General features: G+C 39.5%; 4 protein-coding genes across 9 annotated transcripts; 3 read left to right on the top strand and 1 right to left on the bottom strand.

Annotated features, from left to right (window-relative positions):
• Positions 1 to 32,358: 32,358 nt before the first annotated feature.
• si:ch211-203k16.3 (fibrinogen-like protein A) lies at positions 32,359 to 41,897 on the top strand. Its single transcript, XM_012867433.3, has 9 exons — positions 32,359 to 32,553; positions 32,738 to 32,982; positions 35,812 to 36,027; positions 38,736 to 38,855; positions 38,952 to 39,066; positions 39,232 to 39,369; positions 39,603 to 39,819; positions 40,967 to 41,162; positions 41,242 to 41,897. The coding sequence occupies exons 2-9, from the start codon at positions 32,836 to 32,838 to the stop codon at positions 41,386 to 41,388; spliced, it is 1,296 nt and encodes a 431-aa protein (XP_012722887.2). The 5' UTR covers positions 32,359 to 32,553; positions 32,738 to 32,835; the 3' UTR covers positions 41,389 to 41,897.
• A 4,118-nt stretch (positions 41,898 to 46,015) lies between these two features.
• snx9b (sorting nexin 9b) lies at positions 46,016 to 73,760 on the bottom strand. 5 transcript variants are annotated; one of them, XM_036147429.1, is made up of 20 exons: positions 73,436 to 73,758; positions 70,355 to 70,441; positions 65,640 to 65,714; positions 64,652 to 64,783; positions 62,539 to 62,616; positions 60,369 to 60,531; positions 56,002 to 56,043; positions 54,320 to 54,452; positions 53,770 to 53,854; positions 53,400 to 53,525; positions 53,184 to 53,301; positions 52,951 to 53,081; positions 51,410 to 51,513; positions 51,195 to 51,298; positions 50,990 to 51,067; positions 50,714 to 50,790; positions 49,575 to 49,664; positions 47,620 to 47,734; positions 47,429 to 47,520; positions 46,016 to 47,289 (listed from the first exon to the last, which is right to left on the bottom strand). In XM_036147429.1, exons 1-20 carry the CDS (start codon positions 73,445 to 73,447, stop codon positions 47,242 to 47,244), a joined length of 1,890 nt encoding a protein of 629 aa, XP_036003322.1. In that variant the 5' UTR covers positions 73,448 to 73,758; the 3' UTR covers positions 46,016 to 47,241. The 5 variants fall into 5 exon arrangements, 4 of the variants coding, with proteins under 4 accessions (XP_036003322.1, XP_036003324.1, XP_036003323.1 ...); XM_036147431.1 differs by lacking the exon at positions 62,539 to 62,616; XM_036147430.1 differs by lacking the exon at positions 56,002 to 56,043 and having other exon boundaries at positions 73,436 to 73,757.
• Positions 73,761 to 79,991: 6,231 nt separating this feature from the next.
• Positions 79,992 to 90,150, top strand: moxd1l (monooxygenase, DBH-like 1, like). The gene is made up of 13 exons (XM_036147434.1): positions 79,992 to 80,679; positions 80,772 to 80,918; positions 81,390 to 81,542; positions 81,839 to 81,922; positions 84,304 to 84,459; positions 84,599 to 84,701; positions 84,778 to 84,950; positions 86,253 to 86,341; positions 86,574 to 86,670; positions 86,770 to 86,829; positions 88,874 to 88,992; positions 89,096 to 89,159; positions 89,535 to 90,150. The coding sequence occupies exons 1-13, from the start codon at positions 80,410 to 80,412 to the stop codon at positions 89,691 to 89,693; spliced, it is 1,674 nt and encodes a 557-aa protein (XP_036003327.1). The 5' UTR covers positions 79,992 to 80,409; the 3' UTR covers positions 89,694 to 90,150.
• Positions 90,151 to 90,393: 243 nt separating this feature from the next.
• On the top strand, positions 90,394 to 127,091 carry rps6kc1 (ribosomal protein S6 kinase polypeptide 1). Of its 2 annotated transcripts, none has more exons than XM_012867385.3 (16): positions 90,394 to 90,573; positions 93,041 to 93,076; positions 94,422 to 94,542; positions 95,680 to 95,795; positions 96,248 to 96,341; positions 96,717 to 96,770; positions 96,872 to 96,925; positions 98,272 to 98,396; positions 99,196 to 99,294; positions 103,809 to 103,856; positions 104,308 to 104,440; positions 106,509 to 108,146; positions 111,035 to 111,124; positions 119,762 to 119,844; positions 122,969 to 123,064; positions 124,709 to 127,091. In XM_012867385.3, exons 1-16 carry the CDS (start codon positions 90,472 to 90,474, stop codon positions 124,808 to 124,810), a joined length of 2,991 nt encoding a protein of 996 aa, XP_012722839.2. In that variant the 5' UTR covers positions 90,394 to 90,471; the 3' UTR covers positions 124,811 to 127,091. The 2 variants fall into 2 exon arrangements, with proteins under 2 accessions (XP_012722839.2, XP_012722838.2); XM_012867384.3 differs by having other exon boundaries at positions 96,872 to 97,294.
• Positions 127,092 to 144,179: the final 17,088 nt, after the last annotated feature.

The following is a 144,179-nucleotide window of genomic DNA, read 5'->3' as shown; positions in this document are numbered from 1 at the left end:
AAGCAGAGCACAGGAAAATAGGACCTCGAGAATGAGTGTGGATAGTTCCTAAAAAAGGGAGGACAAACTCGGATTAGAAAAGAGCAATGAGAACACGAGCAACGCAAGAGAAGTTCAGCCTGATCGCCACACAGTGAGCAAAACGATCTGGCATCTGCCTCAGGGAACCTGCTCCTCTTTTAGCTCCTCCTGATTGGTCCTGATTTAACTATGCAGACTGCTACTCAAAGACAAATGGGGCAGACGTTTTGGGAAAAAGAAACTCTCGACAACAAAATTTTAACTATTGAAGCATCTATCATTAATCATAACTTTACCAGATTCTAGGGAGTTTTAAAAAAGGCACAATCCTGAGTTTTGAGTTCTAGAATAATAATGTTAGGTGTAAATTTTAGGAGAGAAAAAAACAGTAAACATGCAAAGTTTTGGAAGCACTTTTGATTCATCATCCTGAAAAACCACTAGGGGGAGAAATGGACAACAGAACTCACTTGCGTTCCTGCTCCAAGTTTCCATCAGCATCTCAGCTGGAGGCAAGGAAGGCTTGATTCAAACACAGAATCCAGGGTTTACGTCATGTTTATTCATAACTGTGCAGTATTTTTTTTACTTTTCATTTAAAGTTTTTTTTATTATATTATACTACTGTATGATTTCTTAAAGTTTTTATCCGCTTGCAAATAAAAACATTTATCATGACCAAACCAGGATGATCAGCCCTGACTCCAGCCCCAGACAGGCATAGCCTCTCCCTGGTTCTGGTTATTTTCTTGTATGTATACAAGTCTCATAAATAAGCTGGTTTTGGCAGCACAGAGGATTTTTTTGCCATGATTCAAAGTTTCAAACATATCTTCATTCTATTAATGTCATGGTTTAGGTTGTTGTTTGTTTATTTTGGACTTTTCTGGACTTTTCCCATCAGCCTGTCACCTCTCAGCCATTATCCAATCAGCTCAGTCACCAGTCAATTAGCCCAGATCAACTCCACCTGCTGCCAGTAATTACTGTCAACTCTGGTCACCTGTTCACCTGCTTATATACCTGCTTCAGCCAACTCATCCCTGGCAGAACGTCTCTTCTCATTCATCTCATCTTGTCTCATTTTATGTGAGGCATCTCTACCAGTTCATGTGTGCTCAGCCAGCTGGACTCTTCTGTTCGTGTCTCTGAAGAAAGTTGCCTGTGTCTGCATGCTGCAGTTCTGCCTGTTTCCCCGTGAGTTCCTGTCACTTGCTCTGCCCGTTCTGGTGGTTCCCCGGTCCACATCGCCTGTTTTCTCTATCACTACCTGCATCCTCTGGTCTCCTGCTCATCCCTACCTGCCTGTGCCTTCAGCCATTACTCATGAAAAAGTCTGGTTGTGCTTGCCTGCCTCGTCTGTCACTACTCATTCTATCTCTAATAAATCTTTTAAAAACGTAACTCTGTGTCAGGCTGAATATCGGGTTCACCCGCATAATCCATCACAATTTAATGAACACATGAACAACAAAAAAAATGGCATTTCACATTTGAAGGACTTTGACATGCATTGAGTGTGTTGTGTGTGTTGTATGTCTTGCATGCTTTCAGACAGGACTCCTTTGAGCTTGTCGAGGTCATGAAAAAGTTTAGATTTGAAAGATTCTGCAGAACAAGATGCTGTTGTCACTAGGGATGGGAATCGAAAACCGGTTCCTGTTCAGAACCGGGTCCGTGTTTTTCAATTCCGTGGCACCGTTTGGCAGCTCGCTTAACGATTCTGTTTTCGATTCCGTTGTGCTGCGGCTCTGAGCAAGTTACGCAAGTTACGTCATGTTTTTTACGCAAGTTACGCACTTGGCATTCAGTCAGCAAGTACGACGTGACCAGGCGAAAAACCAAACAAAAAAAATGCCGCCCAATCGGGGGAAGCGGTCGAAGGTTTAGTTTCATTTTTAGGAAGAGAAAGATGGCAACGAGGCGCTTTGCAATCATTGCAAAATGGCATATACATCCGCGGGAGGAAATAGATCCAACAGGCAGAAACACCTGCGCACACAACATGGCATACAATTTAACGAATGCCGTGTTTTTGATTCTTACCGGACAGAAGCTAAAGTTACGACCAGCATGGAAGGCAACCCTGGTGGTAAGTAGCTAGTTTTACATTACTGGCTGTGCTTAATGTGGTGCCCAGTAAATCATATGCCATCTCTGGAAATAAACCAATTTCCTACCTCTCTTTGGGGTTATTAAGGGAGTGTGCCTTTATCGTTAATCCAGCCCTTCCTTGGTAGCATGTTTAATTAGAACTACTGGTAGCTGGAATTCTTACATGATTCTAGCTATTGCAATGGATGTAACGAAACATGCTATAAAGTTGCTTGTTTATTTAAATCAGGGGGAGATGAGTTTATTTCCCAAAATTGTACAGTAATGCTTTTTCATTAAACAGATGGCTTCTCCTTTAGATTTAGATGCCTGAGGTTATCTGAAGAGAGATTAATAAGCTACTGTCATAACAAACTTACATTTTCTTGTACTCTAAACAACTTATCTACTGTATTTAAGTTTATTCTTATATTCCTTTTTTTATTTAAACAAATATAAATGTTACTCCAGTTGCACATTTTCTGTGGACATCTTGACCTTGTTAGTTTGTAAGGTCGTGTGATAGTTAAGTAAACAAAGTTGATGCTCATCATCAAACTGTTTGTTCTTTTTTCCCCAAATTGGAATCGAAAAGAGAATCGAAAAGGAATCGAATCATTTCACAGAATCGATAAGGGAATCGGAATCGTGAAAGTCTTTTCAATTCCCAACCCTAGTTGTCACTAAATCTAAAAGGTCGACAAGAGCGTTTTAAAAAGACTGGGAAGAAAGCAAAGGTATGTGTCATGTGTGCACTATACATCCAATCATGAACTTTGAAACAAAAATCAGTTTACAATTTAATTCAATTCAGAAATGCTTTATTAAACCCAAAGGGAACGTAAATGGTGGTGTGACTCATGTTAACTCATGTTATGTGGAAATGTTTTTTTACTTTAATTTGTCAGTGCGTGATGTGAGAACAACCCTCAGCACTCCCAGCCCTGAATAGTTGACAGTTCGCCTGGAGGACAGCGTCACCTATAACAGGACCATATGGTTCATGTCACATGAAGACATTAACCTTGTTATGGGGGACATTGTTGCATTAATGTGCCATACTACCCAAGTAATTTGTTAATGGCAGAGCAACAAAAGGGTAATGGTCTTATAAGACATTTAAGAGATGGTTCAGTCAAGGTTCTCATAAGGAAATTTCTCAGAACCTTTCAATTAAATCCATAACATATTCTTCATGTCTGTTGCTTTATCTTTATCAATGGAAGCATGGTTTTATTTGATCATTTAAGGTTTTCATTACCTTCCAAATCAACGAGATGATCTGGGTGTGCTGCTCTGATCTCAAAACGTTGTAGCTATTTCTCTCTTTAACAAATATAACGTTAGCAAAATCTATGTGCATCTTAGTACCTGGTGATTCAATAAAAGCCTCCAACTCTGCATTTATTGTTCTCGAGCGTAAGGTTTTGAAAAAAAAGTGTTGCACAATTATCTTGTCAAAATCTGACAGGAATAGCATTGTTCAGAACGTTCAGGAAGCAGATTAACCACAACATCAGCAAACAAAACTTCTTCAGGTTTCATTTAGTTATGCATTTTTATGGCCAGGCTTGCATTGTAAAGACTTTTGGGATTCAACGCTTGAACAATTAGTTACGTCTCAGCGTCAAGTCCTGCTGAATCGGACTGAATCATTTCTACAGAGGCTGCACTTTGCTCATCCTGTAGCGAATTATCAGCAAATCTACAGTGTCAGGTCCTCTATGGAGCATAAAATACACATTACTAATTTATTGGGTTTAAAATGATTCAACTTCCACTACAAACTAGGTTTATTCACCAAATTCCAACAGATTACACATGAACAGTTTAAATACCTAAATATAACATTTGTAAGAGTCTATCTAAATCCAAATTATACTTTCATTAAATACTGCAGTGTCAAAATGATTCTTCTTACTGAATAGAGGTGTGCAAGAGCGCACCTCTATTCAGACCATTTAAACTTTTACCTTTGGCTCGGTGTTCCACAGGCACTTTCTTCTCCAGGGCTGTCAGATCTGATGAACCCTTAACAATAACAGTACCCAGATCCACACCAGCATATTTGCACTAGTGCAACCTTGTCCTCTTCTTTTGTAATTACGCTGCATTAAAAAACAAAGCATTTTTATGTCCCACCAAATTTTGATTTTTATATTTAAAATCAGTGTACAGCAAAAGCAAAGTGGAACTAAAGTCAAATTCCCTATCAGCCGAAGAAGCAGATTCTGATCCTGGTCTGGGCTTCATTCGTCGGATCAAGTGTTCTTGAAACAGAACTCCACAAACACATGGACCGCTGGTGGGGACATTTCATTGCGTGTTAAAAAAAGGAAACCCTGCAATATCCCAGAGATACAATTGGAAAGGGGTTAAAAACCTCGTGACAGCAAAAGACCTGCAGCAAGACTTGGTTGCAGCATCCACTGAGATTTCAGTTTCCAGTTTTAAACACTGAAGAGCTCCATGTCTGAACTCCAAGACATATACCACCACTGACCCAAAAGCACAAGAAAGGTCAGCTCAGAATTTGCTCACAACTATATAAATAAGTACCTTCAGGAAAACATAAAGACAGTTAAAAAAAGTCAACCTTCAATCACCTGAAGAACATTTCCAGAATTAAGAGACTGGTGTCCCAATGAGATCTAGAGAAACTCATCCATGCATTTATCTTTAGTCACATTGATTACAACAATGGCGTCTTCAGAAGTCTGCCCAAAAAAATCTATCAGACAGCTGCAGCTGATCCAGAACGCTGGTTTCATTGAAACCAGGAGGATAGAGAACATCACCCCAGTTCTAAAATCCTTACACTGGCTCCCTTTATCTCAGAGAATAGACTCTAAAATACTTTTTGTTAGTTTATAAGATTAGCACCAAAATACATTAAAGACATGCTGTATCAACCGTCCAGACCACTCAGATCTTCTGGTTCTGGCCTACTCTGGATCCCCAGAACCAGAACCAAACATGGAGAAGCAGCATTTAGTTCCTATGCGCCATAAATCTGGAAGGAACTTCCAGAAAACTGCAAAACAGCCGAAACACTGAGTTTCTTTTAAATCAAGACTGAAAACCCACCTCTTTAGAGTTGTTTTTGTCCCATAATAACAGCAACATTGACCAACATATTTAATGTGTAATGATGTTTTCACTTGATACAATTTAATGTTTGTCACTGGTCTCACAACCAGTGACTGTTTCAATGTGTTTAGGATGTTTTTATGTTTTCATGATGTAAAGCATTTTGAACCGCCTTGCTGCTGAAATTTGCTATACAAAAAAAAAAACCTTGACTTGACTTAAGTAAAGGAGTTTGGAAATTCTGTTCTGTAGTGCAATGAATCGGTACTGGAAAGTTTCAGAGCTATGGATCATGTCTGGAGGAGGAAGGGTGAAACATATGATGAAAACGAAAACCATGCCTACAGGAAGGCATAGCAGTGGGTCAGTGGTGCTCTGGGTCTCTGTGTGGGACAAGATGGAGTCGAACATGTATCACAGAATCCAGAGAGAAAATGTCATGCAGTCTGTGAGAAAGTTGAAGGCGGACCTAAAAACAGGACAGCTACTTCTCAAGGTCCACCAAGGCCTGCTTTCTTCCTGGAGGTTTTTAGAGTGGCCCCTTTGCCAGGAAAAAGTTGAATAATTCTAAAACAGTGTTGTCATTAAAACCTATAAATTTAGTATTTAGTTTGGAGAAACCACTTGTATTTAGTTGTGTTTATCTATTTATAGCATTCTTATTGTAGTTTTTTTATTGCAAAATGTTACTAGTTTGAACATGTTCACTACAAACATTTCATCCAGTTTGCAGTGGAAATTGATACATTTTAGGTGCAACTGCATAATCGATGCCCGAACAAGTACTTACAGCAAACCCAATGTAAGTGATGCAAATCTCTTTGAAATTAGCTTGATGTAGAATACACATTAAATATCCGTAGGTTACACAAGTAGCACTGTGCCAAACTTCTCACATCCGTCAGGCTTCAGTGGCCCCCATTTAATTGCTCGATCTTCCCACAGTGGGTTTACAAGTGATTAAAATGCACAGCTGGCAGTCAAACTGAAAGTGCTTTTGTATCTGATGTTGGTCTCTTTCTCATCAGCTCTGCATTAAACAGTCTCCATCTTGTCTGGAAGTTCTACTCTTGATAAGTTAAGCTATTTTACTATATATATATATATATATATATATATATATATATATATATATATATATATATATATATATATATATATATATATATATATATATATATATTTAGTTCCTGCACACTAATGAAAGTCTATCACAGACTGCATTGATGCAAACTGGACCCATTCATTGTTTACGTGTACAAAAACAACTTTCTTGGTCTAAATAATTTGATTTTACATATTCCCAGTTGTACTGTGTTTTTAAAACCCCGGAGAGTAGGGAAAGAAATTTCACTGCAGATTGCCATGCCACAATGTGAAAAATAGGCATAAACACATGTATAAAAATGTCATAAATTCTTAATCATGCTTTTTTTTTTATCATAAATCCAGAATCAATAAACGTTATTCTATTTAACTGAACTAGGAGAAAAAAATATTTCAGTCAAATTGATGTCTTGACAAAGATTATGCTTATTCTTTTAATCTTCTGATATTTTGTTATTCTCATTGGATGTCTCAGGCAATAGACGAGTCTGCAAAAGTATCTCTATAATTCTTGTATTTCCACCTAAAGCCAGAAAAATAATATGTGAATTGCACAAGTTCATCTCCAGTGTGCAGATTATTTGGATAAATATCTAGGAATGGGGTGTAATCGAGTAAAGCAAATAAAGCTAAACCGAAGGAAAGGCTCAAAGATCTCATGGCTGATCTGTGGCTGTGAAGGGATGAAAAGTGAAAAAAAATGTTGAGTACTTTTGTGATTAGATCTCGACATCACTACATCATTTTCAGCCAGGAAAAAAAAAAAAAAAACATTATTAAAGTGCAATGATGCTCTTTCTGTCCAGTACACCACTGCTCTCTGCTCTCCCCGCTGTGAAGCACACCATGGAAATGGATGGAGGTGATTGGAAGCTGGGCTCTGGATGAGTGCAAGAAACTCCAGAGGACACTGAAAGGCAAGGTAATTTATATTCTGTAGGGTTGTCATATTATTTTTGCACACCATAGCTGTGTTGATGCGTATATTGGGCAAAATGTCTGTCTATCTTTGGTGCTTTCATACACCTTTAAAACTAAATAGAGCAATTTCAGTCCCTTCAGCATCGTTTGCTCTGACATCTTTTACCATCTTGTAAATACATTACTATTGCAATTTGAGCTTTTTTTACTCTCTGGTATTGAAAACTCATCAAAAATGCTTTTTTTTTTTTTGTTTTTTTCCTAATGCAATGTAAATGCATCAACCTCTATAGCTCCAAAAAGAATGTGCTTGCTTTGTAGCAATTTTGCACAAATAAAACTTTGTGAATGAATTTGTCATGATTTGAGGGTCTTTCTAGATCCTTTTGTGTCCGGTTAGATCCTCAGATGTTTTGTTGTCTTCATTGGTCATAATTTTCTCCTCAGTACCTTCCCTTCACAGCTACAGTTCATTTAGTTAGTTTCCTCAGCATTTTAGTTTCATTCACTCCTTGCTGGATCCACTGTTGAATTCCTATAACTCCTGGTTTCTCAAGGGCTTCCCTCTGTGTCAGTTGGCCTTTATGGGGTGGATAAAAATGTACTTTTTGTCTGGGGGCTTCTATAGAGATGAGGAAACTTGAATCACTAAAATTGATTAGAAATTCACCAAAACCCTGAAAGTTCCTAATTAACAGTAAAGACTGAAGGTAAAAACATGATTCATTGAAAGGAAATTGGAAAAATGTATTCATACATAATCCTTAGATATAAATTTCTGGGGAGGGTTCCAGACGAACGCTGGAGATAGGCACCAGCAACCCCCGTGACCCCATGAGGGACTAAGTGGGTTAGAAAATGGATGGATGGATGGGTTCAAGACGCAGAGATAGTACACACAACTTTGCACTAAAAATATAAATCTAATAGAAATAAATTTATATTTGCAACCAATCATTTGTATATAGACCCTCATGCAGGCAACAACTATGGACAACTGGGGAGGATTTAAATGGTTTACTGACAACAGATAAGAACACATTTCTTCTTGGCTCAGGAAAGGGATAAACACAAGTGTTTGGAGATGATGAAGATCCAAAAAAATAAATGAGTACATTTACAGGGGCTGTAAGGAATGGGAAGCAGTGCATTGAAGTCCTAGTCCATACCAGTGACTCAAGAAGAGGATGTCACTCTGAGTCGTTACAATCTGGCATCTGTCTCAAGGGAAACCCCGCCTCTTAAGCTCTTCTTGACTCTTTAATGGCTGTGCGGAGTCACATGCCGATCACACCCTGTAATGGAAAAGGCGAAGCACAGATACACACAACTTGCACATAGCCCAGTGGATATGACAGGAAGAATGTGATAATGACATTCCTACAATTTGATGAAACATGGTGATACATAATACTCTAGGGCAAGCTTTAAATGAACGGTTTCTGTCTAGCAGGGACACAACAGATATACGCAAGAAACCCCATGAAGTTTAGTACCATTCATACCTAAGGTAAATGAAAGGGCTTCACAGTAATAAAACAAAGACAAAGTTTAAAAAAATGACATTGAAGAAAATGAAATGGTACCTAATTCATAAAATCTAGAGAGGGAGGAAATTAAAGATTGTGTTGAAAACATTTCACCTTGTTAATTATTGCTTTCAGCGTGGCTCAACGTTGACTTCACAGAGCACTTGTGAAAGTATGACAGAAAAATCAAATGCATGAAAAATATGAAAGATGGATAAAAGCATAAATTTACATGTGACACATTAAGATTGAAGAGACATTAATTTGCTCCTACCCTGAGAGAAAACTCTTAGAAGGAAATTTTTATTTTTTTTGCATTTTGCTTCATTTCTTCACAACAGAAGAACCCATGCTTGATTTAGCATAAAATAAAATGCATGTGTCGCCCAATGCCTTAACTGCTGGCTTTGTTTTTTAGCGTGCCTGCCGTGGTTGAACAGATCACAGTTTTGCTTGATGTTTGTTTTATCAAATATAAACTGGTCTCTTGTTACAAAATACATAATTTGCCAAATATAAGTGATTAAAATTGTAAAACTGTGCAACAAATCTTGGCCCAAATACAGTACCTTGTCATGGTTTATAACTGAAAGGACTAAAAAAAATGCATTCGGTGCTTAAATGTATAACTGCTTGAATTAGATGCTTTGGACATGTCTAATATTGTTCCTTTCTTCCAGTTTTAATTTTCTTGGACATGTCTGAGAGCCTTGACCCTTTGGTATTTCATCCGCTCCTTTGTGCCAACATAGTTCAGCTTTTGATGAAGGGAAACGTAGATTTTTCTGTCCCTTTGTTCCTTACCACCCACTGAAATGTCCGTGTCACCTAACCTACTGTATGTACGGTGGTGCACCTCAGCAAAGGGGTTTAATTAAGATTAATGTGAGGCCTGACAGGGAGCCCTGCTGACTGTGTGGGAACCGATTTTATGATGCAATCTGGTTGGAGAAGATAACCGCAGGCTTGGTTGGTAGAGGCAGAATGCCATGACATATTATCCTTGTATAATTCGGTGTATGGAAACAAGTCTATAAAACTAAATGTTAACACTGTTCACGTGGTGTGCCTTCAAATAGATCAAAACTTTAATCTCATCTGCCAAGCAGGATGAGCTTTTACTGAATTTACACTGGGAGTGTTGCCATGGTTTGTTCAATGCTTTTCCAAACCCGTTTGCCAAAGACAGATAAAAGCAAGGGATAAACTGGAAGTGTATTGAGATCTATAAATTTATTTCATAAACTGATAAAATCACCGCAGCTGATGGAATTATTCATTAAATTCAAGAGACAGCCAGAAAAACATCAGTAGCATCAGTAGTGGTAATAATCAGTAGACAAAATTTAAAGGGGACATATCATGGTTTTCAGTTCTTCCTTTTCACATTGAAATCATTCAGTTATGGTCTATATAAAGCGGAACTGCAACACCTTGGTCTAAATTTCTTGTTACTTTACCCCCATGTTCCCCCTTTTTTTACCCCTGTCCTGAGGTATGTCTGAGAGCAACTAGTTTTTTGTACTGTCTCTTTAAATCTGTGGGAGGCACTTCACTCCCCGCCCCTCGTCGGTTCACAGAGCATTCCAGTTCCCTCCATTCTGCCATTTTTGGTGTATGCTGGGGGACGGTGCAAAGAACAACCAATAGCTTATCCATTTGTTGCTCTGGCATCCTTGAGCTTGGACTACAAAATCGCTCAGAGAAATCAAAATGGTGGATTTGCTGGAAGTTCGTGACCTTGTTTAGCAGCTCCGCAGCAATGATGTAATTGACGAGATGTAATTGTTCAAAAAGCGTAATAGAAAACTGAACAGCTTGAAAAATATGACTCAAAAAGAATATAAAGATATATATGCTGCACCTGGACAGACTATATTCAAATTGTATGCATTCCTAGAGACTCCAAGTACAGAACATGTATTTAAGGGCTAAAAAAGTGGATTTTGCACATGTTCTTTTTAACGCAGCACTGCTGGAGCTCTGGAAATTTGAAAAAAAATCTAAAATTTGTTTTTTTAGCATTCAGCAAATAGATTTTCCCTGCTGATTCCTCAGCCATCACACCAAAATCTACCTCTGTAGGCATCCTATTTGCACTAGGAAGTTTATAAAAGCTAAATCACTATGATGCAGATATGTCATAAAACATCTGTATATGGTTTGCTCTTGCAGAGGAGTTCTGTCTCTTGGTTCTCTTAAATAAACCTTTTCAAAAACGCAAGACAGTGTCTGGCTTGAATTTAGGACTCCCTGCCTGTTTGATTCATCACACATTTTACGGAGATTGTTATGTAATAAATAAACCCATATTGCCCCAATGGTGAAGTGGAAAAAAGACAATACAGGGATTTCAAAGTTGTTTAGAAAGTGAAAATCTAACGTGTTTCATGCTTTCCTATTCTTCCTCCCTGGATCAATAGAACCACATTTAACTGCAATTAAAACCGCAAATTGTCTGGACTATCGGTTTTTCACACCTAGAGACAAGATTTGTTTTCCATTTGCTAACTTTTGTTCGACTCAGTCAGATTGGATAGAGAAAGTCTGTGAATGGCCCTTTTCAAGGCTCAATTCTCACAGTAATCAAATACAGAAAATTGTATGCCTCTCTGATAATAATGCTAACCTGTTTAATGTTGCTACATAGTATAAAAATTAAACTTAATTAAAATAGTTTTTTGACTTAAGTTTTTCTATCTATTTTTTTTTTACAGACAGTGAGTGTGGTACTTTAAATCTGATGATTTTGATACATGTCGCAAAACATTTGGACATCGCTGCTGTAAACCATTTCATTGTAGCACTGCCTGTATATTTAGACACACACCGTTTACAGCTTCCAACAGGTTTTCTTCCAAGGTTGCCCTGTTTTTGTTTGTATCCCTTTAACTCAGACCAGCTTGCCAGTCCTGAAGAAAAGCATCCCCACAGAATGATGCTGCCACCACCACCATGTTTTACCTGTTCATGGTGATATACTTTTATTAGTTTTCTGCCACACATGTTCTTTTTTTTTACGAGGTACTGAAAGTATGATGCATTTTAGCATTTAAAAAAATCAAATAAAAATATTGGTGACATTTTACATCGCCAGACTGAAAATTCTTAATTGTAGACACACATACAACCTTGAGAGAAACTTTTCAAAAAACAGTAGTTTGTGTGCTGAAATTATATGAACTATTATTAACACTGACATTCACAGATTGTGACATTTTTCTGTAGCGAGCTGAATGTCACTGCTGGCTTTAGGATTTTGCCAGCCTGCTGAAAAATTGACCTCTTGGTAAAAAAAGAACTAAAAAAAACACAAAAAAATGAAGAAAAAAACCTTGTAATAAGACAAATAATTTAAATTCTGTGTGTCAAAGACAACAACAACAGGCCAATCGGGAATCGATACATTTGTGAGAACAGACTGAAGAATCCATGAAATCAAAATCAGTGTTTAAGGTTCCTTCTTATGCTTCCTGAAATAACTTTTTTTAACATTGCTGGTATTTGACCAAAAAATCTGTAATAGATTTTGCCATTTTAAAAGTTATCAGGAAAAAGATACACTGTTAGATATCGGGGAAACCTCTCATTGTGTATGTGTGCTTGCATGCTGTATAATGAGCTCTTTCCCAAAGATATTATCATGTGGTTTGCCTTGAACAAAAAAGCCTGCTCAGAAGTCCTCTCTCTCTCTTCCAATCACTTGACTTTGTGGTTGTTCCTTTCCCTTTGAGACTTCAACTCAGAGCAACCCAACTGCTCATTATCTGTTGAATACCCCAGTCTTTTTCTGCTGCACGCTGTATGGGGAGTCGGCTCTATTATTATGCTTTCTGAAAGCATTTGAGCCATCAAGATCAGATTATACAGGCTTGTGACAGAGGTAAGTGTAGCAGAAGTTGCTCTCCAACGGGAGGGTTCAGATGTTGAAATATTCTCAATTTGAAAAAGAGAATCCCTCAATAAAACGTAATATCTGTTGAAGCTTTTACAATGAAACAATGACAGTATTTAACTTATGGCTAAAATAAAATTGCATGGCATCTTTTTCTGCCACTTACAGTGTTGGTTATTTAAAACCAGCTTGGAGACAGCTTTCTCCTCCCGTCCTAAGCTGTTGCAAAGAACAAACATTACGTCATTTGGCTAATTGTGTGGATGTAAGATCACAGCATCCAGTGTTGTATGTAAGTTACAGCAGAGAGTTCTTACTCTGATCACAGGAGCACAGACAATGCACAGAAATAGCTAAATCATATTTGGTTGCAGTTCGTCTCCACAGCGTTTTCCACTAGCTACTGCATCCACATCAGGAAGCAGGTGCCATCTGGGTGGAAATTAAACTGACAGTGAGCAGATACGGGCTGACCAGATGTTAGTCCACGGTGGTGTTTACCTTCAATGGTCTAAAAATCAACAATCGTCTCTGTTGTACTGTTGTTGCCACAGTTATGCTCTCCGTCTTGAAGCCCTGTCATGTAGCAGATCACTACTGAGAGTAACATCGGGCCGTGAAACCAGATTTTATATTTTGCAGGAAATGTAAACCTGCATCTCCGTGTGGTGCAATAATGTTAATTTTTCACTTAATAATAAAAAAACAGTTTCAAAATCCCTCTCTGAATGCAATTATATCTCATTATATCACCTCATTATACTTATTCATACTGCCTGCAAATGAAAATCTACTGTTTTCATTATTAAAGACATTAAATGTCTCCTGTTCAGAGGTGTAATCAGAGCTTTAAGTGGAAAAAATGTGCCAAGTACTCCCCCAAATTTAATACAAATATTGGACAGGGACATAACATAACGTTGTGTTACCATGTCCATGTTAACATTACAATAACATGGACAAAAATACTGAATAAAATATAGATATAAAAGATCCTTAAAATCCTACTGAAGTTATGAGTCAGTTATTGACTTAAAATTCCAATGAGCTAATAAAAATATGTAGAAAGCATGTTATTGGATACAAGCAATACAAAAAATATGATTTTCTCCTCACAGCAGTTTTAAAGTCTGTTAGTCTAAAATGATATGGAAAAGTTCAGCAGATTGTAGATTGTTGGTTTTGATGAGCTCCCCCTGAATCTTCCTCAAGAAAACAAGACTTGAAATTATCGTATGGGCCAGTTTCCTCTGTATTATCGGACCTTTTGGATGTTTTAGGGTTTCTATAATTATCCTCTAACTTACCTGTTTAGTTGCACCGTGGTGTACTGGTGACCCCGCCTCTCACCCAGTGAGATATAAGATATAAGATTATGCATGAAGCAATCCATTTTTTTCTTTACATTTATGGGGTGAGTTAAAATTATTCATATAGATAAGAAACCAGCTGGTAAAACAATGTCAAGAGCAACACTGGTGCAATAAAATACAGTTTGAAGACATGCCATTTGTCCCTGGTAGAGTACTGTAACTCAGCATTCAGCGTCCTCGCAGTCTGTGAGCATTTGACAGATAAAAAACAGCTCCTGCTGTCGGTGTAGAACAGCTCTCGATCCCTGACAGCACGCAGTAAAAGTGTGTGAAAAAGAACAAAGTCAAAGCCGATGCTGCAGAAAAACTCTAGTCTAAGTTGCACCACAATAAATACACTTCAGCAAGTGCTTCAGCTCTCAGGTTTGGTGCTGATTAAAGGCGCAACAAATTCCTCGACCTGTTTGCATCTTAATTTCCTGCGGCACAAACATCATGCCAAAAATGCCTTAAAAACTACAGCTTGTGTTGCTGGGCAACAGGACTGGAACTCCCCTTTGCTCCCACACACACACACACACACACACACACACACACACACACACACACACACACACACACACACACACACACACACACACACACTAGAAACAGTTACTCTAGTGAGGATGAACTCTCCACATTTCATCAGGTAGTGTCGGACAGTCATGGAAATTTAATTGGAAAACTTTATAGTATAACCAGAGACCTGCAATACTTTACCAGAGCTGCTTAAAGCATGCAACTAGGTCATATAAAACATTTTACAAATTTAAATTATGTTTTTTGAATTTTAAAGTAGGATTACAACATCAACATTTGATTAATCCATGAGTAAAAATCTGATATGTCACCACTTTGTTTCCTTTTTTTGTCTTCTTTGCATGATGCTAAATGCATAACGCAATACATTAGGAGTAACAAAAGAGTTATTTTTAAGTTAATTAATTAACTCATTAATAGCTGCTGTATTTTTCCTTTCATCAGAAAGGACTCTACATTTGAAGAAATTGATTCACCTTACTCTGGCCTGAATTTAAAACCTACTTCAGAAATATTTTATTTATATTACTTCGATTTGTGAAGTTGACTGTCTTGAGTGAAAAAGAAACAACCAATAGGGTCATCATGCATTTTATTTTTAATCTGGCCAAGGGCTCTTTACAAACACAGTGGTGAAAATATTGGGGAACGTAACATCCAATCAGTTTTTCTCTGATTGCTGTGAGTTGGTAACAACACATTTTGCTGTGACTCTCATAAACCCTAGTATGCGCTTCTCAAGCTTTTTTCTCCTCTTACTCCTTCTTCATAACTAAATAGGAGGCCAGGGCTTTTCTTTGTTGCATTAAACATCATAGACATATTACATGTAATCTACAGTCCCTAAAAACTCAAACTTACTTTGGTCTCAAAGTAACCAGCAGGGCATCTGTGCAATTTGGGGTGGTGTACCATTCACTCCAGCTTGAGTCCTTGCATATTCTTCTTGGGTGCGGGTATCATAGATTGCCCTTTATTGTGCTTGCGGCGATTCTTTTAGTTAGCAATTGTTGGAATTATGTGTTTCTACATTGACTGACCTAACAGTGATTAAATATAAGACAAACATCGGTGTGAATGATGATATAAGAGCTGGCTTATATCATCATGTGGAATGATATAAGAGCTAAATTCACCCTGGAAAAAGGTCTCACCAAGGGAGTTCAGCGTAGGTTCAAACAAAATAGGTGTCTTTTTGATTATATCATGAGTAAACAGCAGAAAATATTCTTTAATAAGTTCATAAAAGGTCGGCGGTATAGTGTTTACAGTAGACAGATTTTGCGCACAAAAAGTTTAGTCAGTTGAAAAAAATATCCTTAGGGCATGTGAGTTGTTTTAAGAAACCAATGCATTTTTAAAGGGATTGCATCAAATTCTTGATTGGGAGCCTTCACCTTGTACTTTTCAGAGTTTTTTTCTGCACTAGCTTTAATTCTCTGGCCAGTGCACCTTATCAATTTTTCAGTACATGTTTTCCTGAAAGAAGAAAAGCTGCTTAAAAAATCATTTAACCCAGCAAACTGAGGTTTGTTTCCATGTAGCAACAGCGTTGCATTTTCTTCTGAATATTTTCACTATTTGAAAATCTGGTTACCGTGAAGCGAAAATAATCTATAAATGTATAAGTATTGACAAGAATCTGGCGAGGCTTCCTTTGTTCATATTTGAAAGAACTACTGCATTTCAACCGGCACCCTAAAAAAGGCAGGCTTTCTTGATGTCTGATCGCACAGACTGGATATCTTTGATCTCTCGCTCTCCATGCAGCTTTAAACCCAATACCTGCTGCTCCTATATGAGTTAGATTAACATCGGATGTGACCGTCGCTGCAGTATTCCTAAGCCTAATGAGCCCTCCATGTCCACTTCACTGTCCGCTTGACATTAAAGCCTCTGTCATGTCATTTTGGTCTTTCGTAGCTTCTTACCGGGTCATCAGGGGTCTCATCGCCATATTTGAACAAAACAATGTAGTGAGGTCATAAGTAGAAGAAAACAACAACAACAACAACAAAACAAACAAGGAATACAGCAGTAAGAGGTTATGTTGTTCCAGTGTGAATAATTTATCTTTCATGGACATCTAGGATACAAAAACTGCATTGCTATTCTAGTGTGAAATCACGCTATTCTTTCTTTTCAGTGATTTTCTTCCTCTGAGAGGTGAGGAATGAAACTTTATTTTTTTCAATTTAGTTGAATTTTATTTATTTTTCACTTTTAAAATAACGTCAATTCAATCTGGAGAGACTCACTCAGAAAAAAGAGACAATTAGAGAGATTTATTGACATAAATTAGAAAGTTCTTTGGTGTTCAGACCCCGGCAGAAGACGTGAAAGCTGTGAATGTCTATGAGCTTGGATATTTATTTTAGGATTAGGATCAGTGAAGTCTACCCCTGGGGTCCCGACACAGGAGGTGGAGGCTGTAGGGGAGAGGTGAAGCTTGAGAACGTGAAGGAGGAGATGCGGTGGAGGAGGGTCGAAGCTCAGCTGAAGAGCACGAGAATCCATGAGTGGAGCACCTTATAAGCAGTCTTGTGGGATGGTAGGATGAGGACTTGACACAGATTAGCTTGACGAGGCAATCAGTGGATGCAGTTGCACAGGGGTTGAGTCCTCAAGCTTAAACTTACATTTAACTTTCATTTCACAACATATTGTCGTCTCAAAGCACTTTACAAAGTCAGTTCAATGAAATCATACAGACAGATTGGTCGAACAATTTTCTATCTGACGAAACCCAGCAGATTGCATTGAGTCTTGGCAAGCAGCATTCACTCCTCCGGAAAGAGTGCTTAGCCATGGTTGACAGTCGTCTGCATTGTTGATGGCTTTGCAGCAATCCCTCATACCAAGCATGCATGAAGCAACAGTGGAGAGGAAAACTCCCTAAAACCAGAGCTTATCATTGCATTACCTTGACAAACAACATCTAACTCATTTATAAGACCTTTTCCTATGATTCTATATTGTTACTTAGCAAAGCAACAAGCAGTTTGAAATAGGGTATTTTTACATACCGCAATTTTTACTTTTGATTAGAAACTATGTGTATTCTGCAAATTGTCAAGCCGTTTTTATGGAAATCAGGATATTTTGGAAGAGTTGTCATTTTAACTGAACCATGTAGTAGCAATCATAGACATCCGCATAGCTGCAAAGATACATTCATGTGCTCTTGTGGACATGCTTAATATCACCTTGCATGGAAACCCAAATTCAAATTACTTAAGGTATTTCATTAACCAACTGTTTATCACACCATTTCTTAATGTTATCCTTCTGTAACATATTTAGTGTGCTTTGAACTTGAGGCTGCACTACAAGATTTCCTACACATTTAGAAGGAGAACCCTAGTTTGAAATGTCAATCTCTTTGAGAAATGCGAGATTGGTTCGGTCTTCATTGCTTTGTGAATCACAGCACATTTTGGTCACTTTAAACACAATGGGGTTGTCTTTGTATAATCATTTTGTTACTGACATGCTGATACCACCACCACTAAGCCTTTTGTGGGATTCCCACCTATTGAACAGTAATTAATTGCTCTCCCACAGCGAGGAAAGGGATTACCCGATTACTACACTGTACTGGCAGATAAAGGCAGCAGAATCCTTTTTATTAGACAACACAATGCAAAGCTGCTGAATGGAGAAAAACACGCCCGCACGCATTTCTCTACTCATTAACATTATGTTAGGAAGAGAGTGCATTGCTGTGATTAAACACAGATGAAGCTTTAAGTTAAAGAGCCTAAGTGGGAGGATATGCTTTCATGCACAGTCTGAGGGATTATGGCAATTCATTACTCACTGTCAGTCACAGAAACTGCAGGGTTCTGCAGCCAGATTCAAACATCCTTTCTTGTCTCCTGCTGCATTTGTTTATCACCTCACCTTCATCTGAGCTGGAATGGGACTCTCTCCTCTCTGCAAATGCATGTGCTGTTGCCGTGGATACCGGGTCAAATCAAGCTGGATGCAATTTCTGGCTGCATGTTGCATTCCCAACATGAACTCAGCAAATGCCTTTCTGCCTAAATGTTAGTGTCCTTCCTTATTTTAGCTTACTTTGTATTATGACGGTATGATCCACAGATTCCTGTTTATTATAATTTATTCTTTATTACACATATAATATCCCTGTTTACATGTTGGTTGACTTGTTGTATAAAGTTTAATAAGTCTTATCTGGTGCCATCAATAAGTCAGTCAACTGAAATTTTATAAGTATAAGACTGAGAACAGCGAATACTTTGTATGTGTTAAAAGAATGGTGTAAACTTGAAATAAATTTGACGTTTTCAGCTGGTATCATGTAGCTCTCTCTACTAAATATATACTGTATATATATATATATATCTGTACTGTTTATACTTTTTATCACATTATAATTGTTCAGTGCTTTGTATGAAAGCGCTTTATAAATAAAGATTATTATAGCTTGTTTAATATGGGAACTAAAAATGTCCTGTGTGATTTTTTTAGTGGGATCTTTCTGTGAAAACCATCAAGGTAATTAAATAGAAAACATGCAGCTCTTACTGTTTCTTATGCATTCCAATATATAAAGAGGATAATGACAACATCTCTTTTTTATTAAAGGCATCTTTTATTTAGTGGATATACATCTTTTGGAGTAAACAACAAAATCAGAGACTAATAAAAGGCATTAGTAAAGTCTTTTTGTGTTATGAATCTCAGGAGTCGGACCCGGTAATTCACACAACACCAAGAGTACGTTAAAAATAATTTATTAAATGTAACGTAGTTGAAAAAGCAAGCCTCAGGGAACAGGACTGGTTGCTCTGAAAAGGAGAGAGACAGGTTAGTGGCTGTGAGCTTGCAGAGGGAAATTACAGCTGCACAGGAAAAGCCACTAACCTTAATTGGATCCGTAAAGGACGTTGAATCCAAAACAGAGTCCTTTCTCCTGAAGGGGGTAGGCGACAGGGGAAATCCAACAGGTCCAGTCCGAGTCCGTTTCCAAGGTCCAAAATCCAGTTTTCAACAGGCAGAGGTACAGAGAGGACTGAGCAGAGAGGCAGGGTCGAGAGGCAGGCAGAGGTCGTTGTCCAGAAACTGAGAACCGGTGAAGAGACCGACAGGAATCCAGAGAACACTCAAAGGTCGAACACAGGTAGGCAGGTTTAAGAAATGCTGGAAGGTCTACTAACACAAGGCTTTTGAGAATCTGGCACCAGCTTGCTGAGGATGGCCAGCTTAAATAATGCCAATCACAGGTGCCAGTAATCAGGGCAAACAACAGATGCTAGCATTTAGGATATAAAGCAGCCACTGTATGGAAGGCTGAGACGGCCAACAGGAAAAAATAATCAGAGCAAAAGCTGTGATCATTACATTTTTGTATTTTCTGTACATGATTCCAATGTATTCAGAATTTCCTCTTCCTTTTTGAAGGTTAAATATTTACAACAAATCCTGTCTGAGAGAAAAACAAGACATGACGTTGATCTTCGCTCAGATCTGCAGAGCTGTTAAAGGGCAATCAGCAGAACTGCACACACCTGAGACTCAGTTAGTCCCTCAAGACAAAAGCAGGACCTTTTTGTTTGGGCTTCTTTCTGTGTGGACCGTATGGCGCAGAGCCAGCATCATCTGTCCTATCACAGCGGTACTGATTGATGAATAAATTATCAAATGTTCTGTTTATCAGCTGATCTTGTTCAGACGTACCTTATTTTAGAGTTAACAGTTCAGTTTTCCCAGTTATCGAGTCACTTTTTTGATAAGTGACAATAAAAAAAGAATAGCGTAGTTCTTCTTTTACTCTTTATTTGGCTAACAAAACAAAATGAGTAATAGGTTTATGGCCTAGTGTGCAGCCCAAACAAAGAACTAGCCTCAAGCTGGGGATCTCTCTTAGGTGGTAGGCTGCTATTAAAAATAAAGGATACGAGCATTTACAGAAGTTGCACAAACATTGAACAATACTGACCATATTCAAGACACACCAATGAAAATAAAGTGTGAATTGGAGCTGGTAGAGCTGGATATTTCCAAATTAAAAGTCCTGATATTTAGCTGAGCTGTATAAATCCTAAGGATAAGCAGTTTTTGTACAAAAGCTGTTTGGCTTTTATTGTTTAATTAAAATGCCATAAACCATTTCATATAATACGACCACACAATAGGCTTTGAAATAATCATACACTAATTTGCTTTTCTTCAGTTTTATTGCAAGGTGTCTGCATTCCTCAAAATCCAACATGGCTGTGTATAAAACGGGGCAATAGCAGCAGTTATACACTTTTATGTCCAGCATCCAACAGTTTGTATCTCATTAATTGGTCAGCAAACCCCACCAGTTTCCCTGCATTCATGTGCGACATGGTTCAGTTGGAAATAAAGCCGCTCCCAGATCTGACTTCCAACCTTTAGGCTACATGGAAGGCAGCAACGCTCCTTTGAGCTGAGCCCCAGTTGTCTACCAATTGATCTTCAGCTGACTCTCTAGTCCAGAAGGCGAGAATAATGAAATGTTTAAGTGTCTGTTGAAAAGAACATCAACTTGAATGTTACCAAACATAATTTTTTAGTTTTTAAGTCGTACATTTTACATCAAAAGATAAAATTATTCACATAAAGGCTTCTTGAAACGGATGGACTTGCTGTTTTCTGTCCTGCTTTCCTCATAGCTTTTCTTTCTGACTTGACATTCTCTTTGCAACATCTTTGAAGCTGAGGTTTACCACGGTTTTATGCTGGTGCATGTGCAAAACGTTGTTCATGTTGCATGTAGCTGACTAAAAGGGGGATTAGAACATGGGTGGAGATGAAGAAATTTTGAGGTTTCATAACAGATATTGAACAGATATGTTTTCATGATTTAGTGGTTGTCCACTTAATGGATTTCTAAAGCTCTGAAAGTAAAAACTGCTCATTAAAACTATTATTTAAACCAATTATTTAACCCATTTATGTATTTGATGGTAGTTATGGCTTTTCTCTTTTTTGTGTCTTTTTTCTCTAACTTGGTAAATGCCTCTTGGTTCTTTGCCTGATTGAATTTAAGTTCCTCAATGAGATGACCAAGAAAGCGCAAATTTTACTAAAGAAATGTTTTCTATGGGTTAAGATGCAGAAGTGAATTTCTCCATTGTGAGATCAATAAAGTTCAGTTATTATTCATATTATTATTCATATTATTATTATTATTATTATTATTATTATTATTATTATTATTAACGGTAAGCTCTCTGGTTCGGGTATCGACTGAAGGCGCTGTGACTTTGGACCAAAGAGTGACTGGACATACAGTAGTCGTAGTTGGAAATCATTCAGTACAGTTTCCTTTCTCTCTATTATATAATTATGGTGGGCTTTCACTCTCACCAAGCTGTTATAGTTAGCAGGATATTCAGAGGTTTGTTGAGGCCCTGCAGAGAAGCCAAAAGTTGCTAATGCAGCTGCTATAATTCAGTGCGAAAAAAAACAAACTCAAATGTGATTGAGTACATTCAGTGTGTGATTAAGCACTTCATTCACAATACATACAATTACTTTACACTTGATTACATAAAACACCTCAAATATGACAGGTTTCCTACGTCGAGGGTAGCTTTAGAGCGGAAGAACATACACTGAGCACAAGTTATTTTAATCAAATAATCACAGGAAAGAACAAAATATGGGATGTCAGAAATAACTTCATAGAGGAATTACATAATAATAGCTTTTTATGATCAGTTTCTGAATTACAACATTCATCAAAAGTCCAAACACAAGAAGGTTTCCTGTATAAACAAATTACATCCAAACCTCTTCATCATTCCATAGCCACATTAAAAACACTTTCACAGACATATTTGTAATCTTTATGTCAGTAACTATAGCATATAAGAATTTCTTCATCTAAAAAAACAAGCAGCATTCAAATTAAAGTAGCAAACAATATCCTGATTTACAATGATGGCTGGACAGCAGTGTGCAAAGTTTAAATAACTGTATTTACCTTTGAATTCTGAGGCCAAATCTTCTGTCCACTTTTTCTCTCCAGAGGATTTAGTATTGAAATAAAAATACAGCGTTATCTATTCAGGCTACATTTACAACCCTGCTCTATCAACAAAGTACTTAAATCTGACAATAGCGGAAAAAAATGAAAGTAATCATGTTTGGATTGTGGTAGAAAAAGCATTTCTTACTATTTTAAAAAAAAATGTATTTTACACAATGACCACACATTGTCTGTGTCTCTTACCAACCAGACTGTGTTTTATGGGAGAACACCTTCATCGGTTAGGGGAATATTGTTTAAAGTTTAAGAAAAAAACTGCTGCGTGCCGTTTCTTCACAAAAAACAAGGTTATTCAAAGACGTAATTACTCCAGAAGGAAAATCCACACCACTGTCAATTAGTTTTGTGGAAACCTCTAAAATAAAACCCAAAGAGAGCATAAAAACAATTCATGGTCGTTTTTCTCTGATGTAAAGTCACAAAGCATCAAAAACACCCTGCTGAATATCTGCTCTCTTAAGTAACTGGTAACTCCATTTCATCAGTGAGATAAATCATGATAAAATCTCCTTTTAGAGAGAACAACAATTGCGTTATCCAGGTGTGTGTGTGTGTGTGTGTGTGTGTGTGTGTGTGTGTTATTTAAAAGCATCATAATAAGACTGATTCTATTGCTAACATTAGGTATAAGTGAATCTTGAGGGCCTGCTTCTGTCAGAAATCAATCTTTCCTCACATGAGTGATTTAGAATTGACTTTCTGCAATTAACACATTTACTCATGGTGTTTCTACCAGTAGGCGGTGTTTGGGGGGGGGGGGGGGCTTTTATTCTTCTAATTATCTGCAGTTATGTGTGCTGGGGTTTTTCTCTGGTTGCTTCTGTTTCCTCCCACACTTGGATGATTGTGGGTGCTAACACTGGATGTCACATTGAATATCAGCGTGTCTGTGCGGCCCCCTGAGAATTGAAAAAAGCTGTAAAATTCCCTTCACCCCAAGCAATATGATATATAATGAATAAATACCCTAAACAAACAAAAAACATGCATTTTCTCTAATCAAATTGATACTGCATGTCTAACAGATGCACATTTTAACCATTTACTCTTTTGTCTACTGCTCATTGGCGCAGATTATTAGCGGAATCCAGTAAGCCTTGTTTGTCAGATCACAAGTACCTTTTGAAAATGACAACCTTTTAGCAGTTATTAATCACAGTTTTCCTTAAAGGAGCATAGCATAAGTTCCAGGGTTTTGCAGTTGAAATGACACCAGTGTCTTGTACGTGCATGATAGAAGAAGAAAATCATCTGTTGCTGCGACTGTACAGGTCTTTTGTTTAGAGGCATAATATCTTCTGAGGTAAGAAACTTACAAAGATTGAAGTTAGCTTTAGTTAGTCAGTTATGGCGGAGACTCAACAAAGTAGCCAGGTAAACGAAAACATGCACCACGTCACATCCACGCGCATGCTCAGTAAAGACACCCAAATCACTCTCTCATGAACGGACTAATGGAGCCTTTAGAGACAACGACGGTAAATAGTGGAAAGCTCATTTTAGATGTCAAGCAATTGTAAGGGCATGTATGGGAAAGAAATATATATGTATATATTTAAACTTTAAACTTGTGCAATGCTCCTTTAACCCCACATTTTTGTAATACAATGTTTTCTATTCGTCTGGTGTGATCTTCTAAGCTTATATGTCCTGTTTTCATTAGCTGTAAGCAGAAAATCAACATAAATAACAGAAATTCTGGTTTTAAAACAACTGCCTCTGGGTAATTATTCCATATAACGTAGCATACCTATTCATTTGAGTAACTGATATAAAATAGCGCAAAATCAATAAAACTCTAATTTATTGAACATGGGTCTATATTCCAGAAGAAAAAAAAAAGAGTTGCAGCAGGCTGGACTATGTAAATGTGTCTTTGTACACATGCAGGTGATGATGCACACTAAAGGAGCAATAAGCAAAATTTCACCACTAGGTGCGCTGTTGAGCACCTGGTGGTCTGTAGACCAAAACAAGATGTGTGGCAAGCCACGCCTCTCCAAAGTCAAAGCACCAGATTGTTATCAGTATCAATTTTACCCTTTTTGTCAAAAAGAAAATTCCCTGAATGTACGCAAGAATTACCATTGGCAGCTCACAAGCCTGCCGGGCTACTCACCTCACATAACAGTAACGCCTGGCTTATTGCAGGTTGAACTCCAACAATGAACCCACATGTCACAGTTTTGAATCAACATAATAACACAAGTCTTTAAGGTGCGTTCACAATGAATGCAAATAGTGCCACAATGTTGCCACTTTTGCTTGCTCTCGCTTGCCTGACATTATCGCCAGCCTCTCACACAGCAGGCGACAGCAATTGCACAGCGGGGAACAAACCAGAAATACAGCAGTACAATGCCGTTATCTAGTGACGCGTTCACTTAACAGCCACTCTAGTATCCTCACTCACTTTTCTACAGGCTTGGTCCATTCTGGACTTGTCTCGGCAGTAATTGTTGGTTGAGTCATATAACTCAGGCCGATGGCTGACCGGCACTATCAGCTTTTCTTCCATATTTAATCAAAACAGCTTTGTCTCCGCCGCAGTCTTTCACACCACGTCAAAGCCACATCCAGTTCCTGATTGGAAACAAAAGTTCACATTTTTCAACCCCAACAACTGTCACTGCGCATCCTTCGAAGGTTTTGTTTCGCTCTGGCTTTGTTTAATCGCCAGAATTGCGTGTTTTGCATCTCTAGAATTGCCTCTGTGGCCTCGTTAAGCGTCACTTTGCATCACATTTCTTCTGTGCATAGGGATAACATGTAAATCTGTCGCTTGGCCTGCTACATTCGCATTCAGTGTGAACTCACCGTAACAAGACTGTAACGACAATAAAAACAAACATTTGACTTCATGCTGTTACTCACCTGTTCGGAGAAGAAAAGCTAGCTCAGAGTCAAACTGGAGCTGCTTCTGCTCTCGAAATGCTCTCCACCTTCGAAATGTGAGGCCTGTGTTAATCCTTGTTTTGTCTCTTTCCTTATCTGATGACTTCTTTGCCAAAGACCATTGCTTTTTGTGGTAATAATGGGTCCTGATCGTCTGCGGGTGAACGTGGTAATGGCATTATGAGGGGAGGGAGGGGCTAAGCCCTTAATGGCAGCTATTCACATACACGTACATGCACACACGGCCGGCCCAGCTTTGTAAAAAAGAGCCTGGAGAACAACACAGAGAGATGGGGTGTATGTCATACCTTGTTTTATCTAAAAAGATACCTTCAGTTCTTCACAAAATTGTTTTAGCTATTTTGTATCTAAACAATAAAATATTGCTTACTGCTCCTTTAATGTGCTTGAAACGTGTTGAATTCTGTGTAAGCAATGTGACACCCAATATATAAAACTATTTTACAGATAATGAGGTAAAGAGACAGGCGTGGTTAATTATTTTTAAAAGCATCCGACGGAGATGCTTTTACGAAGAATTTGCTGGAGAAATCATGTTCAATCCCTAGTTTTACCCACCGCTTTCAGTTTTTCCTCTCATGACAAGCACATCTCTGTTCTGCTCGGGGGTAATAAGGTTCACATGATACCAAGGGGAGCAGTGTGATGAATAGTGCAGATTAAGAGTCCTGTCTCTCAGAATTTATTACAGTGAAGCGTACTCCCAAACAAACATCCATCCTCAAAATGGTCCAAGAGAAGCTCATGACTGAAGATACTCAAAGCTTCATGATTCTGTTTTTTATTGTGTGATAATTCAGCTTCTGTGTATTTTTACTGAATGCTGTTAAAGTTTTGATTAAAGGATAAAAGCAAAACCCCGTCGTTCAAGTCTGACCAGGATTTTAACCCCTCTGTGTCTAATTTGGTGAAGGATCTTTTCTGTCTGTGCTTAATAGCCACTTTGTCATGTTTTTTTTTTCCCTGACGAAAATGTCAACCATTACAGCACAGCTCAGATCAGACTCTTTATTGTGCAACTGCATCAGAGGGCAGTGAAATGACAGCATATTTCTGGAATAAAACCGACCTGCAGATCCGTGATTCATTTCTGATCTTCACTCTTCTTTGTTTGAATGTGACTTTTCATGAATCACTTTTTATATTTAGTCACTTGTCATATATAAACAGAGGCTGAACTCATTCTAACATTAATCAGCAGATTGTAATTAAATAGAGTCATTACTGCAAAGCATAACAGGCTGGCTGCAAGAGGTAAAATATGACCTAAAATTTTTGTCTAATCAGGTTTATTTGGACGTTTGGAGTCAGTAAACAAGCCATGATATTATGAACATTGAAAGGTGAGATGCTAATTACGTTTCTTTTCATTATGCCACCTAGTAGGTGGGATATATAAGGCAGAAAGTAAACATTCAAATTCACATCAAAGTTGAGCCAGGAGCAAGCAAAATTTTTGTTGGATCTTTGTTCATATTTTGGGTTGTAATAGGGTGTGATTAATATTTTTTAAGTCTTATGTTTGATTTTTCTTACTTTGATAAATACATGAGGAAATATGTGGTTTAAGGTGCCTTAAAAATAATTTTAGAAGTTTAAACACTAGACTGTCATGATCCTTGGAACTTGTTTCAATTTGTTTGTGAATTTGTCACTCTTTGCAATTTATGTTCATCTAATGCCATAAGTTTTATTAATTCCTTAGGATTTCCAGAGCTTGTAACCTGTACTCTAAGTATTTTCACATATTTATATTCTGATCTTAATTGCAGTCTTTAGTTGCTATCCTGCTTCCCTGTAGTTCATGTTTTAAGTTTGTGTTTTGTTTATCTGCCTTTTGGTTGGCATAATCTTTATTTTTGCATCTAGTTTATGTCTTTTATATTCCGTTAATAATAAATTTTTCCCTTAGTCCATAGATTGTCAGATAAATGTGTCTTTATTGATGGAGGAATATAGATATTAAGACACCTCCACTGGCCTCTGAAGATTCTTTAAATATTATATAAGCATTATGTCTGTTTTAAACGTTAAAAGTTAAGAGGAATTTGGCTGAACACAAACCAAGGTATGTTCAGACATTATTTCATATTAGGTTTTCAACATTGAAATAAGAAACAAAATATTAGCAGGGATTTTCTCACCTCTATTGTAGCCGATACATTAAAACCGTGCCCATTATAGCCAAAAGCTCTGTCATCAGACCATGACCAATGGGTACCAGGAGTGCTTTTCCTGATACAATGGTTGTTTAAAAAAAGAAAAATCAGATATGTTATTACACAAGGTCAGCCTTCGGGTACATCGTTGGAAGGGAACAAAAGGCCTTGCCTTGTTAGTCAGAGGAAGAGAGCTTAAATAGTGATTTCTTTGCCTGCTCCTGTTGCTCCGCACATCCAGTGACACCCCTCTAACTCTTCTCCTCCCTTCATGAATCTTGTTCCCCAACCATCCCCACCTGCACTGCGTCTGTCAAACTTTCACATCAGTCAGCCTGAACTCTTTTTAGTTTCTTGTCAACATGCAGGAATCCGCCTTTTTATACAATGACAAATGATAAACAGAGCGTTAGACTTTATGAATAATTCAACAATAACATGAAAAAGAGAGAGACTTCACTATGTTATCTCTGACAGAACGTAACTCAAAAAAGGTTGCGACAGCAGAGGTAAACACTTCCCTTGGGATAAAACCTGTCAAAGGTGTTATGACCTGTATCTGCAGTTACATGCATCACTTTTTTATTAAATTTTGGTTTATTTCTGAGATTCAAACTACTTAGCTATTGCAAACAACTTGGTAGAGTTGCTTCCTTTGATTTATCAGAATAATCTGATTTGGGGTCTGGGATTTAAAAATCCCCAGAGGGAAATTACAGTACATTTAAAGAAGGAAGCTACATCACATCTAGTTACAGAAACTGAAGAAGGACTGAAATTAATAAAAAACTGAAAAGAAGCGCACCTTGAAATGATCTCCTGTTTATGTAAATATAAGTATCTGTTTATTTTGAACTTGTAAACTCAAAAATGGAAATGTTCATGTTCACAGAATATTATCTTGCTTTAGATAAACAATGTTTTTCTCAATGCAACTACAGTTTTTTCTTCACTATTTTTGAGGGGATTAGAATAATCTTTGACATAAAATAGCTCTTTGTGGAGGAGAAGCTGCACAATAAACTGTTGAGGAGGCTGCCAGCTGGCCGAGTAAGGCTGAATGCATTGTGGTGTCTCTGGAGGCTGGACTACAGAAGCAACTTTGCTGGGCATGACTTAGAGCTCACCTGAGTGAAGTCAAAACGCTGGTGTGTTTTCATACAAATGTTTCCTTCCTGCTCTTGGTGCAAATACACTACATCCACATATAAGAGACTATTGCGTTTTTATTTTTGACCCCTGTTCAGCAACATCTCTAAATCCAGCTGGATGCACTTGCTGCCCAACCACTAGCATCCTTCCTTGCAGGTGATGAAGCAGTGGGTCTGCCACATAATCGTAGGATTTCCCCACCCGTTGTGGAAAATTCTAACATACCAAAGCAAACATCGAAGCGGGCCCACACCATCACCATCAATCAACCAGAGCAGCTCTTGGTTACCATGCAGACTGCACGCTTGCTTTTGGAGAGATATTGCTGACCAAGAACTCCAAATAAAGTCTGTGTTCTCCTACTGCTTGGGGTTCAAAACATATGACGGATGCCACTAAACTCACAACTACTTAATGTCCTACATCTGAAGGATATTATTTAATATCATACCCAGTAAAAACCTTTTGTACAAGAAAAACACAGTTTAATGTTGTGTATGTATTAATATTTATGAAAAGACAAATCACCTCATATCAACCTAGAAGACAAAAGTGCTCTAATATCTACAGTTAAATATGACCTTTTAATAGAATGACTAAAAAGTTGGATTCATTTGTTATGGCCATTTAATTAAACTGTATAGTTACACTCTTATTTTTATTGTAACAAGGGTAAGTATGCTGTTTTTTGCACCATCAGCACCTTTTGATCGAGGAGTCAATTCCAGCCCGACATGTAGTTTATCAAATGCTGCGTTCTTGTTTATATATTCTTAATTAATCATGGAGGATGAAAGAGAATATTGATTCTGACACAGTGATCAATGACTGCCATGAAAGGGAAAAGTGACCATTACTACTCTATGACTGGGGAGTGTCTTTAATAGATTTGTTTTTGTATCCTATTGCAGTGGCTTAGAGAGAAAGGACTGGAGTAAATATATGTCTTGCCTTCTCGGTAATGAATCAACACTTGACGTTACAATAACAGAACAATCCAGGTTTAATTTTGGGGCTGCAGTAGATGTATGGACAACACAGGACGACCATAAACTCTGTCATAATATCCTAGAGTTGTCTGTCAGCTCTGGACACAATCTGATTTAGTTGAACCAAGACCTGACGACCATTTCATACTTGTTATAAAGTTATTCTTCCAGAAGCTCATTTGTGGGGGCAAACACTGATGTAGGATAAGAAAGGTGATATTTTAGATTTAGGTCAGGAGAAAACTCATCCATCTCTTTATAAACCTTGCCTGGTGCAGCAGTGTGCAGTTAACGTTGGAACAGGAACTGGCCATCCCCCAATCTGTTTCCACAAAGATGGGAGCATTAGGTTTTCTGAAATATCTCGGTATGCTGAAGTGTTAAGTGTTCATTTACTGGACCTTAGAAGTTGAGCCCAAGTCCAGAAAAACAGCCCCACATAATAAACCCTGCTGCACCAAACTCTACACTGGACACAGGATAGCCAAAGAAGTGGTGCTCAGAGAGACATAATTCATTACTGAAGAGAATACATGTGAGATATGTAACTGGTCACTGGAATGCTCTGCAAAAATATTCTTAAACTGGATATACAAATTTTATTTTCATCCTTGCTCACAGACACTTGCAGTTGTTTCTCTACATAGTAATTTTTGGGCTGTTTGTTGTGTTTTAAATTGTATTTCATGTATGTGTTACTAATGTACTGTATTTATTTTAGACCTACTTCCTTTTTCCTAAGTGGTTACTCCACTTGTCAGGCCGCCTTTGTAAATAAGAACTTGTTCTTAATGACTTGCCTGTAAAAATAAAGGTATAATAAAAGCACTTCATCGATTAAACACTAAAAGGGGAGGACTAACCCTATAACTGGAATCATTTAAACAACACCTTGATTTCAAATTATATCCATAATTCTTGAACTTTAGTAGCTTGTGTGTTTGTGTCAGTTCTCTGGATGTGAGAAATATAGGACTATAGGCAAACCCAGCGCATCAGTAAATGGTGAAATGGCGCCACCCTGTGGCTGTTAAAACACACTGGCCCTAAAACTTGACACTTTAGTCCTAAACCTAACCCCCCTGTCCCAAAAAAGTGAGGACCAAAGAAAGGTCCTCACTTTACATCAGTTTCCTCACTTTGCTGCTAAAATGTAAAAAATATGTTCTCATTCAGCTGCAAGTACAAGTACAAACATGCACATAACGCAGACGCAACCAGCACAGTTATACCTTATTTCTGAAGGCAAAGGCAAATTCATTTTTATAGCACATTTCAGTACAGAGACAATGCAAAGTGCTTCACATGATTGAAATATAGGAAAATAAAGCAGGAATAAAATGCAGAAACAAAATAGAACATGGGAAAATGAAAATGAAAAGCAAACAAGTAAAAACAGTTGGAATACAAAGTAAACTAATTATATTTCAGTAATACAGTTAAACTAGAAATGTCGAAGGCAATCCTAAACAAATGTGTTTTTAATCTTCATTTAAAGGAACTCAGGCTTTCAGCACTTTTACAGTTTTCTGGAAGTTTGTTCCAGATAAGTGGAGCATAGGAACTAAATGCTGCTTCTAACTGAAAGTTCTAGTGTTTTATTTAGTTTGCATTTTAATTTTTTTGAACCATGGGTTTTCTGGCTGGGGGCAGAACGAAAGGTTTATTGGGAAAGTAAGGGAGCAAAATGAATTTTAATCAAATTTTCTTTCCCTATCCATCTTGGTAAAATGTATTTTTTAATAATTTTCTAGTTTAAATTATACCTTTGCACATTTGTAGATTAGTTTGACAGGCATAAATTACTAGTACTGAGGATTGAAGACCTTCCCTTTCATTGGTTTACACTGAAGCGTTAATGACCCCATTGGCTCAAATGCTGTTGCAGGATTATTGTGGCCATTTTGAGCCTAGACCTGATGGCACATATTCTGGTTTTTAGGGGCTTTAAGGTAATTTCCAAGAAAATATGTGCAGTATGTTAAGGAGCCAGAGTCAAGGGCATAAAAATGTAAAGCGCAGCTTGGATACTGTAATAGGATCAGCACCCCTCATACTCCTACTCACGTTAGTCTTCATTACCTCTAGCTTAGTGCAGGATTACTGGGCTCGTGCAGTAGGTTATGTTTATTCGCTGTAGGTGCTGATGTGGGAGTTTTGCTCATGGTGCTCCAGAAAAACTAAAACTCCTTGAACACGTTTTTACAATCTCAGCTGTTTTGTTCAAACCCTTTATTGTTTAATATCTTATTTCATGCTGTTGTTTTTTAAGCATTTTTCCACATCAGTATGCAATGAAAGCTATAAAATAATAATCATCAAACACAAGTTGGTACAGTGTTGCAATGTGTGACGATTCTTTGCATATTAAATTATATTTCTGGAGAAAGGCCAGCTGGCTTTTATGCATAATACATACTTTTAGTTTGCTAGGGTTATTTAAAGGTTGAATTTGAAAAAAAATTTGGTTTTCCATCGTGTTTCTATGCTTCTCCCTTTACGTCAGAATTTTATCACCCTATTTGTCATGCTCCCTGCCTTTTCTCAGTTGCAGTGAATCCTCTTAGAGGTGGATTATTGGACTAGGATCTTTACACCGACAGGGAACGAGGAAGACATGGACTGAGAGAAAGCAACTCAGTAGGAGATAAAGAGAAGAAGAATTTGAATTAAAAATGGAGAGAACCCCCTGGCCCAAACGGAGCCATGAGTGGGACCAAAGATGCTGTGTAGCTGGGGTGAGTTTCTGTATTTTTTAGGCTGAATCATTTCTTGTGTGTGCTCTGAAACTGCCTGATATGATGAATATGTTACCTGAGCCTATGTTTTTAAACTTTTTACAACATCGCCTTCTTAAAATATAGGCAGATTTTCAGTTGTTCTTAAACTGTAGCAGGTTAAACTTCCTATATCTTGTTTCAGGGAGGGCCAGCAGAGCATCACATGCTGAAGCCTATGCTCCCACATCCTAAGCCCACCCTCGGGGAAAAGGCAGGGGACAGACCAACCCTGTGACAGCGATGGGTTTGACCTCATTCAGCCTCCTCAGCTGGAGCGTGGGCTTCACCCTCTGCTTCCTGTTGCTCCCGGAGGCCGAAGCAGACAACCTGAACACTTCCACTTCAAGCAACGGTGGAGGATCACAGTGTGGGGAGTACACAAACCAGGTACCAGTGCCTAAACACGACGACGGATGGCCTCTGGACACATTTATTACCGTTTCCAAGTTTTTTGTTTCTTTTTTAATTTGGGATGTGTCCCGTTTAGCCACTCCATGAGAGAATTATCTTAACAATGCTGCATTTATTTACCAAATGTAAATTATTTACTGTATCGCTTATAGAAATGATGGTAAAAAAAAAAAAAGCAACAGCCTAAAATCTGTTATAAACCCTGATCTATTCGGAGAGAAAACGGCACAGTTGGAAGTAGTTCTTTTCTGTCTGTGCAGAAACAGGACATCAGGGTGAAGCTTTACCTTTCTCACCTCTCACAGCAGATGGAGTCACAATTTTCCCAGCCTTGATACAGTCACATCAATGGTTTCTCCGAATGGAAACCAGGACTGGGCCTGGGGTTATAAAACACCTGGAGGAACATGTGAAAAACTGATGAAAATTTTAAAATTGAAAAATTTCTGAATCACTTTTTTCGCCAATACCATTACAAGACAGGAAAAGTCGTCATGGATGAAGAAATAGCCTACACTCTGCTTGTGTTGTCTTTTTGCACTTGTGTGATTGGCTTATTAGCAGTGTTTGCAGACGGTGGATTTAAAAGGCCTTCACGCCCTTATGCAAGGGCAACAGAAATGATCTCTGACGATTTTCCTTTTATTACCTGTACAAATAACTGTGATAGAAATATATCAAGGCGATAAAAAAATAAAACCTCTCATAATCTGATTAAGTGTGTATATCCTGTTGCGGCTGTGAACGTGTTCAGATATCAGCCACCATATTCACACTCCTGCTAAAAAGGAGTCAGCACACACATTCCATCATTTAAAGCGCCTTTGTTTACACGTCAGCTGTTCTAGTAAGCAGCGGTGGCACATCCAAAGCATTAGAGGGATCTAACGGTCAAAAGTGGCAGGGTACCAAAGACATTTAAAGGCATTTAAATAGCACATCTAGTGGAGAAAATCTGGTGCGACAGTGATATCACCAAGAACTGGATGTTCTCGATTAAAAAATAAGAAGAAAAGTGGCCAGAGAGGCTCCAGAGAGGCCCAAAGTAACATTAAAGGAGATGCAGTCATCTCTGACAAGTACTGGCTGTGTAATACATGTGCCGACAATCAACCATCTTATCATAGATCTTATATAAAAAAAATATATTAAAGCCTGGCAAAACCTTGCAAAAATATCTGAAGCGCCCTAAAAGTGGAGGCAAAATGTGTTATGGTGTGGTGAAAGCAATGCTTATTTTTTTGGCTAATTTTTCCAAAAGGCATGTTTAAAAAAAAAAGAAAAAAGAATCATATCAAGAATACGGTATGTGGGGATGTGGGGATGTTTGTGTTGCCAGGGGTGCCACAAGACCTTCAGGGTTCTGCTAGAAAGCTGGAGATGAAGAGGAACATCATTTTTCAGCACAGCGACGACCCAAAATCTACATTCATCACCAACAAAACAATCCAATTAAAAAATCTGTTGGGTGATCTGGAAAGGGCTGTGGTACGGACACACCCTCGCAGACTGGGCAAACGTTGCCAGGATGATATGGATTGAGCGCTCTAATAAAGGTCCCTCAACAAAGTATTAGTTTAGGAATGTGCACATTTATGCAACAATTTTATTTATTTATTTTTATTTCTATTTTTGACCCAATAGATTTGTTTATTTTTGCAAACCAGTTGCCAAATTAAGAGTGGAAAAGGTGCTGAAAAGATTGATCCCGTTGTAATTTCTCACATCCCCAATACCTGGCATCTGAACAGGGGTGTGTTAACTTGTAATATCCACTGCATGCCAGCCAGCAGGAGCTGAAGCACAAACCTTCAGACCAATCAGCGTCTCAAGTGCGAGCACATCCGACAGAATCTGATTGTGGCGGCTCCTGTTCACTGATTCGTGTGGTTTAGATTGATTTCTCTGCTGGTTTTGGCTGCATTTTACTTAAAAAAAGAATGGAATAATTTTTTTCATTTTGGATCTACACACAAGGATATTTTCTCTTTCAAGCACAGGTTTGCAGACCAGTCAGTGACTTGGTATTTTGCCAAACCTCTACCTGGCAAGAGCGCAAGAAGCCTTGAAGTCAAACAAACTGACCTTCCAGTTTGTGAAGAGAACTTTTTAGGACCTGTTACCTGGAATAGCTTTATTGTCTTGTATTGCTGTAATTCACAATAATTTTGTATTTGCAAATAAACTAAGATTTACGACTTTGAAGTAATGTACTAACATTTGTTTTCTATTCTTATTATACTGCAACCCATTATAACGTAACTATGATGCATTTTAAATGTGTTACAGATTAAAACTGAATTGATTTTGCTAATAAGGCAAACCAGGTCTTTTTTCTTTTTCATGTTTAAAATGAACATGTTGAACTTTTGAACAAATTAGCTTAGGATATAAATGTTAAGTTTATGGTATTTTTTTAAACAATTAATTAATTAATTATTAATTAATTCATACCCCTGAAGATAAATCCAAACATGTATGTTCACACCATTATAAGCTTCCTAGAATGTTAAAGCTTTTTTGTATTTGGAGGCAATGCAGAAAAAAATTATGACAATTTCCGCCCATTCAACAGCTGGAAAATATTCCAAAATAACTTTAACTGCAACCTGTGCATGTGGCTATAAAAGTTCCCAGTGCTAATTGCACTCCAGTCTAGTAAAGACAGAGAACCGAGAGGCTTCTTTAAGGCAGCGGCACAGGGTCTTATGATTTTACCTTATGCTATTTAATTATTTGGCAAATTTATTGACTTATTTATTTAAAACCCTCAATAAAAATCTTTTGAATCTTCTTCTCTGACAGCTGTTGGAGGATGGGATGTGCCGGCTGGTGGCCACGTTGCCTCAACTGGACGAGAGAAGGTGCCCGGATATGTTTCGCTGCTCCGACGAGGTTTCCTACTGGTTGCACGAGAACGAGGAGAGGAAGCATCAGGTCGTCGCCCTGAAGGAGACCATCTCCGAGCTGCAGGAGGAACTCAGGAACCACCGGCATCGCATTAAAGTCCTCGAGCTGCAGGTGACTAAAGCAGACGTGGGTGGGCTATGCAGGCTGGTCTTTGGGACTGCTTTGACTGTGTCTGTAGTGACAGATTTTTTTTTTTTAAACTTGACGAGAACGTCACCCAAAATCAAAATATATGACATTATTGGTTGAGTAATTATGCTTGTAGGTAATCAAGCTGGCTCCCATCCCAGCCTGTCCTTGACCTTAGTCACTAACAGGATTAGCCTGCTACTCTTCCATGCGTTGCCTCATGTGTTCTCATGTGATGAGCTTATGCAGAAAGAGACGCTCAGCTGGATCAGCCAGTGACTATAGGCGCATGGTAAAAAAAAAACGAGTGCGCCAAGAGTGTTGCAGAGAAACCTGTCAGTAAAACAAATCCTGGGCTCCCGTTTTCATCCTGGTTCAAGACTGAATTTGTCTCCAAATTCATGCAAAATGGAAAACAAACAGCAAGCATGCCCCAAATGCTATAAAAATACGGTAAATTAAGATAAAATCCAGAGATAAAACAGACATTTTTTCACAAAAAATTGTGAAATAGAACAGAGACAATAACAACAAAGATGCCTCCCAAACTTTACTAAACGTTGCCTTTTATTGTTAGACAGGCATAACAGAAAAAAGCCCAGCCCTCGTGTAGTTTCTGGTACAGCTACAAGCAGCTGGTTGGCTGATCTAATGGCCCGCAAAGGACGACAGGGCTGGAGGAAATCAGGGTGGTACAGAGGCACAAGACCATTCGAGCATTTATGAGCCAACATTTGGTTTTCAAAACTAATTCTGTGATTCAGTGAGGGGAGGACAAGATAGGAGAGATGCGTCATTTCTGTGTGTAACAGGTAAAAAGACAGGCAGCAGGATCTTGAACAAACTGAAGATGGGAAAAGGGATGCTTGCCTGACACCAGCATAAGGAGCATTGCAATAGTCAAGACGAATTGAGATAAAAACCTGTATCATTCTCTCCGAGTCATGCGTTGATAAAACTGGCTTAAGTTTTGCTATCCGCCTGAAGTGGAAGGAGGACAGAGCGTGGATTATTAGGTGTTAGCAGCAGGTAAATCTGGGTCTGTGCAGCAGTGGAAGGAGATGCCCTGTTTGTTAAGGACAGACCCTGAAAAAGGAAAGAAGAATCTTACACTCTTAGTTAACCAGAAGGAGATTGGTAATTTTGCACTCAACCAGCGCTAGTACTGATCCTTGCATTAGAGAGCAGAATACACAAAGCTCCCATCATCTGCCCATTTGTTCTGACTAGACAAAGTGAATAACTCCTTTATATACCACTGTTATCGATGTGAGACGTCACATCACAGTTTCTCACAGGTCTGGGAAACTTCAGTTTGGTTCTAAAAAGCACTGTTGTAACTCTTAGGGAAAAAAGAATGGTATTATTATTATTATTATTATTATTTTGTTGAATGTTAAATCCAGAATTAGACCTTCTACGTAGGGGTAAGTTCATTATATATATAAGGCACATCCTGCAAATGTAAATACAATGGGATCTCATAAATTAAACTCTCCAGCTGCAACAGAGGAAATGAATACTTTTGTCAGGTCACACAAAGTAATAAAAATAAGCTTCTTTAAAAATTTCAAAGGGAGCAGGTATGAAAAACCAAAACTAACCCCTTAGGAATCCCTCGTTCTCATTCCTGATCTTATCCATCTTTGTTCCTCCTAAAGAGAAGCTCAACATCTTCATTCTCTAAACCAACATTGCTGGTCTCAACACCATCTTGTACACCTTTCCTTTCATTCTCGCTCCTCTATTATCACACAACACACCTGACCCTTCTCACCAGCCTTTTCCAACCTGCTGGGACTCATTTCTTCACCCCTTTCCCACACTCGCTGTTGCTCTGGCTTGTTTACTCTTAAGTACTTCATTTCTCCACATTTATTTATCTTTGCTCCCTGTAACTCCACGGCTGCACGTGGGTCCTTCTCATTCACACACACACACATTCTGTCTGGCTACCACTAACCTTTATTGCTCTCCTTTCCAGGACAAACCTTCATCTCTAGAGTTTCCTCCACCTTTTCCCAACACTCCCCGCAGATCAATGTGTCATCTGCAAACATCAGCACACCTCACCCCTGTCTTACAGCTCCTCATACATGTCCTACACTCTAATATACTATTCCAGGGGAAACGTAAATTATATTTAATCCGCTGTAAGGAGCAACAGTCTTCCAAATGAGTTTTGGGGATTTTAATTCATGGGTTTCTTTAACATGCAGTGCCTTTCAAAAGTATTCACCCCCCTTGTTTGAGAGTTTGGTCCATTAATTTACAGAACACGGCTACAACTCTGAAGATGCATTTTTCCACAGCTTAACTTTATTGGTTTCTCTAGAGACAGCAAATTTATATATATTGATTTTCATTTTCATTTGTGGTTGTCTTTTTCATAGAACAGCCAGATGAATTTACAACCTCATTTGCAGTTTTTCATTATTTCTTGACACTATTTTTTGATTAATTAAGTAATAAAACGAGAAAGTTGCTCCTTTCAGACTTCAGACTGTTAACCAAACATCAATGTTTGTCCCTGGAGGTTTTGTGTCTTGACAATGCCTTATTTCCACATTCAAACATATAGATTTAATTACAATAATCTTTGATAACAAACTTTACTCTTCATATTTACAGCTTCTGCTAAAGTTGTGTTATTGTGTTTCTTTGTCCCACACCGACACATACTCCATAAGAGCGAAGAAAAGCTCCACCTGAACATCTCGTTGGAGCAGCGTTTCCATGAGCTGGAGGTGCATTATGCTGAAGCCAGCTCTCTGCTGCATCTGCAGGGCACCCTGATCCTAGACCTTCAGGTACGCCTCCTTTCTGATGCTGCCTGGCATTATTTCGGATCGTATTTTTTTTTTCTCAATGGTTTGGATAGAACAAGAATTCATCTTTCTGCCTAGAATCAGCTGCATAATCTGACTCTCTTAATGGACAAAGTCAGAAGAAGCTCTGACTGTTCCATCAACGTCGTCCGGCCCAATCATTTACAGAACACCCAAGAAGCCCTGCACCCAGGTGTGTGTGTGTGTGTGTGTGTGTGTGTGTGTGTGTGTGTGTGTGTGTGTGTGTGTGTGTGTGTGTGTGTGTGTGTGTGTGTGTGTGTGTTAGTGTGGGGGTTTGGCACCAGGGGGAGCCAGAGATCACCGTTGGTCTTGACTCTAGCTACTCCTGTTCCTGCAGAGATCCAGCATGTGGGGAACTGTCCCATAGACTGTGCCTCCATCTACTACAACGGTGTGAGGAGATCAGGTCTCTACACTGTGGTGCCATTACTGGCAAGCATGCCTGTGGAGGTTTACTGTGACATGGACACGGACGGTGAGCAATGTCGTGTTTTTTTTTTTCTTTCTTCAAATCTGGAAGGCTTGGATTGAATTAAGTTTACTCAACATTCACAGTACATATAAAAAAATCATTGATCTTTCCAACTCTATCGAGTGTTTAGACCACCTTTCCACAGTTCCCCCCCTTTTGCATCGTCACGGATATCCAGACTGAATTGCTGTGGAGTTAAGGACTCTTTGGAGGTCTTGACCTTTGCATTTCTTAAGGTGGTGGCTGGACTGTGATCCAGCGGCGAGTTGATGGCTCTGTGAGCTTTGACCGCAGCTGGAGGGATTACAGGGATGGATTTGGTGACCTGCACTCGGAGTTCTGGTTGGGCAACAACCACATCCATGAGCTGAGCACCCAGGGAGACTACAGCCTCCGCATCGACCTGGAAGACTGGAGCATCCAGCACAAACATGCCCTCTATCAGAGCTTCAGGTGAAAGCCCTAAATTGTGCTTTGTGCCTTGCAAAAGTATTCATGCTTCCTAATTATTGTTTCTTACATATTGCCACATTACAAGCACACGCTTTAATGCAGTTTATTGTGATTTTATCTACCGGACCAACACAAGGAAGTGCATCATTGTGAATAACCTTTTACTCTGACTTCCTGGGATAAAATCTTCTGCCCCCAAATGTCTTCAGAGGTCACTTCATTAGTAAATACGAGTCCACATGGGTGTAATTTAAGTAACTCATGAATACCAGGCAGGTCACGGAACAGTTATGGAGGAGGTATGGACGCGGTTAGGTTAGAAAACAATTACCCCAAGGTTTGAAGATTTAATTTCCCTGTTCAATCAAGTGTGGCACAGCTACAAATCTACCAAGCCATTGCTGTACCTAAACTGCAAGATTAATCAGAGAAGCAGCCAAGAGTCCCATGGTAACTCTGGAGGAGCTGCAGAGATGCATATTTCCATGCGAGAAGCTGTTTAGAGTCATGCACTCCACAAATCTGGTCTTTAGGACAAAGTAGCATGAAAAAACCCACTTCCCAAAAAAAAAACAACACAAAATAGGAAGTGTTTTGAGCTGGCCATAATAGATTTAATGGACACAGAAAACATGAGCAAGAAGGGGCTCTGGTTAGGAGAGACCAACATTTATTGTTTAGCTCTTAGAGCAGAAGACTGTGTGGTATAAAAAAATCAAAATAAAAAAATTTCACACTGCACATCATCCAGGAGCGCCATGGTGAAACATGGCGTTGGCAGCATCACGATGTGGGGCTGCTTTTTTCAGCAAGGCCTGGGAGACTGTTGAAAGGAGGCTAAAAACAAGGCAATCCTAAAAGGAAAGTATTTAGAGGCTGCAAAAGACTCGAGACCTGGTGGAGGTTTACATTTGAGCAGGACAATGTCTAGAAACATGATTACTTCAACACCGCCCAGGTTTTTATTTTTCAACATTTGAGAAATCATGCATCCCTTATCTTTCTGCTTCACAAAGACGCACTGCCTCAATGTTGCTCTATCACATAAAATACTAATAAAATATATAAATATCTGTGGTTGTAATGCGTCAGCATGTTAAAGGGTTCGTAAAAAACTCCCTGACTCTGGCGTTACCTCTGGCTGCAGTGTGGAGGACGAGGAGCATCAGTACCGTCTTCACGTGTCAGGTTTCAGTGGCACCGTGCAGGACTCCTTCGGCTGGTACCACGACAAGCAGCACTTCAGCACTCCGGACACCGGCAACATCTGCGCCGAGATCTCTCACGGCGGCTGGTGGTACAACCAGTGCTTCTACGCCAACCTCAACGGAGTCTACTACAGGGTAGGTGTGAACGGAAACGCCCCAAATATTACACCCCTCAAAACCCACAAATGTTCACTTAATTTTGCCAACTCTGCAGGGAGGCCATTACAATCCGAAAGGGCGCGGCTCACTGGGTCCTGATGGGATAGTCTGGTACTCCTGGAAAGACTCGGATTATTACTCTCTGCGCAAAGTCAGCATGATGATCCGACCGCGCAGCTTCCACACACGCTCGTCGCCCTGAACGACTTTAGCCAGGACTAAGCTTCAGGCCGAGGAACGGAGCCTCTCCGAGCAGAAAGGATGCAACTGAGGAAACATAAACATCACTTCGCTGATTGCATTTGGCAATTTCTCTCCCAATGCTTGTTGACCCAAGGAGCGGGCTCTGGAAAAGGATCTTTTCTCGAAATCGTTTAAACTATGCAAATGAAAAAGGACCCATACTATAAACTTTATTCTAGAGACCAAAGATTTTTTTCCACAGTCATGGAAAGTGTTCATTTGTTTTATACAGTTTTGTATGGTAGTTTGGGACAGTTTGTCAGTTTTTGACCTTGCCAAGTAGAGGAATGTGTGTATGATGTGCTGAGAGAGAAAACAATTCCTCCGTTAAAGCTGTTCTCTCTCATGAACGTGTGTTTGAGCAGGTTTTTGACAAAGTTATCTCTGTTTTGTTGTTTTTGAAACCTCATACGTTTATTCCACCAACTCTAAGAGTCACAAATAAACTCCTTTTAATCCTGAACTAAAGACAATTTAGTCACATTTATAATTTTAAGGAAAAAAATTATTCTTAGCTCCAGAAGAAGCATTAATGTTATTATTTTCCCCAATGTAGCTCAAGTTTAAATTTCAAGTGGGCGCAGTTGGCAGCACTTGGCCTTACAGCTTGAAGGTCCGGGGCTTCGAATCCCAGCCTGGGGTCTTTCTGCATGGAGTTTGCATGTTCTCAATGTGGATGTGTTGGTTTTCTCTGGGTACTCCCGCCAAAAATTTAAAAACATGACTTAATTCAACTGTTGTCTCCAGATTGCTCATAGATGTGTGTGAATGGTTGTTTGCCCAGTGATGGATTGGCAACCTATCCATTGCGTACTGTGCCTCTTGACCAGGCAGTGACTGCTGAGCAGGTGGGTGGGGCTTTCTCGGCTCAACACAAATATAAATGCATACCTCCACTAATATTTGGTCAAATGACCCTTATTTGGCGCAACACCACCCCTTTTCTATAGTCATGAACAAGCTACCAGCCTTACTCTGTTTGGATTTGACAACCCTTGCTTGATACTACCACAACCATGCTTGACAGTTGGTACTTAGCTTTGAAAGTCTCTCATTGACTCAGTTCTTGTCATTGTGGCCAACATAATCTTCTCTCCAAAGCCTTTTTTCAGACTTCAAGGTGTTGATTTGCAAGCAGACGTTTCTTTCATGATCAGCACCCTCTCCATGTAGACACGTGAATTTGTCAACAGGAGTTTCCGGTTCATGGCATGCCTTTTTATTTAATTTATTTTTTTAGGTTATCAAACATCCTAAACAATTAGCTTTTTTTTTTCTGAGGGTGACAGTTAGGGTCAGATGGGTCAAACTTGGGTACCCACATGTTTTTCCACATGTCCGTCGCCTCAAACAGTAGTATGGATAAAGCTTGGAGACCTAAGCGTTTGGAAAGTCACAACATCAACCTTGTTCAAAACGTAAGGACCTTGCTCAAAAGCCGAGAGATGACAGAGAACCAAACAATTTTAATGAACTCTGCCTTTTCTAATAAGGGGGGTCAGCGAGAATTCTGCCAGAAGCTTGCTGGTCATCACTAATTTTTTGAGGTAATGTTGCAACTTGATTGAGGCCATTCAAATATGTTCTAATGGTGCTCGATGTACATGTACGTTGGTCTGAAAAGCTAGTTGACTTATTATAGAATTAATATTTTTTTATTACATCAAATTGTTTTAGCTCCTCAAATAAAGTGTAGTGTCCAACAGAGATAACTACTGTAAATATTAGAGGTTTTCAAACATTAAGTTTCCGGTTCACAATTGGCTTGACACAAGCGATGCTCCATTTGGTGCCCATGTTCAGGATTTGTATGTGTGGAGGCCCATGATGTACCGACAGCATCTGTCAAACTCTGGTGAAGCTCCCCAAAATTGTTGAATTGCTTTTGCTTGACATTCCTCTCAATGCTGCAGCTTTCCCTGTTGCTGGGGCACCTTTTCCTTCCACTCAATTTTCTGTTAATATTCTTTGATACAGCTCTCTAACCAACCAGCGTCTTTAGCAGTGTCCTTTTGGGGCTTACCTTACTTGTACAGGGTTACGTCTTCTGGACATCTGTCCAGTCAGCAGTCTTACCCGTGATTGTGATGCCTACTGACCCAGACTGAAAGACCCACATCGAGGCTCAGAAAACATTTGCAGGTGTTTTCAGTCTATCAGCTGACAAAATGATTTTCAAATATTTAACGTTTTTCACATATTAAAATTTTCTGAGACATGTAATCCTCAAAAGCATAAGGGGGAAAAAAGGCTTAAAAGGTACATAGGCACGTTATATGCTTATTTAAAAAAATAAATACCAAAAACCGTTTGATCATGGTAAAATAAGGTTCTATACTCCAAGTGTCCATCCTGATGAACGAATATAAACTAGGGCTGAACAATTAATCGCATTTTCAATATAATCGTGATTAAAAAAACGCAATTTCCAAATCGCAGAGGTCTGCAATTTTTGACTATGTAACAGTTAGGGAATTAGACACGTCCATTAGGTGTTAGTAAAATGTTTGAAGTGGGTTTACTCCACATGGAAGGGAAGACAGTTGCAGCAGTGAGATAATCTAATTTTATTACTTGTTTTAGAGTTTGTATAATCATACAAAGCATTAAGTACAGGTCAATCAGTTTAATACATAGACTTACTTGTTGGTTGGACTTTGCACTTTATGTTCAACAAGGTTTGATGTCCAATTAAATTAAAAGCTGTTCTCTTGAATAATATTCTGATCAATAGAAACATTAAAAGTTCATATTTAAAATAGTCCTTGTTTACAAACATCTTTATTTAGAGGCCATTTTTGTTGCTTGTGGTTAGTGCGGAGAAAAGTCAAAATTGCAATTTTGATTGAAATATATTGTAGGCAGAACGCAATCATTACTGCTCCGAGTTTAGATGCTGTGGGTCTCTTAGCACCTAATCTACATGGCGAGGAAACAAATTGATTTGTTGTTTGTATATATTTTAAAACACATGATAAATTAAACTGGAAAAAAAAAATCGCATTAAATCTCATTAAGAAAAAAAAATCGCAATTAGATTATTTTCCAAAATCGTTCAGCCCTAATATAAACATCTACCCGCAGTATCGCAGAACTATTAGAACGCCAGATGCTGACTACAAAATCACTACAAAATAATGCTGAACCGAGCCTGAGCCCTCTGCAATGCCTCGTTATTAATTACATAAACCAATCTACAGCGACTCTAAGAGCTTTGTATCAGAACATCATGGAGATCAGAATTTCCCGTTCATAAACGGAAAGAGGGACACGGCACCAAGGTAAGAATCAATCAATTAGTCTATTTATGTTTGTACTTAAGACTTAGAGGCTAAGAAGAGCATCGCTATTATCACAGTATTAATAAGGATGTTTACTCACGTCAATCAACTCTCCGGTCACATCTGAGCCTCAGCAGCTTTAGCCTCCACTTCAGTGAACATCAACGTTCATACTGTATTCCCAGCACTATTCCAGTCTTTTCCCTCTTGGAATAATTTTTTTAATTTTTGCGTTCTTTTACACCTTCCTTAATTTTTCCATTCTTCGCTGAGAGATGCAAACAGTTGTTAGCGGCTTCCTTGTTTATCCCCTGCTGCACATGAGCAGTGTCGAACTTCTGTTGTTATAAATATACACAAAGGGCTTTATTTACTAACAAATTGAGCAAAAACAAAGCATAAAATAACAACTAACATGCCAGCACAATATGCTAACTTTTCATAAAAACTTTGTATGCGAGCAGAGTGAGTTACTGACGTATCAATAAATAAAAAGTCGAATATCGTGGTTCTGTACCTTTGAAAAATAAATGTATATAGTATACGAGTTTCACTTTCTGAAAGGAGCGACAAAAAAAAAAAGATTTTTTTTTTTCACAATATTCCAATTTTACTGCTAAAGGTCGTTGTCACCAAGGGCAACACAATCAGAAACCAGGTAATAAGAAGGCCATTACTTTTTCACAGAGCCAGGTGGGTTTGGTTTTTGGCTTAATAAAGTAAATGTTCATTTGAAACCTACATTTTGTGTTTAGCCAGGTTATCCTAACAAGATATTTGAATTTGCATTTTTTACACAGTAGAGTATGTTTGGGTTTAAAAAAGGAAAAAAGAAATTAAACTTGATTTAAAAAAAATTGTTTGCTGTAAAATCATTCCACCCTGTAAACAGGAAGCCTGAAATACATTAAAGGCCCACAATATGCAAAAGCATGATCACTGCATGATTATGTGTGCAACCAGAACTGTATAGAACCGAAACCTCTATTTATAAAATTATGTTTTGAACTGATAAACATGAGAATTTCCATCCCAGGGTTGACTGCACTTTCTTCTAGCCACTCTTTGGTCTGAGCATCAAGCTGCACCTGATAACGCCGACAGCAGAGAGCAGCGGTGGGAAAAAGGGCCCTTTCACATCCGTTACTAGAAGAGCACAAAAAACACACTTTTTACACCAGCTACCAGCTCATTTTCATGCTCCGCCACACCTACGCAAGAATCTCCTGAAGCGAACAAGGACCTCAGTGTGGAGATTTGTAAAAACCCAACGCAAGTATTCATTCAGATAGAGACGTTCACAAATATGAATACAAATCATCGTTTAATAAATCAAACAAATTTTTTTACTGTGCTTTCAATGACACTATATAGCAAAAACCTCTATACATAAAGTATAATGACAAGAAACACCTGACAGGTCAAAATATAATATATATATTTATGTATTTTGTTAACATGACAAAAGGTACAAAGAATGAACAAGATTAGAAGCTGATTGGAAACTTGACCGTGAAAAGCAAGGAAAGACAAATTTAATACGTGACAATCTCTTCAAGTGAGGACACATGAGGAAACTCATTTTGCAATATCACAACACTGAAACGTGACTCAGGCCTCAATCACTGAAGAAGAATTAAAAAAAGAATAATGAACCACCCATTTGTTTCGTTTTTATTTTTTTCTCATTGCACATTTTGTTTCTGGACAGTGTGTGAAGTGAGGCATAAAAAGTAGGTCCAAACAGCATCTCTAGTTTCTCAAAAAGGGGGCAAAAAAAAAAAAAAAAAAAAAATGTGTGCAAAGCAGGAAGAAGGTGGAGTTTCCTGTTAGCTTTTGAGGAAGCGCAGGATGAAAATCGAGTAAGGCACTGCCAGCAGTGGGAAAGCGGAGGACGCACAGTCTGCCTTTGGCTTCGCTGCACCTCTGTTTTGGCTCACAAAGCTGATGAACATGATGCAGGAGCAATGCATCAAAAGAGACCTGCTGTCGGCTGAGAAATGAGCAATAAAGCTTTTTTTATATGCGATCGTGAAAGTAGAGGACGGCTTTGGTTTTTGTAGTCAGAATATCAGTGCGCGGCTGCGGATTGCAAAGTTGCCATCGATGTTGTTTAAATGAATGTAATGAAAGAATCCAGGGCTGCTCAAAGTGCAGCTGGGATGACGACATCCTGTGTTACAAGCTGTGGACCTTGGACGGAGGGAAAAAGGCTTTTGTAAATGTTGTGTTGCATTCTATCAGGCAACTCTACCTCGCCTAAAAACCTAAACACTGAAGCTCTCCAGCTCCTGCCCTCATTAATCTGTGCATACGCCGGTGGGAGAGAGCAACAAAACAGGCTGGAGCTGTTGGCAGTGGCAGTAAAAGGAAAGAGAGATGGGGTCAGAGTACAAGAAATGCAGAAGTGATTTTTTTTAAATTATAGGGAGAGTAAAGAATGCGACGCAAGCAAAAAAAAAAAAAAAAAAAAAAAGCGTTTTTTTGGGAGGATCTGGTTCAACCTCGTGTCTTGTAGTGTGACACTGCGCTCACATTGTAGTGAACTGACCGTGAGCTTGTCTCAGCTTTGCAGCAATCTGGAAATTCAGAGGAAAAAGAAAAGTCCTTTATTACATGTGCATTTTGTTTATTACCATCATCTGGACTCAGTGCTGCTGCTTCCCAGTTAGGGAGACAATGTCAAAGTGTAGCAGAATCAAGCTGAGATGCCTTTACCGTCTCGTAGAACTTGACTTGCTCCTCCAGATACTGCTGCATGACCCTGTTGTAGTCGTAGATACGGTTGTTATGGAAGTGGTTCATCTCAGCTGAGTCGCAAGAAAAGAAGAAAAATAAAGAAACCAGTGAGTTCAGGTGATATAACCTGCTGCGCTAAGGCAGCTTCACTGACAAACACGTTGTGGTACCTTGTAAAGTGTAAGACATGGTGCTGAGACGTTTCGCCATGGTTACTTTATCCTGAGTGGTGATTTTGTTGGCAGCCACCAGCTTGTCCCCTTCCTTCACCTTGTCTATAGCTGCCTGAAAGAATTAAAGACACAATAAATGAGCCAAACACATTTATTATCAGATAGAAGCCGATATATTGGAAGCTGTCTACATTTTATATACAACCTATTTATTAGGCGTGTAAATCACCAGTTTTATCACGATATGACGTTATTATTTATATCAAAATCAACTCACTAATAAAATAGATAATTTGACTTTTATTTTTAAGATCTTATAAGTATCAGGCGTTTAAATCAAAAACAGCACTCTTCTAATTTTAAAATAATAATAATAAAAGATTACCTGTTCACTATAGTCTCATGAATGAATTTGTGAATCAATGCGTATCTTAAACATGACGATATGGATCGATATTTTCACTCTGCATTGATGTAATTGGATTATTAATTATTTAATCGATATATCAATGTGGATCAATGTATTGTTATATCCCTATTATTTACGATCCATTCGAAAGATGCATAAAAATACAGGACTCAAATTAAATTGGCAGGCTATTCTTCGCAAAGTTGATAAAATTAGTTACATTTACTTAAAACTACTTGGGTACCAGCTGCGGCTTTCCAGCTGCTGTTTATATCTGCTAATCGTGCCTGGTGCGGGGACTATTTTTATCCACAAAAAGGAACATCAAAACATTATCAGGATGGATGTTTGGTTTATAAAACTTTATTTTATCATGATCAAATGGTTTTTGGTCTTTTTTTAAGCATATAATGTGGCTATATACCTTTAAAAGGAGCACTAAGCGAACTTAAGCCAGCAGGTGGGCTGTTGAGCACTGTCTGTAGCCCAATACAAGATGGTGTGTGATGTCATACTATATCCCATCTAGAAAGACACCATTAGTTTTTCACATCGCTCTTTTTTTTGTTATTTTTATCTAAAATGATGAAATTTCGCTTATTGCTCCTTTAAGCGTGCTTGGTAAGTTCTGGGAGAGCTCCATGAAAGCTTAATGGAAGTTCTGGAGAGCCCAGTCCACAAAGGTATACAGATAGTTATGGGAAGGTTTCTGGCAACTTCCAAGGAAGTTCATGGTAACTTCAGTGAAAGTAGCAGGCAATGTCCATGAAAGTTCAGTTAATCTTTTAGAAAGAATGAGCTGCAATATGTAAAAGGGTCTAACCCTACTAAATGCTGATGGCGAAACAATAGACTCAATGAATAAATATACAAACAGACCATTTTAAAATGCATTTCTTCATCAGTCCTTTGAGTAGACACCTTATTTAAAATGTTTAGATACCCAGAAAGCTTCAAATGATTACAAATGTGTGTTTTCAGAAGCATTTCGAAGCCTAAATCATTTTGAAAAAGAGCTGTTTCAACTAATTGCATAACTGGCACCGTAAAAGAAAAAAATAGGTAACTCAGGTCCCCGTGTTAAAGCATGACTAATTCTTGTAGGACCTTTAATAAACCCCCCTCAGTGTGCCGAGAGCTCACACCAATATATCCCAGCGCTTAAATAACAACATATAAACTCAAGTAAGTCCAACTGCAGACGGTCTGAGCACATTAACACTAGGTAACCTTTTTTCTTGGTACAAGTGGTGTTTACAATAGATCTTTACTCATTCTGCCTCAGATTCATCAATAACTGCTTTGACTGCTTGTTGAAAAAGCAGGTGCTAAGGTAGCTTAGCATAAAATAGACAGCCGATGCTAACTTCCCAGATTATCCATCTCTATTATTCATTTTAGGGGTGTCCCAATCTGATTCCATGGGCTTTTTTTGAGTGACTGAAGCCGGTGAACAAAATTTAACTCCTGATGAAGTCTGTTGTTCAGTCAGACTTGATGTCCAACACATCGAGTGTTAGCCACGCAGCGTTAGCAAGCGTACCTTATGGACCCCAATGGTATCTGGGAAGCATCCAAGAAGGCCCTTATATTCATTGTTGGTCTCCATGAGGAAGTGAAGATCTTTCTTGGGCTAAACAGGGAGGGAAAAAAAGACAAAAACAAGAAAAGATAAATGTAAAAAGGAAGAAAGTCAAGTGCCTGAAATAGGAGCAAAAACAGCAAATGCAAACTTTGGAGCAGGAAATGAGGAACGAACACGATAAGACGTAGTATAGGGGAAGTCTCTCAGATAACCCCATGGATTGAGACTGACATCCAGCTGGCTGACAAGTTTTATGGTCTGCATAACAAATAAAGGAAGTATATCCAGCATGATCGTCTGGTTATACTGCACATGTAGGTGTGGCGACTGCATTTCTCACTAGTCCTTGACCATGTGAGGGCTGTGCCTCTGTTGCTATCAACAGATTGACTTCACGGTTTCGGATCCTGGGAAGGATCCCAAGTATGGCAATAAAATGTGTGACTGAACTACAGCCAGCGACTCTACAGGAGCACTGGCTGGAGCAAGACAAGCTTACCGAACGTATTCCTCCTCTGAAAGCTGCTGGGACAGCAAACAAAGCCATGAGTTGACTTTATTACACAGAGCATCAAACAGGCTGTACAAAAAAAAACCCATCCAGTGTCAATCTCCTGCCTTTTGAAATATCTGCTTCATTACGATCTGACAGAATGTACTCAGCAAACGTTTATAGATAAAATAAACTGAGATTGATGATAGCATGGCCTAAAAGAGGCTTTGAGACGTTTCGACCACCAGGTCTTCCACTTCCTTGTTCTCGACGAAAAAAAAAAAAACAACAGCACACGGTGCAAAAACCAGCAACATAATCCAAACACAGGTGATAGGATCGTAACATTATTAGATAATGGGAACTACAACAGAGAAGCGCGGTTATTACCTGAGGTCATTTAAAAAATATATATATATATATACGTTTGCTTGTTCAACGGAAAGCAGAAGATGGGTAAGGAAGGTTAAAGCTGTGGTTTTGATTGAAACTCTACCAGCTGCAGAGTCAAGAACTCGCTCTGTGTTAGAGATGCACGCCTCGATCGTGTGACCTCGTTTTTGAACCGAATCAACAGGAGAGGCGTTTCAAAACAGGAGCTTACCTGCTCTGCCACCAGCTGGGCGATCTCCTCGTACGTCTGCCCCGCCGCCGTCAAGGCGTTGGTTAGCGTCGCCTCACCTGCAGCAGAAGGACGATTAAAGCGGGTCTGCCAACGGCATCTGCCCACCATCTGCGAGGCCAACCTGCGTCTGAGTCTTTCATCACAGTTACTGGGTTACAAAAAGGAATCTGAAGACTGTAGCAGGAGACACTGCTACAGTCTGGCAGGCGTCTATGGGGAAAAACACGAGTGTGCCGCCGCAGTGGGAGAGTCTACCTTGGTATCCGCTGCTGGTGAAGACAGTGGAGAGGTTCTGCAGGGCTTTTCCTATTCTCTGGTATTCTTTGGGCAGAGCTGCAGCAGATGAGAGAAAACAGTCGGGACAATAAGATCTGTACGTAAACAATAATTTCAGAGCAACGCGGCGGCGCGGCGTGTGAGCTGCAAACACCAATTAGGACTCAGAGCGGTGAGAACGTACGTCCTGTGCATCTCTTCCAGTGCTCGTGTCCCACGGTGAGGATTTCCTTCACGCTGTCGTCCATGGCTTTGGTGAACTTGCTGAACTGCTCGCATTTCTGCTCCCTGGGAAGGAAAGAGAGGCACGTGGCACGCGTTACAACGTGCTCAGCAGGCACCCTCGGCGGCTTCCTCTTTGAAGTCTTCCTCTTCGGACAGCCGGGATTTTAAACTTACACTTCTAAAGGGTCCAGGTCTGCAGCTTCGGGCTCGATGGTGGTGAAGATCATCACGCCGACGGTCTCGTCTTTCTCCGCTTTTCTCTTACCCGTCTTCCAGTCCTGTCACGAAGAAACGCCTTTATAGTGCGTTACAATTACATTGTGTCCCATCACAACCACACACACTTTAGTGTTTTATTAGGATTTTATGTGATAGATTAACAGAAGGACGCGTTGTTGTAAAAGAGCCACGATACATTATTTGAGACTCTTTTCAACAAAAATCTGAAAAGTGTGGCATGCATTTGTGTTCTGTCCTGTTTAGCTTGATATGCCTAAACAAAATCCAGAGCAACCAGCTGCCTTCAGTATTCAACAGGGTGAAATATGTCTAATTTCATTATTTTTTTCATGGTGGAGTGGTGGCCTAGTGGTTAGAGCACAGAGCTTCGGTTCCCAGAGGTTCTGAGTTCAACTCCCACAAGCTGCCATTCAGCTCCCTAGGCGCCGCACAGTGGTAGCCCACTGCTCCCCAAGGGGATGGGTTAAGATGCAGAAATGAATTTCTCCATTGTGAGATCAATACAGTTCAATTATTATTATTATTATTATTATTATTATTATTATTATTATTATTATTACAGCTAAGAAAACAAACAGACCATGAAGAATGAGGAACACAATTTAAACATCTGCCTGAGCTCTGTTCAATCTATCATCAATGATAGATTGATGACGTAGCTCCACATGTCCTATTGAGCTCCCACAGCTCAAAAAGAATAATCTGACGCACAAAAAGTAAATAAATATAAATCAACATTTAACTAAATTTTAAGTGTCTAACAAATAAAATGCTATGAGTGACCAGAAACTAACACTGCACTCCATCCTGAAAACAAGCTATTACACAGTAATACATGGTGGTGGCTGCATCATGATGTGGGAAGGCTTTCTTCAGCAGGGACAGGTAAGTTGGGCCAAGTTTACAGGAAGTGGGGTGGAGCTAAACTCAAGGCAGTCCTGGAAAGGACTGGAACAGTAGCGTCACCTTCCAGCAGGACAAAACCCTTAAAACGTACAGTTAGAGCTACAGTGGAATAGCTTAGATCCAAGCTTATTTCTAAGTCCAGACCGAAATATAAGTGGCTAAAGTCGAAAATTGATGCTCTCTATTCAACCTGACCAAGCTTGAGCTATTGTGAAAGAATTTCAGGGTCTAGAAATGCAAAGCCGCTAGAAACATACTTCTAAAGACTTGCAGCTGTAATTGTAACCCCCACTTCAGAGTTTCTTTTGTAAAAACGTGTATCATTCTCTTTATAATTCACAATGATGCTACCACACTTCCAGTTACGTTTGTGACTGTAGCAAGATCCAAGGGATATGAATACTTTTGAAAGGCACTGTAGCTCAATAAAACAATAAAATGAGTATCACAAGCAAATGTTTATGGTGACATCTTTCCTCAATAAAGTATAGGTAGATTGAGCGTGTTAGCATTGCAATCTCACCATGAATATTGCCTTAAAACACAATAAAAAAAAAATCACATCACACCTTCTCATCTTTGTACGTAAGGAAAAGTTGAAACACGTCACTGCCAGAAATAACCGGGTGTCTGCACATCCTGGACATCCAGCCCTGCAACCGCTCCATGCGCATCTTGATAAACTCCTCCTCAAAACGACCTTTTAAAAAGAAATAAAATATATTTAGATGGTGTTTGTTCCATTTTAAACTTCAACATGCTGTTCTAAATCATTTATGGCTAATATAAAAAATTTGCTCACCTGTCACCTGCTTGTCTGGTAAAGAAGGGATGGGAATGGCTGACCCAAATTTGTCCAGCAGTCTCTCATAGAGCCAGTCGAAGTGCTTGTATCTATGGTTGACAGGCCGGTTGGTTGTCTGCAAACAAGAAACACAATTAGAAATGAAAAATAAATAAATAAACAACACCCAATGAAGACAACAAACTGCCCCCGAGGTTCTAGTTTATCACTTACAGTGGGTGTGATTTGGTACTCTATGTAGCTCTTGAGGCCGTACATCTTGGAGCCTTTCTTGGGATCGGCTACGATGCAGTCTATCTGGGCTTCAGGGTAAGACCACACTGGACCAACCTCGCCCACCTGAGCATGCAACACATAAACCTTTAGCATAGAAATGAAGCATATGCTGGAAGAAAAATGAAATGAATCTCGCTGTGATAGCGATGCAAAGTGCACATCTAAAAACACAGCATCCGTTTAAAAATAACTCTGCTGATGCTTATCGAAGAAGAGACGGTGCGGCTGTGTGCTCGTTAAATCAGATCCTGTCGATAAAAACGTTTTATGATATGATGTAGAAACTGTGTATTTAGGGATCACCTACATATATTGGCAGCTTCTCTTTCCCTTTTGCAATCTGTTTGCAGAGAAGGTAGAGCTCAGGACCAGATTTGGAGAATCCAGGAAATCTGTTCAAAGAAAAAAGGGAAAATATCTCCTGATTAGGTTCTACAGCTAACATATAAAGTCCATTGATTTTAAAAATTGCAATCCCAGTGGTTTTAGAGGTTTCCTCTGCATTAATCTTTTTAAATAAATCATCTAAACCAGGGGTTCTCAGACTTTTTGTGACCAGGGACTCTTAGCAGCAGTAAAAATTAAAAAAATAAAATAAAATTTAAAAGGACCCCTTTAGATTCCTCATGCTTGCCTTAATTGATGAAGTGGACGGAGTTAAATATTTGTCCATTGAGTTACATAGCTCAACCCCGACTCATCCTCAGCTGTGCCTCCTCAGGCCCGACCACATGCGTTTGACGGACCACCAACCCGTGGTTCGCGGACCCCCGTGGGTCCGGGGACCCCAGTTTGAGGGCCGCTGATTTAAACGACTTCATAGTCTCGTGTAATACTACTGACTTAGTAATACTTACTTATTAAGGGATATTTTCATTGAAGAAGCTTGTGTTCCTCCTCTTTGCAGCCCACCAGCTTCCCCAGATTCTGAGTAGCCGCTAGTTGACTTGGTCTCATCCCATTCATCGTCCCACTCGTCAAACTCTGCCCCTGACAGAGAGAGAATTCAAACATGGCCGGTTGTTTTATCACAGAGACAGGAAAAAGGTCACATTTATGCAGGTTTTTTCACTATTTGGTTAAAATGTTTTCCATTGACAAAATTACTAGCCGTGGGGAAGATTTATGAGAATGTAGAGCTGCACAATATTAGAAAAAAATGTGATAGTATAGAGAAATATTATGATGGTACCCTCTAAGATCTCGTCTGCTTTTCATCCGCTCCACCAGATGTTTTTTTGTGACTTTCAGCATCTTTGGCACTAAGATCTAGGTGAGGTGATTGCATCTTACTCAGGCAGACTCCATCCAACAAGTTGAACACATCATTAGCATTGGTGCGAGGCCATGGCATTTGAACTAGATTTGCCAGGATTTATTCCTTTGCAATTATTCCCTCTCAGATGAGCCACTGAGCCCCATTCTCTTGGTTAAAGGTCAGAGTTTTTCACATTTTCCAGGTCAAATTACATATTCCAGACTCAAACATCTAGAGTTCTCTTCTCCAGTAAGAGCTGGATGGTGCGAGGAAGGAAGGACGGTAGCAAGCGAGGAACCAAGAAAAGTAACAAGGATGAAAGGTAGCTAGCAAGGAAGCAATGAAGAAAACAAGGACAAAGGAAAGAAAAGAAAAAAGAGGAAAGCTAGGAAGCAAGAAAGAGCACAGGGAAAGAAAGAAAAGAAGGAAAGAATGTAGTAAGCAAGGAACAAAGGTAGGATGAGAGGGAGAAAACAGGGAATCAAGGCAAAAAGCCAAGAAGAAAGCAAGGAAGGATGCAAGGAAGCAAGGAAGAAAGCAAAGACGAAAGCATGGAAGGAAGCAAAAAGGGAAGCAAAGAAGGTAGATAACAGATGCATAACTAAATAAAAAAAACTCAAAGTATATATTTTTTTAAATCAACTCAAAACATGATTTAATGAATAAACCTGCTTTAGGAATTAAGTCTCAGTGATGCTAAAGTAAATTAATTTAAATCCCAGGTTTAATTTTATGTCTGAGAACATTTCCCCTTCGGATTCAAGGCCCGCAGTAATACATTGTATCAAAATCCAAATCTGCAAATAGTTAGTATGCATTATAAAAAACATTTCAGCACACTAACACAACAAACCAGCAGCACATCAGTTTCATTCGCATGTTGATTTCACATGTTAAATTTGTCCTGAGGCTCATCTGCTGTAGATCAGGTCTTATCTGATGACATTTACCTTGATGCTCATGAAGAACTGAAACTACGAGCTGATTAAGGTGTGGAAACGAGCTGCTGCTGCCACAAACACCTACTCTGAAACAGTTTGAAATTAGCTTCAACCCTGCACTTCTTCTGCTGTCTGTTAGAAACAGAAAAACATGCAGAAAAAAACATCTAAAATCCTCTAAAATACCAGAGAAACCGCAACCAGCACATTCTAAAAGCACCACTGTCAATCATGTGTAAGTATCGTGCTTCAAACACATGCTCTTGAAAAAACATCATCCAGCTTGTCAGTGCAGTCACGCCAAAATAAGGGCAACATCTATCAGGCAATAAGCCAATACCTGTGTAATCAATAAGGTAAGGATATGGGTAGATGTCCTTGGCTAGGAGAGAGAAAGGAGGAAAGTCTGTTAATGCTTCTCCTTGCAGCGCATTTCCTCTGTTCATTTTATTACAGAAGCATCAGGAGAAATTTAAAATCCAGGTGGAGTCATTTGTCCCTGTGAGTCATTAGTGAGGCTAACTTTTCCGCCGTCTGGCAAAAACAGAGTTATGACTCCGCAGCCTGCCGAAAAAGCCGGCGCGTTTCACAGGAGGCGAACAGCATCCCAGAGTCGCTCCTATCCAGACCCGAAGGATATTTCCTAACAAGATGAAGCTTCACTATATGATCCAGCAACCACACACGATTCTATATAATTAAATAAAAAAATACAGTCTCATATTTTCACATGATGAAAATGCCTCATGTGACACCAGATTAACAATTTCAGTTTAACTTGTATGGGCCAGGTTATACTGATTGGTTCAGGACTGTAAACGCCACTTTTTTAAGCCTTTTCTATCATGAATGGGAATTAATGTCTGCACAATTCAACAGAAGATGCTCTAGAAGGATTTTCCTGACATGTACACCTTTTGTATTGTTCGTCTAAAGCCAGATTTGGCAGAAAATGATCTCACTTTATACGGAATTAATCAGCAGGATGGTAAAAATAAATAAATAAAACTTTCAAAAGCTTCATTTGTGGACCATGCCGCTGCAATAAGCATCGTGAAAAAGTGGTGAAAATATGGGACAACAGTGAGCACATGGAAACTGTTAAAAAGAGGCTGCTGAGAGACGGGCAGCAACACTGACGCAGCTGCAGATTATTCTGACCACTATATTTTAGTCTATGTTTTGGAACGGCCTAACCAGAGTTTATGAACAAATCCGAGAAAAAAAAACTTTCCAAAGACACAAAGATGTCTGTGGGCAAAATGTGTTGTTAGAATATGACAGATTTTGAGACGCTTGAGAGACCAAATATTGCCAAAACGACACGTAGGATGATGACAGATTGCTACCGCGAACAAATAAATGCTCACGCCGTATCAAAAGGTGTAGTTAGAATCCATTCTTCGATAGGGTTAAACCAGTTTGGAAATTTTACAGTTAAATCCAAATCTCTCAACAACTCTCTTAATTTATTCATCACAGTTTAATTTTTTCACTTCACAAGAAACTGCCATTTTAACAGGGGCGAATGCAGGTTTTTTAAAATCCACAGCATATGTTGGCTATATCATGCATATGTCTGCATTATATTATTATTATCTAAAACAAATGTGTAATTAAAACATCATTTATGCAGATTACACAATAGGTTTACCAAAAATGTACAAATTATCGCCTTTTTAATTGTGAGCTGGGGTCTAAAACTGTGCTTATCAACAAAAACAGGAGCAGCTGACTGATTTATATTACTATAAAGGCCTGCAGCCAGATGCAGCTGAAGCTTCGTGATCACCATCACCAGCAAGAACGAAGAGCTTGTAATTTATCAGCGACAGACAAAGAGGTTTCGTCTGAGAAGCTGTATAAACCTGAAAGTAATCAGCTGCTCAGAGATTTATAACACGCTCCTGGTTCACAGCAGGAGAGACTTTTACTGGCTCGACTTTCCTCAACAAGCTAATCATTCATAGTCACATGGCTGTCACAAGACTTCAGTCTTCTGTTTAGCTAAATTTAAATGTTTTATTTCTTTACAGATTACATAACAAGAAGCTAGGGAGCCATTTGGGCTCCACATGACCCAAGATCAAGGAAACAATTAGCATATATCTGCAAATTAATTTTTTTCTGTCAAGACTCATCAAGATCCACCTGCGAGGTAACTCGTCTCGTACCAAGAAGCTTGAGAAAAGTTAATTTTATCACAAATAAAAGAGACACCCGAAGTACGTGCAAAGAGTAGGAACACAGAATTCCTTAATGAGCAAAAACACTGCATTTCGGCTTACGTGAGCAAATCATCACCTCAAACTGTTCAGAATAGGAGTCATGTTTCAGAAATATGCACCTGAACTAACTCCAAACATACCAGAGAAAACCAGAACAGGTTGTAATGAGATACAGCTGAAACCAGATATTTATAAACGCCATAAAAAAGGCAACACATCTTCTTTTTTTTCCCTGCAAATTCCACTATGCTTTAGGTCAGGTAAGATGATCAAAATGATGGATATTTACTAAATGTCAAAAGGTTTAGAGCATTTTTAAGAGGATTTTACTACTTTCATCACAGTCAAATGTTAAACGCAGTTATTTTAAGGCAACACCTACACCAAACTACTTCCTCATGTGACATCCTGAGGAAACCTTAACACATCAGCCAGGATATCAATAAGGGCATACACAGGTCATTCACCTCTTTTACCAACAGGATTTAAGTTTGAACACCAGGTTAATATCCAAGCATCATAACAACCTGGAGAGATACTCGCTCTGCCTCCCAAGGAAGAAGGGGATTCATTAACGACACAGAAAAGTCCTTAATAGTGCTATAATAACGTGGGCTGAAAGGCCAATCAGAGAAGAAGAAGCCATTATTCCAAAAAACAACATAAAAAGACAGATTACAGCGTGCATATGCTAACTTGATCTTTGGAGACACAACCAGTGGTCAAATGGAACTAAAACTGTTCATTAGACCAAATAATGTTCGTTGCTACTTTTGGTGGAAAGAGGAGGAAGGTTAGCCTCGTGAGACCATCCTGATCTCGCGAGCTTTCAAGGTTTCACTCGCAGATCAGTCTGGCTACTTTCCGTTAAAGAAAATTTGGAGCCGTTCACCAAACGAACGTCCAATCAGCGTTGGCTTTGAGGCGGGTTGAGGTGTGACGCAACGGGAAGCGCGTCAGTTCAGTCTAAACAACATGGCGGTTTCAGCCGATGAAACTAGCGTTAGCGTGGCTATCGAGCAAGTTTTATCGGAATTACAGAGTATTTCTTTGCTGAGCTAACGAGCCTTTACCTGCAGCAGCAAGAGTAGCTTGGCTTGTGGTTGTGTTTTCGTCGTCGCTCGTAACAGAGCGACGACGAATCTGATTGGTTCATTTGGCCCGTCTATCACCAACATAGGCCAATCAGCTAACCAGTATTTTCACCCCTTCCCAAAGTTACTTCAACGGAAGGTTTCCAGATGGATATGCGGAGCAAATCTATCTGGCGGAGTCAGGTAAGAGGAAGGTTGCAATCAGAGGAGCACCAACCCCACTATGAGGCATGGAGGTGGCAGCATCATGTTGTGGCAGGTATGTTGCAGAAAGGGCCGGTGACTCCCTGAAGAAAGCGCTTTATGATCAAATATTGATGTAACATTTCAAAACATCAGTCAAGAAATTAAGAGTTGTGGCATAAATGTGTCTTCCAAGAGGTCAGCGATCCTAAGCACGTCAAGGAATGAGCTTCAAAGTGGCTTAGATTCAAAAAAGTCAACGTTTTGCAGTGGACGTCACAAAGCCATGAAAGGAAATTAGTGGGCAGAGCTGAAAAGGTGTGTCAGTAGTTCTGTCAGGAGGAACGTGTCAAAACTCCAGCAAACTATCACGAGACGCTTATGGAAAGACAATTTTACCAAATACTTTGTAGGGCTGGGTATCATCTAGGATGAGCCGATTCAATACGTTTCTCGATACATAGCTCAGCTTGATTTGATTTTACTCCAATATGGATATTTATTACTTTCAAATTAATGCTCAACTTCATTTAATCAACAAAGCCAGCCAAATATTATATTTATGTTCAATTTATTGAACGCTGATATATTAACAGGAAAATAAAGTGCATTTGGTTCAACGCATTTAATGTATCACAGAAACCAAAAATGTGCCCAAACGTCTGATTTTAGGGACGAAGAAGCTTCTAAAATCATGTCGGCTATTCCGCAAATTCGTCTCACTTGCTCTTCCTTGCTGTGAACTCCCAACCTCTGGGGGGCTGTGAACGCCCCCTAGGGGTTGGGAGGTATATTGACATTGAAAGCCAGAATATCGATATTAAACAGTTTTTAAAAACATCAATGTTAATCTTTGTATCGATTTTTATGCACAGCCCTAATACTCTGTATGTAAACTTTGCAGTTTGAAGAATTTTGGTCATGCTTACGGACCTAAAACAAGACAATGTTATTTCTAACATGTAGAAAAAATGAATTGCAAAACACTAGAAATTTCTACTATTTTTCAGATATTCTTAAATGTTTTTAATACATGCTTCTTAACGTAAAAACCCTACATTTAATACATGAACTCCAATCTGAACAAAAAAAAATGTAAACTACAATCTAAACAAGCTTCAAAAGTGAAATCATTATTCTGCCATGATGTTTAGCCTAACACACACACACACACGGTAAAAACAAGCTGTTTTTAGTTTTACCTGGACCTTGGTAAGCCTGAGGGTGGCCCTGGGATGCAGGACCCCAGGGGTCAGCGGCACCCTTCCCAGTCTGAGTGCCCTCCGGATTAGACGGCCAGTTGCTGTTGGAGCCCCCCGAAGGGTCTGCGTTCCACGTTGACCAGGGATCATTACCATTGCTAGCCTGAGAGAGAGAGAGAGAGAGAGATATACAGAGAGGCCGTGAGGGATGAAAGGGACGACTGTGGTGGCAGAGAGGAGAGAAGACAGACACTCTCTGTTTCATGTGAAGCCAGCAGTAGTCCCAAACCAACATGCTTCTTAAATCTGCCGCAGACCTTTGCCTTTAGCGGGGAGTATATTAAGAGATAATTCGTTCTGATGATAATTCATCTAAACGAGATTGAATGCTGTACTATTTGCAGGAAGACACATGCTCAAACATACACACTTATCGCTTAGGGTACCATGTTGTCACAGCATGAACAAGTTCTAAGTGAAAGTCCGCGTCATGCTTCTGAAACTAGCAGATAAACGCATGCAACGGTGTTTTTGTCTGCGTGTGTCACTTGCTGGTTAAAATTTGCATGCTGCTAACCAAACTCTGAGACGAATGACTGAATGTAGGAACAAAACAGCCCTGTGTTAATTTTTTTTTAAATGGACCATGTTTTCCTGTTGCTTACGTCGACTCGAGGAAAACGCTCCACCTTTTTTTTAAAATCATTATCTCACAGAATTAATGAATTGAACGGTGACTGAATGAATAAGTTGGATGCATCAATTGATCGGCTGGTCCTGTTTCCTAATCACTGATCTCTCACTCAGTGAACGCAACTTCCTCATTATCAATTTAGACCATCAACAGTAGACTTGCTATTTCCTACAGAGCTATGCCTGCCACTCCATACGTGCTACCACTAAGAATTCATTTTACTTTGCGAGCACCGGAAGTTGAATTTATAACAGATACGGTGCTCTATTTTACATATTTCACGAAATATGTTCGGCTTAAAAATGTTTGCAGTCTGGCAGATAACCTTGAGTCAACGTGGGCCCTATTTACCACCTAGGATATAAACATAGAGCTGGGTATTACATTTATTAAATCTAAATGCTAATAAAAGCGGTTCAATAACAGCTCGACCTGGACTTATTTTGTCTTTGCTTTGTTAAAAATATTTCTACTATATTTTGATGCCTCAGTATTAACTTACACGGTAGGGTTTTGATGAAATATGTTACATTAAAAAAATTATTCAACCGCCTAATGTATTTATCGACAAATCCAAGCTTCCCCCCCCCCCCCCTCATAAAAACATTAATTTAGACAGAGCTGCAAAAAACAAAGCTAAATAAACTAAGATTTGTGCACTTCTGGTCTGCACTGAGCTAAAAATGAAGCTACATTCTGTCTGATGAAAGAGATATTATGCAATAACTTGTACAAATGCTTCTGACCTGATACTTGGAGGATACTAGGGCAGTATGTAATTAGAAAAAAAAATGATGAAATTACATATTATATATTATCATCAAACATTAAAATTGTGGTATCATTACAGACGAAAAGATATTATCCGTCCTTCTCATGCAGGATTGCAATGCTTCTAACACTTTGAGCATCTTAGGCCTTTTCGCCGCTGTCGGACTGAATATATTATTGCGATGCAAAGTCTAGATGCCAAAACTGTCTGTATATATATTAATAATTCGCACAATGATAACGCAATAGGTTTTAAACTGTTGAATTTCTCTGTGTTTTTTTTAGCTGTAAGCAATTTTGTAATGATAAGTCAGGTGTTTATTTGAAACAAAAATTGTGAAAAACATTTTGAATACAGGTAATTATAGTTTTTTTTTGGGGGGGGGGGTGAGATCAGAATCAGTAAACAACAACAACTGGACATTGAAATCAGGCTATAAAACTGTGATCGGTACACATCTAATAAACAGTGCTGATTCGCGTCATCCGGTGTGGGTGATGATTTGTGATCGGGGAGCGTTCATTTTTCTGCTCTGAGGTGCAAGGTGAGAGAAAAAGGGTGAGATCATGCTTTTTTTTTTTTAGACAGTGGGTGAACGTTTGAAAGCAGATCAAACAGATGCCTTTAGGGGTGAGAATTGCTGAAGGCAAGAAGGCTCCAACTAATGCCTCTTGTCAAGCTTGCAACCCCCAAGTGGCATTTACCTCCTCGGGGGACGGGAAGAAGGGGGAAACTGGGGAGTCGGGGGTGTCTGGCACGGGACTCAAGGCCCCAGAATCCACCTTGAGGGGAATAGAAGGTGAGATCAGTACAAAGCGCCTGCAGTGCAGGTTAAAACTGAGCAGAGAGAAGGATGGTGCTGAAATCTATGTGCTTAAATATTTAAAAGACGTTATAAGGAAGCAAAGCTGACATTTCCTGTCGTGACTCCTAAACATGCTATGGCCCAAACCGTTTCACCAATGCAGCAATGCGCTCTTTTTTTTTTTTTTTTTTGTGGAAGTTTCTGGCTGCTAAAGACAGAACACGCCGCTCAACGTATTTCCTCTCTGCGTTACTTAAGCAAAAAAAAAAAAAAACGTGTGTCAGTTTGTAATGCTATCTGTGGCAGCAGCCGCTCTCACTTCTGCATCTGGGGTTCACACAAACTGGACACAACCGTGAATCAAATCTGGTCGCGGCCTGCTTCCGCTTTTTTCCGCTTTTCCTTCAACATCACATCATCCTGCTGTGTCTCACGGAAAGGTTTTACAGTTCGTTACGCTACAACCACAAATTTGAAAGGATTTGATGGACAAACCAGCGCTGAGTGGCGCATAAGTGCGAATCTGAATAAAAAGGCCTTTTAAAGAGTGCTGTGTGCATTTGTATTGAGTCACTTTTTAATCTGAAGCCCCAAAATAAAATCTATTGCTATCAATTACCGTCAGAAGTCACATTGCAGAGTCTACCTGTGGGTGATTTAATGCTTCAACAAATACAGCTGTTTTGTAAAGGCCTCAGAGAACAACAGCATCATACCACCAGACAGGGAGACCGCTAATCAGAGAGGCCTCAAGTAACTCTGGAGGAGCTGCAGAGATCCACAGCTCAGGTGGCAGACTATGAAGAAAAGACAACTGCACGTCATCCACTTTCAAAACACTGCAAATCCTTCTGAGAACACCATTCCCCATGGTGAAACGAGGCGGTCGCTTTCTCATGTTGTGGGAAAGCTTTTGCTCCGCAGGAACAAGGAAGCTGGTCAGAGTTGACGGGAAGAAAGATGAAGCTAAAACCTGGACAAAAAAAAAAAAAAAAACCCTGAAAAGGCGGCAGAAGACTTGAGACTGGGATGGAGGTTTTACCTTCCAGCAGGACGATGACAGAGCTAGACCGGTAAGATTCAGATGCGCGGCTGGTGTGTCCAGGCACCTCTCAGTATGCAGCTCCGCTTATGAGACTTTTTTTTAAATGGAGAAACTTTACGTATACAAACGCGCTCACACACACACCTGCAGGTGTTTGGATCCAGGTGATTAGAGATACACAGATATACAAATAAGTTATATATTTAGCTGCGGCTGCCACCAAATACATCCTGCATTAAATAAATTGTGTTTTTCTTCAGTGGTGATGTCATTATATATGCGTTGGTTGTTTGTCCTAGTGATACTTTTTTTTGTTTGCTCTGTTTTTTCTCTCTCTCTTTTTCTCTGCAGGTATAGAAGCAGACTCCTAGTAAGGCATCTTCTACCCGCTTTATCCTTAGGTCTCACTATTCTTCTCTCCGTTTTAACCCTTTGCCTCACCTCTCTCCATTTCCCCCTTCATATTCATCTCCCTGTCCACTGCATTTCAAATAATGCCAAAATAATGTCTTATAACGGGCTTGTCAGAAAACAATCCTTAGTCTTACACTGCTGAACAGGAAAGGTAATTTAAAAAAAACAAAGAAGAATTGAGCTATTTTGAAAAGAACAATGTGAAAATTGTTTGTTTCTAAATGTGTAAAGCTGGTAGAGACATACCCCTGAAGACTAACGAGAACTGACTCAGGAGGGCTGAATATATGTGCACACCCACATGAATAAAAAACCCAGGACTCATTTTTCTTCCACTTCACACCTAGGTGCTAATTTAACTTTGTCTATCACATAAAAGTCCTTCAAAAATACATTAAAGGTTGTGGTTGTCCTATGACAAAATGCAGGAAGGTTCAAGAGAAAAAGGGGGAAAAGAACCATGGCAGGTGGTCTGCTTGTAGAGGTGCTTGGCTTGTAAAATAAACATAAAGAGTAGATCGGTACCAGAATCCTGCGCAGCTTGGCACGTTACCTGGTTCTGTGCAGGTGTTGCTGCAGGCGCAAACGCATCAAAGACCGAGAGGTCCGGATATGTGAAGTTTGCTGTGTTTGAAGGGGGCGCCGTCGTTACGGCTCCCGGGAAGGCAGGAAATTCCTTGTTGAGCTAAAAATAAAATCAGAAAAAAATAAAGTGACATTAGGTAAAAACAGGCAATGTCGCTATGATTTAATGATTTCCAAAAGTGCGTTCCTCTATGGTAACGTGGCGCTCTTCTTGGCTGTCCTCCCCACACTTCACAAACAAACATGTGACGGCACCGGCTGGTGTCTCCCACATCTGCTTTGCGACTCAACCACAGCGCAACGCTCTTCGGCACCTTCTTTTTTTTTCTTTTTTTTTTTTTCTCCCTTATACCTCGTCTTCATCAGCATTCTAGCAAGGCATGAACAGCTGCCTCTTGTGAAACAGACTGTTAAGTGTTTCATAAATACCCAAAAAAACCTGCACGGCAAGTTCCCGATTTTCATCTGCAAAAGCTGGGCACCAGATCAAAACAGGCCCGGAGCAGCTGGAGCGGTAACCTGATACCGCTAAGGTCAGGCAAGCCTGTCTGGACAGTTCGAACTGTTGAGTCTATCAATCTTTATCACGTGTACAATCAGGAGTTACTTCAGGTTTTTTTTTAAAAGACGGGAGCTAAACTGTTCCCATCCCAGACGTTACTCGTATTCAGAGTCTGAATGTCTTTAGGGTGAATCATTTCCACAGAGGCAGAGTAACCGGATCAAGCCGGACACCAAAACTCAAACACACTACAAAAAACAAAAAAACAAAAAAAAAAACACCACAATCAGCAGATCCCTGAAGGAGGCACATCCTGTTGTGATTTCAATGTCAGGCGAAGCGACGGCACCACAGCGCGCTCGTGTATCCTGGTCTCCGATGTGGAGGGCGCGTGCATCCTCCCGAATCATCCAGCCCACCGCTCGTTTCATGACCCGCGCGTTTTCTCGCTCACCTCAATGTAGTCTTCAGGCACCAGTCCAACCTCTCCTCTCGAGTTCTGCGCTTCGATCCATCCGCCTCCAATATTCTGGGATGAAAGGAGACCACATGTTACAAATAAGCGGAGAATGTATAGGGGGAGGGGTAGCTGGGAAATAAATGCTCTGAACCACAGGTGTTGCACACGCAGGTGACTCCAAACCCAGAAGCGAACCTACTCTCTCTATTTAAAGTACCGTAACAAAGTAAAATAACAATGTATTTTATTAGGATTTGATATGATAGACCAGCACAGAGTTAACCTGACCCTAGCCAAATGAATTTCGCTCCGCCTAGCTCCACTCACATACATCTGGGACACCTCCATAGGAATGGCGTTTCAGAAGGCTGGGCCTTATCAAAAATCCTTGCATATGATTGGATAAGCCACTTGTCTGTCATCTTTATCGACGTGCTATTTCAACCACTCACACCGAAGCTAACCCGTGACGCTGATGAGAGTGACGCAGGAAAAAACTAAACTTGCCAAATCCGGTCGGGAGAAGGGCAAAAACATGGTTTCCACCAACAAAAGCCTTCAGAGCCGTTCTCTGATGTTCTTTTAATGAAACAATATTAGGTAGACTGGACAACACGGAAGAAATAGCAGCATCAATGTTAACGCTTGCTTCCTCGATGCGAGCCGCCATTGTCTGAATCAAAACAGTCTCACGTCACGGTCGCTTCTCCACTACGTCACATCTATGAAATTCCAGCCCTGCGTCCTGATTGGCTGGACAATAAAATTGGTTGAAGAAATCACTCTCTATGGGAGATGTCCCAGATGGATGTAAGTGAAGCTAGGTGGAGCGAAATTCATCTGGCTCGTCAGGTTAGCACGGAGTGGTGTGCAGTATATAAAAAAAAATAAACATTGTTTTCTGTTTTAAAAAAAAAATAGAAATCTGAAAACTATGGCTATATTTATATTCAGTCCCCTTTACTCAAATACCCCTAAATAGGAGGTTTGTTAGAGAATTTTAGTCAACATAGGACATGAAGATAAACCAGACAGGTGAGGGATAAATCCTTCCAAAAAAGTTAAAAAACCAAAACAGCTGAAGTTTAAAGACGTTTCGCTTCACATCCAGGGAAAGCGTTCTCAATTCAAATGTCTGGAGTAGAGTGGAGTTCCAAGCTTTATATTATCGCCCAAAGAGGCCTTGTAATGGCTTAGATGTTATGGCTTAGATAACAGTCAGGGATAAAGTTTTAAAGAAGTTTAAAGCTGAAACCCCTCAACACACCGTCCCCACCTTGAAACATGTTAGTCAAAGCATAATGGTCTTTTCTTCAGCAGAGACAGGGAAACTGGTCAGATTTATCAGAAGATGGATGGAGCCAAATCGAGGGCAATCCAGGGTGGGAGGTCTGTTGAGAGTCTCCAAAAAGTCTCCCAACGGCAAAGATTATCTTAGCAGGATCGCAACCAGAGCTACAATGGAATAGTTTCAACAAGAAGGTGTTAGGGTTACCAAGTCGATGTCTAATGAAGAAACTGTAGCAATGCTTGAAAGTTCGATGTTCACAGACATTCTCCCTTCAACCTGAATCAGCTTGAGCTACTTTGCAAGAAAAAAAAAAACAAAAAAAAAAAACAGCTACTTTCAGCGTCTAGATGCGAGAAGCTGGTAGAAACACGCCTCAAAAGGCTTGCAGCTGTAGTTGCAGTAAAAGCTGGCTCTACACAGCGTCCCCCTACATTTCATTGGTCCATCACATAAAATCCCAATAAAATGTTTTATATTTTGTGGCCTCAGCAACCCTCGAACCCGCGGCGGCAACCCTCGAACCCGCTGGTGGACACCAGCGGTGAGGGAAGCCGTCAAGCTGAAGAAGGAGTCCTATCGGGCTTTTTTGGCCTGTGGGACTCCGGAAGCAGCTGATGTGTACCGGCAGTCGAAGCGGCAGGCGGCTCGGCTGGTCGCCGAGGCAAAAACTCGGGCGTGGGAAGAGTTCGGAGAGGCCATGGAGAAAGACTTCCGTACGGCTTCGAAGCGATTCTGGTCCACTATCCGGCGTCTCAGGAGGGGGAAGCAGTGCAGTACCAACACTGTTTACAGTGGGGGTGGTGTGCTGCTGACCTCGACTCGGGACGTCGTGCGTCGGTGGGCGGAATACTTCGAAGACCTCCTTAATCCCACCAACACGTCTTCCATTGAGGAAGCAGAGCCTGAAGACTCTGGGTCGGGTTCTCCCATCTCTGGTGCTGAGGTTGCCGAGGTTGTTAAAAAGCTCCTCGGTGGCAAGGCCCCGGGGGTGGATGAAGTTCGCCCGGAGTACCTTAAGGCTCTGGATGTTGTGGGGCTGTGTTGGTTAACACGGCTCTGCAACATTGTGTGGACATCGGGGGCAGTTCCCCTGGATTGGCAGACTGGGATGGTGGTCCCCCTATTTAAAAAGGGGGACCGGAGAGTGTGTTCCAACTACAGGGGAATCACACTTTTAAGCCTCCCTGGTAAGGTCTATTCGGGGGTTCTGGAAAGGAGGGTCCATCGGATAGTCGAATCTCGGATTCAGGAAGAGCAGTGTGGTTTTCGTCCTGGCCGTGGAACACTGGACCAGCTCTATACCCTCAGCAGGGTTCTGGAGGGGGCATGGGAGTTTGCCCAACCAGTCTACATGTGCTTTGTGGATCTGGAGAAGGCATTCGACCGTGTCCCCCAGGGATCCTGTGGGGGGTACTCCGGGAGTATGGAGTACCGGACCCTTTAATAATGGCTGTCAGGTCTCTGTACGACCGGTGTCAGAGTCTGGTCCACATTGCCGGCAGTAAGTCGGACTCGTTTCCGGTGAGAGTTGGACTCCGCCAAGGCTGCCCTTTGTCACCGATTCTGTTCATAACTTTTATGGACAGAATTTCTAGGCGCAGCCAAGGTGTTGAGGGGATCCGTTTTGGTGGCCTTAGGATTGCGTCTCTGCTATTCGCGGATGACGTGGTCCTATTGGCTACATCAGGGCGTGATCTACAGCTCTCACTGGAGCGGTTCGCAGCCGAGTGCGAAGCGGCCGGGATGAAAATCAGTGCCTCCAAATCCGAGACCATGGTCTTGAACCGGAAAAAGGGAGAGTGCCTTCTCCGGGTTGGGGAGGATGTGCTGCCCCTAGTGGAGGAGTTCAAGTATCTTGGGGTCTTGTTCACGAATGAGGGGAGGATGTAGCGGGAGATCGACAGGCGGATTGGTGCAGCGTCTGCTGTGAAGCGGGCGCTGTACCGATCCGTTGTGGTGAAGAGAGAGCTGAGCCAAAAGGTGAAGCTCTCGATTTACCGGTCGATCTACGTTCCTACCCTCATCTATGGTCACGAGCTTTGGGTCGTGACCGAAAGAACGAGATCCCGGATACAAGCGGCTGAAATGAGTTTTCTCCGTAGTGTGTCTGGGCTCTCCCTTAGAGATAGGGTGAGGAGCTCAGTCATCCGGGGAGGACTCAGAGTAGAGCCGCTGCTCCTCCACGTCGAGAGGAGCCAGTTGAGGTGGCTCGGGCATCTGGTCAGGATGCCTCCTGGACGCCTCCCTGGTGAGGTGTTCCGGGCACGTCCCACCGGGAGGAGGCCCAGGGGAAGACCCAGGACACGCTGGAGGGACTATGTCTCCCGGCTGGCCTGGGAACGCCTTGGGATTCCTCCTGAGGAGCTGGCCCAAGTGGCCGTGGAGAGGGACGTCTGGGCCTCCCTACTGAAGCTGCTACCCCCGCGACCCGACCCCGGATAAGCGGAAGAAGACGGACGGACGGACGGACGGACATTTTGTGGCTGAGGCGTGACAAAGAAACATATGGAGGCTCTAGATCTTCTGCAGAGTCTCTAAAACTACCAGCAACTCGGGTATGGACAAAAACTTATATCACGATACATTTCTCAATTTCAGTCGATACAATATAAATCACGATATCAATATTAACAAAATAAAAGCCTCAGAAAGATTGGCGAGAATTCCCACGACAGATGCCTGCACAAACGTATGACAATTATTTTGCCTTGTTTCTAAAACTCCTCCGATACAACATTTTAGAAATATTTGCTTTATAAAATAGAGCGCATTAAAACTACATAAACCCCAGAACGCCAGTCAGTGATAAATGCTGTAATCATAGACTGTAATGTATATTGAAATACCAGAAATGTCATATCACCTAATGAATAAAGTTATATCGCAATATTTATTGCTATTGAATTATTGCCCACCCGTACCAGCAACCTGTTTACTTAATAGAAGAAAAAAAAAAAACACACTAGCTCTTCCTGATTCAGTTCTGTCAGACTTAGATTAAAAAACTATGTAGGTCAGCACAGCGCAAGTAATCTTTGAACTGCTGGCAACTCCACACTAATGACATCATGTTTGTTCACTCATTTGTTCCCCTTGCGTCCGTTCGTTCTTTCTTTCTTTCTTCTTCTGTGTAATTTATGAGGCACAACTCAAACGACACGAGGTCATGTGATTATGCTCTGTGGAGCTGAGTCAGTTTTCAAGGCTAAAACCAGAGAGAGCTTCTTACATTTATTTTAATTAATTGGTTAATTCCCCCCACCCCTTCCCACCACCAAAATAACAGCTAATCCAAAATAAACCTCTTCCTCAGCGAGAAAGCGGCTAAATCTGAACATACTATTTTTACACACAAATGTATAAAAGCATGAATCCTGTGTCCATTACAAGGACAGTTTTATTTTTTTATTTTTTTTACCTGATTGGTGATTGTGATCGTCTCGCCTTCTTTCACTGTCAGCTCATTGTTCCCAGGCTCAGCGGTGAAGTCATATAAAACCTGTGCCTGAAAACAAACAAGAAAGGGTGATCAATGGACTCGTTCCTTAAACATTAGTCCACAGTGAGGACATTCAATGACCCCCGTGGCAAGCTAACAGGAGTGGAGAAAAATAAGGGTAAAAGATAAACAGGCCAAACAGGTTTTTTTTTTTTTTTTTTGGTTGTTTTCTTCAGGCAAGTTCTGCAGCTGATTATTGCCAAATTTCAATTGCCTTCTCCCACACAATCACACCTACTGATCTATAGCTCCCTCTGCATCCACGAGAGGAAACATTAATTATTTACTCATTAGTGAGAAAAAGTGAAGGGAAAACTCTTCCGGTGGTGGAACGTGAGGCCGATCGGAGAGCTGCTGTAGTTTTAGCGCGCACGCTTCAATAAGGACATGAATGATCAAGGGAATATTTATAAGGGCAAGTCATGGACGTCTCTGTAAAAAGGCCTCACCAACGCATTTCTGTTCATGTAGCATGACAGGAATGGCATATTTGTTATTAAGACTAAGAATAATTTCCAATTTGACCTCCTATGTTAACATTTTGGCACAGATTATTTTACTATTTAACTCATTCTGTTAAATAGAAGACATTTAGCAGTAGGGCTGAATGATTTTGGAAAATAATCTAATTGCGATTTTTTTTTCTTAATATTGCGATTTAATGCGATTTTTTTTTAAAGTTTAATTTCTGTCTTTTTGTCTTCTTTTATGTCTTTTTAAACATATACAAACAACAAATCATTTTGTTTCCTCGCTGTGCAGATTAGTTGCTAAAAGACCCACAGCATCTAAACTCAGAGCAGAAATGATTGCGTTCTGCCTACAATATATTTCAACCCAAATTGCAATTTTGACTTTTCTCCGCGTTAACCACAAGCAACAAAAATGGCCTCTAAATAAAGACGTTTGTAAACAAGGACTATTTAAAACAAGAACTTTGAATGTTTCTATTAATCAGAATATTATTCAAGAGAACAGCTTTTAGTTGATTTGGACATCAATCCTTGTTGAACATAAAGTGCAACCAACAAGCAAGTCTATGTATTAAACTGATTGACATGCACTTAATGCTATGTATGATTATATAAACTCTAAAAGAAGTAATAAAAATAGATTAACTCACTGCTGCAACTGTCTTCCCTTCCATGTGGAGGCAAACCCACTTTAAACATTTTACCAACACCTAAAGGACGCGTCTAATTCCCTAATTGTTACATAGCCAAAAACTGCAGACTCTGCAATTTGGAAATTGCGTTCTTTTAAATCGCGATTATATTGAAAATGCGATTAATTGTTCAGCCCTATTTAGCAGTTCATCTAAAGATCTAAAGGTTCAGGCTTTAACAGCATGTTGGCATCATCTGTCCTGAAGTTGGGCTGTTGACGGTATTGAGGTATAACCAGAATAGAAAAAGTTTAGGTTTGAAAATCATAACAAGAGCTGAAACTCCTCCACATTAAAAGGAGCCAGTTGAGGTGGGTGGTGAATTCAATCAATACGTCTCCTGGCTTTTCCAGGCACGTACAGATGATTAAAAGACCCAGAACCTGACCGAGGAACTATCCCGTCTGCCCTCGGAGCACCTTGGAATCCATCAGATCCACCGGATGACAATAGATGGATGAGTTTTAAAAACTAGAAAAATGTTCACTCATAACGTACCTACGATTTCTAGTACTTTTGACACCGTTCTGGAAGGCCATTTTAAAGCTACACTTAAATTAGCACGCCTGTTAAACAGCAAAATGCACATAGGCTAACAGAGCAGATAGCCTGACCAATTAACCAGCTAATAACAATTTTATATACTTGTGTTACCGTATCAAAGGCCAAAAGGTATATCATCTACATAATAGGCACTTGGAAACTACCATTATATTTGTGGGATGTACCACAAACAAACTAACAATAAAAAAAAATGCCATAACATTAAAATGCAATAAGAAATATGGTATATAATTCTAGCAGCTAAAAGAATGATTACTGTTACATGAAAACACTTAATCACTTTGCAACTTCTTTGTTTAAAGGTTTGCTGTAAACATAGTTAAGTTGCAGTATATTTGCTAAAGGTAAACATGCTGCGAGAATCTGATTTTGAATTTGTACCCATGCCTCGATGGCAAGAATTTCAATGTTGAGTTTATTTTACTTAAAAAAAAAAAGTCTTTAAAAAAATCAAAATGCAAAAAAATATGCATAACAGTAAATTATTTTGACAGGTGAAGACTAAACTGAAAATAATATTCATACATCACAATTTTTCTGGTTTTATAGCATTAAGAAAATAAATAATTTTATTCATTAAAACTTGCTTTTTAACGGATTTCTTTTCAGCCATAAATTATCCTTTTATTGTTCTTTTATTTAGATGGGCAAAATATTACAGTAAATAGATAACAACATTAAAGCAAAAACTTTTAATATGTAAAGCATATATGTTATGTACGTGTATCGCACATTTAAAGACAAAATGCATAGAAACAGTTTTTATAAATTTTTTAACTGCTTTTATCTCTGTAAGGTAGAAAAACACCTGAACGATACCCGTTTCTTATCTTGATCGTTTTGGAAATTATTTTTTTTCTCCCCCTCCGATATCTCAACGCTCCAAAAGCTTCAACCGGAAGACTACATTTCCCACAATTCAGCGGACGTCGTAGCGCTCTGTACTGGGGAGGCTGTAAAATGTCACAAGACATTTTCTTGACGATATACATTTTCCCCGTTTACGAAAAGGAGCTGTTTCACTTTGAGCGCGTGGACGTGTGCCGTGAACAATCGCGCGTTGATTAAACACTTTAAAATCCGTTTAATTTGAAACGTCACTTTACAAATATTCACAGCAACATTTGACAAACTACAACCCGAGTCCATTGCTAGTACAGATACTGGAGAGAGAGAGAGAGGGGGAAAAAAAATAAACTGTCAGCGGAAACTACAGCAGACAAGACCGAGACGTTCACGTTTAAAACTCACAGAAAAGTTACTATTCCTACCTTTGACGCCATTGTGGCAGCGTTGATCAATCATTACAGAAACAGGCCCCGTGTGTTTTTTTCCCCCCTCCACGGTTTCCAGTCCTCAGCTGGTCATCTCTCACCCCGCTCCTCGGCTGCTCTTCAACTGCTGCTGGAAGAAAACTTTCCCCTTCCGAAAGTCTTCGCGACACGGTCCCCACAACAAACGATTTAAAAAAAAAAAGTCTAAAGCTTAAAAACCAGGAGAGAAAACGGGGGGGAAAGTGAAGACGGAGCTGGTTCGGAGCGAGACAGCCCACCTCGAACCGTGTAAAGAGCTGCTGACAGCGCAGAGGAGGGAGTGACCTGACACAGAAACCGGAAAGGTAGTCCACCCTGGTCCGATGTGGCTCCCTCGCAAAGTCAACTCTGAAATTATTAATCATCTAAGAAAATAGGAAAATTCAACATCACCCGTCTTTGGAAAGATGGCGTTTAAATATTATGCATGTTTAAATATATTTTACTATCGTCACCCCTACTTATTACAATAAATATGTTAATTTAGGTATACATGAAATAATTAGGTCATAATTCTAAATAAAACATTTTAATTCCAGTTATTTTTTCCATATTATTATTATTTTTATGACCTAATTGTTTTTATATATATATTTGAATCTTTTGATACGTGGATCTGCTTTCTGTCTGATTCGTGTGATTGTCATGGTTGCGGCATTAATCTTTTGGAAGCCACACCACATTTACTGACTTATCTGTACATGTTGCAGATAGTTCAACTGGCTGGGACCAGCAGCTGGCCAGAGAGAGAGAGGGGGGGGGGGGGGGGGATTGACCTCACCCATGTTCACCCTGAGTTCATTTTCTGCTCCAGTGTCTCCCCCTGTTGGACTAGATTTGACATTACAATCCAAGACAAGCTGTATTGAGCTGAGCACGCTGGTAAAATAGGTGTGGTATTTATTTTAGAGTAGACTTCTGTCTGTGGGGCCAAACAGGGGGTTAGATGTCTTGTAGATTTGAAAAGAAAAACAAACTCAACCCACCACCACTTTATGGCAAAAATAATATCAAGCCGTTGATATTAAATACACATTAAATTTGGTACTTTTTTTGGAGTTTATTAATAGTAGTCATCATACTTCTGATCGCAGATACAGACTAAACAGCAGGGAGTGCCGTTGTCACATTTACAATGATTTAGAAGGCCTGTCTTTAAATAATAATAAAAAAAAAGGCATGGGAGTTCTGTTCACATGTCAGTCATAGGGCAACATGGAGACACATAGGACCAACAACCACGCACTCACACACTGACCTAAGGGCAATTAGGAGAGATCAGTTGAAATAACAGTCATGTTGTTGGACTGTGGGAGGAAGCCGGAGTACCCAGAGAGAACCCATGCATGCAGAAAGACCCCAAGCTGAACCCAGGACCTTCTTGCTGCAAAGCAACAGTGCTACCAACTGCACCACTATGCAGCCCCAATAACAACTAGGGGAAAAACTTACCCTCAAATTAATCCTCATAAATAGTGTAAGAGATGAGTGAGGCTAACATTCTTTAATCAAACTAAACTACTACTACTACATGACACACTTGTCTCAAGGTCATATTAGAAAAGTAAAGCAGTAATCACGTAAACGAAACAAAACAAATAGAAAAAAAAAGTTTTCATCCATCTCAGTCTCTATTTTACATATGCTCCTGTTGTTAAATTAGATTTCAAGGTACAGATGATTAAATGGAGTTCAAATTTCTTCAGAGAGCGTAGAAATAGCCCTTTAACTTGGTGCTGGATTGGAAAGTGTGACTCATACACTAACCAGAAGTGTAAAACAATACAGCAGTGGTATGTTATAGTGTCAGGACTGTGCAAAACACTGGGAGTGGGCCCAGTGACCCAGTGACTGGATATGCAGGAAAGAAACAGTAAACTTACGCATAACAAAAGGAAAACATCAGGTGCAGGTGCTTACTGAAGCAGGTAAAAAAAAAAGGTACCATTATCCATCCTAAAACAGGTTCTTTATAGACATGAGCTGAAAGGTTGCCTACTGAAACCATAAGGTCAGCTGCTCTGGAGAGACACTCTCTCTTTTTCCGTGGACCTTGTGAGGAAAAGGTCCACACAGGAGGGACGAAGCGACTGTGGAGTTCGGTGACCCACAAACGTGTGTAGCCTGGAACCAAGCTGAGTGCTTGTTTAAACAAAACGCTGGTTTTCGTTTCGCTCTGCCATCGTCCGATAATGCTACAAGCATTCGTGCAGCATTAAGAGGGGACATTAATGTCGATTTAATGGTGTTTTATGTAATTTAAGATTAACTTAAGCTAAAGGCGACATGGCCTGGATGTGCCCCGACATACATCCAGTCGATTGTCCGCCTACAGTGCCCTCTAGATTTTTAAGTTACCAAGTCGAATCTTAATTATTTCGAAGAGTAATAATTACATTAATAAAATCAAGTGTCATAAAGGTTATTCATTTCTATATAGCACATCATTCTTTAAAATGTATGTAAGTGTTTAAAACTGCCAGACCTAATTAATAAATTCAGGAGCAGATTCTCATTACAACAAGATAATCTTTTCAAGGTTTTTATCCATTTTGACTGCTAGATATAAACCTCAATTAATTAATCCTGTAAGTTCATACTTTAATACATTTAATTAACCAATGTTTCATTAAATAAAATGACACCAATTGAGTATTTTTAATTTACCAGACAACGTTTAATTATGTATTAAACTTTTACTTGTTGTGATCATCATCATCATCATCATCATCATCATCATTAAACTAACAAAAAGCAAATCTTGCTGGACAATATGACTGATAAATCTGGGAAATATAAAATATTACACATCAACATCATAGACACTTTTATCACAGAAACTATATCTAAACAACAATATTCATGTTAAATAGCCTAATGTTTAATAAGCAATCAACAAGTATGAAATGAATAACAGAGGACACAAAGTCAAAAGTCAGTGATATAAAAGCAAGAACATTTATACCACTCTAACTATTTAAACCAGGGGTCACCAACCTGGTGCCTACGGGTGCCAACAAGGACCACATGTGGTGCACTCAAGCCTGTTAAAAAAATAGTAAAAAAAAAAAAGAGTGAGCTACATATAAAATATATTTTTATTTAGTTGCTCTTCCTTTTTAATCATACTTGTACGTACAAAACTTAAATTTAAAATGATAAACTGCATTAAAAACATGTTTATATTACACAACATTCAGGTGAGCTCTGACTTTTCTAGTTCAAAGGGTGCAGTTTTGCCTGCTGCACCCTGAGCATTTCCTGCCTCCTTCCTCCTCCAGTGCAGCTCTGATTCCACTCACCTTAATCACCTACACCTGTCAGTCTCTCATCATCCCTGGACTCAATCCACCTGCAAAGTCTCCACTATAAAGGCTCTCTTCAGTCTCCTCTTCCCTGCCGGGTCGTCTTCACCCAAACCTCGTCTTCCTGACATGAGCAGCTCCCTTCCCTTGTCGTCTGGTCTGACCGCACTCCTCCCTATGCTCCTGCTTGGATTCTGTTCCAAGCCCTGCCCGGGTTCCACCACAAGGCTCACCCACGGTCCTCCAGCTTCTTCCCGTCAGTCAGCTCCTGCACTCAGCTTCCATCTGCTCAGCCCCGTAACAGACTCTGGTTTTCTACCCCCGCGCCTTTTTATTTGCAATAAACTCTCAAAATGAGCTCTGTGTGTTTGTGTTGTGGTAATGACAAAAGGGCAGTACAGGCAGCCCTTTGCATGACACAATAGCAATGAAGTAGCTCTCAACTACTAAAAGTTTGGTGACCCCTCAATTAAAAAATGAGGCTAATAAAACTTGCATCTTGCGCAGATCACCTCTTCGTCTGGTAGTACTCCCGCACATAGCTTTTGTGTATCTACTGTGTGTGTCTGAGGTATTGGGTGCAGCTTCTCTGCACCTGGCATTGCATCCTTTTTTTGAGCTTGCAACATGCTTGATTCCTAATGACTTAGATGACCTCGTTATTCTACCTGCCTTGATAGCTGTCTCCCCAAAAACTCAGCTCAAAGCTCCTCTCTCAGCTTCTCCAAACGTCTGTTGTGGGATCTTGGTGCCAGGCACTTCTGGAAGACAACATGGACATTCATTCCCTGGAAGGTCCAGTATTTTATAAAAGCCAGCAATGTCTCATCTCTGTTTACCACCACCCCTTTCCTTGTTGTCTGATCAATGTCTACCATATTTCCTATTGTCATAATAGAAGTTGTCACTCATTTATTCGATTTGTGCAGAGTTTGCTGTAAAAAGGTCTTTGCTCAAATCACCCTTTCAACTATTGTCCTATCAGATGATTGAACTAATAGTTACCGGACAATACCAAACAGTTATTAAACATTAAATAACTTAAAAACATGCGTACGAGAGGTTTTTATGATTGGCTTACAGCTGACATCTTCTCCCACAGCCATTGTAATAACCCAGGCGCTGCTGCTAAACCAGCATCTTCCAAAGTCCTGCAGAGCCCCCCCCAACCTCCTCACCTATCTCCTCCACAAATCAAGGAACACATTTTTGATCACTTCACAGCGATACACACCAGGCCTCAGTGGTACCTTTTATCAGATGTGGCAATTTCCAGAATAAGCTTGGGCCCCCGATGTGAGATAGTTAAATATCTGTGATGATACGTAGCAGAACAAAGCTAAAAGGACAAAAAACAGAAATAAGCAATCATAAATTGTCAGATACTTGCCACAGAGACAACATCGACAACTAAGTCATATAAACTGGCTTTATTAAACAGAACTCTGTCAGGAAAATCATTAATTACTGACCATAATGTTTTTTTTTATATATTCAACTTTCAAGTGCTGAGTAAATGCTGAGAAAAAATCCATGCGTGGTTGCGCCAACATTTTCTTCAACTGAATAAAAACTGAAGTAATTTTTGGACAATGGAGAAGTGATCAAAAGTTAGCGAACCGCTTTAGTTGCTTCAGCTTGTAACCAATAATCCGGCACGAAATCTGAGTATGGTGATGGACTCAGACCTTTAACTCCAAAGGCATCTAAACACAATTACAAAGTCGGCCTTCTGTTCCGTAAAGAATATTTTCAGGATTAAAGGACTAATGTCTCAGCAGGATCTCGAAAAATGTATCCATGGGTTTATCTTTAGTCAAATTGATTATTGCAATGGTGTTTTCACAGGTCTGCCTAAAAAGTGGATCAGACAGCTGCAGCTGATCCAGAACGCTGCTGCCTGCGTCCTCACTAAGACTAAGAAAGTAGAGCACATCACCCCAGTTCTAAAGTCCTTACACTGGCTCCCTGTATCTCAGAGAATAGACTTTAAAATCCTTCTGTTAGTCTACAAATCCCTAAATGGCTTAGCACCTAAATACATCACAGACTTGTTATCAGTGTATCAACTCAGGTCTTCTGTCTCAAATCTACTCTGCATACCCAGAAGGAGAACCAAACATGGAGAAGGAACATTTAGTTTTTTATGCTCCACTTATCTGGAACAAAATTCCCAGAGGACTGTAAAACTGCTGAAACCCTGAGCTCGCGTAAATCAAGGTTAAAAACCTATTTGTTTAGAGGTACCTTTGAATTTTAATGTTTTAGTCTGTAGTCCAACTTGTCTTATATCTTAACCCTCTGCTGCCATTGCACTGCAATGTGCTTTCCTCAGTAAGGTTTTTCCCTTTGTCTCTGTAATGTTTTTGTTGTTGTTCATTTACCGCACTTTGAATCATCTTATTACTGACAAGTGCTTAATAAATAAACGAGCCTTGCCTTGTCTTTCCCAATGAAGCTAATATTTACCTGTTTGCACATTTTAACTTAAAGCTTGCACAAACACCACTCCCAAATATACAACGAGCCTAAGCATACCCTCGTATTAGTTGTGATTTGTCAACAACAAAGCCAATTTCTTTTAGAGTGTTCATGAAAAAAGCCCTGATGGCAGTCCCATAGAAAGTTGTCCTGCAGACCTGTAGCCGTTAGTGAGAGCAAGGCGGCTCACAAATTTGAATCACTTATCTGTTTTTCTGTCAGGAGGAACAAGCCAACATTTCCAGCTAACTATTGTTAGAAGCTTGTGGAAGGATGCCCAAAACATGTGACCCTATTCATACTGTTTAAATGGCAATTCTACCAAATAATAAGAAACAAATGTAAACTTCTGCATAAAAAATAAAAATGTATTCTATATCTGCATTTTAAAAAAATAAAAATAATAGACCAAGTGTATATTAATATCTGGTTTCAACTGTATCTCTCCTGTAGTTTATCATTAACAGGCATTTTTAAAATGATTTTCTCCAATGGCCAGCTTCAACTGATGTTAAAATGTTAATAAGCAATTTGGTAACAATTTCTTTCTTTTCCTCTTAATGTAAATAATCAGTGAGTTTGGATTGAGCATCCAGAATGATGGCACCGTTGTATCAGCTCAAATTAAGTGTTTGACATATGAGAAAGTTTCTAGGGGAGAGGAACATAAGAAAGGCACTGTGGCTTTCAGTATCACTCTCTCCTCATCACCTCCTCATATATCAAACACTTGAGCCCATTTTGGACACTGCCAGTGGGAAAATAGTAAAATCTGGCCTTTTGGTCCACTCGCCAAGAACAAGGAAAGGCTTGACAGAGAAGGTTGTTGTGTGAAATAATCTTAGCCCTTTAACAAAGGAGCTTAGAGAGTTCACTGCTCTGATATCACTCAGAAAGCTTCAAATATGCGGACATTTGAATCTCGCATACACAAAGAAAACTAATGTAAGTTTGAGCACCAAAGGTTGTGGCATGTCTTCGGTAAATTCTACAGAGAGCAAGGTCAAAATGACGAAGCACTTTCTACACATATCGCTGGAGCTCATCTAGCAGCGCAGGTGTGTCACTGCACCGGGGTGGGAGGGCGTTTGGCAGCTCCAAAGCCACTGTGCTCAGTTTCAAGATTTCCCACCTGCCAGAGACATCATGCCTCCCCCACTGGGTCTATTCACCGTCTTCCTGGCCTGGACGGCAGGAGCTTGGGCCACAGACCATGACCTGCCTTTCATGGAGTACCTGGATGTGGAGCGTCTGGTCTGCCTGAAGTGGGGATTCGCTGATATGCAAGGAAACATCACGTTCCAACTGGCAGTCAACACCACAGGCTGGGTGGGCTTTGGTCTGAGTCCGCAAGGAGGCATGGACGATGCAGACATCGTAATGGGCGGGCTTGGACCCACTGGGAGCTACTTTTCAGTAAGCACACTTTGAACATTAGACCTTAATTTTATGTTATTTGTGTAAGACAAAATTCAGCGCTTAAATGCTTTTTCCCTCATATCTGTTAGGATTATCATTCACCAGAGGAGGGCCGGCCTTTAATGGACGAGGACCAGAGCTACACCCTTCTCTCCATGATTGAAAACGATGGACAAACAATAATGACTTTTCAGAGGTCCATAAAGAACTGTGATGAAAAAGACTTTCAGATCACTGTAAGGTGTTTTATTTGTCACATATGGGATTACAGCAGATAACGCCACAACTGTAGGCCAGCATGTTTACACATAAAGATCCAATTTTTTTCCTATTTCCCTTAGAATAGACTTTACCACAGCATCCATAGATGAACAGCAGATTTTTCCTGTTTGTTACACAATGTTTTACTCTCCGGTGATTCTCTATAGCCTATTCATCATGAAAGCAGGGGTCAGTGTACAGCTCAAATTACTCACGTATCACTCCGTCATATCTATCGTCTTTGTTAGGCACACCTCACCAGTCCTTTACTCCCCCAATAGTTGGGTGTTTTCCCAAATGTAAATAATGGAAGCATAATAATGAGCCTTTCTACTGAACGTGTGAAATATAATAGCTGTGAAAAAAGTATTCTACATTTAAGAACATAGTGTTTCTGAAAAGTTGTTCTGTTTTTTTTTTTTTTTGTGAACCTTCCTGTCCTATAGGCTCAGCCTATTAAACTAATCTATGCATACGGCACAAGCGATGACATCAGATACCATGGGAGCCTCAGAGGCACCAAGGAAGTAAATCTGCTCAACCACAAGACCAGGACCACCCCACCTGATGCCAAATTTCTCAGCGTGAACGTGAACAATGTTAGTAAGAGTGACTGAAAATGGTAGAAAAACTCACAAATAAATAATTGCAGTATATTCTTCACTCAGTAATAAGTCATAAAACCCATGGCTTGTATTTTCAAGCTGTAATATAGGACAGATGTGTGGCGAAGAAACTGAAATACGGACATAGCCAAATCATAAATCCTTTTTTTAATCCATTATTTACCAGAACTTATTACACTTAACAAATTACTGCTGAATGTAAAAAATGTATGCAACATATATAATTGGAATCTGATTTTATCTCTCACCATCATGGTTATTGTTTGCAGATCACTGTCCCTGCCAACAAGACCTACTATCACTGTAAAGTAATGAAGCTTCCAGAGCTGCCCACAAAACATCATATTTATCAGGTAATGTTCCTTTCTTTATAAGATATGTCACCTTTCTTTTCAAATTATTGGCAAAATTAAGTAGTTTTCATATAGTTCAAAGTTTTCACACTTTGTAATGGCATAACTACAACCCCCCAAGCCATTTGTTTGTATTCCATTTCAACAACACAAAGTAGGCCACACTGGTGCAGTGGATGACAAAGCCTTTGTATTCAGTTTCTTTGGGTTAAAAGTTTATAGAAACACCTTTCAGTGCAATTACAGCTGCAAGTCCTGTCAGGTATCACTTTTGCGCATCTAACAATTGAAGTTTTCACTCTTTCTTTGTCACCTATTCACAAGCTCTGTTAGGCTGGTTAGGACAGGTCTGTAAACAGCTATTTTCAAGCATTGCCACAGATTTTCAATTAAATTTAGGTTTGGACTGGACCGTTCTAACACATATCTAAAGCATTCCAGAGCAGCTCTTGTTGTATTTTAGGGCCATTTCCTACTGGAACATGAACCTTAATTCTCATCTCAAGTCATTCCAAGCATCTAACAGGTTTGCTTTCAGATTGACCCATATTGCAGGTAATGTTGCTCCGAAGAGTAAACAAAGCCGCTTTTTTCTTTTGTTAGCATGAGTCACTGGAATACTTTACCAAATGAGATTATAACATGAACTAGTTTTAAAATGTTTTACGCACATGGCAAAGATTGACATCATCTAAGCAGATTTGCACTAATTTGGGACAATGCATGTGAGTAAAATAATGGTTTTATTAAGTGTGTGTGTAGGATTACGGTTAGCTAGGTGCAAAACATTGATTTATTAGATATGTATAGAATGTAAAGGTATATAGATAGTTTTTACACTTGTTTGTCATTGATTCAAAATCTCTGTTAAATTATATATAACTAACATCAACCTGTCTAGATACTTCAGGTGGAAATGAGCATTTTTGCTATAACCTAGCCCCATGCATTCGTCTTTGTGTAAAATAAAAAGGTCATCATCATGTAGCGTCCCCCACCTTCTATGAACCTTCAAGACTTTTCCTAATGAAGAAAAACATGCATGATGCTTACACCACTATGTTCGTCTATAAGGATGATGCATAGTTGTCCGCTATACATTATGTTAAGCATGCAGAAAGTTTAACTTTGATCTCATCTGACCAGACCTTCTTCCACCTGTTTGCTGTGATTCTCCTACTTGAGTTGCGGCTCTTTACAGCTCCTCCATAGTTACCATGGGCCTCTTGGCTGCTTCTCTGATTGATTCTCTGCCTTCTTTTGATAGATTCACATTCATCCTATACCCTTTCCTATTCTAGAAGGTAGATTAAACATCTAGGGAGGATACACATTCAAGCCACACTTTTCAGATTTCTACAGCAATTGACTTTGCAAACCATGAATGATTTTCACTTCACAATTTTGCACTATTTTGTGCTAGTCTAACCCCAGAGGTGGGTAAAGTAACCAAAAAGCCTACTCAAATCAGAGTAGCACTACTTCAGCATATTTCTACTCAAGTAAAAAGATGCCAACCAAGAAATTGCTCAAGAGTAAACAAGTATTTAGTACAAAGGCTACTCAAGTACTGAGTAACTGATCATAACAACTTATTTAATATTTGAAAATGATGTAATCATTCTGACAAAAAACTTAAAAGTTATATACAAAGGACAAAAGAAAAACATATACAAAAATAACAATTTCAAAGTCACACATCCAGGCAGAACAAAAACACTTTGTAAATGTTTTTCCAACATAAAACTCGTTGAAACCGATACAGCAGTTAATGTATAGACACAAGCTAAGTTAGAACAGAGCAAAGTACATCTACTGTTTACTGTATGATCACTTCCAAATGGCTTGATGAGCTCAACAGATAGAAACTGGGAATAAAACAGCAAAGTTTGTGTACATAAAGAAGTCTAACTTTAACATAGACTGTAGGCGTGTCTCTCTGGTGCATTTTTGGGTAAAATAAGTATGTTCTTTGTTTAATGAAGTTACTCACATTGTATAGAGTAGCCAAAAATTGTTCTTAAGTAAAATTAGCATACTTCTTAATAATATTACTTAGGCAAAAGAAAAACGTACAGTGCAGCAACACTACTCCTAACAGAACATTTTGTTCTAAAAGTTACATGAGTAAATATAACTAGTTACTATCCAGCTCTGTCTAACCCATACAATCCCACTTGAATACACTGAAGTCTGTTGCTGTAAAGTGACAAAGGTTTTTGGAATTGAAGCTTTTTTGTTGTTGCTATTTTAATTCTGTTTCAACCCTCTGGTTGTAAACTTAAACCAGATATTATTGGTTATTGCTGCTGCTTTGATGTTAAATATTACAGCTTGTTCAAAATGTATCCCTAAACAAATCTGCTTAACCTTCCCTTTAGGTTGAGCCAGAGATTGAAAACCATGATGTCGTCCATCACATGCTGCTGTACCACTGTCCCTCTTTTGTGAAACAACCGTATGATAAAGGGTGCTACATGGGTGACATAGGAGACGCCTGCTTTGGAGTGGTGGCTTCATGGGGAGTGGGAGGAGGAGTAAGAGCAAATTAATTGGAGATCTGTTATTTTTATATTTGATATTAATAGATTTTATTAATAGATCAATAAATATTAGATTTCTGTCTGTCTTTGGTATACATATGTCTAAATATTTCATCTTTGTCTGAATCTTTAGACATATGAACTTCCTGAGAATACGGGTATTCCTATAGGAGGAGTAGATAGTGGCAGATTCTACAGGTTGGAAATCCATTACAATAACCCGCAAAAGAAAGAAGGTAAAACATCGTAGAACAGAAGCACTTTGTTTGTGATTTTAACTTAACTTCAGTTTATTTTTCTTTTGTGACATAGGTATTACAGACAGCTCAGGTCTGAGGCTTTACTATACAGACCAGCTGCGGCAGCATGATGTGGGCATTCTAACCACGGGAGTGTTTCCAGTGAGCCGAATGCCGTACAAGATTCCTCCAGAAGCCCCCCAGTTCCACACATATGGCATTTGCAACACGTCTTTGTTTTCACAGGTATGAAATTCTATACGCAATAGATGTTATGGAAAATACATTGCCTTTCCAGACCCACATGCAGGAACAATGAAAGGTATTTAAAAACCTTAAAACGTTTTACATTTGGTCACAACACAACTACAAAATTAAATATATATTTTTTTGGATTTTACGTGATAGAACAAGGCTAGGCGGCGTGCAATGTTTGTTGACAAGGGGGAAAAAAAAAGATTATAAGTCATGCTAAAACCTGAAATCTGGCCTTTATGGAGGAGTGGCAAGATGAAAGCTATTGCTTAAATAAGCCCAAAGGAATCCCGTTTAAAACTTCTACAAGCCTGTTGAGGATCAAGAAAGCATGTCTAAGAATGTAATTTGATCAGATGAGGACAAAAGTGAACCTCATGGCCTAAAAGCAAAGGGCTGTGTATGGTGGAAGACTAACGCGGTACTATACCCTGAAATCACCGTCCCCCATTAAAACACGGTGGTGGCAGGATTATCTGATGGGGATGTATTGCTTTAACAGGGAGAGGATTATAATTGGACGAAGGATGGTGCAGAATACAGAAAAATGATGCTGCAAAAGACTTGAGACTGCAGCAGATGTTGACCTTTTAAAAAGGACAACAACCCCACACAAAAAAGCCAAAGCAACACTGGACTGGTTTACTTCATTCATACACATGTTAGATTTATCCAGTAGAGACCTAAATCCTACAGAGAATTTGAAGGCAAGACTTGAAGATAGCTGTTCACTGATGCGCTTCGTCCAGGCTTACTGAGCTGTTTTGTGGGAAACACTGTTTGGCATCAATCAACTGTTTAAATGTCAGCCCTGAAATGTGGAAAGCTGGCAGAAAAATAACCAAAATGATTTGCCGGGTCAAACCCCTGATCCGTATGTATGTAGGTATGGTGGCCCCGCTTCTGTCAGTCTGCCCCAGGGCAGTGGTGGCTAGAATCTAGCTCACCAAAATCAGCGTGTGAATGACTGACTGTACTTTAGAGTAAAGCTCTTTGGAATTGTCAGGCTTGATAAAGCACTATATAAGCACAGACCATTCACTATTTACAAAGCAATGACTCTTCATGGCTGCAAATAACATGCTACAATTCTCAGATTTGTGTTTATTACCATTTTTGAAAGCCAAGTAGGTTTTTCCTTCCACATCACACTTATTTTAGTGGATCACATAAAGTAAAATAAAAGAACATAATATGTTGAGTTTTGTGGTTGTTACATGACAAAGTGTAAAAAAACATATGTTTGCCCGTCACTGTGCATTCATGCAAGTTTTTTTTTATTTCCACCCACAGCTTGTGAACCCCATTCCTGACCTTCAAGTGTTTTCAGTGCTCTTGCACACTCACTTGGCTGGCAGGAAAGTCAGAGTGGGCCACTTCAGGTGAGAAAAACAAGATGAGTACGCCAGCCACCCACTCTCTAAGCTGGAGCGTAACATCATAACATCATCAAAGAAAATAAGTTTGTCCTCCAAAAAGAAGGATATCTGTTTCAGATAATAATTTTGTGTGTGTATATATATATATATATATATATATATATATATATATATATATATATATATATATATATATATATATATATATATATATATATATGGTTGATCTTTGCAGAGAAGGAAAGCAAATAGATTTCTTGGGAGTAAATGAAAACTACGACTTTGACATGCAAGAAATTGTCAACTTAGGAAGCATCAAGACAGTCAAACCGGTACGCTTTATAAACTTTTTCCACCAAGAACATGTTCCGTCAAAAATTAAAGTACTGTGAGCCCTAATGATACTGCATCACTTGCTTCTTTTATTTCAGGATGATGAAATCATCGTGGAGTGCACCTACAGTACTGCAGATCGCACTGAAGCCACTCTGGTGGGTCATGTTACAACAGATGGTTGCGGAAAACACAAACAACAAGAAGAGAAATCAGAAATTCTAAACAGTATTATAGGAAATCGGAAATCGAAACACATCAACATGGCAGCTGAATTGTAATTGTTCATTTGCAGTCACTCATGCACTATGAATTCATTTATCATGTTCATAACTTGGTCTTTACCAGGTTCTAAATTATTCACGTCTGAAATAACTGTGCAAATCCGGACGCCACAGATTCCAGCGTGTTATTATTTATTAAACGAAGATAATGTCAGGTTTTCAGGGGGCGGGCCGAAGTGCAGATAAGAGCTCGGGCATGGTGGGTTGAATGCGATTTATTAACTTAAAGCACAGGCTTACAGGAACCAGGAACACAGCAGGGTAGACCAAAGCAGTGTAGCACGAGACAGAGGGGGGAAAAATGGGTGGATAATTAGACACAGGTGAACTGACTGAAACAATCAGCTGCAGGGACAGAGGGGCAACGAACTGGCTGAGGCAGAGGGAGAACAGAATCTAAATGCGGAATAAGACAATGTATCTGACATAGGGAAGCAATCTAAGAAGGAGCAGATGACAGAACTACAGAAATAATAAAGGCCAAAGGCTAACTAAATTATGACAAGAATACACTAATAATCTAAATGACAGAACAGAAACTAAACTAAAGAAGGGCAAGCATCTAAAAGGACTTAACAGGACTAATAAAATAACAACGAACATAGCTAACCAGACATGAACTAATTTAACTAATGCCCGAAAACATAAATGCTGAACAGAAACTAAACAGCTGGCAACATCAGGATCTAAGGATGAACATAAAATAACCACATAGCAGGATCCCCAGGGAGCTAACCTAAGTAATCACATCCCTGAGGATCCTGACAGATAAAGCCAAAATTCAAATGTCTGTAAAAATGAATAAATAGATTAAATAAAATAAGGACACCCCTCTAATCAGTATATGTACAAAATGTGATGAAGCCTAAAAGCACTGGAAAAACAGATCTATTATGCTCTATATTGAAAATTAAGAAGCACAGGTTTATCTCAGTAAATTACCCAATAACTGAAGTTCAATTTTTTTCAGTTAGCTTATTCAAAAAAATGCATCTTGTGTATAGGTGCCTGCAGACTTCATTTTGATAAAACGTAAAACTTATGAACATCCATAATTCAGTTTCTCAGAAAAATGTAATATTACATACTGCGTGAGAAACGGGAATAGTCACGGCTTGGCTAGCCTGTGGGGGAGTCGGTGCTTCAAGACCAACCACACACAAATACATAAAAAAAATAAAAAAGAAAAGACATAAAGTACGTGGACTGAAAAACTGGAAAACAAAGTCCCTGGATCTTGAAGTAAGAACAGAGAGCCACAGAATCCAATCTGCCAGCCGAAAGTTTCTACAGTCAATAAAGATTTGGAGAGCCAGGTCATCTGCTGGTGTTTGGTCCATTGTGTATTCTTACCGTAGCCGTTTACACACTTTATGCTCTAAGATTGCAAACGAGCTTCATGAAGATGCTGGGTTTTTTTGTTTTTTACCAGGAGGACTTACCTTACCTAAATGCTGTTGAGAACCTCTGAAATATTACCAATAGAAAGATGAGTGACAAAGGACTAAATTTAGACAAACTAAGGGCTGATGGCCTTCATGACACGCTGCAGTGATACAGTGATTTGTGTAAGAGAAACCTGACTATGGATAAATCACATGGACATCCTTTTGAGTAGGCTGTCATTTATATCAAACATTATATAGTTTTATTATCAGGTAAAATTGTGATTTATTTATTTTTTTGAGAAACTGAACACTTGCGATTTGTCCCTCCAGGTGCTAGGAATCTATAGCTTAAGCTTTAACAGTGAATGACCAAAATAAACCTTTTGAGGATATCACAGTTTGTTAAAATGAAAATTTATAATGCCACATACAGTACCTGACTTTAAAACATCCTAAATATTTTTTTGTTTTGATCAATGTTTTTTTAATCACAAATGAAGACCTAGATTTCATGTTTCTCTGCCTCTCAGATGGGTTTGTCCACCACTGATGAGATGTGTCTCGCTTTCCTGTTCTACTACCCTGCAATCGACATTACTTCATGCACCAGTCGCCCAAATTCATCCCTTCTACTCGACACAATTGATGAGTAAGATCAGTGTAATCAAATACCCGAGTTTCACCATTCACAGTGTAAACCTCTGTTGCAAAACTATTGTGTTTTTTAATACCTCTTTAATTACTTCTGACAGCCTAGCTGAGTATCAGAGCTTGATGAATACTCTGCCACAAGTTCAGTACATCTCTGACGCCAGTGTAAGTAAACATGTTTCCTTATAGGCCATTCATTTCCCTCTTCAGGTTGAGTCATACATTTTAAACAAAAAGGCTCAGTATGTGTATAAAAATGGTTTGGTTTTGCAATAATTTTCTCAAATTGACATTTATTCAATTGTAATTAGTGTGATTTTTGTCATTGCATTCACCATTTTCATCCATTTTGGTATAAAGGTTCTTTCTAATGATAACATGACATGTTTTATGTTTATTTATATGTCTACCACATTTTTTTTTACATCAAAATTTGAGTAGGGAATCGCAACCAACAAAGACACGTTACTGTTGCACAGTTACACTATTGTAGAGTTATAAAGTGAGATATGACATTGATCAGCTTCTGTTGTTTTACAGAGCAAGGGATTCGCCTACAAGAATGGCACGGTCAGGGAAGTGATGGAGACACCCACTGCTGCTTGCAATAATAAAAATGCTGCAAGCAGACTCTCCACTTCCTTGGTGGCGAAAGCAGCAGGAATCACCCTTCCACTCCTTTGGATTGCTATTATGTAGCATGGCTGTATTTGGAAATGATTCACAGGCCAACTTAGAAATGAAAGAACCATCAATTTGCTATGCAATGGGCAATTTGTAATACAAGGATGTTAAGGAAACAATAGAGGTGATTTCAAGTTGGACAGGTTCTTAAGAATAGATCAATTTACACTTTTTTGTCATAAAATACAATGGAAGCTTAGAAGCGGGGACATTAATTCTCTATCAGAAAAAATAAATCAACCTCGAAGTCTTTAAAATTTGTATATTTGTATCTGATGTTCCAGTGCCCAAAAGCAGTGGATTTTTTCTTCTAAACTGTTACTGAAATAATTAAATGTTGTGCATATAAACAGGTTTGTTGTTCTAGAAAATATGTCACCCATACATCTGTTTTTAATTCCTCTCCATTAAATGCACTAAAAATTGGGAGAGTACCTATATAATAGATCATTTCGCAATTAATTAATCTATATCTAGTGATAGTTACCTGCTCTAAAAAAAATGTGATTCACTTAAATAAAAATGTTAACACAGTCACGAACATAGTGAGTTTGTGTGTTTTATTCTTGTTAGTTTTATGTTGATAAACGCTTACAAAGAATGAAGATAAAACATTACATTGGATGCATTTATTTATGCTTTAATTTGTCGTGTACAGTAGTGCCGCCCCGGTTCTATCAGTGCCGGAAGTACCACCGTCCTGCCACAGGGGGGCGCGCTAACGTAGACCTGTCGCTGAATGAATGTGAACGGCTAGCCGGCTGCTAGCTTCGGCAATGTTGTCACTATCAGAATGATATCCCAGCGGGACAGAGGACAACTCGCTCGGTTTTATACAGTGACAGACCCTACAAGACACCAGAAAGGCTACACCGTGTATAAAGTCACCGCCAGGGTGAGTAAATCGAGGCTGGGCTCGGTGACAGCTCGGGATATGCTAAATGTTGTTAGCTAGCTGGTTAGCTTGGGCTGTGCTAGCCAAGCCAATGAGATGAAGACTTTAACACAGTAATAGCAGCAATGTAACCCGTCAATGTCGTCTTTCCAGTTGTAACAATTTATATTTCTTCCTCAATTTAAATGCTTTAAGTACCGGTTTGCATTTATACGCGGCTAGTTCCTCATTTTATTATTTTTGAAATAGAAATTCATTGAGATCATAGACTCATCAAATCAGTCACAGCCTTGAGAAAATAATCATTTTCGATTTTAGCAGAAGAACAACGCTACACTGGTGTGAAGCAGCAAGCCTAGGATATCTCTGACATGCGGTAGAATTGATAACAATAGGAGCCCAAGTGATTCTTCTAATAAGCAGGTTAGCAGAAGAAGAACTGGGTCATCCTTCGTGTATCATGATTCCTTGTTGGATTGATGCGGCTGAGCAGGAAATAGCCATGCAAGTCTATTTTGCTGGTATGGATGTCAATGGTATTGAGGACAGGAGGGTTAGTGCAGGCTCTGACAAGATGTGTACTTTTTGTCTCTTATTGTTTTTTAACTAACCCTGATTCAATTTATAAATAAACAGATCATATAAATTAGAATATGCGTTCCAATAGGCTCGTATGACAGATTAAAAGTACATTTTCTAACAACCTTTAAGCAGGTCTGATGCACTATTCTAATCTTCTAAAAAAATAGATGTAATGTTTTCATTAGCTGTAAGTGGAAAAATCATCATAATTAGCAGACAAATGCTTGAGTCTGTGCAATTAATCTACAATATGTTTCATTTGGTGTATAGATTTACTGAAATTAGAGGACTTTTCATATATATAATTTGTTTTATTATTTATTTATTTATTTTAAACGGCTATTTAAAAGTTTAAACACCCCTTCTCATGCAATGGTTTGTCTTTATTCTTATCACCCCCTCTGGGAAGACCTTCAACACTGTTGTAAAACCATTTCAAGTGACCATTCCTCCTGAAGGTCATCGAGAAAATGCCAAGAGTGTGCAAAGCAGTGATTCAAACAAAAGGGTTGGAGAAAATAGAAAATAGGTTTTGAGATATGAAACAACAAAAAAATACATGTGCTAGACAACAATGGCATGCATTCAACCAGCTAGCTAAATTTACATTAACAAATATACATAAGGACAAAATATTTATTGTGTGTTTTATCGGACATACAGTAATACGTGACATTTGTGGGATGAGTCCTGAAGACTCGCATCACAGCTTAGTATAAGTGTGGTTAGATTGTCATGGCAGCGTATTTGATTCATGAACCTCACAATTCAATGTTTTCCTAATTTAATGGTCTTTTTTAACATGAATAAGGAAAAGATGCAGGAAAAAAAGACTATAAAATATGACATTTCCTTATGAACTGGATGTTTATTAGGTCTAACATGATATTTATTTTCCTGGAGCTTTATGTTTTTCACAAGAAGAACAAATAATCATCATAGCTAGGCAGCTGATTGACAACGAGATAAAAACAAACAACTGTACAAGTTCCAGTAAAAATTGCTGTACTTGTATGCATAATTGCTTAGATTAAAATAAACCTATTATTCTGAATAAGAATGGGTGATTATTAGAGAACAACAAGAAAAAGTAAAGAATAATGTGTTGTAAAATATAAAAATATATAAACTGGGATTTAAAATTCATTGCTACTAGTACTGAAAGTTCACTTTTTAAGACAAGCGACCTCTTCTGTTGAGGTTAAATGCCAAGCAATAGTAAGAAGAGACCTCCTGTCGGGCTAAAAGTGAAATGCACACACCTGTACAGGTGTACAGGTGTCATTAACGTCCCTTAAACCAAACTTACTCAATAAGTTACCATGGCAATAGCATCCCAGTATAAACATAAGCACTTTTGTGAAACTAAGGCCTACTGTGAAGCCTGAAGTTACCTCACTAAGCTTTAAATCCTGCTTTAAGGCCTCACAGAGTAAGGGCCGTAGTTGTGAGGCGTTTCGCTCTCTACTGCGGTTATCTTGAGATTCATGGAGCAGGTGTTTTCTGTCGAATGGCATTCAGGTTTTTCCTTGTTTTAAAAAATGTTTTTATTCCCATTTGTATTATTATTTTTTTTTTACTTTATTCCTGATTAGTTATATTTGAAATACTGAAAGTTATCCTGTGATTATGAACGTTATTTCACTTTTCTTTAAGGCTTAACAAAGTTTAAAGACAGCCCAAAGAGCCTCTTTGTCTCCCCCTAGCGGCCATGCTGCTTAGCAGCATTTTGGAGACGTCCCGTTCTAACACTAAAGACTTTCGTCATTTGCTTTATAATGAAGTCCTTGTGACACTCTGGGCTGTCCACCCTGCTCCTGCTTGCAGCCGACCCGCTAGAAAGTCTCTACCGTGATCAAAATTCTGCTCTCCCTCTTCTTTACAGTTAATCTCCCGGAAGAACCCAGAGGATGTCCAAGAGGTAAAACACACAGCTGCACCTTTGTGTTTCTATCTGGAAATAGGTCATTTTTGTCCTGTAAAATCTTGAAGTTGCATATGTCTACCAGTGGCATTTAGTAGCATCTAATTAAAATAATAAAATCAAGCAGGGACTTGGTACAAATGGGTTTGTATTGCTGTCATTTCCTGTTTTCTCATTTTATAACCAAGATTTTATCACCTACAGCCACAGTGTTTATGCTACAAAATGTTTATTATAAAGCTGTGACTCAGGCCAACATAGATAATACTTTACCCGTTGTTTTTCTTGAGCTTCAGTCTGACTATTGAATGTTGATCATTTATATGACAACAAAATAAATGTTTAGTTTGTACACATGGCTACATAGATCCTGTTTCCTCTGCAACCACTACCGATTTGCAAGTCTCGTGTCTGCAAAAACCTCACCCCCCTGCGCCATTAGCCATTCACTAATTTGCAAATAAAAAGCACAAGGATGCGTTCAAAAACGGAGAGGAAGTCAGCTTTGTTTGCAAAGCAGAGATAATAATGATGTTGATTACATTTGTCTCTCTGAGACCATATTTTGCCTCGACACGCCACATTCCTCCAGGTCGACTGTGGTGATCGGCCTAGTTTCCCCTGAAACAGCTGGAAATGTTAAGATTTTAGAAAGCCAAAATTTAATCTCAACATCAAATTATGATGTTTTGTTATAAGAAACGTCTTTATCCGTGTTTACATGCTATAGATTTTGCTTCAACTTGAGGGTTTATTACAGAGTATAAAGATGAATAAAGGATTTTCACACTGCAAAAAGAGAACTAAAAATAAGTAAAATATACATTCATTTCCTGAAATGAATGTATTTACCCTTGATTTGAGCAGATAAAGAAGATTATTTGCCAATGGAATGAGTATTTATACCCCTAAAATAAGATAATTACTGATACTGCACTTGGAATAAGATGATGTAGATTCATTGTTCCTATTTTAAGTGCTAAAATCCTATTCCGTTGGCAAATAGTCTTATTTACCTGCTCTAACCAAGGGCAAATACATTCATTTCAAGAAAATTTTACTTGTTTTTAGTTCTGTTTTTGCAGTGCAGTTGTAAGTTAGGTGTGTTCATGTGCTTTAAGTGGTCGCCCGCTCAAATTTAAGTAATTATTTCACAAAGAAATTGTAAAAACGTGCATATTCAAACAATTCAGGCATGACAATAAACCTATATTCATAAATCTCTTGTATTTCTCAATAAACTGATACTTTTAAACATTCTCCAGCCTGAAACTAGGGATGGGTTCTGTTTCGTTGGCCTATCCTCTGTCTCCAGCCACGCTCTCTGTTCCTGTCTCCACAGATAATAGTATGGAAGAGATACAGTGATTTCCGGAAGCTACATCAGAACCTCTTACAGCTGTATAAGAATGTTTGTAGCCAGTCTGAGCTGTTCCCTCCTTTTGCTAAAGCCAAAGTATTCGGTAAGTTACTAACTTTATTTCCTCGTGTTAACATATTGACCCTGGTAATTATATAAAGACCATAACTGAGATGGTTAATAGGTCTTATTTCTGTTTAAGAGGGATCCTAACTGATTTAAAAGATCATAAAGAATCAACTAAAATGCCTAGACAATACACTTTTAATCCCCCTTTTCATTATCTATCTATATTGGCCATTATTGCTTTTTAAAACGGAAAGTGAACAATTTCATAATTTATTATTACTGTACTTTTTATTTTTACTCATAATACTCAGTCTTACTAATTGGGAATTCATGGAGAGGTAATGTTGGTGATGTTTAGTCACCAACTTTCAACTTTTAAGACTGTACAGTGTTTTTTTAAATAATTTTTTCCCATTTTGCCATCTTAGAAAAGCAGCTTTAATCAGTTCAGTGAGCTTCCAGGCAATAGACCAACACAACGTAGTGCAGAAGTGCAACCTCCCAGAGTTACAGGAGATACTTGGAAGGCAAAATCATTTAGCTGAAATTACAGCTGTACATTTTTTAGGCTATGTTGCTACCAGCCTTTTGCTTTTAAAAAGCTGCTATTTTTTCCTATTGTTCTTTTTAAAATGGCTCTGAAACCTAAGTCTGACTGAGCCACATGGGATGCTGCCACCAACACGTTTGAGTGTAGAAGTGATCCGTTTAGGATGAGGTGTGGTGTTGGTTTTCTGCCACACCTGGCATGTTTTTTTTAATTTTATTTAAGACAGAATGTTTTTGGTCTAATCTGACCAGAGCAACTTCTTCCACATGTTTGCTGTCTACAAAAAAAAAAAAAAAAAAAACTCTGAGTGCATTGGAGAACAGCTATATTTCTGTCTGAGATTAAATCTGCACACATGATCTGTGTACTATTCCAATGACTTCTCAAGGCAGTACGTTTCCCTAGATTTTATTTGTTAATATCTTGAAAACCAGTGTTTCCTTTTCATTTCACAGTGAACTAACTACTTTGTGTTGGTCTATCGTACAGTCTCAATAAAACGCATATGTTTGTGGTTGTAATGTAACAACTTTATGAATTGGTTTTAGTGACAGGAATACTTTTGCAAGCCAATGTTTACTGTAAGAAAACAGTGTTGTGAGTTTTTTTGTGCATATGAAGGTCGATTCGATGACTCAGTGATTGAGGAAAGAAGACAATGCTCTGAGGATCTCCTGCAGTTTTCTGCAAACATTCCTGATCTGTATAATAGTCAACACATTCAAGATTTCTTCAAGGTATTTAACAAATTCTGTTGAAATAAGTTATACCAGATAGTTGAGTTGTTTGTTTTAAACACTGATAATCAAAAGTTTGGACTCATCTTTGTCATTTAATGCCTTTTCCTTATTTTTATGACTTTCTACACTGCAGAAAAATAGTGAAGACATCACAACTATAACTCAAAAATATATAGAATTATGTATTAAACAAAAGATTGTAAACTAACTCAAAACATCATGTGTATTTTTGCTTTTTGTAAATATCCCCTTTGTTCTGCCTACAGCTTTGATCACTTTTGGCTTTCTCTAGATGAGCTTTATGTGGTTAGTCTCCTGAAATGGGTTTCTAGAGGTACTAATACAAATAAAGGCCATTAAAACCCTTGAATGAGAAAGTGAGTCCAAACTCTTGACCGGTATTGTGTATGCATTTATTTTATTTCTTTTTTTTTTTTTTTCTCCCCCAGGGAGGTGAGATCCACGACGGCTCAGAACTGATTGGACCGGCTGAGCCTTTTTCTGATTTCCTAGCTGACAGTTTGTCAGACTGTAGCTCTGATGGTAGGCGCACATACAAAACGTCTTTGTTATGACAACTTGACATTAACAGAGACAAGGTTAAATTAAGGGTTTGGTTTGGGATTAGGTTAAATTAAGATCTTGGGGTTTTGTTAAATTAAGGGCTTGTCATAACAAAGACATTTAAACAACGTCAACTTTGCTTTAATAGTGTCATAATTTACCGAATGACAATTAATGACAACAGTCCTAAACATTCATAGAGTCATTTATGTTCATAACAGGTGTTATGTCATGTTTATGACAGTGTAATGTCAGTCTTATGTACACCCCTTCAAATAAAGTGTTACCCAAAACTCTTACCTGAAATGTTACTCTTTCTAATGTTTAAGAAACTTATCATTCCTGTTTCTTCAGTACAAAAAGACATCAGTGGTGCTGAGGATTTGACTATCACATCTGAGTATGGAGGTAAATAAAGTAGATTTCTTTTATAATTATTTTTTTTTTATGCTGAAATGTTGTCTTATAATATTTTTTTACATCATTTTACTAATCTCTTGTCGCTCCAGGCCCTTCCAGTGACAGCGACCTGACCTCCCTGGCAGTGGATACAGACTCTCTAGGTGGGTTGGATGATGGCATGGCCTCAGGTAGCACGTCCCCAAACCAGCCACAGGGGGGAGCCACCAACATCAGCAGTAGCTGCAGTCCTCGTTTGCCCTCGCTGCGTGATCGCCGCACCCCGTCACCTGGCCCCGTCCCCGCCTCATCAGCCCCTAACCCAGAGGTCAGCTGGCCAAGTCGAACGTCGCTCTTCCCCCACAGTCTAAGGAAAACCAGCGGCGTCAACGCCAGGGACGTAAAGTCGGACTACCTCGACAAAGCCAGTGAACTGATTGGTTTTGCTGTACAAAAGGAAAAGGAGCAGGACTACCAGGCAGCTTTTTCATACTACCGCAGTGGGGTTGACTTGCTGCTTCAAGGAGTGCAAGGTCAGAGCCTTCAGAAATATTAACTGCAGGACATAGACTTATGGTATTGGTTCTTTAATGTGCCAGATAGTCAATTAAAGTCTTACTGTGGTCCTTTGCAGTAGTTCTGAAGGTTTCTTTGGAGTGATTTATTTATTTGTTTTTGTCAGCCTGGTCCTTGTGCTGAATAGGCATTGTTTTCAAACAAACTAAATCAAGTAATGCATAATGTGTTCTCAATTAGTACATTTAGTGTTGCGCAATCCAGCAAAATATATGTAACCCCCTTAAAATAAACGTATGCATCATTCCCAGTATAGCATATATTTTGTTTAATTGATAAAATAATGTTTTTATTATAAAATTGTTGGATTTTTCGAGGTGTGGCGATCAAACATTTGTATTCCGACAACCATTGTTACAACAAAGAAATAATCCACTGAAAGTCCTGCTCTCGCTCGCTTTCTTGCAGCCTGAATTACTGCAGCTTTGTGTTGAGTTGTAGAAAATACAGTTTCCTTTAAAATAGCTTCTGTCTTTCTCCTCACTGTAACTAAAAGTAGCTTGGTTCGAGTCTTCTTCGCTTAATAACAGTGTATGGTGCGTTCACAGATCAAAGATCTATTTTTGGAGGTTTATTTCACCAGCTGGTAACCAGTCCGGGCCGATCACGTTGAAAACCACCTGGTTCTTGTCACCTACCAATTTTTTTTTGCTGCAGGTTGTCATACCCTTTAGTCATGAGCCTGATGTTTCTGCTTTTAAAAGCAGATTTGACATTTAATTAGGCTTATCTTATTTAGCTGTTTTCTACCTTTTGTGGTATTTTTTTTGTGGTATCCTGTTTTTAATTGTAAAGCACTCGTTTACCTATGAAATGTGGTATATCAATATGGTTTATTTACTAAATGAAACATAAAGTGTTTTTTCTGGATGCCAATTTCTTTTTTTTTTAATAAATAACCTAATTGTTTACATAATTTTTGTTACCTCTTCAGGTGAACCAAGCGCCTCGCGACGGGAGGCAGTGAAGAAGAAGACTGCTGAGTATCTGATGCGTGCAGAGCAGATATCAGCTCTGCATCTGAGAAGCAGTATGGGTCAGGGATCAACGCAGACCGTGGTGAGTGGTCAGCGCTCTGGGTTTTGGTGTTTTTTAAGTAACTGAACTGTTTTCAGTCAATTTTTTTTAATCCTATTTATTTGCATTTGGTAGAATTTAAACTTTATAATCGTGATTTAAAAAAATGCAATTTCCAAATCGCAGAGATCAGCAATTTTTGGCTATGTAACAATTAGGGAATTAGACATGTCCATTAGGTGTCAGTAAAATGTTTGAAGTGGGTTTGCCTCCACATGGAAGGGAAGACAGTGAGATAATCTAATTTTATTACTTGTTTTAGAGTTTATATAATCATACATAGCATTAAGTAGAGGTCAATCAGTTTAATACATAGACTTGCTTGTTGGTTGGACTTTATGTTCAACAAGGATTGATGTCCAATTCAATTAAAAGCTGTTCTCTTGAATTATATTCTGATCAATATAAACATTAAAAGTTCATATTTAAAATAGTCCTTGTTTACAAACATCTTTATTTAGAGGCCATTTTTGTTGCTTGTGGTCAATGCGAAGAAAAGTAAAAATTCCAATTTTGGTTGAAATATATTGTAGGCAGAACGCAATCATTACTGCTCTGAGTTTAAATGCTGTGGGTCTTTTAGCAACTAATCCACATGGCGAGGAAACAAATTGATATGTTGTTTGTATAAATTTTAAAACACATGATAAATTAAACTGGGGAAAAAAAATCGCATTAAATCGCAATATTAAGAAAAAAAAAAATCACAATTAGATTATTCTCCAAAATCATTCAGCCCTACTGTAAATGTAGCTGATTTTGTTTTATGCTCTACCCCAAGGCCTTTGGAGCACAGTGCTGTTCTTCCTCCAGCAGAGGAGGGCAGCAGAGTCTATCTGATGAGCTGACAGCGTACAGGGTGATAGGAGTCATTAATAAGGTAAGCTTACAGGATCTGTAACCTGCAGAGAAGCATTTCCATTTGTTTTGATGTTCTTTAATTCCAAAATGTAATCATGGAGCGAGTCTCATACGTCTCCTGTAAGGTCAAGTTCCTCCTCTTGGGAAGTAAATCTGTCTTCGGACGCAGCGTGATTTAAAGTTTGATTTTCTTTTTTCTCTTTTTATAATAACAGTCAGGTCGAGCTAGCGGTCGTTTAGTTCATCATAACCCCCGACCAAGAACGCGGATGGTATCCATCTTCAGATTTCTCCTCCTTGTGTCCTATCCCTTATTCTCCCATCTCTTTTATCTGAGGCAGTAAAACGTAATAGATTTACTAGATGTATGGCACGGGCTGAGTGTGTGTATGCTTAGCGTCAGTTATGACTACCACAAGGTCAGTTTGGGTAGTCGGTCCTCTCAAACAGCTGCCGGCGAAGCAACTTCACCACTCAGCCATGAAATGACTTGGCACGGAGCTGGAAGAATGACACACAACATTGAATCGATGATGCTCGCCCTGTATATACACACGCTGGACCCTAAGGAAAATGTTGACACTACACCAACACGTGTTATTCCCCGCAGTATTTCAGAAAGCGCTCAAGTGCAATGCAAAAACAATTTGTGCGTTATAGGCCTGCTCTCCTTCTCCTTCTACGTCCTCTTTTTTTTTAATTTTAAATGAGGACAGAGGGTACAGATGGCAGGAGCTCCTCACCCTCCTGCCCCTCCCTTGCCCCTTCTCTCCAGCTCCCCCACCCTCTCTCTTCCCTGATGTTTATTTCTTAATTATATTAGCGCCCTGGCTAGCATTGCCACTCTGTTTACTCACAGCTCCATTCATATCCATTTAGCCCGCACCTGTTTGGTCCCAGTCAGGGTCGCCTGGCGAGAACGACGCACACGCCGGGTCACACACATATGCTCAAGCGCTCCCCCGAGATGATTAGAGACCAGAACAGCAATGGAGATGTCAGGGAGGAAAGGAGGGATCATGGCGGGAGGAAATTAAGATGTTTTTATGGAAATGTTTGGGATTGAAAGTGAAGGAGAATGATGAAGGATTAGCCTTTTTGTCAGAATATGTACATTTGTTGATGGCATAAAAAGGATGTTGCAAGTATTTAGTTTTTTTATAGCAGAAGGATGTATTGTATTTATTGAAACCTGGTGTCTTTAGAAATATCTGTCTTAAATAATTAGTATTTATGCTTTTAAACCCAGTTAAAAGGACTTGAAAATGAGCTTAGAATGAGTCGAGAAGTATTTTGACGTGAAAAATGGGGAAGAATTTTTTTAGGAAGTGCCTTGAGATGACATGTTTCATGAATTGGCGCAATATAAATACAATTTAATTGAATTATTGCTTGATAACGTCATATATTTACTTTTATTTTTTGGAATAATAGTAAGTGTCAAATAAAATGTGTAATTTCACCACAACCTTTTTGGTAGCACAACTGTGACTGCATACAAAAATAAAATATACATTATCAAATAAGCGACCTTGACACGTCACACTTTATTGCATTCAGTCATACAATATTTTCCAATTTGATATTGACGAAGGCCCTCATAGAGCCGGTGGTGAAAACCACACTGAGTTTTTTGAGTTTGCAAACATAAACGAAGACCTAATCAAGTTGAATACATTTTTTTTTTTAAAAACATTTTACATTAAAAGAAAAACACAAACGAAATAAGGAAAAAATAACAATTGTAAATACATACAACAACAATATTAATAATAACAAAGGAATATTGTTATCACTATAAAACACAATTGTTCTTGGCATAATTCTTGTTGCTGATAACGGTAAATAATACCAAAGTTTCCCATACCGCAGAGGAACCCAAGTTAATGTTTATGAATCCTGTTACATCCTACAGTGTCCCGGGTTGTCACGATACTAAAGTTTCAAATTTAATACCAATGCTAAAAAAAAAAAAAAAAAAATCAATACAATTTTTGATGGCGTGGCATGAAAAAGTGTTGAGCCCAACAGCGGCTCTGCTTTCTGAAGACCCTCAGTAGGAGTTGATGACTACGTTATCACTGCTCCATGTAGTGTGTGTTTCTGTAGCTGCACCATGGCAGACAAAAAGGCACTACAGGGGGTTATTAACACCACCTAGAAGATCATTGGCCACCCTCACGCCCCCCCACAAGAACCTCTAGAGCACCCGCTGTCTCGGAAGGGCATGCAGCGTTCTTAGAGACGGCACACACCTAGGACACCTGGTGTCTCAGCTGCTGCCCTCTGGCAGACGTTTCATGGTGCTTAAAACATGGACTAACAGACCGAGGGACAGTTTTTACAACAGGGCCATAGCCCTGTTAAATGCAAATATTTGACCCTGTCCTGTGTTGCCAGGTGCAATAAACATATGTGAGATGCTTTTTTTTTTTTTTTTTTCTAATTGTGCTCACATTTAAAGTCTTGTCATCCCTTAATTTAGATATAGTGTGTTTTTATTTGTTTTTATTATTTAATTATTTTTATTTATTATTGCACAATGTTGAGAAGAACTGTTCCCCATTTTTGTTGCTTGTCTATGCTGTGCAATGACAATAAAGTCTCTGAGATCCTAAAGGGGATAAATCATGTAACATGCACTTTTTTAGCCCTCAAATCAATTTTGTTGTGTACTTGTAGTTTCTAGGATTGCAGCAAATTTAAATGTAGGTGCTGCACTGATACCTTCATATTATGTTTGGGTCATATTTTTCAAGCTGTTCTATTTGATCTGTTTTCTATTAAATTTGTTGAATAATTACATCACAGTATTTTGCTGCGGAGTTGCTAGACAAGGTCATGGAGTTCAGGCTTACTGATTTTGTGAATCCGCCATTTTTATTTCTCTGAGTGATTTTGTAGTCCAAGCTGAAGGATGCCGAATTTACGAGTGGATAAGTGTTCTGTTGTTCATTACACCGACCCCCTCCGCATCCTACAAAAATGGCCAAACAGGGTGAAGTGGAACGCTCTGCAACCTCTAGAGGGCGGGGTGTGAACTGCTTCCTTTGGATTTAAAGCAGGGGTGTCAAACTCATTTTGGTTGAGGGGCCGGATACAACTTAATCTGATCTCAAGAGGGACACACGAGTAAACTCATTGCAAGATTAAATAGAACTAATAAAAGTGGACTTGTCGATTTTTATATTAAATTAATTTCACTTTTACACAATATATTATGGGTAACCTCAGCGTTTTAAGAAAAGTATGTGCAATTTCAACAATACTTTTACTCAGTTAAACATTTACTTAAGTGCATTATGCATAAGAACTGATCACAGTGATTATACAATGTTGAAAAACATTTATTCACATTATTTGGAACTTAAAAACACTGTCCTGCATGACAAAATACATCAAACAGATAAAAATTAAGAAATGATTTAAAATCAGTTTTCCACATCTGAAGCTCAGTGCTACCATCTGCTGATTAAAACACAGCGCCCCTTGTGGACAATATAAGAACTGCAGATTTCCAATTAAACGAAGTACATGTTTATTTCAATTATTGTTTTATCATTCTCTTCCTTTTATCTCATCTTTCTTTCACCTTTTCATTTTTCTTCTTGTTCTTCCTTTCCTCTCCTACTTTCCCTTTGTAGTGTCCATATTATTTGAGATATTCCCCGCATGAATCATAATAAAACTATTCACAGTCATAAATCAAGCGGAGCACTATGGCAAAAGCAGTACTGCTCCACTTGTGAAAGTCAAATCTGATGAGCTCTTTTTGGCATTAAGACAACAATTCCTATTGCCACATTGCCAGACAGGACACTGTGGAAAAAAAAAAAAAAGATTATTTTTTTTTTTTTTTAATAATGATAATGCATTTAGCCACCGGGCCAGACTAAATTGTTCGGCCCGCCGAAATCGGCCCGCGGGCCGTATGTTTGACACCCCTGATTTAAAGAGACAGCACCAAAACGAGTTGCTGCCAGACACACCTCAGAATAGTGGTGAACATGGGGGTAAATTAATGAGGATTTCAGACCACAGCATTGCTGTTCCACTTTGTATAGACCACGACTGAATGATTTCAATGTGAAAATGAAGAACTGAAAAGCATGATATATTCTCTTTAAATCATGCGGTACCGTTAGCTTGTAGCGTTAGCTTAGTCTTGTGGCATCGTTCAGTGTTTCAGTTTTTCCTGTCCGTCTGCCTAATAGGGAGTGTTTCTCCAAACAACAATTTTGTATTTGTCTTGTCAATAAAGAGGGACGCACATGTTTTTCTGGATGTACTCGACGTGTTTGCCGAGTTCAAACTTCCAGCGGTAGGTCATTTTTGAGATGAGTGGCAGCAGGCAGGGAGGAGTGTTTGTTGTTGTAGCGCTGCGGTTGGAAAAAGTCCAACAATTTTGGCTAATGTGAAAGGGTCAGGTCATATCAATTTTGATGCAAATTAGACCCAAAAAGCATTGGGGTCTGAGGTTTTAGTTGTTATTCGTTTCAAGATCGGCAAGTAAATGGCACTTTTTCACTGCAGGTTCTTCTGGTCATGGACAAGAGAACACAGGAGACGTTCATCCTCAAAGTAAGTATCGTTTGCGTGTTAGTGGGTGTTTGTGTGTGTTGTGCTGAAGGCTCGTCGTCCTGGCTATGAGTGTGAAGTGTGCCTGAAGCCCCCGTGTGTGACCGGTGTAATTGATTCTAATGGGCCCGTCTCTGTCAGCTCCTCTGCTCTCAGGTGTGAGACGTGTGCCAGATGCTAACACACAAATGACGACACGCACAGACACACACGTATAAAGGCAAACCGACACATTTTCTCATACTCAACTTAATGTGCGGTGCTCTTTTTAAATCAGACGCTGCATATAGCGCGATGAATCCAGCGACTTTGGGTTGCCCTGGGGCGTAAAATGACTCTTTATCAATAGGTTTCTCCTTTGGTGGTTTCTCATTTCTCACTAAAACCAAACGGCTGACCTAATCCTTCCTTTCCTTGTCTGATTTTTGTTGTGTAACACGCGTTTTTGTTGCAGGGGCTGAGAAAAAGCAGCGACTGTGGGCAGGCTAAGAAGAATATCATGCCTCTGTCTGTGCAGCACATGGTGCAGCTGAGAAAGTTCATCATGTCTGAAGACACTGTTTTTCTGCTGCTGCACTACGCTGAGGGTGAGGCCATCTACATATCTGCTTAATGTTCTTAGCTTCTTCTTGTTTTTTTTGTTGTTTTTTTTCCCCTCGCTCATCAGATCTCCTGCCCTCCCTGTGCCCTTGTTTCAGGCAGATGTTTTATTGAGATGGGTGTGTGTCACAGGTCATTATTCTGAATACCAGGTGGTGCCATGCTTCATTAGCTATAGAAACACCTGGGCCTCCTTACATCCTACTTACTCCTGGATGTGCTTGTACGCTTTGCACATACAGGGAAATACCAGCATATTTTTTAACACCCCATAACTGTTTTAACCCAGTGTTCTCCCTAATTAAAATTTGCTAGCAAATACTGACCCTGAATCAAAGTTTGTTGTTTTTTTTTTGCAAATTTTGTTGTTCAGGAGTCTTTTTAATGCAAGATCTTGATGGGCCGAATGAGGAGAGACAGGCAGACAAAGGGAAGCAGTGACCTAATTGACATTGGACGCAACAAAACGTGGATGGGTTTACTTTCTAAGGCATTGAGCTGCCCCGCCATTATCATTATCATAGCCGTGAAGTCTGTATTCATTCTAATCACACACAACAGATGCTGGCTTCCAGCTGCTTCTCCCTACAGCTGTAGATCTCTGTGTTTACAGGGCCTGGAAAAATATGGAATTGGATTTTTCTTTATGGTTCTTGACCTGTGGAGGTGTTTGCAAAAGCAAAATCTCCTGAAGGCCCCTCAACCCAAAAAGGATGCGTCCATCCTTCCCATTGACTCACTGCAGATATATTTTGAGATTAAATAAATAATAAGGATTGGCTGGAATAGTATGAAATTAAAAAAAAAAAGTGCATAGGACTCCTACAGGTCTTCTTCAGCATGTCTTGGTGCAGTAATTGCTAATTCCTGTCGCTAACTCTCAATTAGAAGGCATAGTTAACATTTGTTTGGACGTTTGTTACCAATATTATCAGCATAGTAATTCAAATTTCAGACTGAAAAAGTTTTTTTACTCTAAGCATTTTAAGAAGTTTTTTCAATATAATTGTAAAATTGTTTAAGTTTTTAACCCTTCATTCCCTAGCTCCCTCTTCCTTCCTTGATTCCTCCCTTTCTCCTTTACTTCTTTATGCCCTAACATCCTTCTATCCTTACTACCATGTGCCTCTACTTCTTCCCTTCGCCACTTACCACCTTTGTGTCCTAACTTTCTTTTTACCTACTTCCTTGTGCCCTAGCTTCCTTCTATCCTTACTTCCTTCATTATTTCCATGTGCCTCAACTTCTTTCCTTCCTTCCCTGTCTTGTCTTTCCTTCCCTCCCTCTGTCTATTGATTCATGTTTCTTGCCTATGTCCTTACCATCCTTCCTTCCCTGTATCCTATCTTCCTTCGTTCCTTTTCATTTCCCTTCCTTCAATTAGTTTCTTCTTTGTGTCCATTCTTTCCTTCCTATTGTCCTACATTTCTTCCTTCAGGGTCTCCTTTCCTGGGTTCCATCTCATTCTCTCTTTGTTTTATTGCTTTTTTCCCCCTTGTGCCATATTTTAAATATCTAGTTCATAGATATCTGCCAGAAATTCATGGTGAACTTCTCTGTTTTGTAACAAATAAACATCTATAGGGCGATTTCTCTGGAAGGTTGAGTCTGGAAACGCATGGGTTTATGTTAATGTGTTGGGATCTTGGATTTTATGAATTTTGGAGATATTTAGACTGTAAACTGCAGGTTAGTCTTCATATTTGCAGATGGCAAAAAAAAAAAAGATACTGCTGAGGAGTCCCAGTTTGATCAATCATCAATAGCTTCACTGTCTGACAAACCAAACGGTTTACACATTTCATGTGCACTGGTCACATTTTGAAACCAATTAAGCAACACATTGGCACATTGATTTATTTCTATAACTAATGCAGCTGAATGCAGATGTATATGTAATCAGAGCTAATGACAATAAGGAGTCAGAAGTCAAAATATAGAGTAATGTTGGTTTTGTTGCGTTAACAAAACTGTAGCTACTTTTAATTTGGGACTAATACATTCTTCCTTCCTTATTAGTTCTTCTGTTGTAACTTTGTGCTTCCTTTCTCTTAGGTGGGAAGCTGTGGTCTTACATAGGAAAGTACCTTTGTAATTCCAGCCCAGAGGAGAGCTTTGACATTCCTTTCATCCAGAAGAGTCACACAACGGCTGTGCACTCTCCCCACCATATAATACAGCAGCTGGACGAAGGTTCTGCCAGCTGTGATTCAGAACCCAATGCTGGTTCAGATCCTGCTGTCGGCCTTCAGAAAGAAGGAGCGATCCCATTTGTGTCCCCTGTTAAAAGTGCCGTCCCCGCAGGGCTCCACGAACAAACCAGAGCTCAGTCGGACTCCGGGGCTACGTCCGAAGAGGAGTGCACAAACAGCTATTTGACTCTTTGCAACGAGTACGAGCAAGAAAAGGTAGAGCCCGATGCACTGGAGGAGGGGGTCGATGAGAAGAGCGAAGAGGAAATGCTCTCTCTGGAGGTGCCTAATGCAACTGCGACAGCGTCTTCGTATAGTCGTTCGCTTCTCAGCAATGACAGCCTTTCTTCGCCGGGAGGCTCTCAGGAACTCGGCTTCTTCAGCGAGTTCTCTGACAAGAGTGGCCAGACCCTCGAAACTGACCAGAACCGCAGCGAGGGGCATGATCACAGTGAGGTTTTCAGTCCTTTACGGTCGCCCGCGGAGCCTCTCTCCTTGGACCAGTCCAAGCACACGCCGATGGAGTTCTTCCGCATCGACAGCAAAGACAGCGCTAGCGAGGTCACCGGCTCCGACTTGGGAGAGCACTGGCATTCTCAGAAGCAGCCCCCTCAGTTTTCCACGTCCGACCTAGGGTCCGAGGTCACCGAGGATCTCCCAGAGCTGGCTCAGGAGGTGAAGGGACCAAGCCTGGAGTTTTGGGGCTTGGACTGTAGCGATAAGGGGTCCAATGAGTCGGTGCCAGTCATCTCGTTCAAAGAGGCAGTAGTGGAAGATGAGGGTCACCCACCGGACCTGTTGGTCAATCTTCCGGTAATAAGTGGGACTGTGGACTTTACACAGAAGGAGCTAGAGCCTTCAGGGGTGTGTTTGGGCCTTGAGGTCGCAGCCTCGCCTCAAAAGTGTGTCCAGCCTGATGTTTTACAGCTTCATAGCCAGCATGAGGACCTGGAGGAGCAGCCACTAGAACAAGAGCTTTCATCTTTCTCTACAGCCTCTGCAACTTGCGACACTAGTCTCGCGTGTACTTCTCTATGGGACGACAGCTTCGCATTTGGACTCGAGGCCTCCGACAAAGTCTTCGATCAAGACGACAGCCAAAGCAGTGATCACCACCTTGAGACGGGCCTTTTGAGTGAGAAATCTCAACCCTCTACGACAGGAGACACAGACTCTGCTCCGGTCCCCAGCGACGGCAGCATGGCCTCCGTCCCAGCCACGAACGCCGCTCAGGCTTGTGCGGTCGCTGAGGGTTTATTGGATCTTGATGGTGAATCATCAGGAGTCAATAAAGCCACAGGTAGCAGCGACTTTGATAAAGAAGTGTCACGGCTGTTTGCAGAGTTGGATGAGCTGTCGCTGGCTGCCACCCAAGCTCATATCCCAGAGGACTTTGTGCGCTGCTGGGCTGTAGAGATCGTGACGGCCTTGGACGGTCTGCATCAAGAGGGCATCATCTGCCGGGACTTGAATCCCAACAACATCCTGCTCGACCATCAAGGTTAGACATATCGGCTATTGATTCCTTACACTTAAAGACGTTTTCAAGCTCTCTTTTTGTGTGCTAAGGGTTTTGTTTTTCTGTGTAACTTGAGAGTAAGTGATGAACTGACAATGTACAGAAAGGTTAATAGCTTTTCAGTAGTAATGAATACAAAGATGGCCACATGCAGGTTGTGAGCACTGAGCTATATAATACACTGGAGTGCTAATCGCCGGCTGTTTGAACGAGTCGCTTTGAAGCCACCAGCCGCCATATTGGTACTCCCTATTTCCCCCCAGTAACTAGGGAATATGTGCGCTACAGCATCGAATAACGAGGATTTTCTCATGTTCAGGGGGGCTTAAGACTTTTAAAATGTCAAATGCCATATAGTTTTATGTTATGTTCTAAAAATATGAAGTACTGAGAAAGTCATGTGCTGAAATATTTTGCATTTTATTCATTTAAATATATATGTTTAACATTTATAAATATATAAATAACAATGTACAAAAACATATATTTACATATGTGTATACATATGTCTAGATATATACATATACACATACTTATATATACATATATATATATATATTTAATATGAATAACATGTAAAATATTTCAGCACCTAATTTCCTAGTAAATGAAAGTGTTAGTACATCCACTGACTGTAGAATTACCTGTGAAACATTTTCACTCAGCCAGAAAACTGCTTGTTGTTGCAACCAAATCCTATGGGATTCTGTGAGAGTAGGGAGTAGCAAGATGGCGGCCAGTGACTTCAGTTTTTCGGCAAAATCAGCACTCCAGTGTATTATATAGCTCAGTGGTTGTGAGATGCTGAAATCTTGCTGGTAATACATTTTATGAGAGTAGGAATTGGACAAGGTACCGAGTGCTGTGCCTTTCAGAAGTATTCACATGCCACAAACTTTAATCTATTTTGTCGGGATTGTATGTTTAAGACCAACACCAGGTAGTGCTTACGACATAGAAGGAAAAAGAGACGTTTTCAAGTCCGGCCACAGATTCTCAGTTAGACCCAGATTAGTTTTCCTGTTCCGGCTGAAGGGAATCAACCCACAGCAGGATGCTGCCGCCACCATTTTCCACTCGTGGATGGATTGTGTGTTCGGGGTAGGAATGAGAACAAATAATCGACTTACGATTAATGGTCAATTAATGGTTTAATTAAAGTTCGTTTAACCCGATTAACTGATGAGGTCCGCTTACAGACCTTTTAGTGTTGTAGTATGACCGCCATCCGGAAGAGGGCGCCGCCGCTCAGTGTGGAGACGGACCAGAGCTGTTATAAGAGAAAAACAGCAATCATGGTTGAGGCAACATGAAGCGGCCCAAACATAGTCCAGTGATATCATTTTACGCTTTTTAATGACGGCAAAGATGCAAAACGCACTTCAACCGATTCGGTTTTTAAACCTGAATACTCAACAAGCTCCTTAGGTTACGACCTAAGCTGCTCCTTTCCAGCCGTGCTGTATGGCTGGACACATTAGCAGAGGGCATTACGTAATTGTAACATGATAGAAAAAGACATGATAGACAAAAGCACGGTGGAGGAGGGCTTTCATTAGGATTTTAAGTGTTTCACTTATTTTGTTTCCAGTCAGTAACCTAATGGGTGTCTGTTTTGTGATATTGTATAAATATGTCTACGTTTAATAATGTGTGAGTAAACCACACTTTGTTGCTTAGCCAGCCAGTATTTAATACAGGTGGCATCATAAATTGTTAAATATAATGATGTGCCTCTTTTTAAATTCAACATATTGTGAAACAAAATCTATAAATCAGCCCTTCATGTTATGGATACAGGACAAAACACAGGTTTTTAAGAAAATAGCCACTTATTAATTGATCAATCGATTTTAGATTCATTCATTTATTGTTAACTTGCATCCCTAGTTCAGGGGGATGTGCAGTTCAGTCATTTTTAGCCACACGTCGCATTTTGTTTGTGGGCCTAAAAGTCTACTTGGGTGCGAAATGAGAGGAGCTCCTTTAACGTGTTTAAACAACAAAATTCTCCCACCTGAGCGGTGAATCTCTGCCGCTGCAGTTACCCTGGGTTTGTTTTCGTGCCAGACTTTTTCTGTTGTCAGATTATGGCTCAAGCAGTGATCAGTGTTTCATAGCGTAATCCTGCGTTAAACTTCTCCCCAACTTTATCCCTTACCTGTCTGCCGTGTTTCAGATTTCACTTTGTAAAAAAAAAAAAAAAATTATTATCATTGCCTACGTTGTGTTGGTCTATCCCATTGAATCTCAGTAAAATACATAAAGTTGGTGGTAGTAATGTTAAAGAGTGTAACATGTCTGCAAGGCAGTGTATATTAAAGATTTATAAGACTCAAAAATACAGCAGAATTCAGGTGCTTTGATTCTTACTGCTAACCTTTAATGTCAAGTTACACTTCTTACAATATTTTAGACCAACAGCAGGCCTTTATGACTTAATCACGGACTGGTTTACTAGACTTGAAGGCTCCGTTAGCGTTCTTTTAACATGATGTCAGATCCCCCCTCAACAACTTCTTTTGTCGTCCTACAATCATCTCTCTTTGCCTCGTTATCAACAAGCGTCTAATTAGCTGAGTGGTTGTTTTCGTCTCCCTGGTGGTAATTATTGTTTTAAAGGGCCCATCAGCGGCCTAGTGTGGTGCATCAGTCTGGCTAGCCGAGGCTAATGGCTTCGGCTACCTAATGACACCATTAGTTCTAATGATAGCGTTAACGGGTAGCGGCTAAACAGGAGTAATCGTCAGGGCTGTTTGCTTGAAAATCTCACAGAGGGCTAGAAAGGAGCGGAGGAAGGGAGCTCTCCAAAGGTCTGTCAATAGTTTGGAAAGTTGAGTGTTTTTTTTTTTGTTTTCCTCTCTCCTTAGGGCATGTGCAGCTCACCTACTTTTGTAGTTTGTGTGATGTGGAGGAGTCGTGTGACAAGGAGGCCATGGCCAGTATGTACTGTGCACCAGGTGAGAGACACAAAAACGTTTTAACGTTCATCTTGAAAACTTCTTCACAAGGCCGAAAGTCTTTTTTTTATTTTATTTTATTTTATTCTTTTTGCCTGTTTAAGCTGGAATTTGGCTACTTTCTCAACTGACCAGATGCAACCTAATCAAGGTTCTCCTTTTTAAGTGCAGAACAAAGCTTTTAAGAGAGCATTTTCATTGCATTCTGTACACAATTCAATTATTTTTTAGTTATATAGCGCAAATTCATGATACATGTCATCTCAAGACACTTTAAAAAGTCATATTCAATCAAATCATACAGATTGATCTAAAATGTTCCTATCTAAGGAAACCCAGCAGATTGCATCAAGTCTTGACGAGCAGCATTCACTCCTCCTGAAAGAGGAGTGAATGCTGTCCACTCCTCCGCAGTGGACAGTCGTCTGCATTGTTGATGGCTTTGCAGCAAGCATGATGCGACAGTGGAGAGGAAAACTCCCCTTTAACAGGAAGAAAAAGGCTCAAGCAGAACCAGGCTCAATGTGAACGGTCATCTGCCTCAACTCACTGGGGGTTAGAGAAGACAGAGCAGACACACAAAAAGCACAGAAGCATTGATCAAGGAATCCTTTCTATGGTATAAGGTAATAGCGGATGATTCTGTCTCCCCTGGATGATGTCACAGCTAACAGAACGCCAGACCAGGTGTACCTGCTATGAAGAAATAAAAAACAAAAAGTTAAAAGCGGAATTAACACCAAACAATTTAAATTGGAGAACAGTAGGAAAACTCAACAGAGTGAGAGAAATAGACCCTGATGTCCTCCAGTAGCCTATAGCCTATAGCAGCTATAACTATAGAGGTAGCTCAGGGTAACATGAGCCACTCTAACTATAAGCTTTGTCAAAAAGGAAAGTTTTAAGATTAGTCTTAAAAGTAGACAGGGTGTCTGCCTCACGGACCAAAACTGGGAGTTGGTTCCACAGGAGAAGAACCTGATAGCTAAAGGATCTGCCTCCCATTCTACTTTTAGAGACTCTAGGAACCACCAGCAGTTCTGCAGTCTGAGAGCGAAGTGCTCTGTTAGGAACATATGGGGTAATCAGAGCTCTGATATATGATGGAGCTTGATTATTAAGGGCTTAATACGTTAGAAGGAGAATTTTAAATTCTATTCTTGATTTAACAGGAAGCCAATGAAGGGAAGCTATTAGCAACTATTGCTGTAGCATTTTAGATCAGCTGAATGCTTTGAACTGTATTTTGTGGACTTCCTGATAGCAAAGAATTACTATAAGTCCAGTTTGTCAGCATCACTCTTGAACAGAATATTTCTAATTTTGGCAATATTGCTGAGGTGAAAAAATGAAATCCTGGAAACCTGTTTAATATGGGATTTAAATGACATGTCTTGGTCAAGCACAAGCACAACGAAATTGGGGAACAGTTCTCCCCTTAGTTTTTCATCTATCATTATTTTTTTAAGGCAGTCTTAACATACATTTTTAGTGTTCTGATAAAGCTTTTTTCCCCCACAAACACCATTCATACATCAGTTTTCAAAATAAAAGGTTGCTTATTTTGCATATGTTTCATAGTTTTGGTAGGAACAATGGCAGCATTTGACACATGAGGAAGAAAGGATCTGCTTCATTATAAAGGGGGGAAAAAAGCTTTGCCTGTGCATCAAATATTTGATAAATGAAAAATGTAACGTGTTTTATTTAAACTCTTCCAATTTTTTGAGTTGTTGATATTCCCAAAAACTAGAGATGTTAATTTTCTGATCAACACTATTTCATAGTTGTCCTTGATTCTGATTAGTCTGAGTATTTTAAGTTATCAAAAGGGGGTGGGGGGGGGGGTAAATTTGCCGCAACTTTTTCCACAAAATTAAGTACCCTAATCGTAAAAGATGTGCCCCATAATGCTTCAAAGCCTCTGTCCCAAACCTTTATCTTTATATTTGTTAAACATAGAAAAGTGCATGAAAGTACACGATGCACTTCTAGTCCTAAAATGATTGGAATACTAATTCTTTTTTTTTATCCATTTATTTTATGCGTCTGGGTCATTAGAATATTTTTTTGTATTTGACCAGCTGATCACCAGTCAGAACCGATGAAGGGACAATTGTCTATTTAAGGAGTGCAGCTCTGGCTCCAACTGAACAGAATAACGTGTAGAGTTAAACATACGATCACCGCATAAACTAGAACACGATGTGTAAATAAACCTGCTGATGAACGCTAAACATTTTGAATATTCAACCTCTTTAGTTCCACAGATCATGCTGTAGTACTCGTTTTGTCCTTTAGAGGGTGGTATTGTGCTACATTCTGTCAGTGGCGCTGTAACACAGTGTGTTGCTCCCAGCTGACTTGTGGCAGCTTTGGCATGCTGTTTAAAAGCTGCCTAAAACAAACTGCTGCTAGACTACAGCGTCGAGTCCCTGTTTAGCCCTTCTGTGTGTTTGTTTGTGTGTGTGTGTGAGGGAGTGTTTGCTTGTGCACTCGACTTCAATAGCTTGCTATTTTTTACCATTAAAGTATTGCTGTCTGTGGTACGTCTGCATACTGGACTGCTTTCTATGTTTGATTTATTTGTTTAGATTACACAGGACTGACAGACACTAACTGAAAACCGTGGTTGAAGCGCCTTGACCCTCGCGCTAAATGCTAAACCCTGATTTTTGTTTAGCAGGTACGTTGACAGCAGTAGATGATTGGTGAGAAAGCTGGAAAGCTCAAATTTAGAGGCTGTGTATTATAATTATGCAACTTTGGGTCAAGTTGGTAAATAGGCATGCGATTCTTACTACCTAAGCTTAAGTAAAAAGAGCCCGTTGTCCCAATATTACTGTATTTAAACAGGAATTTTAAAACAAAAATATGAAATATGTTATAATCGCTTCTTTATTACAAAAAAACAACACTGCTACTGCTTCCAAAATAACATATTGATTACTGCTGTACAACGGTGCTGCTGTTGGCTGCTTAACTCTAGTCTTAAAAGAGCATTACCTTAATAAAAGCGGTCCTATTTTGAGTTGACCACAGCGCAACTCTCTGTGGTTTTTATGATTGTAAATATTTCTCCAACAGCCAAATTTGTCTTTCTTGTAAGTGAGCAGCCTTCTTTCAGCCAGCTGACTGGCAGGGCCCAGGTGGAGGGCTCCTGGTGTCAGCATTTTTCTCCGTCATCGTCTTAAAAGGACGGTAAACCTTAGGAACAGCGTGGCAGGAAGTGCCGATAACTGGTTGCTGGCCCACACCTCGTGGTAAATGGAGAAACTTCAGCTTTTTAAACGATGTGAGAAATGCCGTTTCATCCCTAAACTGTGACACTTTTCAAGAAAGAGTTTGGAGAGCATCATTCTGAGCACACCTGTCCTCTGAATCTCATATAGTAAGGAAATCTAGTGTGTGTCATCCCAGCAGTGTTTAAATTTACATTTGTATGAATTTCTGTCTGAAAGCTTCTGTGCGCCATAAATTGAAATCTTATCGATGTATGCAGTCCTTTTTAAACGGCTGCCTTTTGTGCGTCCCACCCGTATACGAGGTGTGAAACTTGTCTCGATAGTTACACTTGATCCCCAGTGGATTATTGCGTGTAATGCATAATATTTCCCAGCAGGAGGTGTGTTGCGATGCCGTGAAGTTAAAAGACCACTTCGGCATTTATTGACTGTTGCCGTTCTGAATCACTGGCAACTTCCTCTCTTTATCTCGTGTCTCATTGTTCACATTTACCTTAAACTCAGTAATGACGCCACAGCGCAAAAAAAAGAAAAAAATCATTCCTTTCCCATACGGATATTTTAGTCCAGGGTCCCATACATGCATGCACTCATTATATGCAAGTACAGGAGAGAAAACACACACACACACACACACAGACCCCGATGCAGAGGTTAGGGAGTGTGTGTCTCTGCTGCCCTTGTTATGTATTGCTGTTTATCCAGACAGGGTCAGCTCTAGCTATGGCTTCATTCCTGATGACAGATTTATGAGTGTTTGCCAGAAACCTAGCAGGGCGCCTGCTGTAACTGAAGCACCCCATGTGTGTGTGTGTGTGTGTGTGTGTGTGTGTGTGTGTGTGTGTGGAAAGGAAGACAGCATGTTTTTTAAAACACACTCTTTCACACCCAAAAAAACACGGGAGTGTACTTGGAAAATATGGCGACGGGGAATTAATCTGTTTATCCTGCGCTTGTGCTTATTTATTTTCTCACTGTTGTGTCATTGCAAATAAACATCAGATGGCTAATGTTTTGTTCACTGATAAGGAAAGGACAAAAAAAAAAAAAAAAAGGCTGTTGACCTTTTTTTTTTTTTTTTCTTTTCTGCAGGACAACCTAGTTTTAGCAGAAAGGGGAATTGCTTGTTGTTCCGTTTATAAGGAAGCAAAGCTGAAACTGATTGTCTTGGTCGTCTAAGAAAAGGGAAATTTGGTTTTCTTCCTCTCTGAGGGAACAGTTACTGAGGACTCCATCGTCCTTGTTTTAGATCCTTTTACCTACTCAGCCAAACATGATCTAATGGAAGATAAGGTTTAGTTCCCCTTTTGACACCGGGCTGTCATTTCATTGTTTTAAAAAGGCTGTTCAAGGAAGGCACAACCTGGCAGCACTTCTGCTTTATTATTTGACTACACATTTACTTACCCCACAGTGAAGACATACAATTAGTCGTTATAAACAGACAATTTGTTTCATTATTACTGAGGTTTCTCCTCGGGTCATGATAAATTTAGAAATCTCACCTTTAGGTCTTTGAAGCTCCTGTATATACAAGATTATTTTCTTAGATCGCATTTAGCTGCATCTTTGGTCATTTGGTGCTTCTTCTTTCATTTACTTCTTTATTGTATTCATTTATTTATCCAGTGCGGTGGTTGCATTTCTTCCTTACAAGTGAATTCTGGTGTGGGGTTGTTGTTTTACACGATAAAGCTACTAGAGATTCACCCCTGACTGGCTGACATCGTCCTCAAGGACAGTAAGCCACAAAAGATCACCAAAGCTCAGTCATGTTAATAGAAAGTTGAGTGGAAGGAAAAAGTGCCGTAGGTAAGCTTGCACCGGGGATAACTGTGGCCTTAAGAGGAATGTGAAGCCAACCCAGTCGAAGAGATCGGACCCGTCGATTGAGTCTGGAGTCAGCTCATCTATCTATCTATCTATCTATCTATCTATCTATCTATCTATCTATCTATCTATCTATCTATCTATCTATCTATCTATCTATCTATCTATCTATCTATCTATCTATCTATCTATCTATCTATCTATCTATTATATATATATATATATATATATATATATCAGAATGTGGGGTTTTTCATTAACAGCAAGCTGTAATAATCAATATGAAAAGAAATACACAATGGAAAAGTATCACTGTGTGTTGTGAATCAATATCTGTCTGCATCTATATGAACTTTTCCATAATATTTAAAGCTGCTGCCTTGCACATGTAGATCCATGTGTATTCATGGGTATCTCCTCGTTTGATAAGAATGCTTTTGTGCAAATAGTTAAGGAAACATAAACAAATCAGTGACCGGATCTGACCGGTTTTCTTGTCATTAATGGTTAATTAGGGCAGATGTAGTTTTGAGCAAGAACAGGCCCCGTGCATGGACAGGAAGTTAGTTTTCATTTATAAAGAAATGAAAACCATGCTGACAAACTAGAATTAAATAGCGCAGTTATTAGACCTCCATGTTGGACTGACTTGTGAGAATAAAGTACTAAATACTTAACCAGTGCATGAGACATTTCATAATCACAGGGTTATTATAATCTCCTTAGACCCCAGAAGAAATAGTCATTCCCAAGATGCATTGCCCATTATTGTTTAGTTTTCAGGCTTCTGTTTACAGGGCAACAGTGAGTATCTGGAATGCAGATTGACCGTACCTGTTTTTGAATGTAGAGATGGACCAATTAAGCTGTTCCTGGTCAATACGGATTCCCAATTGACCCGTTCAGATTTTAAATTTCTTATTTTTTAAGGACTATAGCACAACATCATAAACAATGAGCTGCAAGTTCTTTGATGGCGCTGGTAATGCTTTTAAATCCAATATAAAGAAATTACAAGATTAGATCTCCATTTAGAGGTTCCTTGTCCATAACTTTTATCTAATTTGTTTAATAAATTTAGTGCTTTAAAATGCATTATATGGGTTGATACTTTTATTAGAACAAAAATAGTAGTATTTTGTTTTGCTGCATTTAATGAACTGGGGGGAAATCTAATTTCTAGTCCAATTCCAATGTGGTCGATAAATTGTTGCATATCTACTTAAATCTCACCTTCTGAAAAGCTGTTGTCTCTAACTGATAGGCAATTGTGTATTAAGAGTTTTAAAATGCTTGCATCTTTTATGTAATTAAACCTTTAGTTCTCTTTTAGATTCCTTTTTCCCCTATTTTCAAACTGCGCCCATTGCTTGATTTTATTTATTTTTTCTGTTAAGCACAAAAATATCTAATTGCTTAAAAGGTGCTGTGTGACCTATTAGTTGTGTGTAAGATTTTCTTGTGTATTTTCTCATTTTATTCAGCTGATTCCATGTGAGTTTTAGTATTTCTCTTCTGCTTTAAAGCGCTAATTTGTCTCTTGCATTGCCTTTGACGATCTCTGTGTTTGCCTAACGTGTCTTCACCTGTGAATATCTTACATGAAGTTCTTTGTATTGTTCAGAAGCGTCTCGTGAAAGCTTTCATTACTTCCTACCTGTTGGAGTTTACTTCCCCTTTTTATGACGGCCGTCAGTTGAGCTTTTAGGGAAGTCTGTCTAAGAGGAGAAGAGAGGAAGTTCCTTATGGCACCCATGAGAAAAGCGTTGCTGCGTGATTAAGATACAAAGCAGGAGAGAGCGTCACCAGTGGGTGGAAAGGGAAGGAGAAGAGGCCTCAAGCTGGAAACTATCTGCTGTTGTGCACACGTTATCTCTTTTTAATAATTCAAAAGTCTTAATTGTTCAAGAATGAAAAATGGCACCATGAATCCCATTTGCAACAGTGGACTCGTGGATGCCGCTAATTCTCCCTTCCCATTCCCTTTACTCTCCATCCTGTTTGCTCCCTTCCTCGCTCTGACAGAGCAGTAAGTGTGGCCAGCTCCACTGTACACCCCCCCCACCCCCCCTTTCACCCCCCTGCAGCTCCTTAGACATTAATCCATTGTGATGACATCGACCTTGCTCTGAGACGCACACGCGTGTGTGTCCAGCATCCTCCCTGCAGCTCATGGCTGCACAGGTATCAGTGGTCCGTTCAATGACGATCTTCTCTCCTTGGCTGTCAAAACAGTGGTCCTGGGAAGCCCTAAAGACTGGTTGCTCAGTTAGCTCTCTGTGTGTGTGTGTGTGTGTGTGTGTGTGTGTGTGTGTGTGTGTTTGGATATGAGACATTCACGGTGCATCGCAGCCCCCTCTCCAACCTTGGCTGCAAAGAGAGCTGCACAGGGCCCCGGAGTTTTCCGGCAGCCTCCAGGAAACCAGGGGTCTTTGTCTAAAAGGCACCTCCAGCTGAGGAGCCTGGTCCCTGGGCACACACAGCCGTGACCCTGGGTCCCGGCCCTCTGGGTGACCACCACCCCCACCCCCCCAATCCCTCTGGAGAGTGGAGAAGAGGCAAGCTGAGCAACACATGAGGCCATCTGGTACCCAGCGGAGCTACCATACAGCAGCTATGAATGAATGTCACTCTCAGTATCGTTCAGCTGTGGATTCCCGCAGCCGTCCATAACGACGAGCGGTCCGACTTCGATGAAACGTTCACCTATACGGAGGGCTTTTTGATCTTCTCGTGCTTGGCAGAGCTGACTGCTTGTGTTGTGACTTCAAAGTAAGACAACGTCATCGTCGTCGCCGAGACAGAAACCGTTCCTGAAAAGCGGACGAAGCGCAAAAAAAAAAAAAAAAAAAAAAGAAATGTGATCAAACAAAAAAAATGGATCCAATTTTTGTGTTTTGTTTTGTTTTTATTTTTATAATCAAAGCCTTGCTCCTCTTGATGACAAATTCAATACTTAAGAATTGATTTTCCATTTAAATAAAAAGGCCTGCATTGTTAAAGATGATAAGAAGAAGCCATGAATTGGGTTAAAAATGTTAGGACAGAAAATGACACATGTCGTGTTTGACTGTTACCATGTCTTGTTGCGTGTGTGTGTGTGTGTGTGTGTGTGTTGTATGAGTGTGTGTGTTTGCGTTCGGGGTCAGGTCATGCAGATGGTGTGAAGTTGCAGCACAGAAGGTTTCCTCAATTTAACTGCTTTTTATTATGCAAATTACCCTTCGATGAGACACACACTTGGACTGTGTGTGTGTGTGTGTGTTTGAGAGGGAGAGAAGAAAAAAAAAAAGACTGTCCATGATTCGGTGCTCGTTTTGTTCTGATCGTATGAATTCATTCATATATTAAGTAACACAAGGTGACAGAAGCAGAGTTTAATCTAAAGCCATCAAAAAGAAAAAAAAAATACAGAAAATAAGCAACACATTTTAGTACCTGCTGTTGCTTTTCCAGCTGAATCTTACGCATGTTTTTTGTGTTTTTCCAGCAAGAACGTTTTATTTTACCTCGTTATTGTATTGATTATTTTCTTATCCTCTTCCTCCGCCGTTGCATTCAGAGGTGGGAGGGATCAGCGAGGAGACGCCGTCCTGTGATTGGTGGAGTTTGGGCGCCATCCTCTTTGAGCTCCTGACAGGCATGGTGAGTCAAAAAGTATCGACTGTGTTCCTGAGGTGTTGTGGGATTTCTCTAGGTGTCTTGGCTTTCAGCTCTCACACGCTCTTTATGGTCGTGCCAGGTGGTGCGTGTGTGTGTGTGAGAGAGTGATTTATTCTGCAGTGTGAATGGGTGATGGGATGGGTGAGATTTGTGTGTGAGGTCCGTCTTGGCTGCGGTCTCTTACTCCGGTTCTCGGGGAGTGCCAGGGGTGTCGGTGTGACTTTCTCGCCCAGCCGGAGCTCCATCTGCCGGGCCACTGGGTCAGCTCTCCCCGGGCCTCTCTGCTGGCTTCCCGGCGCAGCGCTGGGCTCGGGGCACGGCGACCTCAGATCAACGTGAAAGGTGAAGACCCGGGCAGCTCTCAGGATGCCGCAGCCTGGCTGGTCAAGGATCAGAGGGAACATCTTTCAAGACTGGAGCGAGGAAGGGAAAGGGAAAGCGCTACAGAATTCACACCGCTTCTCTCAGCAGCAAACTTTAATGTGTCTTACTGAGATTTTATGTGATAAACCAACACAAATCAGCCCCCCTTCACTTTTAACACCCCTGAATAAAACCCAGATTCAAAAAGAGCTGTTCTGTTCTGGGAAGGCCTCGGAGCTTTCTTACAAAAGCATTTCTAACAAACAGCTTCGTGGAAAACAAGCAGCACAGCGGAAAAAATCAGGCATAAAGTTGTGGAGAGATTTAAGGCAAGGCGTGGTTATAAAACATGCTACCTTTTTTTTTTTTTCTTTCTTTCTTCGATCAGCAGTAAGTAAACAGTGTTTCTCATTTTCTGAAATTAGATTTTTCACTGAAGATTTGGTTGAATTTTGAAACACGAAGAAAGTAGTTGTTGTCAACGTTAATGTTTTAAAATAAAAAAAAAGAAACATAAAAGAAACTTTCTATGTTGAGAACAAAGCATGTTTAAATCCCTTTTGGAGTTGTATTGATGTTTTGACGACCCATTGTCCCCACTGTACCTGAATGCAGCACGGCAGCTGTGGGGGGAAAACCCGCCTACAAGCTGATTGTTATCCAGCAGGGATGTTTACATTCAGCCTGACGTTGTTCAGTTAAGTGCAGAGCGAGGTACGTAGCATATTACTGTTAAAAAGATGAACGATGACAAAGTTTTGGTCTGATCCTCTGTAGTTGCATGAGAAACCTTAATGTTCTTAAAAAATAGAGTTTAGTGACTCTCAGTGGTGTTTTCATTACGAATACCTGGACCCTTTTCAATCCTGTTAATTAGAGAAGCAGTCTAGAGACTCTGGGGGAGAGGTCCACTCTCTACAGAGATCCTGAGCAAGTGTTTGCACTGCAAAAACTGAACTAAAAATTAGTAAGATTTTCTTAAAATGAGTGTATCTGTTCTTGATTTGAGCGGGTAAATAAGATTATCTGCCAATGGAAGGAGATTTTTGCACTTATAATAGGAACAACTCATCTCCATCATCTTATTTCAAGTGCAGGATGTCTGATTATCTTATTTTAGGGGTCAAAACACTCATTTAATTGGTAGATAATCTTATATACCTGCTCAAATCTAGGACAAAAACACAAATTTTAAGAACATTTGACTTATTTTTAGGTCCGTTTTTGCAGTGTTTGCCCTTCATGCAAAACACTTTGTGTGAGCGAAAACGAACACTGCACATCACCACGACCACAGCATCCCCACGGTGAACCATGGCGGGGGCAGCGTCATGGTGGTAGGAGGCTTTTCTTTAGCAGCAAAGCTGGTTAGAGGTGATGGGAGAATGGATGCAGCTGAATTCAGGGGGACACTGGGGGGGAAAAAAACTTTAAAAGCTGAACTACAATCACTTCTTTTAGATTTGTGGTGTCCAAATGTTTTCCCTGAGGGGGCCAAAATTAAAATCTATGAGGGCTGAGGACCAAATGCAAATACTACAAGTGAAGTGCTTTTATTTTTATTTAAAATGTTTATTTGAAAATACATTTTTATATATTTTTTTTATTTCTATACAGCTAATTAACCCTCCTTTCTGTATAAAGAACATTACAGAACCCAAAATCTAACAAATTGGTCATATGTAGGTATTTAAAACAAATATCTAAATTGAATACAAATGGACATCTGACTTTTAATTTTTCATTTGTAAAAGAAAAAAAATAACAGCTTTGCAAACCAAAATCTCCTTTTCCATCCACTGCACAATTATGCTAATAAGGTTTTGCTAGTTAGGACGATGCATCCCTCTGCAAGGCACAGCACACCTTCACATTCGCTCTGCTATGAAGAACAAACAAATCGACAGTATCAAGTGCCGTCGCTGAGTGCAGGTGCCGTGTCTCATCTATTTTTCACTGTCGACCTAATTTGGATAAATTCTAATCGTGTGTGAGCGTGTTTTACGTATCTGCTGTCCGAGTTGGGCTAATGTTATTTTGTTTAACAATACACACGTACTTACCTGCGTGGGGTGGGGGGGGGGGGGGGGGAGGAGAGAGAGCCCGCCACACAGATGTCTCCTTTGATGATTATGCCTTTGTGCGGCCTTGGCAGGAACACACTCACGCGGGCGCACACGGTGTCTCTTGATCCTTGCAGGATAAGATCTCGCCTGAAGCAGTCTTAACTGCTGCTAGGAACGCAGCCAGAAGTCCTGGAGCATCTTTCACGGGAGGCAGAGAGGCAACTGTTTGGAAAAATACACACAATTTAGGGCTTGGATTTGCTGCTGCCTTTTTTTTGTTGTTGTTGTTGTTGAAGCAGAAAGAAGTTATTTTATTCTATCTTGTATGCAAAACTCCTTATTCTGCTCCTAAAAAGTCAAATTTTTCAGTGACTTGGTCATATTTTATGCTGAATAACAACTTAAAACGTTCCGCACGAATGGAACGATAATGTTTTTTTGTCTTTCTGTGACTTTTCCCACAACAGTTCCAAGAAAGAGCAACAGCAGTGAGCTCATTAGCTTGCCGTTTGCGTGATCAGTGTTGTTTCAGGTGCTCCGACTCGCTGGTCTCCTCCTGTCTGTCCAGCTCCGACGCTTTACTGCTGACTTAGACTCTGCGGGTGACAGACCATCCTGTGTTTTACATTGATGCTTATCTGCCTCTCTTCTTTCCACTCCTCCTACCCCGTGCACAGTCTCTGCTGAGCTGCCATCCAGCGGGAATCGGCCGTCACACGGCCCTCAACATCCCAGAGTGCATTTCAGAGGAAGCCAGGTCCCTGCTGGAGCAGGTGAGAGGCCACGCCTTCAGCAAAAGGAGGGATTCCCAACTCTGATAGTTGAATTTGTTATTTTGTTTGGTTTTGGGGGGTAACATTTTAAACCATTCTCACCATTTATCGGGTACACATGTTCAGTTGTTTACCAGAAGTAGTGAATCGACTAAGTGCATAACTGCAACTCAATGCATTTAGGCAATGGAGCAGAAAAGTTAAGAAACGTGATCTGGTTGTTGGTGCTATAAGCAGTATTTCCAAAGCTGCTAATCTACTGGGACCGTTCATACAATCATCTCATATTTACAGGGAAGGGTTTGAAAAAGTGAAATATCTACTGAGCAGCATGGATTGCCTTTTTTTATACCAGAGGTCAACGATGACTGGTTCAGGGTGACAAAAAAGCAACAGCAGCTCAAATAAGCTCTCGTTACAAACAGGGAAGGTTCACCAAGATTAAAATTTTTTTGCCTTGTTAAAAGGAGTCGATTTTAGCTGCACCATTTAGATGCTGGGGTCAGAATTTGGTGTAAACAACCTAAAAACCATCCTGCACCATCAGCTCAGGAGGTTGGCGGTCTCATGGTGTGGAGAATATTTTCTTGGTACGCTTTAGACAAATGATTAGTGATTGAAAATAATTGAAATACCACAGCCTCCCTGAGTATTGTCCCACTTCCAGCCAGATCCTGTTCTCTATACGGCAGAGGTCTCTGCAGTCACCAGATCTAAATGTGATATAGCAGCTTTGGGACGCGGTGGAATGGTAATTATGCAGCTATTAAATGGATATCTAGGAATATTTCTGACTCTACGTTCAATTCACACTACGAAGAACTGAGGCAGTTCTCAAGGCTAAACAGGGTTCAAGCCGGTACCAGCAAGGCGTAAATGATCCTCTCTCGCTCCTTTAGCTAAGTCAAGCTTATTCAGTTTTGGTCGTTTAGCCTAAAGTCATTTGCTGCATGGAAAACAGACCAACAATGTATATATTTTTTTTATTTCTTAGAAAGAAACTTTTCTTTTTTTTTAAATGACCTTATAGAATAAGTTAAATGACAGGAAAACAAATCAAAATGATTTATGATTACAACAAAGAAATTACGTGAGATATTTGTGTATGAAGACAAAATAAAAAAAAACAGGATTTAATGACTACCTTAAATGATCAGCAGTGTTTACGTTTCCAGACAGATTATGGCAGATAAACCAACAGAGTCTACTCTTGATGGACATGTCCTTAATAACAGCGCATGGCACCATGCTGATGTCTTAAAGCTAATTGCAAATCCTCAGAACTGCTAATCTGTAGATGCACATTAATGTGGCTAGCTTGGCCCTCTGCTTAATGCACAATAAATCTGACATAAATGATGGTTGCGCTATGAAGGTTCACACCTCCTACTTAATGTTTTATTTTTTTCTTTGTTTTGTGTTCTAGAAATGTCTATTATTTCATAGAAGTACATTGTACATTATTTATATATATATATATATATATATATATATATATAGATATAGATATAGATATAGATATAGATAGATAGATATATATATTATTTTTTGCTAAAAAAAGTTTCACTTCCTGTTCATCAGCACTGTCTAAATACTGTTGTTGTTTTTTTTTGCATTAATACTTGCATGTTTGTTGTGATTCAGTTGCTCCAGTACAACCCAATGGAGCGACTGGGAGCCGGCGTCGGAGGAGTTGATGACATTAAGTCCCACCCGTTCTTTGCCTCAGTGGACTGGCCCAAATAGCTGGCGAGCGTTGAGGAGCCGTGCACACCGACTGTCCCAACGAGCCACACCTTCAAATACCCACATGAGGACAATAGGATTTTTCTGCACACCCGCGTTAAAACGTCTGCTTTTTGTGATGTATACAAATCAGACCATGATAAATTATCTCAAAACTTTTTCCACCTTTAATTTTAAACGCTGACAGTTCAACTAAAAACAACTAGATCTGCTAGAGGGAAATATGTAAAAGCTAAAAAAGCTGCAATAACCTGGCTGGATAAGTGCACCGCACCTTTAAACTAGTACTTTGTTAAAGCACCGTTTGATTCAGTCTGAGCAGCCAGTATTATTTGGCATGAGACTATTAGCATGCTACGTCTGGACATGGTCATATTTGCCTCATCTGCCTTCCAGAAATTCTCCAAATCTGTCGATCGTGTCACCAGATATCTTACCCTAGTCTCCAGATATTTTGTTAGATTTGCTTCTGAGCTTTGGCATTTTAATTCCAATTCATTTTGTTCTGTTTATCCCAATAGTTTGTTGATTTTGAGAACATGAAGCTAAAAAAATAAAACCTTGATTCGGCTTTCCAGTAGACATACTCCATCTATTTAAACTGCAAGCCCAGAGCATGACGTTACCACCACCATGTTTCTGTTTGGTTGTGATCTTACGCCAATGCTCAATGTTGTTTCTTGTACCAAACTAATCTTTTGGTTATATTTAAGTTACATTTAACACTTCCTCCTACAACGTTTTAGAGGATTTTAGCCAGGCATTGTTTTTGTACTAATCCCCTGTCTGATACCTACATAACATAAAAGAAGAAATGGCAAGACAATCCTGCTACTTTATTTCAGATTCCCTTGAACTGATGGCAGATTTCTACCAAAATGTGCTTCAATAATAATATTTAGAGGCGTGCACATTAGGTTATTGTAGTCTTTTCATATTTTCCTCTAACAGATTTATTTTGAGGTGAATTCAATTGGTTTTATATCACATTGAAGGTGGGAAAACTTCTGTGAGTCTCCATTTTTTTTCTTTGGCATCACTAAAAACTGCCGTTTTATCAGTGGTGTGTAGACTTTTTATATCAGTCAGATTATACATTTCCCCACAAAAGTTTAATCATGTTTGGAGTTTCAGATCAAGTGTGAAGTTTTCCTTCTTAATCTCATTGACTGTGAGTCGTCTTGTGACGGGAACGCTGCAGTGGTAGCCGGTTATAATTCACTACAAAGCTGTTTCACTTCCAGTCCTCGCTCAGTTGCCTTGAGTCCGTCTTCACTACACTAACCCCGTCAGGAGGACCTCGTTATTGACATAGGCTGGGGGGTCATCTTTCCAGTGTGTGTTACTCAGAGACTTTTTTCCCCATTCCTCATGGAGCCCACAGACTGACTGACTGACTGACTGATGTGAAACTGTGGCTTTGATTTAAAAACTGAAATCTAAAAACCAGCCTATGAACAGAAGCACCAATGGACACTATGCAAAGGCAGGCACATGAGGAAAACACTCAGAAAGGAGATGTTTGTTGTTGAATTTAGTCCTAGTTGAATTATTTAATAGTGCAGAACAAAAAGGCTCAGGAGTAGACATCTCTGCAGAAACCTGAGAAGGCCTCAAACGCGTATTTGTTAACGGCCCTTTTACATTTTGGAGATATTTTTATGACCGTCAGGAAACTCTCTGCCCTCTACTGTTCCACCCTGCATTTTCTTCATGTTGGATTAGGATTATTGTAATATAGTTGATACAATGAAAAAGTCTGTGGAATAACAAATGGCGTTTGTCCTGTAAAAAAAAAAAAAAAGATCTTTTTAAGGATGTTGTGTTTAAGTAAAATGTAAACCTGTAGAATTCTTGATTCTAGCCAATTTTGTCAATCACTTGCCATTCAAGATCTTAATGCGAGACACTGGAGTAACACGTTTGCCTAATTTGTACCGCAGGCTTGAAGCATATTTTTATCATTTCTGCTGTGACTGGTTTACATTTTTATAGTTGCAGACATCATCTTGGATGACTTCATTATAATTAGGAGCTGATTCCCAGACTTGTGACATCATAAACATGCCGCCACTGTAAATGCTACCCTTTCCTTCACCACACATGGTGAAATGCATTATATATTGCCAGGTTTAGTATTATTTTGTTTTTTATTCGAAACATCATTGTCGCAGCAGTTTTTTTTTTTTTTTTTTTTTTTAATTGTGCTGAATTGTCCGTACTCTGTGTTGTGTAAGTGCACTTTGGAGAAGAATAAACCATACCTGGATGACTAACATGAGCAGCGGTGGTGCTTCTGGTGCAGATACACAGTGTGTGTGTGTGTGTGTGTGTGTGTGTGTGTGTGTGTGTGTGTGTTGTGTTTGTTCTCAGGCCACAACTTGTCTTATCCGCTGCAGATGATGCTCCTAGAAAGCTGCTGTCACTCCAGTTGATCGTCACATCGGCCGTAATATGAGCTGAAGAACACTGTAGTTCATACCCAGCAAGCCATGCCTTTAGGATTCAGTGTTTTGTCGTCTTTACCCTCGCACCTGCTTAGCGGTGTGTGTCACTAAAAGCTATCGTTTAAAGGAAATACATGCAGTTTGCGTCTGAGTAGAGTTCATAACTGATCTTTTCTTAAAATCTCTCCTGTAATGTTGATGGTTGCTTCTTTACAGCTAATGAAAACCTGAAATGTATACCCTCACACAATTAAGCACTGTTTAAGATTACAGAATACAGAAATGTTGCTTGATGACTTTCGCAGTCATGAGAAAGTCTGCTGACTTGACAATTGCCTAGCCGACGGTCATTGACACCCTCCGCAAGGAGCATAAGCCACTTAAGGTCAATGTGACAGAAGCTGGGTTTTCAGAGTGCTGTCTAAATGTTAGTGGAAAGTTAAGTGGAAGGAAAAAGTGTGGTAGAGTAAGTGAGAGCATATGTAACCTACAGGGTTAATTGCCTTGAGTGAAATGTGATGCAGAGCTCATGTAAGAGTGACATAGACTGCAACTGGAGTCAGTCCTTTAAGAGAACATGGTCTACAGCTTGTATTTCCTGTCTTAAGCCGCTCCTGAAACAAAGGCAATCAAAATCAGCTGGACTTTCCTCTGAGGTCCCAAGCTTTTTTTCTAATTAACTTTTATATCAAGGTCTCGGAGCTGGGAGGAAGAGTGAAGAGGTGCAGAATACTTGTGGCCCAAGGTAAAATTTCACAGACAATGATGATTTGATCATGTCATCTGCTGATGGTGGTTTATTTTGTTGTATTAAGTCCAAAGTCAGCTAAACCATCTACTAGGAAAGAGAAAATACTTAATGTTCGTTGCTGCGCCTTTTGGAGATGTCGATTCTGTCATAAAACCATTGCCGTGGTTTCACTATGATTGATGGCCAGCAAACATAAACTAAACCTCATATAGTATCTATGGTCTATTGTCAAGAGATGAGACACCAGACCCAACAATACAAAAAAGCTAAAGGTTTGGAATTCATGAAATTCACTTGTGTTAAAAATTATATTTTCTATAGCCATTGTGAGTTATGAGTGAAGCTACTAAAATTAAACTTTTAATTATTTTCTAAATAATCTAAACACATCTTGTCTTCCTTGAGTAGTTTTGATCCTTTTTTATTTAAAATGTTTGTATTAATGAATTATGCTTTTACCAAATAAAGCAAAAAAGGGGGGGGGGGAAAGCTAAGACTATCCTTGCTGCTTCCATGGGATTTAGGAGGAGAAGTAGCAGCTTGGCTCCTTCCCCTCCTAAATGTGTGCGATTACGTTATTATCCCCAAACAAGAGCACCTCCATAAAAGCCGGGGTCTTGCATGTCAGGAGCCATGTGCGTGTGTCACACAATGACAAGGCATCAGGAAGAACCTTAGACAAGTAATTATTGCTGCCCATCAATCTGGAAATCCTTGTAAGACCATTTCCAGAAAATCTGAGTGCGCTAACCAACCAAATTTTCCCAGGAGTTAACAACCCAGGGCCTGAAATCTACACTAGCAAGGTAAATTGTAACGTTTGTCATATTATAATAATGAGAAAAATGAACAAATATAACTTGCTTGGAACGGTTGCCATGAGAAAACCTCTAAAAATGGATCAGGTTTGCAAAGTTGCTTCTTAGCAAACCAGAAAGCCAATGATGAGGATGGCCAAAAAAACAACAACACTAAAGTGGAGATATCCGGTTATAACCTGCAGCACTATGTCTGTTGTAAAGCACAGGGTGATTATTTAGGCTTGTTTTGCAACTATCAGAAGATGTAAGACTGACTTCTACAAAAATGATGACTTTAAGTTATTCCTACAAAAAGTGACTCGGAAAAGAGTTAAATCGTTGCATTAAATCACAGCTTTTCCATTTTTGTCTTTGATAGAGATTGACATAATATAGTTTGATGTGCTTTTGTATGCTTGACGATAGTTGGAAATAATTTTAGAACCATCTAATTTTTCTTTAGTCTTCATAAGTAAACCTCTAGAATTAAAAGAGGGGGGTAGTCTCTATCTTATCTAGAGCTGGACTTAAAGGTGTCCAGAATAATATAATAGTTAATATATGAGAGCTAAGCTTATGTGACAATGTAATATAAGCCATTTACATGGCATCTTGAGTTTCTGCTGCAAGTGTTAGTGAGTTACAGCTAAGACTTTAGTTGGACCTTTTATAAGAGTAATATTATAACTTATTAACTTCCTTAACTCACTGGATACCTTAAACTAAGAGACTTTAAGTCCCATAACAAAAAGCATACAGTGAAGCTAACTTGAAGAGTGCAACTCTCCTGCAGTTTGAGTGTCCAGTGAGGTGTGTGTGTGTGTATGTATATATATATATATGTATATATATATATATATATATATATATATATATATATATATATATACACACACACACATCAGATGGGGTATTAAGCTGTGACGGACCCTCATTTTCCTCAGTGCTGTCTGTCAATTGCCAGGAAATCATAGGCAAATGTAGGATGAATGATTGATTTTTGGAAAATAAAAAATAAATAATCTAACCTGACATCCTGAAAGGTAAAAAAAAAGGTTTGCCTATAAAAACCTTTATTTGAGATGGATTGCACTTGAACGTGAACCTGTTTCTTTCTTGTCTCTTCTACCTGAAACGACACATTAATGCACTCGCAGGTAGAGTTGTTCGCTGCGTCGTAGCGCATTCCCTTGTGTCAGCTTTACCGCCACGGGGGTCAAGAGTGTGAGCTGATTAGTGCTTGTCAGAAGACCTGTCTCACATTACACACACTCTCAGGGCGAGAGGTTCACTTCAGCTCGCTGCGGATAGCTGTCAATCTTACTCAGCTGGGACGGGAGATGTGCCTTCAGTGAGTTCATGGAGGCCGCAGGAATTCCTCTGAGCATATTTTATGTTCTTCATAAAGACTGTGTTTAATTCGTTTTCAGACGTTGTGGGGTTTAGGATAAAAAGACATAAAACAGCAGCGTTTCTACATGTTTTAGTAGCTTTTTTTAGCTATAGGGTTGAGACAAAGTGTAAAAGTGTCTAATTATATTTAGAAAATTCTCTCTACATGTGGTTTCTCTTATCATCAGTAAAATTAATAAACGCCAGTTCGAGAAGATGATCTGATTGGATACACGGAGCTAAATTGCAAAAGCTTCCCGACAAACTGCTAAAGTCTTTTCCTCGTCCGCCCCCTGACACAAACAAGCAAGGTGCTTGAGCTTCAGTCGGGTCTTTTCGTGTGGAAACCCAAAAAGATGGATCTGTCTGGTCAGAGGGAAGATAGAGAGGGCACACCAAGGACTAGCATGATGCAACACAGGCCTCACTTTCTGAGCCCTGCAAACATCAGCAGGGCCTGCAGGCTGAATTGACCCCCTGAACCCCTTCTGAAACTTCCCGATTCCCCCTTCCTCTCCGATTCTCTCTCTCTCTCTCTCTCTGGTCTTTTCCCACCTCTGTCTTCCCTTTAAACTTGACTTCCCCCAACGCTTTCAAGCAGGGGCACCACTGAGCGTGCAGCAGCCAAATGGCCTGCCCTCTGCTTCATATTGCTGGTGGTCAGGTTTTGTTTTTTTTGTCTTTTTACGGTTTGACTTTCATTCACAAAGTCCAGGAGGACTCGGATGGCCCAGGGACAGACAGACAAACGCATGCACACGCGTACACTTGCACCAAGCTGAAGAGTTTCGCTCCGAAACCTCGGGCATCTTCTCCAGCTTCTGTCAGAGCCATGATGTCATTATTAGGAGACACAATGCCTCTTCATCATCCCCCATTCACACAGTCTCACACACACACACATCCTCACCGCTCTACAGGGAAAGACACAAGCTTCATGGTCAAACACATCAGCTCAGAACTTTACACAGGTGAAGACTGCTGTGAAATAGGTAAAAGCAAGGACAGGTACATTAACCTTTAGGATTCACAGTTTCATATCAGTGGACCTTTCTTAATCTGTAGGGAGCATGTGTGCAAGATAAGGCCTGGAGGCATCAGGAGGGCCTTTTAATAATCTCAATGTCCTTAAATAAAAAAGAAACAACTTAATATATTAAATAAAATCAGTATTTCATCAATAAGCCCTTTGGGGATCTTAAATATCCTGGATATTTAAATCTTTTGGACATTGCTCCAAAACAGATCTTTAATTTGACAGCTAACTTAAAGTGTTGAGTGGTGGTTTTAACTGAGTCTGTATGACCTGAGAGAAAAGGAAAATAAACCGTTTTTTTTTTTGTTTTTTTTAAAGGAGAGTACAGTATAACACAGCCATAAACAGATTTTTAAAATGTCTTATAGCTACAGTCAGATACGTGCTTTTAGAATAATTGTTTCATGGGCAGAAAAAAAGTACTTTATTTCTGGAGTTTTCTGTACTATGTAGCTTAACATTTTTTGGTTGCACTGTTTTGTTTTGTTTTTTTACAAATTGTTTGATTATGCTGATTGGAACACATTGAGTTATATAGCTGTAACTGTGACAAAATGTGGAAAAGCTGAACATTTATGTGTAAACGTTATGAGGCATGTCTTTAAAAAACATGAATCAAAAAAATTTGAGATGTACCAATTTGAAAATAAGGGCTGACATCATTATCTGATGTTAATGTTGCTAATGTGTATGCATATATTTTTTTCCGACCTGTTAACACTTTAAAAAAATGACATCACTGCTGGCAATGCTCCTCAGGTTTCGTTAAACATCCAACAATCCCATTGCTGCGACCTATACCGATATGTTAAAAATAAACAGCATCAGTTGACACCGATATTGTAATGCTGATATATTGTGTAATCATTAAATGTATATATTTTTTAAGCATATGTTTTAAAAGTCATAGAGTTCATGTTGTTGATCAGACTCCCTGCCATACATTTAAAGACGATATAATATTAATATCTGTGAAAAGGATCCAAATGTTGCACCTAAGTCCCTTCTTTTGCAGCAACAGTAACAGCGGTTTTAACCCTATCAAACCATGGTGCATTCAAAAAAGTTGAGCGGTAAGGTCTCTATAAATAAAATAAAGGTTTATCTAAACCTCCTCCTGGTCTGACTTTAATTAACTGCTTTTCTACTACGTGTTAAAGTGGGTTCACTGCTCTTGTGCCTTAAGGCTGTGTCACGTTTTAATCTGATCAGATAGCGCAAAGCAGCTCTGTCTCTTGACTTAGCTCCTTTTATTGGATGGAACATGTAAAGGGCTCCTCTTGTAATAAGGTTACCATGCTAAATACTTCATCTGTAAGCTTACAACCCATTTCTCATTTCTGTTTCAGCTGCAGATTAACTATAAATTGAGCATAATGTCTGAGTGATCTTCTGAACAGATCGCCCAGTTCGTCCCTCCTCCTGCAGTGGTCCCTCGTTAGTTGTATGGAGACCGAATGCGATCTGATCTTTGCCTCAAGACAGCACCACAGGTTCACTGCTAGGCCACTGGAAAGTTGCTGTTAGTCAGTGAACCAGTCTCTATAAGTTTGTAAAAAATTACTCTCAATAAATGTATTCCGTTTTCATTCTGTTGGAAATCTGCATTAGACTGAGAATTCAATTGTGTTTCCAGGTAAAATTGACCGCAGTACTCATAAATGCTGGAAAATATGCTTTAAACAGCTGCTCAATTTATCTTGTTTTCTAATGAATGATTGAACACAATTCTAAACTACTTTTGATGCGATAAAACAAAATATACAGATAGGTTCATGTTAAAAATGAGGAAAATGTCAGGGCTCAGATTATGTCTATTAATCCCACTGTGTCACATATAATGAAAATAAATCTGCTTCTCTATCCCACGAGGGATATGATGGTCTATCCAGAAAAGAAATTATAGACATTTAATCCTAATCCTTGGTGTAAATTATTCGAAAGCTTCCTAAAATAATTGTATTTTGATTTGGTTTTCATTTGTGCCTACCGTATGTTGTAAGAGTATTTAGCCCAATTAATGATTCCTCCCACTGCAACTACAATCTTCAATATAATTACTGGGAAAAATATATTGAAATATATACGCATTCCATATAAAATTATATAATTTTAATATGGAATGAGAAGGATAGCCTGCATGGTTTTCAAAACGTCTTACTAATACAAACTGAACTATATGGTGTCCAATTGTATTCATCACTCTTTATTTTAATAAGCCCTAAATATAACCAAGCAAAATCGTCTGCTTTCAGATTAGCAAATCCACCTGCAGTGTCATTGCGTGATTGGTTCCAAGAGCAGAGCGTGGTAGAGGCAAAGGGAAGTTTAATGATAAAAAGAAAATCATTTGTCATTTTACTTTAAAAGAGTTCAGGCAGGAAACAGAAACTGAACATCGAGGCTGGAGAAAGGAACGGAGAAACAGGGAGCGGGAACTCAGACGGAAGAAACCAGTACACTGCAAAAACGGATCTAAAAACAAGTAAAATGTTCTTAAAGTTAATCTATCCATCCTTGATTTGAGCCAGTAAATAAGATCTGCCAATGGAATGAGTATTTTACCCCTAAAATAAGATAATTAGATATCCTGCACTTGAAATAAGATGGAGATGAATTGTTTCTATTTTAAGCGGAAAAATCTTATTCTATTGGCAAATCATCTTATTTATCTGCTCAAATCAAGGACAGATACACTAATGTAAAGACAATTTTATTTCTTTTTAGTTCTGTTTTTGCAGTGTAGGGGTGGGCCTTTATCGTATTGTTTATTGTTACCGTAAAAAAAATATTATTGTGAGAAAAATTTGGGTTTATCTTGACAACAATAAAAAAAAAAAAAACATCCACTATTGTCAGGATTGTCATTTTTACTATTTTCTCTGCTGTGGGTTTCTTAAGAGCATCAATAAATGTAAATACATTCAGAAATTTGATCAAATGCAGTCACTGCGCAGTTTACGGGGAGCAATTAACCAAAACTGAAGGGAAACACATGGAAGCAATCTATCAGGAAATAATACAAAATGTAAACAGAATGAACCAAGAATCTAATCCACAAATGAACTAAAATGACAGCAACTAGATAATATAAACAGGAAAACACAGAAGCAAAGATAGAAAATACAACCTGAAGAACATGACACAGAAATATTCAAAATATAGAGAACATCAAACCCCTGGTCATCTCGACCGAGTGTAGTGTAATCTCTTTATAAATCCAACCTTTCTGTGAAGGACTTGGAGGTTTGCTAGAGGACGTTAGTGAACAGACAGCATCATAAAGACCAAGGAACACAGCAGACAGATCAGGGAAACTGTTTCAAAGCCATATTCTGAGCGTTGAACTTCTCACAGAGCACTGTTCCATCCATCATACTGAAATGGAAACACGGCCATAACTGCACACCTAACAACTGATGGTGAACGTTCATGTGAGAATCTGTCAACCCGCTAACTATTGGCTGTGCCCTCAACAAATCTGGCCTTTATGGAAAAGTAGCTAGAATGAAGTTGTTGCTGCTAAAAAGCAATTAGATGTCCAATTTAAAGTTTGATACCAGCCCTTTTTGAGGGAACAGCAAACAAAAAAGGTGCTCCGGTCAGATGATGTCAAAACTGAAGACGCTGGACTACACGAGAAAATACCGAATGGCAGAAAACTAACACTGCATATAACCCATAATGCACCCTCCCATGATCATGAAGATGGCAGCATCATGGTGTGGGGATGCTTTTCTTCAGCTGGGACAAGAAATCTGGTCAAGGATGATAGGAAGATGCAAAATACAGGGCAATCCTGGAAGAAAACCTGTCAGAGGCTGAACAATACTACAGACTGGAGAGGAGGTCCATCTTCCAGGACAACAACGAACATCGAGTTCATTTGAAAAGGAGAAGTGGGTGATAAACTTTTTGAGACATACTTAAAATGATTTGCAGCAGATATATTCAGCTATATATTAAGTATTAACTTCTTCTACTTCTACAATTATGCACTAATCTGAGTTGGTTTGTTACATCTGATTCAAATAAAACCCACAGATGTGCGTGGTTGTAATGCCAAGACATATAAAGCAGCTAAAGAGGTATGAGTACTTTTTAAATCTATCATCTAGAATGAAATAAAGACAGGAAGCAGTACTGGTTAATGGTGTAGGATTAGAATAAATGCCTGCCGACCTTCGGAGATCTCTCAATGTGCTTCAAGTCAAATTACCCAGGGTGTCTTGCTGTATAAAGCTTCCTCTATATATCTCAACTTGAAGTGCAGGTTGTTTTTCCTGCCCTAAGCGATGTTCTACCTCACCTTTCCCGCCACATTGGATTTAAGGGTATCTTTATATAACCCACATGCCCATGTGTGAGTCATGCCAGAAGAGACTCAGATGGTAAAGGAGTCCCAACCGGGGCCCAAAAGATGTGTCACTAGTAATACCTCCCCCAGGCTTGAGGTGTCTCCTTTTGTTGCGCTCTTGGCCCCAATGATCTGTGTGGAAAGGCTGTGTGCGCGGCTCAGGCATGCCGTTAGCGGCTCACTAACATAGCATTAGCTCTGCGGTCATTGCAGTGGGTCTCTGCTGTCTCAGATGTTTCCTCGCGCTTGACTGCACCCCACCTTCTGTGGCTCCACACCACTTGTTAGCCACAGACCCCCTCTGTCATAAGACCACCCTCCACTCACCAAGTTCCTGTGATCACGTCTCCTTCCCACTCCCCCAGCTTACTGATGTGCTACGCTAAAGAGTGCCACCAGATCATTTCCTCTTCTCAATGTGTTTGGGGTTGCCAAGTGCAACCCAGGGGGCAAAGCAATGCTTGTTAAGGAAGAGACGTTTCTGGGAATGCTACTCAAATGCTGTGCTTGGAGCTATACTTTGGACGCTTATCTGTCTGTTCCTCCAAGGGGCAAGTCTTCCTGGCGATGATACACATTCTATTACTGAATTCACAGACACACAGTTCAAGTTAAAGTACCAGCCAGATGACATTTCAGTCACCCGCAGGGGGAAAGTGCAAAGGAGGGGGTTGAGAGGGGGAGCAGCTGGGGGGGGGGGGGAAAGGGACAGCAGATTAAGGGAGGTAGATGACATCTCACAAATTTTTACACCGGGGGCATTAAGTGAAAAAGAGGGGAGGACAAAGGGGTGTGGGGGACCTGGAAGCGAGAAAGCACAAGGGGAAGAAGAGCTTAGCTAAAGAAGGAACCAGGTGGGGTGCCTTGATGGGCCTGAGGGCACAAAGAAGAGGTAGTTTGTCAGCGATGAGTGACAGGTGCAAAGAGGAATGTAGACCAGCTTTGGGACGCAGAGAACAGGAGCCGCAGTTTAATAGACGTCACAATTGCACAGCGTCTGAAGTGAAAGTAGACAGCGATATCTGACAGCGAGGCAGGAAGGGGGCAAAAGCGGGCGCAGAGTGAGGTTAAGCAGGGCAGAGAGCGGTGTTCTTGAGGGGGTGTGGAGGATCCTTGGAGTCCTGGCACCTTATGGCATGGCCTGCAGTCAAACAGATGCTGCAGGCCTTGCCAGCCTTGAGCAGGGCACAAATGAGACCATTAGTAGCACAGGAGGAACGTGCCTTGTCTTACAGAGCAGTGAGGGAGCATGTGTGTGCGTGCCGACCTGTCTTTCGATAGAAAAAAAAAGAGCATGATCTGTTTGTTGATAATATGCTAATGCACTCAATTTTCTTCAGTTAATTGTACTCTAAGTGGATATTGTGATGTCCTTGCTGCCAACGGCCAACAGCTGGAGGTGTTTTAGGAGGTTTTTGCTCGTTGACTACACACAAAGTGACTTGCAATGTATTAATATCCTTTTGATACCCTACCTTTTCACATTTTTGCAATGTTACAACAATAAAATTGAATGTATTCTGTGGGAATGTTATATGTTAGACAAACACAAATAAGTGCACCAACGGAAAGAAAATGAGAAATGGTTTTGAAACCTTCTTCTACATGTTTACTGTGCCCCGTAACTGGCTCGAGGCAAACGGAACCTCTTATGGCTGTCTTCTCTGGACTCTTCCACACAGACCATGGTTTTGAGGTGAATGACTAACAGTTGTCTGTCAACAGATTCTCTTACCTAAACTGTGAATCCCTACAGCTCCTCCAGAGTTACCATGGTCTAATTCTTGGAACCTTCTCATATTAGTGCTCTCTTTGCCCACCTTGTCAGTTCAGGTGGATTGGATGCTTGCCGTTGTGCCATGTTCGTTCACTTTTAAGATGATCTACTGACCTACCATGTTCCTTCATATTCACTTTTTGCTGTTTGTTCACTAATCCTCTCTAAAAAACAACTAGGGGCTTCAAAGAACAGCTGTGTTTGGAGGCTGAATACAAATCCAGACCACAGTTTTTAGATTTACAAACCATGTATCCTTCAAGTTCAACTTCAAAATTAGGAACTACGTTTTTTGGTATCACCTAAAAGTTCAGTGGATTTGTTAAAGTTGTTATCTAACGGAACAAAATTCAGTTCGGTTTTATTCATATACCACTGTAAGATACAGCTCAGTTGGCCAAAGTGCTTTACACACCCGAACAAGCCAATAATTCAAAACACAACAGAAAAAACATTTGAAGCCTAAACACAATAAAAAGTTAAATAAAGGGCAGATAAATAAAAACAAACAATTAAACCACAAAAGCCAACACCTCAAACTGGGTTAAAAGCGGAAAAGATATAATGTGTTTTAATAGAAGATTTAAAACAGAAAGTGAGTTGGCTTGCCTGATATGTAACAGTAATTTGTTCCAAGGTTTTGTTGCGATGGCAGATGAAGCACAGTCACCTCTCCTCACTCTGTGTTTTTGGAATGGCTAATAAAGACTGATCTGCCGACCTGAGCGAGTAAGAGGGAGCGTGAAGATGAAGCGGGTCTGACAGATATTTGGGGGCCACAAAAAAAGGTATAAGTTCAAGGGGTAAGAACACTTTTGAAATGCTCAGACTTTTAAATAGATTCTTCCCTTATATTTTTGCGTCTTTCCAAATAGCAATGGCATGCTTGAAGGAGGTGGAAAAGCCAGAAAAAAGTTCCTAAAGGAGCTATGCCAGTGTTTTGGAAAATACTGACTCTAGTGGGTGGAAGCATGAAGTAAGTGGAAGAAGAGCAGCACCAACTCTCCTCACTGTCTATTTTTTCTCTTCCATTTCTATTTTTTCAAGTGTAAGTGATAATACCCCCCCCCCACCCTCCCCCTTTTTCTACCTCTCACTGGCTTGAGTGATTTTGCTAAGGCGGTGTGTTCAAGTGTGTGTGCCTGTTGTTGTGTGTGTATGAGCGTCTCGCATTAGCCTTTTTCCATTAAAGCAATTTCGCCACCCATTGTATTCCTGAAGAGGACCTGGGAAGTCACTAATGGTGCCTTGCGTCCACCCTTGCGCGCTAGCACACACACCGGCGGAGCACGCACACAGCAGAACATCTCAAAACGTGTGCTATCATCACCTGTCGCCTGATTGCTGTAAAACACACACATTAGCATAGAATGAGACACATTATCACTCCTGATTATGGGACGCTAAGAGGTTTCACAGGGAAAAAAAAGACCTCACACCTTTTCTCCACAATGCCTGCTGCTAGTGAGATAAATGCATGTTGTCCAACATCTCTGATGCTGCTGAAACAGCCTGAAGACTCTGCTGATGGATTTAATGGCCTCTTGTTGTTCATGTTCATAACTGCTCAGATTTGTCATGTCAATACTAATTTTTTAAAATCCAGACAGTGCCGTGATCCAGCTGCCACCATGAAAAAAAAAGTACTTTGTGTGTTTCCGGCTGTGTTGAAAGTGGAGTGAAAAGCACCTGGCTGGGGGTGGGGGGGGGGGGGGATTTCAGTAGGCATTTTGGAGGGATCAAATCAAACCAGACACAGAGAAGGCTTGGAAATAATAAACACATCTGACATAAAGAGTGAAGGTACATGGCCAGCAGGTGGCCTCATCTTCTTCATCTTTGTGGGTTAAGGAAGTTTTGGGTATCCTGTCCTAAATAGATATTTTAGGTAAAAAAAAAAAAAAAAGGGTTGAGATCCTCAGGTCAGCCAGGCAAAGCAAGAGATCGTCTGCATAGAGTGTGACTGTGGATTGTCTTGGCGAACACAGTTTGGGGCGTTTAGTCAAGATTTATTTCCGTTTGTGAAAATAAATGACTGTGAGTGCACATGCATTACCATAAATTCACTCTTTAAAGCTGTTGCAGAATTATTTTTTTTTAAAACTGTGGCAATCAGAAATGACTATTATATCAAATGCTTCATGGGCATCGAGTGAGAATATTTATGCCCCATTACCCTTGGTGAGGTCTGTATTTAAAATGTAGAACATTTTGTGACTGTTTACAATACTTTTTAGGGGATCAAATCAAAGCTGAAATATAGAACTAAAATTATTTACCATGAAATGCAACGTACATGACTTGAAGGGAACCTCTTCTTCCTCATCTTTATAAGTACTGGAAGTTTTGTCCTTGATCAGGACCTCTTTAAATAGTTTTTATTTTTGGATGGTTGGATTAGGGACAGTTGGCTCAGCCAGGCAAACCATGAGATCATCTGCATAGAAGGTCACACAATACCAAAATCTAATACCCTTGATGCGTGGGTGTTTGGTGATTGTCAGGGGTTCCAAAGCTACATTGAAAATGAAGGGTATATTGTCATGTAACACTGTAATTTGGTGTAGCAAGTGTTGGCTGTGCAAAGTACTTCTTTAGATAGTTTACATTCCATATGAAAAGAGACTCTCTGCTCAGGCAAGGAAACAAAGTGGTATCTGCAAAGAGGATGGCATGAGTCTTTTCATTACTGAAGCTGATTCCCTTGTTCCCAGATTCAGAGTTTTTTTCAGAGTAACCTTAGACTCCAAGTCTGTATTGAAAGAAGAGGGGGTCAGTGGATTGTCTTGTCAAACCTGACAACTCAGGGAGATTGGTATGGTTCAATTATCATTTGTAATAGGGAAAATCTATGGATGTGTACACAACATCTAAATCCTTCCAATAAAAAGTTTGCCAAATCCAGTTGTTTTGAGTGTGGCATTGAGAACACAATGAGTTCTGATGAATAGAAGAAGTGTACAATCTATCTATCTATCTATCTATCTATCTATCTATCTATCTATCTATCTATCTATCTATCTATCTATCTATCTATCTATCTATCTATCTATCTATCTATCTATCTATCTATCTAGAAGTATTAGCCACCTGGTGGACACAGTTTAAGTGTTTGAAGAGATCTTGGTTAGTCACCCTTTACTCAGCCAGGTAAATCAAGAAATCATCTGCAAATAGAGTAACAATAGCCTATATCTACAATACAGGGTGACTGGTCTGGTTTTATTTATTTATTGATTTTCTAGATATGAAAGAGTGGGTGTGTTTAAAAAAGCGTCCCCAAATCCAGTTTTAGTGGTGCAGAGTATTGATGCTCCATTACCTTTGGTGTTGTCTACCTATAAAATGGCAAGAATTTTTGCTAACATTATTGACATTTAGTGACATTAAATCAAAGCAGAGAGACTGCAGACATAAAAGCACATCTGCTGCAAGAGGTGATGGTGAACAGCTAACAGGTGGCCTCTTTTTCCCCCATCTTGATGAGTACAGGAAGTGTTCACCGTGTACTGCGGAGACGAGAGACACTTGTTTGCGACAAAGGTCATCTCTTTCTGCTTTATGCACTGTTTTCTTAACTTCAGAGTATCTAAAGAGGTCCTGTCATGTTTGACAACCTTCACTTAGTTCAAGGGTGAAAGGTGAAATGGAGGAAGGAGGGAAGATGTTGACTTCTCTTTTCTTTTGTCTTTCCTGTATTATTTCAGACTGGAAATGAGGAAAGGTCTTGTCGACGTCCCGATTTAGCCTAGAAAGGTCATAAGGTAATGGGTGTGGGGGGTGACTGAGATGGGAATTCCCTTGCGTTTGAGTTTAGTTTATAGAAACTTGGGAAGAAAAGGGACTTTCCTGGCTGGCAGCAGATTTATGTCTGCAGAGATTGAATTTCATGGTGTTTTTAAAATAGAACCACGCAACGTGTTTTCTTTAAAGTTTGTCAGTACTTTGGCTTATTTAGTGGTGGATTTCTTACTTATACATTTATTTGCTCTTTTGTCAGAGTTTCATTCTTTTTTTTTAAATGTGCTTTCCACCTGAACGCTCTGCTAGTGAGCCTTTAAAATGTATATGCTTTTAGAGCTTTTGTTTTTGGTGTCAAATTTTAAGTACTCAATAAATTACACATAAAGAAACAGACATAGTCCTGACCATAAGTTTTAAGTGCAAATGTTCAACTTTGAATAATAGAGTTATAGATTGGACTAAATTGAATAAACCTCTGTGAACAGTTGTGAAAGCAAAAATATTTACGGAAAGATTGTTTCTATATTCAAAATTTAAAACTTAACCTATATTCTGACCCTGATCAATTAAACATAAATAAAAGCTAGGTTTGTATATTCTCCCTGTGCCTGTGTGGTTTTCTTCACCTTCCAATTTTTTTTACCTTCTATATTTTAACTCCTGATTTTAAATAGATAATCGTGTCTGTCCAGATGACTTAAATTCTTCCTTTCCGGCATTGGTGAATGTGTAATTTTACTCAATGCTGATGACTGATCTGATCAGGTCAGTTTTGGCTTTACGTTTTAATGCAGTTGGATATGCAGATCTACCCCTTCGTTGTTTTTAAACTTTTTAATTTATTTCAATTTTGTTTTTGTTCTTCTGTGACTTCGTTTGACTGATATTGTATAAAGTTCTTTCTTTGCTTCACTCAGCCCATTAGCCCATTGTGTGTAATTTTAAATGTGATTTTTTTTTAGATTTTAATAAAAAAAGAGTATGCAAGCACTTTATACCAGACATTTCAGATGGAAAACATACACTTTCCTTACGTATATGCAATGCATAATTACATGTAAATGAAAAGGTATCTGTTTAAAGTGAAAGTCAATTACATTGCTGCTTTTTTTGTTTAGTCTTTTTCTTACATTTAAATTTAAAGAGAATGTTGGTTTATGGTTTTAAACACAACTGTGACATGTCAATGTGAGTTATGTTGCATTCATTCTACCCTGGAATGATAAAACTGGATCTTGGAGTACTTCCACTCTCTTCCATTTGCAAATTGAAAAGTCATTGGGAAATATAGATTAATGAACAGAATGATACTCGTAAATTCGATTGGATATTCTAACATCACCACCAAGTTCAAGAAATATTTAGTTTTGCAAGCAGTGTATTGACATCTCAAAGAGTGTGGGAAATGAGATACAATCATTTTGTGTGTGCTTACCTCTAAACCACTTTAGATGACCACTAAACCATAGGTTTACTTGTAAATGTGAAGAAGAGCTTAATAGGTATGGGCTGGCTGGCGGCATCAAGGTAACGCAAAAGTTAGGCGGTTCGTCCTGCAATTAGCGGGTTGCCGGTTCAATCACCAGTTGTTGTGTCCTTGGGCAAGACACTTCACCCAAATTGCTTGCTGGCTGTGTTCAGAGGGTCCGGTGGAGCCGTTGTATGACAGCCTCGCCTCTGTCGATATGCTCCAGGGCAGCTGTGGCTACTAACATAGCTCACCACCGTCGGGGTGTGAATGGGTGAGTGACTGACTAGTGTAAAGTGCTTGTACAGCGCTGATAAAGTGCTGTACAAGTACAAGCCATTTACCATATTTCAAGGTTTTAAAAAGTTATATTTTCAAAACCACTAGAACTTTTCATCCATTAAACTTGTGGTTTAAAGTCCTTTCAGTCCTTACTGAGAAAGTACCAGACGGACGAGAGTTTTATCCAGTTGTATCAGCTATAAAGTAAGCAACTGACCACTGCTCGTCAGCTGGCTGAAACAAAGTTAATACATTTTTCCATAGCCTCCAGTGGATGCAAATTTAGCTCCTTAAGAAATCATTTTGGATGGAAGAACAACGTAGGGTGGCCGAGAGATATAAACGCACTGCAAATACATAAATGCGCTGCAGACAAAAAAAGAACTCCAAACACAAAAAAACACATGCAAAGGAAAAAATGCAGCAAAAGAGAAACGCTGCAATCACAGAAATTATACACACAAAGTGCGAACACGCTGCAAACGCAAATGATGCTGACGCGCAAACATACAAAACACATGCAAAGGCAAAATGCTGCATGTGGTAAAAACAACTGCAAGTTAAGAAAAGCTGGAAACTTGCGCCGCATAACGGAAGTGTTCTAGACCGTTAGGGGGAGTCAACCACCAACCAAGTCAGATCCGACCAGACCCGCTTCGTATCTTTTTAAACGCTTAATCTTTTACAGTATAATAGAACTGTGGCATATAGACATCCTTGGTATTAGCGTGCTTGAGACTTTAATTTGTCATAGTCGTTTGCATTTCTGATGTTTTAACATCAGGACTTTGTGATGGCCACTCCAATGAACTGACTTTGTTGCCCTTAAGCCACTTTGTAACTAATATGGCAATTTGTTTGCAGACATTGCTGCCTCATGATTCCTCACTAGTTATTTTATTCCTTAAAATGCTATCTGTGTTTCATAGTGCTTCATACCCTCCTGCAGTAGGTCACCTTCGCAACATACTGTGTCCACCCCCCTTGCTACACAACTTGGATGATGGTATTCTTGGACTTGGAAGCTTCCCCGTTTCCCTCCATATATAATTGAAGCCATTATGGTCAATCAGTAACATTTTTGATTTAATCAGACCACAATACATAGCTCCAAAAATTAAAGTGTTGTTCCACGGTAAATTTGAAGACAGTAATCTGGCTTTTTATGTATATTTTTTAGCAATGGGTAACAATGATTACCTTTGACCATCTGCAGCAAGCATCTTTACGAGGTCTTTTGCTTTTTTTTTTACCTTTAAATTTCCTAAACTCCTCACAGTCTCTTTACAGACTCTAATTGTTGAAACAAAAAATG

The sequence above is a fragment of the Fundulus heteroclitus genome, chromosome 15 (genome assembly GCF_011125445.2).
Source record: "Fundulus heteroclitus isolate FHET01 chromosome 15, MU-UCD_Fhet_4.1, whole genome shotgun sequence".
Taxonomy (NCBI): Eukaryota; Metazoa; Chordata; class Actinopteri; order Cyprinodontiformes; family Fundulidae; genus Fundulus; species Fundulus heteroclitus.
The sequence above is the reverse complement of the archived record's forward strand: the minus strand, read 5'-3'. Positions and strand labels throughout refer to the sequence as shown.

What these genes read in the sequence shown, in the direction of transcription:
- si:ch211-203k16.3 (XM_012867433.3), top strand. Translation starts at nt 32,836, where the DNA reads ATGGGTTTGACCTCATTCAGCCTCCTCAGCTGGAGCGTGGGCTTCACC. An exon ending in TTAAAGTCCTCGAGCTGCAG is followed by an intron (nt 36,028 to 38,735) that starts GTGACTAAAGCA and finishes ATACTCCATAAG; the next exon opens with AGCGAAGAAAAGCTCCACCT. An exon ending in CTGTGACATGGACACGGACG is followed by an intron (nt 39,370 to 39,602) that starts GTGAGCAATGTC and finishes GCATTTCTTAAG; the next exon opens with GTGGTGGCTGGACTGTGATC.
- snx9b (XM_036147429.1), bottom strand. An exon ending in TGCCTGAAGACTACATTGAG is followed by an intron (nt 64,784 to 65,639) that starts GTGAGCGAGAAA and finishes TTTTATTTTTAG; the next exon opens with CTCAACAAGGAATTTCCTGC. An exon ending in TCAGGCTTACCAAGGTCCAG is followed by an intron (nt 56,044 to 60,368) that starts GTAAAACTAAAA and finishes TCTCTCTCCTAG; the next exon opens with CCAAGGACATCTACCCATAT.
- moxd1l (XM_036147434.1), top strand. Translation starts at nt 80,410, where the DNA reads ATGCCTCCCCCACTGGGTCTATTCACCGTCTTCCTGGCCTGGACGGCA. An exon ending in TCAGCGTGAACGTGAACAAT is followed by an intron (nt 81,543 to 81,838) that starts GTTAGTAAGAGT and finishes TATTGTTTGCAG; the next exon opens with ATCACTGTCCCTGCCAACAA. An exon ending in CTACTCGACACAATTGATGA is followed by an intron (nt 88,993 to 89,095) that starts GTAAGATCAGTG and finishes TACTTCTGACAG; the next exon opens with CCTAGCTGAGTATCAGAGCT.
- rps6kc1 (XM_012867384.3), top strand. Translation starts at nt 90,472, where the DNA reads ATGATATCCCAGCGGGACAGAGGACAACTCGCTCGGTTTTATACAGTG. An exon ending in TGCTAAAGCCAAAGTATTCG is followed by an intron (nt 94,543 to 95,679) that starts GTAAGTTACTAA and finishes GTGCATATGAAG; the next exon opens with GTCGATTCGATGACTCAGTG. An exon ending in GTCAGACTGTAGCTCTGATG is followed by an intron (nt 96,342 to 96,716) that starts GTAGGCGCACAT and finishes CTGTTTCTTCAG; the next exon opens with TACAAAAAGACATCAGTGGT.